The sequence below is a fragment of the Podarcis pityusensis genome (assembly GCF_964106645.2).
Source record: "Podarcis pityusensis genome assembly, chromosome: 15".
In the NCBI taxonomy this organism is placed as follows: Eukaryota; Metazoa; Chordata; class Lepidosauria; order Squamata; family Lacertidae; genus Podarcis; species Podarcis pityusensis.
In genome coordinates, this window is record NC_138040.1 from 32210620 (window position 1) to 32320013 (window position 109394).

A 109394-nucleotide genomic window follows, 5' to 3' on the forward strand; every position below is an offset into this window, starting at 1 on the left:
TTCGAAGTGCAGTGAACTATTAACAGTGCAGTGATGTGGTGCTGCTCACCTGACTGGCCATACAGCTCGCTGCTGGATCAGGCCAAAGGTAGCCTAGGTAGTCCAGCATTCTCTTCTCACAGAGGCCAACCAGAAGCCCCAACATGGCAAGCCCATTGGTGGGAGGTCCATATTGGCTCTGGCAGTGGGCTTGAGGATGTTGATTGTCTGTTATGGGCCATTGGTAGAAAGCCAAACACAGAGGGGTTAAATCTTGACCAGCAGAATATTAAGGTAGATTCTATGGGTCATATTATTGTTGATGAGTTCCAAAATACCAGCAGAAAGAGGATCTACGCTGTTGGAGATGTATGTGGGAAAGCTTTTCTTACATCAGTTGCAATAGCTGCTAGAAGGAAACTGGCACACACGATTTTTGACAGGAAAGAAGATTCTCAACTTGACTACACCAACATTCATATTGTGGTCTTCAGTCACCCACCTACTGGAACGGTGGGACTAACAGAAGCGGAAGCTAGAACTACATATGGAAGCAAGAGTGTGAAAACCTATACAACTTCTTTTATCCCAATGTATCATGCTGTAACTAAAAGGAAGACGAAGTGTGTAATGAAACTGGTGTGTGCAACAAAACAGGAGAAGGTGGTAGGCCTTCATATGCAAGGGTTAGGATGTCATAAAATGCTTCAAGGCTTTGCTGTGGCTGTCAAAATGGGAGGAACAAAAGCAGATTTTGACCAGACAGTGGCCATCCACCCAACATCTTCTGAAGAACTCATTACACTTCGTTGGTTTTTTTTTAATAAGGTGCCTAGATGTAATCTTCACAGAATCATGGCAGATTCTGGTGAGATCTTATGAGATCTCCCTGAGCTCTTGCAAGATCTTACAGAGCTCATGAGATCTTGAGAGATTTCAGGAAGATCTCACAAGGTCTTGCTAGCCTAATACTGCTATTAAACCAAATAGATTTAGTAGGATTATGCACAGGGTTTCCATGTTGGGTTGCAGCTAGCACTGTCGGCAGGGTAAGGTCCTGGCACTTACATGACCTCCCATTACTGACATTGCTGGCGCTGGCAGGGTTGAGTAAGGTTGGCACAGTGCAAACACACCGGTGCAGCCAAACTGGTGCTCATGCCAGTGTGTTCACACAACTTCAACCTCACCTCCTTCCTCCTCTACCTTCTTGTAAGCCACAGTGATGTCAGCGTTGGGATATATGCTAAGTGCCTCTCCGTACCAAATGCTACTGGTTGTGGGTGGCCCATGATTTTAAAAGATTCCACCTTCTGCCCAAGTAGTGTTTTCAAGTCCCATTGCAGAAGTGGAAGTTGCTCTGCTCATGAACTTATTCCGCCAAATACTGCCTATAATCCTGATCTCAAAGGTTGTCTCCATGGATCCTATTGTCCACCTTCTCCACTGCATATTATTTCACAGTCCATATTTTATATATTTCCATATTATCCATAATATTCGCAACATTACAAGCGTTATTAAAATCCTGCTAAGGTTTTCATCTGCTTACAGTGGTCTCCTAGATAAATTAAATTTTTTCCCCATTCTTGGTTGAAGTTTTGGCCTTCTTGGTTCCTGAGCCTTCCAGTCAGTTTTGTCATTTCGGCGTAGTCTAACAGCTTGGTTTGCCATTCCGGTAGGGGCTTTGTCTTCTTTCCATCTCTGGGCTAGTAGCATCCGCACTGCTGTTGTCACATACATGAAAAGTCTTTTCTGTTCCTTTGGAATGTCGGTACCCACAATTCCTAATAAAAGACTTCTGGGTTTGTTTTTACAAAGTTATTTTAAACATTTTTTTCAATTCATTATACCGGTAGTTTATAAATTTTACCCAAAAGGTAGACCTTTGTTATTATGGACTCAAGTTCTGTCTTTTTTCTGATTTAACTGTTTGCCATACAGTCTTTGTTGAATCTGGATATCAGTTGACAGTATGTAAGCAGTTTCATATTTTTTCTCCTTTTAAATACTTCGGCATGTTTTTGATCTCTTCTTGAAGATGAACCATATCTTGGTAAAATATATAGTTGCACATTCTTCTTTTGGCTGTAATAGTAATGTTCCAGTGGTGACATTAACAGTGCTGGTGAGTGCCTTTTTGAGATTTTGGTGGTGAAACTCATGATTTTTGTGGTGCAGGCTGTGCCCCTGGCCATGACGTGTGATTTGACAGTGAGTTTGGGGTGACCAATGCAAAAACCCTGAGGATTCATGAGGATCCATGGCTTGGAATCACTTTTTTTGGCCCAAGGTGTCGTCATGAAGCTGTGGATCTGAGTTTTTTGTGGTGCAGGCTGTGCCCCTGGCTATGATGTGTGATTTGATGGTGAGTTAGGGGTGGCCCAATGCAAAAAGCATGAAGATCCATGAGGATCTATGCTTTGAAACCACTTTTTGGGCCATGGAATTGCCAGGAAGCCATGGATCCAAGGTTTTGGAGGTGCAGGCTGTGCCCCTGGACATGATATTTGATCTGATGGTGACATTGGGCTGATCTAGTGCAAAAATCATGAGGCTCCTTGAGGATCCGTGTTTTTTAACCATGTTTTTGCGCCATTGCGGCACCACGAAACAGTGGATGCGTGTGTGTTTTTTGTTCTGCCTACAGACTAAGATGTGGTCTAGAGTATCATGGTGGTTTTATTTTGTTTCAATATAAAAATCATATGAATTAATGAGGATCCATGCCTCGGATCCATGTTTTTGTGGCGCTGCAGTGCGGCAAAGTGTTGGATCCACCTTTTTATAGTCCAGTCTGTAGGTGTGCCTTCCAGATGTGATCTGACACTGGATTTGTTGGAGTTATTTTTTTTTTTAAAGTGGAGGATCCATGAGGATCCGTGTAACCCAGTCCCGTAAAAGTGCAAAGGATTTCTGAGCTTATTCCTTCTCCCTTCTTCCTTCCTATATTTAAGCACAGCGTTATGTCATCCGCACATGCGGAACCTGGGAATCACCTAGCCCTACTCAGAGGTAGGTTAAGAGCACAAGCTTGTGCATGCCTACTCGGAAGTAAGTCCCATTAACGGGGAACTACCTCCCCCATACCGGTGAGCGTAGGATTACAGCCTAAACGGAGGATTTCCCCCCACCCCAACCGGTCTTTTCAGGCATGCTAAAATGGAAGGTTTGGGCACTGATAGCAATTGTGGAAGCATCCGCGGTAGACGGTGCTCGCTCTAGATCTATGCAGAGAACCCGGCGCTGCGATGGGATCCCGGATGCGTGGGGGGACAACGCACGGAAGATTTCTCATTGGACGCCGAGAAAGCGGAGAAGGACCCATTAGATTGAACTACAGCTCCCAGATTGCTCTCCGCGGCCACTCAAGGCTGTGTAAAAGTGACACAACCCTCCTGTTATGCAAAGCAAGGGAAGGCTCAGAACTACGTTTCCCAGAGGGCACCGGCTGTGTACAAAGATGTCCCTGGCCTTGGACAGGGGAGCTGTTTGTACAGAACAGAACGGCAGAGACTGACAGGTGTGCGGACACCTGGATGAGGTCTGTTTGGAGAGCCTCCAGAGGTAAGTTTGGACCTGGAGAAAGAGGGGCTGTAAATAACGGGGGCTCGGTTTGCATAGTATCCGGTTCTAAGGGAGGAAAACTGACGGGTCTTTTCGTTTTCAGTTTTTGGTGAAAGCAAAAGCAGGTTGTAGCTCAGGCAGGGCGCGGGTTTTACGCATTACAGAGCTGTGCTAGAGAATCTTGTGCATATGCATGGTGGAATATAAACTCTGTTTGTTTTCGTACTGGTGATTACAGACCCTCTAAGTGTCCCTATTTTCCAGGGACATCGCTGATTTACAGAAGCTGTCCCAGTTTCTGGTTTGATCCCGGAATGCACCACTTTTCCTTAGGATGTCCCTATTTTCATTGGAGAAATGTTGGTGGGTTATCCAAAGTTATCCGACCCCCGAGCCATCTGAAGGCAATTCTGTATTTTTTTAAAATGTTTAATGTTTTATTATGTTTTTATATATGTTCAAAGCTGCCCAGAGTGTCTGGGGAAACCCAGTAAGATGTGTGGGGTATAAATAGTAAAATTATCATTTTGGAATGGTATGTCCCTATTTTCTTCGGAGAAATGTTAAAGGGTATGTGATTATATATAAACCAATTTACCTGGGGATAAGCACCCCGGAACACAGTGAGCTTTACTTCTCAGTAAACACAGAAGTACATTGTTAGTAGCTATAATTCAACTCAAGATTGATTGTGCCCCCCCTTTTTAAATAGTGGATGAAGTTAAAACAGTGCTGCAAAAAACTAATGGTATATCTTGTTGCACATGTGGACAATGAAAAATGTTATTCATTTAGTACTGCTAAGAAAATACAATATGCTGCTTTTGTGAAATGGATGTATCAGATAAAGAAACTTAATAAAGATTTAACAAGTAAAATGCAAATGGTTGCAGGTTCAGTTTCCAGAATCTCCCAGCTAGGGCTGGAAGAGACCCTTGCCTGAAAGAACTGAGAGCTGCTGCCAGTCGGTGTTGACAATATTGGGTTTCCATTATTCCTAAGTATCTTTGTTATACCTGAATACTATGCAAGAGAAGCTACTTAAACAAGTGATAAACATTGCAGATCTAGGCGCCACAACTTCTAAAATTTCCTTCTTCTCTGACACAGATTCACTGCTGGTTTTCAGACTGTGCTGTAGGAAACCATAGGATTTCTCAAAAACTTAAGGGTTTTTTTCAATAAGGAAGGTCAGTAATAAGAGACAAGCTTCCCTGAAAGGCTCCAACAACCTGCAGCCATAAGAAAATCTTAAGTGTTGGTGTGTGTGTGTGACTATTTTGCTCACACAAGTTTATGGTGAAACCCAACAGGCCCTGTAAATACCGTGAGCTCTAATTTGCATCCCAGAATGTATTTCAGTCTCCTCTACAATATTTTTGGGGACCTGGGGCTCCATAGCAGACAGGTTGATGCTGTAGAGATTTCCTAAATGTTAAGAAAGGCTGAAAACCACTGGTATATTCCAGGAGGGGTACAATTCAATAGGGTCTCACCAAAAGCTGAACTGTTGGAATGCTAAGAGTTGAATGCATATATGCTTGTGTGCAGAATTGGGATTTTAATCCACTTTTTGTGATGATGACTCTGAGATGACGGTTGGGTTGGTATTCCTGTTTAACATGGAACTAAATATTGGCCTGTGTATTTCCTCTGTCCATGGATTGAAATGTTTTCAGGAGAGCATTGGTGCAAGTACATATTTACTCAGAAGTCCAGCTGAGTTCAAATGGGTCTTATTCGCTGAGGCAGCAGCGCTATGCAGCCTTGACAGAAAGTGCTGTTGACGTCAACTGCTTAGTACTTGAGTTAATATTGCCTTTTATTTATTTTCTTCAAAGGGGATCCAACCGAATAATGCAGAGGCTATATATGTGTGTGTGTGTGTGTATTTTCTCTAGACTGGAAACATCGTAGGATTGCAAGCCACCTGATTATTAATTTCCCTGTCACCTTTTTACAAATATTTACCACAGCTTTCAAAATAAAAGGGCACTGTAGTTCTCAGGTTTGGCTTGTTGGCACGGGGTGGAGGAATAAATATTTCAACAGGGCGAACCATATGCATGTGTGTTTTAAGACAACCTGCAAAAAAGAGCACAGCAAAAAGCAAACGAGCCACACATTGCGATGCTCTTAATTTTTATTTTCATTTGTCAAAACAGGTCTGTGAGAGACTGAGCAGGGGCGTCTCCATAGCAACGCTGCACCCCCCCCCCCCGCTCTCTGAGGAGCTTCCCGCTTCCGTCTCCTCCTCCTTTACTGCGCTTGCTCTTTACCTCGGGGAAAGGAGTGGGGGTGAGAATCCGCGGAAGGGCGCATGCGCGTCTCCATCAAACCCAAGCCGGCCGTCTCGCTCCTTGTAATCCGGAGAGACAGGCGGGGGGCGGGAGGGGTACCCGGTGCGCCGCGCCTGCGCAGTGGCTTCCCGGTCGGCGCTGCCCAAGGAGCTTGTTATTCAGCTCAGTCAGCCTTTTCTGGCGGCCGGGGCAGCTGCTTGTCAATTGCCTGGCTCGGGTCAGCCGCCGCCGCCACGGACTCCGAGCGCCCTAGGCCGGCAAGTATCGAAGACCCCGTATGTGTGTGTGTGTGTGTGTGTGTGAGTGTGGCTTGCGACACACCTTTACCATCCTCCGCCTCCCCTTCTAATTCCCTCTTCTGGGGCTCCCCCCTCCCCTGTCACTCTTTTCCTAGTTGCAAGCCTAGATTGGGGACCCTCGATCCGGTTCTTCCATGCCTGTCTCCTACCCACCCACCTATCCAGCAATATCCTCCTGCCATTTCCCTTTTGGACAACCTCACACCTTTTTCCTATTCATAATTTTAATCATAATAATATTATTTATACCCTGCCCCTCTGGGGTATAATAAATTACCTCGTTTTAGAAACTCTCTAATAATTGCATGCAATTGTGACTCTTCTTTTCGTTTGCTTTAATAACATAATACCACCCTTTTTATTTGTGCTCGCCATCCCGTCTCTTCTCCCTGGTCTGCAATACATAACCTCAGATCTTTCCCCATATATAAACCTTACACTCCTCCTCCAGTTTGTTGCTCTGGCACCTTCTCTCTGTTTGCTCCGACAGGCATCCTTCTGTCTTTTTCTGTTTTGGAGGACCACAAAACACACACTCTTCAAACCTTTTGTTTCTATTCCCATGTACACCCAAACCCTTTAAATCTTGCATCTGTCCCTGCAATTCAGCACCGCTGCACCCAGTTTTCCTTGTCTGCTGTGCTTGAGCTGCCCCTTTTCTCTCTAACTAATTTAGCTTCGTCGCTGGACTCTTACCCTCTTTTTGCATCATCCCCACACTCCATTCCCATCTTTTTCTGGGTGTAACTGAGATCAATTCTCTGTTGAAGTGTGCAGCTTTATTTTCTCATGAAATGACCTAAATTGCCATTTTGAGGTGGAGCGGCTGTTCCTTGGCAGACAGGTGCTAAAGGTGGAAGATGGGGTGCATATCACTGCTGATTGTTTTACGATTTTATGAAACTAGCACTTGTGTATTTGTATATATTGTATAATTTATAAGCGCCACCCTCCACCACATGGTTCCAGAGTGGCCTATTTGCCCTGTGTGAAATCTGAGCGTCTGACAGCAGCAATGAGACTGAGTGCGATCCTAACCATATATACTTAGAAGTAAGTCCTGTTGAAATCAGTGGGACTTACTCCCAGGTAAGGGTGGCTAGGATTTTAGCCTGAACCAGGAAGTCCCTAGTTCAAGTATTGCCACAGACACAAATTTGCTACATGGGCTTGGTTCTCTCAGCCCATCATGGTTAATATGGGAAAAATAATACTAATCTACAAGACAGGGCTAATGTAAGGATTACTAAGAAACTTTCTTCAGGGTTTTTTTTGAAAGTGTGATAATAATGCTCACTATTATCATTAAATTGAAGTGTAGCTTTAATATTGTAGGTAGTGTTGTGTACATTATTTTAACTGGAGCACTCAGCAACTTGCTAGGAACAGCACAAATTCTTTTTTGGCAAGAGGATGAATGGATAGTGAGATCGGCACAGTAATTTTGTTCTCAAGTAGGATGATTCAGTGAGCTGTGCTTGCATACTGTAGTCCCTATGGTGGTGTTAGGCAGTATTTCATATACCAGAGATGGACAAACACTTGTTTCAGACCGAATAGCTTTTGTTAGGAAGAGTTAATGCCCATTAGTGAGGACCTGTGAGACCCTATAATACATAATTATGCTTTGCATCTAACTATCAAAGTTCCTTGCAGTGGTGAGAAAGTAGTGCCATCCTTGTTTAAAATATGAACAAGCTGGGGCTTAATTTGGAAGGGATTTTAGTTGCCATTCAATATGTGTGTGTTCAGAACTATGCTCACTAAACTTCATGGAACTGCTGTATATGTATGGGACGCTAAGGCCAAATTTATACTGCTCATTTTAAACCAGTTTGAAATGGGTGTAATGAACCCAGATTCTCCAGTGGGGTTGTGGGAACAGTAGTTTTATGAGAATGAAAAACTTATTTGCTAACAGATTCTTTGTACCTTCACAGAACTATGCTTCCCATGGGCTCTGGATGGGAGCCTTCAGCTAACTGTGTGTAAAACTGATTTCAGTCTTTAGTAGTGCAGACATACCCTAAAGAAAAACTTTCTAATGACATAGAGGTTCTATATCTAATTGTTCACTTTGGAGTGACTGCGCCATTAGTGTGGTCTAACTAGTCTAAACCTGTGCTGAGCAAATGAAACACAAAAGAAAGCGCACACACACATTCTGCTCTGAACATGAACGTGTGCTTTCTTGACACTCCTTCTAATTACCTTTTGCTGAACGCTGGAGGCAAAATGTGTATATGAAGGCATATATTAATACGGAACTTGAGAATCCAGTGCAAGACTAGGAACAATATGATTTTGTTCAAGATGAGTCACAAATAGTTTCTTTATAAATGCCAGTTTGCTTTTCTATTTTGTTTATCTACAAAAATTGCTAAGTAGAATGATTTCACTGATAGAGATCACGTTAGTTGTGATTTTAAAAATGGTATAACTTGCTAGAATGGTGGCTCTTATTTACTTGAACTACAGTGGAACTACAACATTTCACACAGAGCTGATCTGACTCTTTAGGTAATTCTTGAATTGACGGTATTTCCAGTGATTTCAGAAGCCTGGTAGTTTTTCATTATGCCAAACCACACAAACTATAGCTTGAAAACAATGTTTTCTGATGCTAGCTTTCCAGCCAACCCCAAAAGATGGTTTGTCAATTCAGACACCACACTAAAATACATTTGACAAAGCATTGTTAACTGTGTTTGGATGTCTGAATTCAGCCTTAGTCTAAATATTAAAAAATGCATTTACTCACAGTTAGCCTAGATTACATTTCCAGCGGTGCTCCTCTGTCCGCTCCCCCCCCCCCTTGATTCACTGTCTGCTGTCTAAATGTAGATTGTAGATTACTTGGGGCAGAGAGCTTTCTTTTTTTCTTTACACCATTTTGTCAAGTGAGATGCACAGTGAGCATACTGTGTGAAGAAGCAGCACAAGGAGCTTACAACACTGACAAATTTTATTCAAATTTCATGCGCACTAGAATAAATTGCTTAGCCATTTTGAATATGGAAGACTTTTATTTCCTTTTAAGTGTTCGCTAATTACAGACATCCGTTTATCATTTGTTGGCTTCAGGTTTATTTTCCTCGAAGAGCCTTCTCCGTTGTGTAATGGGATCGCTATACGCTTTGCCACCTTCTGCACTCACAATAAATATTCTTCGTGGTTAGGTTTGGTCACTATTTTAGTCTTAAAAGTGCAAGGACATCTATGAAGCATTGCTTTGTTTTATATTATGTGTGTAATTTCATAGCTGAGAAAGCGGAGATTCAGAATAAGTATGTGAAATACACGTTTTAGGGTGTGTCTGTTTTGTGACTCTTTACTTCCCTGCCTTCTCGGAACATATTTATTATTTTTTGGGTGACGGGAAAGAGTGATGTAGAGATAAAGGGAGATTTGGAGAGTTAGGTTAAAGGAGGCAAATGGTTTGGACTGGTTTAGCATGTGGAGGAGGGAACTGCATGTAGGCATTAGTTCCCCACCTATGATGGAAACCACCTCCTGAAATTCTGCCAACATGCTTCACATCACATCACCCCACACCCAAACCACAACAGCTGAATGCTTGGGCAGTGTGTGAATGCCCAATTATTTGTGGTTGTTGCGGCAGCTGGAATGTTTTGCAGAATCTTTGACATTATTACTTGAGTGTAGGTTGCAAGCAGCAAAGTTAGAAATTATCTCAGAACTTCATACAAACCAGAGATCTCATTATTACTGATATAGTCTTGGGAGTTGGAACACTTTTAAACATCCGTTATGCACTGCAGCTGAGAATGATTCAAATGAATGCAACTGTTTTATTTATAATCCATCACAAATGCGTTTTGTTTCTTCAGTAATGGCAATCTCTGCTTTTCTCTCTCCTATAAGGCTCGACCAGTTTCCCACCTCTTCACAATGAGACAGTTCTGGCTTCACTTCTTCCCTTCACCCTGTAGTTGATAGTTCTAGATGTGGAGGCAATGCTGGAGTAGAGATGGCAGACAGTGTCAAGATCTTCCTTAATGATCTCATCAGGGTAAGTGTTTCCTTTTCATTATGGCCATCTATTTTTAAAGTGTGTTTATAGGCTAAAATTGGGACGCGGGTGGCGCTGTGGGTTAAACCACAGAGCCTAGGACTTGTCAATCGGAAGGTCGGCGGTTCGAATCCCCGTGACGGGGTGAGCTCCCGTTGCTCAGTCGCTGCTCCTGCCAACCTAGCAATTCGAAAGCACATCAAGTGCAAGTAGATAAATAGGTACAGCTCCGGCGGGAAGGTAAACGGTGTTTCTGTGCGCTGCTCTGGCTCGCCAGAAGTGGCTTAGTCATGCTGGCCACATGACCCGGAAGCTGTACGCCGGCTCCCTCGGCCAATAAAGTGAGATGAGCGTCGCAACCCCAGAGTCGGCCACGACTGGACCTAACGGTCAGGGGTCCCTTTACCTTTACCTATAGGCTAAAATTAGATTCCAAGTATTTCCTGTTGGATGTTAAGATTCGTGGATTCTAGTTTTCTAAGGTGCCAAGCAAGCCTCTTTCTCTCAGGCAGCAAAAGCAAGGAGAGGGCTCAGACCCTCCGGGGCTATTTCCATCTGGAGTTGCATTTTCAGTGGGCAGTCAATGTGATGGTAGAGTAAAATCATTCTCAAAGCAAATTTCCTTGGGGTCTGATTATGAAGAGCTATGCGACCTGATAATAGGATCGTTCATACCGCCATGGTATGGTGCTATAAGATTAAGCTATCTGGTGTACCCTTCCCCCTCTTACATGCTCTACTTATTTAGTTCCTAGTTTGTGGCAAACCATACGTCTGAACTAGAAAACTGGTTTACACTTGCCCTCAGAATCTGATTGTGGAAACCTGGTTTGAAAATCAAGAGCAAACCACAGTGTAATACACAGTGTAATACACCCCTCCAGATATTGCTGGTCTCCAACTCCCATCTCTAACCTTTGGCTTGTGGAAGATGGGCGGGCATGAATTTGAAGCTTCATTTTGCTTTTTCCAATCTTGTCTCCAATTATGGTGATTCCATTTACCTTGTTGCTCAAGCATCTTTGGTTCCTTTCCACTTGATTCAATCAGCTTCCCCATCTTCCTCTATACCACTGCCATACTCCAACTGTTTTCTATTCTTTCTAGGTTTTCTTTTGTCTGTACTCTTATTTCACACTTTGCAACAACCAAATGTGCTTCACATTGACCTTCCTGAATTTCATCTTGATATAGTTATCTCTGTGCAGCATTGTGCTACCAGTATTAACCCCCTTGCCAGCTATTTTGATCTCATTTAACCACTTCTCCGTTGGTTTTTTGTTTCGATTTTTGCATCCAGTCTCTGTTTTCTGCTCTTATTTGGGAACTTCTAGAGGCAGCGTTTTGTATGCCATAAGAGTTCTGAACTGTAACACTTTACACAAGTTTGGGGGTGTTGATCCCAAAGCTAGCTGTTGATGGTTCAGGTATAGTGGTATCTCAGGTTAAGTACTTAATTCGTTCAGGAGGTCTGTTCTTTTTTTTTTTTTATATATAAGATATTTATTAAGATTTCAAAGTATTACAAAATAAAAATAAAAAAGTAAGAAAATACAAAATAAAAATGGTTAAAAACAACTCATTCTTTCCATTACTTATTTTTCATTAGCTTATTTCCCGGACCTCCTCACACCTCCCTTTTTTGTATTCCAGTTCAGTTTGTTGGTTCAGCAAATCCTTACCCTCTTTGTTTATCCTAGTCTTTAATCTTAAGCTATTGTAACATTGAATTTTTATCTATTAATAATAATCCATTTTTCATATTCCCTTATAATATTACAGCTGAAAACCACTTAATTTCTATCCAACATCATTCTAACATTCCTTAATTTTACAATATTTCTGTAGATAGTCTTTAAATTTCTTCCACAGGAGGTCTGTTCTTAACCTGAAACTGTTCTTAACCTGAACCAACACTTTAGCTAATGGGGCCTCCTGCTGCTGCTGCGCCACCGGAGCACGATTTCTGTTCTCATCCTTAAGCGAAGTTCTTAACCCGAAGTACTATTTCTGGGTTAGCGGAGTCTGTAACCTGAAGTGTATGTAACCTGAGGTACCACTGTATTGCCTAGGTTGATTCTGCTAAAACTAATACAACTACCTTTGCAGGAAAACAAGAACTAACTCTAAACCCCTTTGCATAGGATGTACCTCTTGAGCGGCTTCCTAGTTTGGCACTATCATTCCCACTGGCAGGGAGATTTAGAAATGCTCATAAATAGCTCTTCATGCTTCTGTCACAGCTTATCTTTCACCCCTCATTTTCCATCAAGCCCTTTCTTTCATCCTCTGCTCTTTATTCATTCTACATTCCCTTATTCTTAAAACCAGCTCTGCCTCTTACTCTTGGAACTCCTTCCCAGACAATGCCCACAATACTGTTTCAGTTTCTATCCACAGATCTGTTCTTAATAGCAGATTCTTCTCTCTCACAGTCCTAAGCATTCTAGATTTTTTACTCCCCCCCCTTTGTTGCTTTCCCTACCCTCCCACATCACAGTCTTGCAACCCAATCATGTGCATCTTTTCTCGAAAGGAAGGTCTACCTAATTTAATCAGACTAGGACTCGGCTACATTAGTAAAGAAAAAGCATTTTATATGTGTTATAACACTGTGCAGTTTGGCCCGCCACAAGGTCTGAAGGAAGGTGAACTGGCCCCCTCCTTAAAAAGTTTGCTGACCCCTGGACTACACAGATCTTTGAAGGAGTAGTAGTTTGCCAAAAGAGAAAACAAAGTACCCTCTGATGTCATTTTCTCTGAGTCCCTGGAACATTTAATCATTTTATTCTAGGTCACTGGGTAGTTAATACTAGGTGTTGCTCATGGATTGACCTTTGGCTAAAATTGAGAGTGCTGGAGCTCCTGCTTGGCTAGAAAGCCACTGGCAGACATCCAGGCTTGTCTTTTGAGAAAATGTTAGAAGGAAAAAGAAAATGTAATGCAAGTATCTGAGTTGTCCCAAACACTTGAGCTGTGATAATAAAAAAAATCCTTCCAGTAGCACCTTTAAGACCAACTAAGTTAGTTCTTGGTATGAGCTTTCGTGTGCAAGCACACTTCTTCAGATACACTGAAACAGAAGTTGCCAGATCCTTCTATATAGTGAGAAGGTGGGGAGGGGTATTACTCAGAAGGGTGGTGGGAATGGGAGATTGGCAGATAGCTGGGATGAGCCTGCTGACGACTCTTAACAACTGTAATGGGTCTTACAGGAAAAGGCAAGGGGTGAGAAGGTGAGAAATGGCTTAGTCATGTATAATGGGATAAGAATCCAATGTCTTTGTTCAAACCAGGTTTCTCCATGGTTTTAAGTTTGGTAATGAGTTGCAATTCAGCAGCTTCTCTTTCCAGTCTATTTCTGAAATTCCTTTGTAGTAAAACAGCTACTTTGAGATCTTGTATAGAATGTCCTGGGAGATTAAAGTGTTCTCCTACTGGTTTCTCTGTTTTGTGATTCTTGATGTCAGATTTATGTCCATTTATTCTTTGGCGTAAGGTTTGGCCTGTTTGTCCAATATAGAGAGCTGAAGGACACTGTTGGCATTTGATGCCATACACAATGTTAGATGATGAGCAATTGAATAGTCCCGAGATGGTATGTGTGATGTTGTTGGGGCCAGTAATGGTGTTGTCCGGGTGTATGTGGCAGCAAAGTTGGCATCTGGGTTTATTGCAGGCTCTGGTGCCAGTGTCCGTGTTAAGTCTGGTTGTAGTATTATTGTGGGTTAGGAGTTGTTTAAGATTGGGTGGCTGTCTGTAGGCAATGAGAGGTCTTCCTCCCAGAGCTTGAGAAAGAGAACTGTCATTGTCCAGGAGAGGTTGTAGATCTCTGATGATGCGTTGTACAGTTTTAACTTGGGAGCTGTATGTGATGACTAGAGGTGTTCTGTTATTTTCTTTTGGGGGTCTGTCTTGCAGCAAGTTCTCTCTGGGTATAAGTCTGGCTCTGTTGATCTGTTGTCTAACTTCATCTGCTGGGTATTTTAGTTCTGAAAAGGTTTGCTGTAGATCTCTTAGGTGAGAGTCTCTGTCTGTAGAATTGGAACAGATGCGGCTGTAACGTAGTGCCTGGCTATATACAATGGACCTTTTGGGATGTTTGGGATGGTAGCTAGAGGCATGTAGATATGTTTGTCGGTCAGTTGGTTTACGGTATAAGGTGGTGTCCATGTGCCCATCCTGTATTTTTATAGTAGTGTCCAAAAAATGTATTTCTTGCATAGCTTGATTCATTGTAAGGTTGATTGTGGGGTGAAAATCATTAAATTTCTGGTGAAAGGTGTCCAGGGTCTGTTGACCATGTGTCCAGATGATAAAAATATCGTCAATGTATCGCAGATACATTGTACAGATACAATCTCATTGCCTACAGACAGCCACCCAATCTTAAACAACTCCTAACCCACAATAATACTACAACCAGACTTAACACGGACACTGGCACCAGAGCCTGCAATAAACCCAGATGCCAACTTTGCTGCCACATACACCCGGACAACACCATTACTGGCCCCAACAACATCACACATACCATCTCGGGACTATTCAATTGCTCATCATCTAACATTGTGTATGGCATCAAATGCCAACAGTGTCCTTCAGCTCTCTATATTGGACAAACAGGCCAAACCTTACGCCAAAGAATAAATGGACATAAATCTGACATCAAGAATCACAAAACAGAGAAACCAGTAGGAGAACACTTTAATCTCCCAGGACATTCTATACAAGATCTCAAAGTAGCTGTTTTACTACAAAGGAATTTCAGAAATAGACTGGAAAGAGAAGCTGCTGAATTGCAACTCATTACCAAACTTAAAACCATGGAGAAACCTGGTTTGAACAAAGACATTGGATTCTTATCCCATTATACATGACTAAGCCATTTCTCACCTTCTCACCCCTTGCCTTTTCCTGTAAGACCCATTACAGTTGTTAAGAGTCGTCAGCAGGCTCATCCCAGCTATCTGCCAATCTCCCATTCCCACCACCCTTCTGAGTAATACCCCTCCCCACCTTCTCACTATATAGAAGGATCTGGCAACTTCTGTTTCAGTGTATCTGAAGAAGTGTGCTTGCACACGAAAGCTCATACCAAGAACTAACTTAGTTGGTCTTAAAGGTGCTACTGGAAGGATTTTTTTTTATTTTGACTATGGCAGACCAACACGGCTACCTATCTGTAACTTGAGCTGTGGTTTGCCATATAGTACAATGGACTATGTGTGTACATTGATTCCATTATTGCAGTATGCAGCTGTAAGATTTGGCATTAGGCTTGTCATACGGCATCCTGAGAACAAAATCTGTCTTACGTTGTCATGTTTCTAGACCTCTAGGCTTGGAAAATATGTTCGAAAATGTGTAGATAATGTTTGACTGAAGTTTCAGAAATCCAGCAGGCGTTGGAATAGGCTTTCCAGTAGCTGGAGTTGCTTATTTCTGTGTAAATTCTCATGGTTTAGTTGTCCCACTCCAAGTAGGTTTCCCTGAGTAAACCTTCATTTCAGACTCTTTCTTTCCTCTACTGGAATTTGGTTAATAAGATAGGAAGAGGGGATGGCTCATCTTTGAGCTGGCAGAACAAGTGAGTCTTTCTCTTTCTTCTTCCTAAATTCATCCCGTAGTTCATAAATCAGAGTTGTCACAAGGTTATTGATCTGTATTTAATCTGTAAAACTCACCTATTCATTTTTCCCTCCATAGTTTCCCCAAAACTTACTGAATTTGGACCTGATTACAGTTGTACCTTGGAAGTTAAATGGAATCCGTTCTGGAAGTCCGTTCGACTTCCAGAATGTTTGGAAACCAAGGTGCAGCTTCTGATTGGCTGCAGGAAGCTCCTACAGCCAATCAGAAGCCGTGTAACCCGCACCAGAAGTTCGGGTTCCAAAGAATGTTCACAAACCGGAACAATCACTTCCGAGTTTGCTGCATTCGGGAGCCAAAACGTTCGAGTCGCAAGCCATTTGACTTCCAAGATATGACTGCATTTTGTCTCTCCCTCCCTCTTTGTATAGGGAATTAAAGACTCCATATGGGGGATCTGGACAATCTCCAAGTTGGATGCTCGAATCCAGCAGAAAAGGGAAGAGCAGCGAAAAAGAAGAGCAAGCAGTGTGCTTGCCCAGCGAAGAGCACAGAGTGAAGAGAGGAAGCAGGAGAAGTGAGTTTGGGAGGGTTTGGAGTTTGATCACGCTCCAACTTTCAATATACAAAGATAAGAAATATTTAACAAACCAAAGTAGGAATGCCTGGAAATATATGATAACGGCACTGTGGGATATATAGAAGTTGGAACCGTGTATTTTATACACGCAGATCCCACTTACCAAACACAATGTTTTCCATGGAGATCGTTTGTTAGGCGAGTGTTTGCATAACGAGTCTGTGATTTCCATTATTTCCTATGGAAATATTTCTCAGCCCCCCTCGCCGCTTTTTCCGTGGTTTCTTCCTGAAGCGGTTGCAACCAAAGGAAAAAAACCAATTTGCCCTATCTCTCCTGCTCTCCGATTCACCCAATTCCTCTCCCCACCTCCATGGTTTCTGCCTGAACATTTCTACTGACAAGGGAAAAAAACACAGAAGAAAGAAAACTGGCTGTTCAGATAAGTGAATCTATGGAGTGTATAACGAGACTTGGACATAATGTATGGGTAAGTGAATTTTTGGATAGTGAGTGTGTGGATAGCAGGACCTGTGTGTATTTCTAAATATGGTGGGCTTTTGGAAAAAGAGAATTAAAAAGATTTATTATTCTACTCGGAAATGGGTGTCCTGGTGGTCTCCCATCCACGGAACTGATCTGGTCCACATCTGCTCAATTTCAGCATCTAAAGTTATCAAACCAACCACTAGGTTGTGGATAAGTGGGAATTTGACAATAGTAATTTAAGGTATTTATTCTGGTTTTTTCCCTGTTTGAGAGAGAATTGGGCAGAATGTACATTCACATCGTCACTTTTTGAAAGCTCTCACACATTCCCTTTGTTTCTCTCTAGTGAGCCCCGGATAGTAAGCCGAATAGTTCAGTGTTGTGCGTGGAATGGCGGTGTATTCTGGGTTAGTATATTTTTGTTGTTTTAAACATCTGAACATCATTGAAATGATTGTGTACATGTTTGCTGGCTTGCATGCAGGAATCTTGCAAATCCGGGAGCAAACCAATAAGTGACTTAAATCTTCCGTGTTAGCATTGGTTTGCCAATGTTTTACTATCTCCAATCAGATTTTATTTTTTCAGAGGGTTCCTGAAAAAGGGATTTGGATATGCGGCCTACTTAATTATTCTGCTGCTTTGTTGCCAGTAATCATTGCCAGCTGCCTTCTGGCCTGCCCACAAAATGTCTATGAGCCACCAGAATGTCTAGACTTACATTTTTGGGGAATCGTTGCCTTCATAAACCAGTCCTTTCATTTGTGAGCCTATTTCTCAAACCTCAAAAACTTCTGCACATTCAGATCTAGAAGTGGTCTTGGGAAGAACACCACTGAACTGAATTGTGTGTTAGAACCAGCTCAGCCTTCTGACCTTGTGGTTAGTATAATGGATGTTCACAGCCTCGATTACTGGTATTTATTGTGGGTTTCAAATTTCCATTTAGAGTGTGTCTTGGCTGGTGAAGTTTTTGTATGGAAGCACTAAAAAGGAACCCATCTAATATGGATTTTGGCTGTATTTAGAGGAAAAGTCAGAACGCTACCCCTGGTGCTCTTTGTTTTAATAGAGCTTCTAGCTCTTTGTCTGCTGTGTGCATGCAGACATATTAAAGTGCATAGGCAATGCAAGCTTAAGTGATCAGGGGGCAGAATTTGGGGACCATGGCAACAACTATTCCCCCCTCCCATGGCGGCCGTCTCTGTAACTGCCTCTCCTTAAACAGGGGTGGGGAACCTTTTGGCTCTTTCCAGAAGTTGCTGAATTACAACTCCCATCATCCCTGGCCATTGGCCACACTTGTTGGGGCAGATAGGAGTTGTAGTTCAGTAACTTCTGGAAAGCCAAAAGTTCCCTGCAACTTCCTTAACAACAACAAAAGAGTTGTTCAAGGTGCTTCAGATCCCAAAATTAGCCAATATGATTCCCTCCAGATGTTTAGCACTACAAGGTGCATCAGGCCCAGTCTGTATTGACCAGAGATGATAGGAGAGTTGTAGTCTAAATCTGGATTGCACCAGATGAAAGGTCTACTGTAGGTTCCATGTCTGGTTCTTCCTTGATAGTTAGGCTGCAGTGTTGATGGTCTAGCTTTATGCACCTCCATCTGCGTCGTTCATAATTCAGAGCGGATTAGCATATGCCTGTAGAATTCCCAACGTCTGTCGCTTTATCTTGTTTCCCACATACACAGAGATGCTAGTGCAAGGGATAACTTTCTGATAGTGTTTGCTAAGGTGCATGGGCAATACCTTTTGTGTGTCTTCTTGTACACCTGTCTGTATGTGGGGAAGAATAATACACACCTGGAGGAAACTGTAGACTTTGAAAGGGTAAACTAATTTGCAAATATACTGTATTTGCCTTAATATAAGCTTCACTTTTTTTCCAAATTCCGACCATGCAAAGTTAAAGCGTGGCTTAAATTCACGACCTTACAAAAACGATATTGCTTGAAACAGACATATGGTAAAATGGAACAAAAAAAAATGTTTTCTTGCTGATTTGCGAGCTTGAGACTGTTCATTTGCCATTTACAGGTGTGAGTGCCTGCGGAATTGTAGCAATTAAATAGCGATTTGTGATTTTAGCGACTGTACAATAACTATTGTAGGCTTTCAAGACTGAAGGCTTAAATTGACACCAAGTTACAATTCTACCAACTGCAGCGATTTTCAGCCTGTAACCCAATTTTAAGGGAGCGGCTTATATTCGGGCATTGTCTTTTTTTCTCTCCCGCCCTTGAATTTTAAAGGTGCGGCTTATTTGCGGGTGCGGCTTATATTCAGGCCAATATGGTACTGGAGATTTCAGAATTATGGCTAAATTGTAGAACGGAGCGTGTCTGTACAAACATGTTAAACTGTACTGATTTCCTTCTTTGCTTCTTCTTCTTAGCTTAGTCTCCTCTTGTTCTATCAGGTATTTATACCTGTACTTCAGTCAGCCACAGCACAAATAATCGGTAAGTATTAGAAGTGCCTTTTATTAGCTGCACCTGGTATGACAACTTTAACTGTTGACCATAGTAGTTCAGGCACTGGTGACTTCAATATTGAATTACTGCAATGCCCTCAGTGTGGGGCTTCCCTGGTGCTTGACCTAGAAACTTCAGTTGGTGCAGAAGGCTGCAGCATGCTTGCTGATGGGAGTGAGACCCTATCAGCATATATCCTCTGCTCAGAGATCTGCTGTGGTTGCCTATTGGTATCAGGCTTTCCTGTACAGTTCATTGGTGCCTGCTTAAAACATTCTTGTTTAGGCAAGCCTATCCTGGCAAGTAGGAGCACGGGTGGTGCTGTGGGTTAAACCACAGAGCGTATGACTTGCTGATCAGAAGGTCAGCGGTTCGAATCCCCGCGACGGGGTGAGCTCCCGTTGCTCGGTCCCTGCTCCTGCCAACCTAGCAGTTCGAAAGCATGTCAAAGTGCAAGCAGATAAATAGGTACCACTCTGGCGGGAAGGTAAACGGCGTTTCCGTGCGCTGCTCTGGTTCACCAGAAGCGGCTTAGTCATGCTGGCCACATGACCCGGAACCTGTACGCCGGCTCCCTCGGCCAATAAAGCAAGATGAGTGCCGCAACCCCAGAGTCAGTCACGACTGGACCCTATGGTCAGGGGTCCCCTTTACCTTTACCTATCCTGGCAAGTAAATGTTCATACGTTTTTGATCTGTTTTTTACTGTTAAATTTAGTTGCCTTTAAATGTTTTAAACTGTTTTATTGATAATTTTAACATTTCTTGTAAACCCGTTGGAGGTTTCGCTACAATCAAGTGGTGTTATATAAATAAATTTCCTTAAATAAATTAAAAACTGCCAGGAGACAATTGCTTGCATCTTGGTTAGCCAGTCATCAACTCATGGCAACAAGAACCGTGTGCCTGAGGGACCTTGAACTTGTTTCAGCTACTAGCCCTGCATGCCAAACCTCTTTGGAAACTGATGGGAATCTTCAAAAATAATTGGGAACCTGGTATACAGGGGTCTGCCATTCAAAAGCGGGCTGGGTGGGAACTGCTAGCTTTTGCCATCTCCTTCAGTGCACCTAAAGTAGCTTTTTGGCTCCTGTCACAAGCCTTGTAGAATTCACAGTACTTTGGTCCCAGACATTGGGTGGCTGATTTTTGTATCTTTGTCTCTGGAAGGTGACCCCTCCTTACACGGTGATGTCTGGTCCTGGCTGGAATTTATCCTCACCTCCATCTTCAGTGCCCTTTGGGTTCTTCCTCTCTTTGTGCTGAGCAAAGTTGTCAATGCCATCTGGTTTCAGGTAGGTGACCTTGCCAGGAAGATGTTACTCCCTTTTGTGCAATGCTTGTCAATTGATGATTTCAGTGCTTGTCTCACCAACACCAAAATCTTGTACTAATTTATTCAGAAATAAGAACACTGTATTCAGTGGTGCTTATTCTCTAGTAAGTGTGTTTAGGATTGTAGCTTAAGGGTGTATCTCATTTGGCTGGTCCATATCTCTTTATATCTGTGTATTCACACACACAAATTACACACACACACACACACACAATGCATGCAGTCAGACACACTTAGATATGCACACATACATCCAGTATTTTTAAGGCCGCTCCCCCTAAGTATGCTGTCCCAGCTTGGTCCCTTTTCGGGGTGCATATTGCAAATTCAGCAGTATGTAAAGGGAAAATGGATACCGCATTTTTCGCTCTATAGGACGCACTTTTTCCCCTCCAAAAATTAAGGGGAAATGTGTGTGCGTCCTATGGATTGAATGCAGGCTCCTTGGCTTCAGCGATAGCAACGCGAAGCCTCCGAAGCGCAGAGGGAGCGCTCCCTCCATGCTCCGGAGGCTTCGCGTTGCTTTCGCTGAAGCCTGGTGAGCGAGAGGGGTCGGTGCGCACCGACCCCTCTCGCTCACCAGGCTTCAGGGATAGCTGCCTGAAGCCTTTGGAGCGCAGCGGGAACTTGCGCTGCGCTCTGAAGGCTTTGGGTTCCTTTTGCTGAAGCCGGGAGAGCAAGACTCTCCTGGCTTCAGCAGAGAGGGAGAGCTGCGCAGCGCCCCTTCAGCGAAGCGGGAGGAGAAATGGAAGGGGTTCGCTGAAGGGGCGCTGAGCAGAGAGGGGGAGAATTTTTTTCTCTTGTTCTCCCCCTCAAAAATACGGTACATGTCTGATTATGTACAGATGATGTGCACCTCATGATTGGTTGTGAGCAGCCTGGAGGAGGGTGGGATCTCATCAGTTTCCAAAGCGGAACAAAGTAAAGTGATGGTATTAGGAGAAGTCTTTTACTGCCCTCACTGCCACCTGTTTTGAGTGGTGTATTGAAAGCTTTCATACTTCATTTCATTTCATTTTTTAAGGATGGGAACCAGCACCTTGGAAGTTAAAGCAGCTGTGTTAAAATGCAGGACAGTAACAAATGCTACTGACTCTGACCTTCGGAAGAACATGAATGAAATCCTTGGTTTTCTGATGAGATATTCTGTGTTTTCTTTTAAAAAACCCAACTACAGATATTTTACCCAAGATCTTTTACATTTACTATGCCTGTTTTTGTTCCTTGTACAATCTGTATTGTGATGACAGTGGTCCTAAGTAGTGAGAGGATTAAATCTTGTCTTAAGAAATCAGTTTTGCAAAAACATTTCCCTGTGTTTCAGGACATTGCTGATCTGGCTTTCGAGGTGTCGGGAAGAAAGCCCCAGCCTTTCCCCAGCGTCAGTAAAATCATTGCTGACATGCTGTTTAATCTCTTACTGCAAGCTCTTTTCCTCATCCAGGTAAGAGCAAGAAAGGCCTGGCATCTCTTAACAACAACCCAGTTACTTAGTACCATCAGTATATGCAAATGTCTCGCAAATTTAAGACTAAATAGAACTTTTATTCTCAGTAATAGTGGAACTCACAGGTGGAGAATACTTTTGTTTTTATGAATCTTTTATTTGTAATGGGAATATTTGTATGAGTTAATGCTTTATACTGTAGTCCCTTTAGAGCTGCACTGTATCTTTGTATTTTTGTCCTTCCAGGCTGTGAAGCTTTATGGTTTACATTTTTGATTCTTTGTTTCTTTTCTTTTTGTTAGATTTGTGTTGTTGTTGTTGTTAATAAAATAAAATAATAGCAAGGAAGGCCTGGACTCTGGCTGCACAGACACTTAACAGAATAGTAAAAAAATGGACCTGAATATTACCTAGGCCTTGTACATCCACACTGTACATGTAAAGTATATTTATACCACTTTTCACAGACCTGACTTCTCCCAAGCATCATGGGAACTGTAGTTTATCCCTCACAAAGCTGACAGTTCCCAGGATTTGAGGGGAGAGGGGGGAAGCCATATGCTTTAAATGAATAGTGTGGATGTGAGCTATGAGGCAAAACCTGGAATCAGTCAGGCTTTTAAGAGACCAGACTGTTCAATCATACCATGAGGTACCTAAAGTAGAAAGCTGCTCAGGAAGCTGCAGGCAGGTAAAATATTTCCAGATGACTCAAAGGTGTGAACTGAGTACCTCTCCTGCCACGCTGCTGTAACCTCTTAAGAATGATTACTTAAGCAGCTGTTGCCTCGCAGGAATGATGGTTAAACTTTAGTCGTGCCCAAATAATAAAGTGTGTATGGGTGGCAGTTAACGGATGAGAGAAGCAAAAGCTTCTAGTTCCTTCATTTTTTGCTTTTTTTGGGCTGAATGATGGTGCTTCTGTTGTGATTCGAAGGCACCTGCTTTGCAGATAAGATTCCCTCTTTTTAAGTTGATTCCTTCTTGCCTTCTGCAGGGGATGATTGTAAGCCTGTTTCCCATCGATATCATTGGCCAGTTAATTAGCCTGCTTCATATGTCGCTGCTCTACTCACTTTACTGCTTTGAGTATCGTTGGTTTAACAAAGGTAAGTGCTTCTTTTTGCTTCCTTGTTCAAATAGCTGAGTTTTCTTTAAAGCTTTGGGCCGGTCCATACATATTTACCTTTCTTTTGTGCCTGGGGTCTCCGTGGCAATTGAGGGTGACTTATATGGCAGAGTCTCAGCACCAGCCCTCGAGACTTATGACACTGCCATGGGAGCTTTTAGCGCAATCCATCCATCCCATGTGCTTAATGGATATAAACGTTACCGCCACAGATGAGATCTTGATCATCTATGAACTGTCCCTCTGGTGGTGTGTCTAGGATGTTGGGGTCAGGTCAAGGTCAGGTTCATTTCTCTGCTGCTCTGCAGAGCAGATTGGGAAAGACGTTGAGAATGTTGCTGTATTTCAGTCTAATCTGCTTCACTGGGTTATTGTGAGTTTCTAAAAATGTCACTCTGAACTTTATGGAGGAATGCAGTGTGTGTGTGTGTGTGTGTGTGTGTGTGTGAGAGAGAGAGAGAGAGAGAGAGAGAGAGAACTTATCCAGAAGTAATCCCCGCAAATTCAGTGATTCCTTAGTAAGCATGCCCCAGCTGTGTGCTGGCAAAAGACCATACCACAATGTATGACCCAAGTTTTTGGCATCTTTGTGAAACTCCCATTTGTTGCGAAACACTGTGAGTTTGACTGCTCAAGTTTGCAAATGGTGTTTGAGGGGCTCCCGCCCTTTTGATGTTGTTGCAGAGAGATCTTGGAATGTGAAATCCAGTATCTATGTGTCTTTGCCTTCTTTTAACACTTTGTGATTGGCTTTTGTCATGTCAGGAATTGAAATGCATCAACGATTATCCAACATTGAAAGAAACTGGCCTTATTACTTTGGATTTGGCTTACCACTGGCCTTCCTCACTGCAATGCAGTCTTCTTACATTATCAGGTGATTTGTTTGGATATATTTTCTTTGGATATTACAGCAGGCAAATGTAGAATCAAATGTACACAAGATAAAGCAGTGGAACAGGAAGGGAAGGTGTGGGGTTAAAGCAGCCACCCCTGACCTGGTGCCCTCAAGATACTTTTGAATCCAACTTGCATCATACATGACTATTGACTATGCCGGCAGGGTCTGATGGGAGTGGTAGTTCAATAACTATCTAGGGGGCACCAGTTTGGGGAAAACTGACTAGTGCAAGTAATATTGAGTGAATGATAAGAAAACAGGATAGATGGTACTGGCGTGGGGCAGGGAGATAAGGTGTAAAGACAATTTTTGAGTCTAGGGCAGGCATCCCCAAACTTGGCCCTCCAACTGTTTTGGGACTACAATTCCCATCATCCATGACCACTGGTCCTGTTAGCTAGGGATGATGGGAGTTGTAGTCCCAAAACAGCTGGAGGGCAGAGTTTGGGGATGCCTGGTCTAGGGGTACAGCCAAGATCTGTTCCCCCCCATGCAACATCTGGAAAATAGATACCCTCTTTCTAGAATGTTATTCCCCTTTACCACACAGCATGCTAATGAACAGGTAGAATCTAAGAATAAGATTTGTATTAAAGAGGACTTCAAAACTTTCACAGAAATTCTGATCCACCTGTGTCTTGGGCCAAGACCACACAGATGTAGTGCTGAGATCCATGGATTTGTGCAGAGGTTGGCATCCAGCTGTTGCACCTACCCTTTGTAGTGGTGCATTGAGTAGCATCAGCATAAATAGGGGGCCAGGCACTTGCCTGGGGAAGGAGTGTACTGAGCATGAAACTCTTTTAAGCGCTTTGCATTAGTGCAGTGGTCTGCAAGGTGTGAGTGAATGATTAATAGTGGTGGTTCGAGTAGGATTAGTGCCTCTTAATTGTTTTCTCAAATTGGTGTTGGTGAATACTGAGTGTGGGAAAAGATCTTGATGTCTGACCAATTTTATCATTGGATTTCTTAACATTAAAAAGGGCTGCAGCAAAACGTGGCAAGGAAAATGATTAGACTCGCTTGTGCGATATGAATTTGCCCTGAATCTGCGTTCGCATTTGTCTCGCCTCCGCTACCCAATTCTGCAATATACTTGTGTTCAACTTGCGCAATGTTATTTGTTCGTAGGTCGACTTCCACAGATCTATAGAGATACCCCTAGCAGTAGTTCTGTAAACATTGCTGCTGTATCTTGTGCCAATAGGCGCATATGTGTGAACAGAAACCATCTCATAATAAGAATGCTCTGATTAATTTATTATTTCTTTTCCAGTGGCTGTCTGTTCTCCATTCTTTTTCCTCTGTTTATCATCAGCGCCAATGAAGCAAAGACACCAGGGAAAGCATAGTATGTATTCTCTCTTCCTGTATGAAATGATGGAAAAGAAGTCTACCAGTTGGCTATGAAATCTGTTCAATTTTTCATGCTGCTAACTGCTTCTTGCCATCTTTGTGATTTAGTTTACCCCTCTGTTGGTGAACTAGATAACTTTGGGAGCCCTGACGGCAAGTTTAACATTCTTAGTATTCCTGATGGGTGGTGTGGGGTGTGCTTGCTATTTGACCAGCAGAAACTGGAGTGTTGAGTGGGGAGAGAGAGAGAGAGAGAGTCAAAAGAGGCATTTATCTTCTGTGTAGAGTAACTGGGACAGAGTTAAGATTCCCAGAATGACTATAGGTGCCACTTGCAGAGACGACTTTTGTGGAACGCTGAAACTTGAATCTCAATAAAGCAAATTACATGTTGCTGAAGACACTATCCTATCTAATGCATACTGTAGTGTATACAGTTGCTCCCAACTGTGCTTGGCTACGAAGATATTTAAACCCTGAATGTCCTACAGTCTGCTTATAAAATACTTATAAAATGCCCTTAGGCTGTGTTATGGCCCTTAGAGTGCACACACATAGGCATATTTTGTATGTTTTGTGTTGTGAACCGCCCTGTGATCTTCAGATGAAGGACAGTATGCAAATTAATTAAATAAATAGTTTTGAAAGTAGGGCTGCAGAAAGTTAAGTGCAAAAGGAGCACGTGCACTTGCATATAAGATTTCTGAGCCTAAACAACTGCACTCAAAAGACAGAATTTCAGTGCTAGGTCCCCTTAGAACAGGGCTGAGAAACCTTTTTTTTTTTCAGCTGAGGGCTGCATTCCCTTAGGGCCAGTTTTCCAGAGGCCACATACCAGAGACAAAAGTGGGTGGAACAAAGTATGTGATTCTTACTTCTGCTTAGTGGAGCTTCATTCCAGCTATGCAAAATACAGAGGATTCTGTGCATGTATATGTACACACACACATGCACTCTCACTCCAGGCAAGCAAGAGACATCATCACAGTCCAAGGACACATGCCAGGCATGCAAAAGCACTAGAGTGTTGGCCAGGGTGGGTGAGGGGTGTGGCTTGGGGAGGGAGTGTCTTGAAGAGAAGCACATGAATTGTGCTCTGTTTTTTCATTAACTGATGCAAGGCAGAACTCGGGCAGTGAAAGGTCAAAGTGCTCCGATCTTATTTTGGACCAGAAAGCCTTTGGCTGGGAGCTAATAGCCATTTCCCCCTCCTTGTGTTCCAGCCACTTCCAGCTGCGCCTCTTTTCCTTGGTGGTCTTCCTCAGCAACAGACTCTTTCACAAGACGGTTTACCTTCAGTCTAGCCTGAGCAACTCTGCTTCAGCCGATCGACTTCAGCCCTCTCCACACTCATCACCTGCCAGACAAAAGGCTGCTTTGGCGCACTGAACCATAACCAAAGCAGAGGGGGGCGGGAAGAGTACTGTTCCTGGCTGCTGTATACATGGCCCTTTGGTGCAGGGGAGGGCAGTCAGTGTTCTGCCAAGGGGCTTGTGCATCCTCCTCCCCCCTCCTATCACTGTTGTGAGCCCCAGTTGAACACCAGCTCTGTGTCACACTGAGCGTGTGGAGTAAAATATTGGGGTGGGGAGGGAAGAGAGCAGTAGAGCCTGGGTTTTTTAAACACTTTTGTGAGTTTTTCAAAAGCAAGGTTCTTTGCTTGTTTTCACGGCATGCAATGAACCTGTGTCTATACTGGTTGGTGTTTTTTTGTTCGTTTGTTTTGTTTTTGATACTTCTCCACCTGACCCTGTGCCATTTCCCCCTCCTGATGAATGATTTTTTTGTAATGCATATTTTGTCGTAGCTTTGTGATAACGCTGATGGGGTCTTTACGGTGAACCGCACCAGGAGTGTTTGGGTTTTCTCAATGATCGTAGTTCTTTGTAATAGCATATAACTCAGGTCAGGATTTTGTAATCCCTGTTGTGCTGAAATGAAAAGTGGATCATGTAGTTCTAGGTTCAAGATCAAGACACAGAGTAGGAGGATTCCGCCCTCTTTTTTTCTTTTTTGGTATTTGGTGACATCTGTACAGTTCTTTCTGCCAACTGACACACTTTGGTGGTGTCACTTTAAAGGACCTTGATGAGTGCCACTCAAACTGTTTTATGCTGGAAGGGATCTGCTTTGATGGATGAAACAAATTCCTAACCTTAGCAGTAGAATGTATGGATTTTTTTTTAAAAAAACCTACATCCTTGGAGCTCCCCCACCCCCAAAAAACTCCTTCTGAACTTTCAAAGGGAAAATATGAAAAGTGTACGGGTAAGTTCAGGCACTGAAATGGAAACATGTTAAATCTGTGGCTGGGGTTGTAAGAATTGCAGTGTAATATTTTGTTAATGGAAAGAGGTAGATGTGTGTAAAAATTAGTGTCTTTATAGATCCTGGTGGTGTTTGATGGCAAAAACCACAATGACAGTTCCAAAGGATATCCACGAAAAACAAGAGAACTCTTTTTCCTACAGCACTTCTGTACAGGGTTTCAAGAGGTGTCACTATCTTGTTGAATCTAGGTATGGTGGGTGTGCATTTGCAGCAAAAAGACTTCAAGTCACGGTTAAGAGGCCTCCAGCTCATATGCAACCTGCCTGATCTGCAATTGTTGTCCCAGCCAAGTCAGAATGATGTATGCCGAAGAGCTCCTGTGTGGTTGTAGTTGCAGCTGAAACTAATTGCTAGTCAGCTCAGGATATGTGATATTTGTATGTATCCGTCTGTCTGTGTGTACATATGTAACTGTGTATACACAAAGGAAGTGCAAATGATCCTGATTTTAGACAGTGTTTCTCATGCATGTCAAGACTTCTGTAGGGCTGAAAACTATGAAATTCAAAAAAGCCCTTTGGTTTTTGCAGAACTGAGGTCAGTCTACAGATAAACCTTTTCTCTAGTATTTTCACACTGAAATATTAAATTAAAATGCAAAAAACTCAACAACCTTACACGACCTTGAATTGATTTTGTGATTGAATTTTGAAGCTAATTTCATTGTGCTGATACAGGGGAGAACTTGGTGTTGCACTCACTGCCAATTTCTGTATATTTTGGAAAGTTGCATTTGGATACCTTTGAACATATTGGGTTGTATCCAGTTAAGTACTACTCATAGTAGACCCATTGAAATTAATGAATCTAAGTTTGGCATGCCCATTAACTTCAACTAGTCTACGCTGAGTAGGACTAGCACTGGAAACAACCCATTTTGAATTATAGTTCCCGAGATCAAGGAAGGAACAGGTTTTCATTTATTCTTGGATATACAATCGTACCTTGAAAGTATAATGGAATCCGTTCCGGAAGTCCGTTCGATTTCCAAAACATTCAAAAAGCAAAGCAGAAGCTCCTGCAGCCAACTGGAAGCCCCGTCAGATGTTCGGCTTCCAAAAGAACAATTGGAAGCTGGAAAAGTCACTTACGGGTTTCAACTGTTTGGGAGCCAAAACGTTTGAGAACTAGGCTGTTTGACTTCCAAGGTACGACTGTAATAGAATGCCATTTGAACTAAGATGGTGGACTGAACCTTTCAAAACTGCACTTATTTTTGGGTTTCTTAGAACTCCCAAGGCTGATAGTGAACTAACTTCTTTTAAAATAGGTTTTCTTAAATTGTTTCTGTACTTAAAGATCTAATGGCTCTGGTTGTCTGAGACTACACAGTCCTAAGTAAGGAGGTAGACTCCACCGTGGGAGCAGGGCCTGGGCAGGAGAGTGCTAGAGTTCTGTCTAGTCCTGTTACATGGAATCAATTCCAGTCTGTTACCTCCGAGGATGTGGACAGGCTGCTTGGACAAGTGAAACCGACCACCTGTCTCCTTGATCCTTGCCCATCCTGGCTGATAAAAGCGAGCCGGGAAGGGCTGGGCAATGGGCTCTGCGAGGTGGTGAATGCTTTCCTCTGTGAGGGAGCCTTCCCAGACCCGCTGAAAGAGGCGGTCATTAAACCGCTTCTTAAAAAAATATCTTTAGACCCGACCAATTTGGCCAACTATCGCCCACTCTCAAATCTACCATTCTTGGGCAAGGTGATTGAGCGGGTGGTTGCCGAACAACTCCAAGCATGCCTGGAGGATGCAGACCATTTGGAATCCCTTCCAATCGGGATTCAGGCCTCACCATGGGTCTGAAACTGCCTTGGTCGCGCTGGTTTATGATCTCTGGCGGGCTAGGGACAAAGGCGAGAGCTGTTTCCTAGTTCTGCTGGATCTCTCAGCGGCCTTTGACACCATCGACCATAATATCCTTCTGGACCATCTAGAGGGGCTGGGAGCTGGGGGCACTGTCATAAGTGGTTCCGCTCCTTTCTCCTGGGCCGTATCCAGAAAGTGGTGTTTGGAATACAGTAGTTGCTTTGGAAAACAATAATCGGTCATCCGAACAACATGACCAGTCCACCGAAGTTGGTGTTGAAGAATCATTGTTTTGACACTGGTAATCTTTGCTTCTTCCAGTACACTGGCATTAGTTTGCCTGTTTCCCAAGTGATGTGCAACATTTTTTGGAGACAACCTTGATGGAATCTTTCAAGGAGTTGGAGATGACATTTATCAGTGGTCATTGTGTCACAAGCATACAGTATAAAGGTAAAGGGACCCCTGACCATTAGGTCCAGTCGTGAACGACTCTGGGCTCATCTCGCTTTATTGGCCGAGGGAGCTGGCGAACAGCTTCCGGGTCATGTGGCCAGCATGACTAAGCCACTTCTGGCGAAACAGAGCAGCGCACAGAAACGCCGTTTACCTTCCTGCCGGAGCGGTACCTATTTATCTACTTGCACTTTGATGTGCTTCCGAACTGCTAGGTTGGCAGGAGCATGGACTGAGCAACGGGAGCTCATCCCGTCACGGGGATTCGAACCGCTGACCTTCTGATCAAGTCCTAGGCTCTGTGGTTTAACCCACAGCGCTACCCGCGTCCCTAGCATACAGTATGCATACACCTAAATATGGGTGTATAGTTCTGCAATTCCGAAGCTACTCATCTTCCAGCGTGCTCTTGAAAAATTATGCAACGCTACCCCCGTTGCACAGCCCTCCCAGCTCTACAATTCTATAAATCCCATTGCACTAAGTGGAGCTTCCCAGGTGCATCTGACTGCACCGGAATAGCATAGAGCCCTGATCTCCTTCCCCGGCCACGCCCCTCTGCATCCTGTCATGTGGAGAACTGTGGCCACACCCCTCCTGCCCGTCTCCGAATTCTACCAACCGGGAGCGACACGTCACTGCTCGCGCCCTCAACCAAACTTCCCTGGTCCCTCAAAAGACAGCCTTCCCCGCCGTCTCTCTCCCCTCCGCCAATCAGCGACGGAGGCGGCGGAGCGTGCCTCTGAAACCTCCCCTTTGGCGAAAGACGCTGCCCTCGTCCTAACGGCGCTCTTCGGAGAGGCCGCCCCCCCTTCGGCGTGATCGGCAGCCGTCTCCGCCAACCGCTGGCCGGCAGTTGGGCTGGCGGGAGGCGGGCCGTCTCTGCCGCAGGGAGTGGATGCGCGTGGAGCGGATGGCTGAGGGAGCGGGCTGAGGAGAGGCGCCCGAGTCACACAGGTGAGGGGAAGCGAGCGGGCGCCGCTGCTGGGCTGAGGCTTCCTGAGGGGGGCGGGAAGAGACTTGGCCGGGGCCTGAGGGAGAGCAGGGGAGGCTGAGGGCGGCCGTGGGCTTCCTTGCGAAGCTGGCCTGGTGGGAGGACCCGCGACCTCGGAGTGAGCTGGCGGTTCCGCTTTCTTCTGCCTGGCAGGAGCGGCGACGCCTTCTTTGAAAAGTGCCTCCCCTTCAGCCCTGAAATACGGTGCTTATTTCTCCCACGCCGGTCACAAAGGCCCATGTTGCCGCTCTTTAGCACCCCAGCCGTGCCCCGGCTATTACGCGGAGGGCAGGGCCACAGGCCCCTTCCCTCGAGGGGCTTGCGGTCTGCAGAAGATGAACTCCGAGGGAAGCGGTTTTCCTTTTTTAAAAGCAGCAGCAGCAATACAGCCGGACAGGGTCTGTGTTGTAAGAAGCAAAACTGCATACGGAGAGAACAGTGGCACGTCCCCTTTGTCATGCTGGTTTTCCCCCTCATAGAATCGTAGAGACTTCTTTGAAATGCCTGGGGAGCTTTGAAAGTGGTAAAACGGTTTTCCCGCTTCTCCAGCGGCCCATCTTGAAATCTAGAGTGGCACATGCCCGTCACCACCTTTAGCTTTGCCTAGATCTAGGCCCAAACTTGGGTCTCCATCTGTTTTTGGACTGCAGTTCCCATTATCCCTGACACGGGTCCTGCTTAGCTAGGGGTGATGGGAGTTGTAGTCTCCAAACAGATGGAGACCCAAGTTTGGGAAACCCTGATCTAGGCAATGCATGCTTAACTTTTTTAAGGGAGGGTGCTCCCTCCCGCAGATCTTAAAAGCCCTATCAAAGCTGTGAGGCAAGATATGCCTTCCCTGCTTAGTTGGCAGCCTCCTTCCCCACCAGGGGCTATAAAGGCAGGACACATGCTTTGTGTGCAGAAGAGCTCAGGGTGTCTCCCGTTAAAAGGCCTTGAAGAGCTAATGGTTCTTAATGCAGACAGCTGTGGACTAGATGGACTGATGGTGTTATTCATTGTAAATTAGCTTTATTTAAACAAGCAGACAAATGTTTGCAAAGCAGACCTCCCCTATTCTGTTTCTATAAAGATATGCTCCCCACCCCATTTCATAATATTGTGGCAAGTTTCTCATGAACTATACAATTCCTTCCTTGCATTAAGAAATGTACTGGTGGCACATGCGTATGTGTAGATCAGCAGTATGGCTAATCAAACTTTGGTTAATCCCTGCACATGCAAACACCCACAGAACATGCAAACAAGCCCTTGTACTCGCACAGCAACATAGGGTTCCCTGCACAAAGTCATCTAACAAAAAATAATAATAATTAGTTCTATAAAATTAAGTAGACCACCAGGGTATCAAAGAGATACTGAAAGCATTTATTCTTCCTATCTCTTTTTTAGTCTTATTTGGACCCTTGGCAGATATAAAATACTGTGTAATAATTACTCATTTTTGCACTCTTTGGGATAGGGCGTTAATTGAGGTCCACAGAGTCATAAGGCAGTAACTGTGCCTTGTGTTCCTAGAGGTTGGAACCTTTAGTCATGTAATAAATATCCCCAGAAATAGATAACATTTCATCTTCAGCTCTCTAGAATCTGCTGGGATGAATTCTCTCATCAGAGTATAAGGCATATTGCTTTTTTAAAAAATGTCCTCATGGTACAAAAGATTTGTTTCTTAAAGGTTCTGCTTGTGATGAGGATGGTCATACTGGTGAGTAAGCTGTAGTCTTGGAAGTTGAGAACATCCAGTGTAATGCAGCTAGCTATATTAGTTGTAGGTTTACAGTCAAACCTTGGTTCCCAAACACCTCCGTTTTAGAACGTTTCGGCTCTCAAATGCCGAAAGCCCGGAAGTAAGCGTTTCAAACGTTTTTCGGAAGCCAAATGTCCAACGCGGCTTCTGCTTGAGTGCAGGAAACTCCTGCAGCCAATCAGAAGCTGTGCCTTGGTTGTCGAATATTTCAGAAGCTGAATGGGCTTCTGGAACAGATTACGTTCAACAGCCAATGTTTGACTGTACTAATTTGTGTAACATGTCTCTCTGTGTGTTATGCCTGACATTGGTATTAAAATACCAGAGGAGTCTTGGCTTGATAGATGTCGGATTTCAGATGGCAAATACCGTACAGACACATCTTTTAGACTATCCCTGCACCCCACCCCTAGCACAGCCTTGGATCCCCAGTTCTTAAACTACAGCTCCCATCATCCTTAACCACTGGTCATGCTGGCAAGGAATGATAGGAGTTGTAGTCCAACAACATATACAGACTTAAGGGTGAGAGGCTGCCTTAGCATCAAGAGATGAACTATGCAAAATGAACTATGCTTTTTTGGGACAGTTAATTTCTCTCAATTTCATATTTCATATCCATATGTTTCTTGCTGGTAGATTTACACATTTGTCTACCGATCACTATTGCTCAATATTTACCTAGTGCTATCAGTGTTGTAGACAGTGACAAGCCAATCAGAGTCTGCTGCGCTTACACAGTTGCACCAAGTTACTTAAAATGGCTTCTATTTGTTTTGTCTTTATTACCCTTCCAAAATTTTGTACTACTGAATTTCTGATAGAAAATGCACACTCAATATTTGTGTGTGTTTTTTAATATGATGTTTGTGGTTTGTAAGATACTGGGTGGGAAAATAAAAGTAACGTTGAAATGTATAAGTGAATATATTTTGTATACTGTGCTTTATTTGCTTTTATAAATCATTGGCCTCACAAATGCATAGATAGGACCCAATTTTGGTACAATAATGAATGCATTTTCTTTTAATATATTTGAAAAGTTGTGGCTATATAAGAAAAAATTCCCATTCAGGCTGTCATTACACATTTTATTTATTTATTAAAATTTTATACCGCCCTGTACCCATAGGTCTCAGAGCTGTTCACGACATAAAGTTACAATATAAAAAGCACAAAATACATAATAAAAATGATTAAAACAGTTAACAATACTAATGTATACAAACTAATAAAAATACATTCCCCAACAAAAGCCTCTAAACAATATCCAGCCCACAAATATAAATACAAAATCCAAATTAACATATAACATTTAAAAACAAGTTATAAACAATTAGCTGGCATAGGCTTATAAAATAAGCCTGAAAATACCTGAAAGCTGCTATGTTAATGTGTCGGAACAATTGATGTTGGCTAACACAGCTCTATGAGTATGTACTCAGAAGCAAATCCTTTTGAGTCCAATGGAACTTACTCTCAGATAAGTGTGTATGGGATGCAGCCTTAGAGACTTTATATGGGCAGAAGATGGTATTGGATCAGTTCCTCTGAAAAAGGAATGCTTTTGTGTGGAATTGTGTCACTGAGATTTTAGATCGGTTCTCATAGGAGGGATACCTTGTAAATGACCCAGGAGATGACCTGTCCTAGGAAATATGTTTGCTTGTAATGTTATAATTTAGAGAGCCTGAAGACTTGGTTGCACTAGTTCAGTTTAAAAAAACCCCAACAACCTTGGTGATCTCTACTTTCTGTTTTCCTTCCAGGTATTTAAGGATTGCTTGCTGTTGCCTTTGCCAAAATGACCAAGTTAGGCTTCCTCCGCCTCTCTTATGAGAAACAGGACACTCTCCTCAAGCTCCTGATTCTGTCAATGGCAGCTGTGTTATGTAAGTTTGAGTTTTAAAAAATTAGTCAGGGATAACTATATGACTATAAGCATCATCTGCATCTGCTGGTTCATTTTGTATCTTATGCCTTGATGCTTATACCTAATACAATGCTAGATGCTTCTTTGATGGCTATAACAGTTTCAAACAATAACAAAGGACCAGCATTAAAACATTTTACCTGTACAACTGTATTAATATTCCTTCCTTTTGTGTTGCAGCTTTCTCTACTAGACTCTTCTCTGTATTAAGATTTGAGAGTGTCATTCATGAATTTGATCCGTAAGTATTCCTGTTGCCTCTTAGTAGTCTACTTTGCTCTGAGAGAGCAATTGTTCTGCTATGCACAGGTGTTGATTGTGGTGTTACCCAGAAGGATATTGATAGATTGTCCTTCTCTAATGACAGGGCTTCAAAAATATCTGAACGCTAAGAGTTTTTCTGCAGAAAATTTTAATAGGGTTAGCCTTGGTGAATTCAACAGTAGAAGTAGTATCAATTTTAGTTAGACCCATCTGGATTGAATAGGGAATTGATTTAAAAATGTAAAGATGAAAGTATAGTAGAATGAATGTTTTCTAAAGTAACTTCTGAAGCTGTGAGACCAATGACAATTCTGTTTTTCAGTGAAACACTTAAATCAGTGGTTGCACGAACATGTTTATGGGAGATGGAGCTTCTTTGCTTCAGATTTCCAGTATGATTTAGAGAAGGTTGTATAAAGCAATGCACTTTGTGTTGCAGTATGCCAAATGATATATAAAAGTAATTTGGATGCTTTCAGTTGCTTGTGGTGAAAACTGTTTGGAGTGTTTGTGTTTGGAAATCAGATCCCTACCCGACAGAAACTGGAAACATTTCTCATCAATCAGGCTGACACTGATTTATGTATTAGATGTGGTAGTGCTTTTCCATAAGAACCTTAGATGAAGGCTCAGACTGTAATATGAGGAGCAGCAAATAGTGTGTTGTATATGCAGCTGAAAAGGCACTCGGATTTCTGTTGTTATCACAGGTATTTTAACTACCGCACAACTCGCTTCCTGGCAGAAGAGGGTTTCTATAAATTCCACAACTGGTTTGACGATAGAGCATGGTATCCGCTGGGTCGAATCATTGGTGGGACTATCTATCCAGGTAAAATGATGTTCAGAACTTTGTCCTTTTTTTAAACTGGATGAAAAGTGCTAGAGAGAATGAGGAACACTTGCCATGCATCTTCCAGAACGGTTGTAGTGTTTTGTCAAACTTATTTAGAGCAAATAAATATCTTGCTAGTATTGAAGAGGCTTTACTTGGCCGTTTGGAGGTCAGGCATCACCCCTTGCTGGATGAGATTTGGCTCATATTTCCAAGTCCTGCACCTGCTCATTCTTTTCTTTTGCATTTGGAAAATCTGTGATTTCTTGCCAATAGAACATCTTTCCTTCCCTCTGTCTCAGGTTTAATGATCACATCAGCAGCGATTTACCATGTTCTGCACTTCTTCCACATTACAATTGACATACGAAATGTGTGTGTTTTCCTGGCCCCCCTTTTCTCCTCCTTCACCACCATAGTAACGTATCACCTCACCAAAGAACTCAAGGTAAAAACAAGGATGGATCATGATTGCAATGCTTCCTAGTGCTAATTTCATTCATCACTGTAAAAGATCTGAGGCTGGTATTATTAGTTTCTAATCGTTGCTTACGCACAATTTATGAGGCAGTTAACATTGTGCATGTTCCCTTTAATTCATATAGATTATGCAATTGTATGTTTGCATATGAAAATCTTCATTTTTTTAAACAAGAAAATCCACATTCTACAAGTAGACCTTATTTGCAAACCTGAATTGTAATGCATACTTGCTAACTTGAAGCCTGTACAGATCTTAAAGTCAATATTGGGATTGATGAGGAAGAAGGAACCGGGAAGTCTTTTGTTACATATCGTGAAAGACAGTCTGGGCAATCAAAGTTCAATTTTTTTTTATTCTGTCTAGGATGCAGGGGCAGGTCTCTTGGCTGCAGCAATGATAGCTGTGGTACCTGGTTACATATCTCGTTCTGTCGCTGGATCCTATGACAATGAAGGTAAGATCAGTGTTTAAAGCACACTGCTTACTGGCATGTGGAGATTGCATGATGGGGGTTTCTTCATGTGGTTGACTCCTATGTATTGTTTATTTCCAGGTATTGCTATATTCTGTATGCTTCTGACTTACTACATGTGGATCAAAGCAGTGAAAACAGGCTCCATTTATTGGGCAGCCATGTGTGCACTTGCCTATTTCTACATGGTAAGTGATTTTTCAATAATGCTTTGAATTTCTTGAACAGCAGTTGTTTCACCCATCAGATTAATCTTCCATTATGAGAGCTGGCTTGAGTGAATGGAATTCAGCCTACAAAGCTGAATATGTTTTGCAATCCTGGACCCGGCATCACTGCAAGTTTGTGAAGGGACTAGGTATTGGTAATAAGGAGTACTCAGCACCACTATAGAAATATTGTTGTTGCTGTATTTGTGGGAGGGGTGGTGGTGGTTGAATTGGTGGGTTAGTGCCATAACAGTCAAGTTGTTTGTGAGCCTTGAGATTCTCTTGTGTAAATTTCATTTCAGTCATGAATACACAAGAAAACCTTAAGCAATCATCTTCACCACATCCCTCCATCTGTGAGATCCGGCCCAGGCCCAGCTTTTTCTCCCACTAGCTCAACAGGGGTATTGAGTGGCCTTTTCATTTAGCAATTGAACAAGGCTCTTTTGTAAAAGTATGCCTCTGTAGTATTGACTTCTACTTAGAAGTTAAAAATATTTTGCTTTGTGGAGTAAACAAACAATAGTATTTATAGATGTAAAATGCTGTGCCCCCTTTAATCTTTTTTCAGGTTTCTTCATGGGGTGGTTACGTGTTTTTGATTAACCTCATTCCCCTTCATGTACTGGTGCTGATGCTAACTGGACGATTCTCCCATCGGATATATGTGGCTTACTGCACAGTATATTGCCTAGGAACCATCTTATCAATGCAGATATCTTTCGTTGGCTTCCAGGTGAGAAATCTGGGATACTGAAGAAAGTTGGTTGTGATTTTGTGCAAATCCATGGCTAGCAGAACCTTCCTTACTGTATGATAGGGAAAAGATAAGATCATCAGGATCAGTCCTCAAATAGCATTTCTCATTTAATAGAGGAGCATTATTGCATTGTTGCCTCTTGATAAAATGCCACTTTTGCTATAAAACAACCGTATTCTCTCTTTATTATACTCGCCACAGAAAAGCATGGTCTTTCTGGGCTTTACCCAGATCGTTTAGCTCTGCCTCAGCCCCATTAAGATAAATGTTATTGAACTGAAATAGAAAATTGGAGGGGGAGACACTCATCAGACCCATATAAAGTAACAATAATAGAAACGGGGCTAGTAGGTAAATGTATTCTATGTTGGACTAATTGTCCATGTGTACAGCGATAATTTTTTGTGGCAAAGGAGTGGCTTACGTATGTGAGACTGTTGGCCAGAGACAAATTATTTAGTTGTCACATAATGCAGCTTAACGGTGCATGTTTGTTCTTTCCTGCAGCCGGTCCTGTCTTCTGAACATATGGCTGCCTTGGGTGTATTTGGCCTGTGCCAGATTCATGCCTTTGTAGATTATTTGCGCAGCAAACTGAACCCTCAGCAGTTCGAGATTCTCTTCAGGAGTGTAATCTCCCTGGTTGGGTTTGTCCTTCTGTCAATAGGAGCCATTCTGATGCTTACAGGTGCAGTTGGTGCTACTAAAATGCATGCGATTCCTATACTCTTACAGTAGGAACAATGTTTTTCCTAATCAGTAGAGAATTTTCATGTTTTTGTCTGGAACCATTTTTTCCATTAAACATTTTAATACTTGTTTTTCTCAGCTGTGTGCATACACACAGTAGCTGAACTGTGTAAGCATTTGGTTTTGCCATGCTGGGAATAACAGTTTTTATTTAGATACATTCTCAGTAACAATAACTGAATTAATAATATCCTTATTTTATGTTGAATTTGCTTAAGGAAAGGGGAAGAAACCTGTTTTGATGTTTACCTGAAAACACTGAAAAACAAACATCACTAGGGGTCCATCAGGTTTTGTTTTACCTTTTAGGAAACTGAACTTTTAAATTTGAGCTTTGGGGAAATTTAGGTATAGAATATGCATATTGGAAATGAGATATTGTGTAAACTTGTTGAGAGATATTAATTACTCTGTAAACTTGAACATGTACATTTGGATCTCTTACTCTCATACAGGAAAGATCTCCCCATGGACTGGCCGCTTCTATTCACTGCTGGATCCTTCCTATGCGAAGAACAATATTCCCATCATTGCTTCAGTCTCAGAGCATCAGCCTACCACATGGTCATCCTACTATTTTGATCTGCAACTCCTTGTTTTCATGTTCCCAGGTGAGTTTAGCATAGCTTTTTTCTATGCTTTCATACCACCCACCTTCTGCGGAATATCTGACTCTTGAGTTGGTGACTGCTAGTCTCTAAAACACCCTTCCACCATCTGGTGCCCTCCAGATATTTTAGGCAACCTCCATTATTCTTCACCATTATCCACACTGGCTGGAACTGCAAGGAGTTTTAGCCCCAAACATTTTGAGGGCTCCAGGCTGGGAAAACCTGCCCTAATGCATAGATGTAACTCTTCTGGCAGCTGACTCATTTATTTTTCTGTTACAGTTGGACTGTATTATTGCTTCAGTAATCTGTCTGATGCCCGCATTTTTATCATCATGTATGGTGTGACCAGCATGTACTTCTCGGCTGTGATGGTGAGTACTGAGAGTTGACTTATGGGACTGGCAATTTTTTCATGGAATCTCTTTGTTTCTGCTGTCCCTATGCTTCCACAGTTTTTATTTCATTTGCATGGTAGCCAAGCACTCAGTATGCCTCTGTCTTAACAGGTTCGTCTCATGCTGGTATTGGCCCCAGTTATGTGCATTCTGTCTGGCATTGGAGTCTCCCAAGTGTTGTCAACTTACATGAAAAATTTAGATATCAGCCGACCTGACAAGAAGACAAAAAAGCAACAGGATGCTACTTACCCCATCAAAAACGAAGTAAGTTGCTATGTGAGGTTCCTTGCTTGTTAGATTTTTATCATACTTTTCTGGAAGATACTAAAAATATGAGTCAAAAGAAGAAGGCCGAGTACTCCACTAAGATGTGCATAGGAAAGAAATATTGTGGGAATTGCACTTGAATAGTCTACAGATCACCTGCTATATATGGGTAACAGTTTTTGTGTTGTAAGTAAGGTAGTTTCTGTATAACTACTAAGTGGCTGTTTTACATTTTGATGGCTACTCTTGCTTTCCTAGGTTGCCAGTGGCATGATCCTGGTCATGGCTTTCTTCTTGATCACCTACACTTTCCATTCAACTTGGGTAACCAGTGAAGCCTACTCTTCTCCCTCCATAGTGCTGTCGGCACGTGGTGGTGATGGCAGCAGAATAATCTTTGATGACTTCAGGGAAGCTTATTACTGGCTTCGTCACAATACACCAGAGGTATAAATCTCTACAGGGCTGGTCTCTGCACACACATTGAGTTTGTTTTAGGTGCCGTGGAGAGGTTGGAGGGCCTGCCCGAAAGGAGCAGGCATGCTTCCTAATCTTTATGTTGGCTGAAGTTTAGTCTAAAGCACATGTATCAGCTATTATACATACTTTAAATATTTCATTCACAAAGATTCCTGAGGCAGCTAACAATACACAAAAAGAAAATCATTAGACAGCAGTATTTGAACTGATAAAATAATCTACAGATTCAGTAGGAGCATCATGGATCAGGTCCTACTGGGGAATAAAGCATTGCTTCTCCTAAAAATCATCAAGGAGGTACCCTGGGAAGTGAATGGGAGTTGAGGACAAGGGTAGGGATTCTGAGTAGGGCCTCTGAAGATGATTTTGATGATCCATCAAGTTTATTTGGAAGCAGGTGGTTAGTTTACATTTTAGGGAATCTGCATATATTTTCTCTTTCAAACTGAAATATTTGTGGTGGCATGAATGTTCAATTACTGCCTGATTATGTATTTGTAATGTCATTATATGAAAGGACTGTTGCACAGTCTGTCTTGTTGGCTTACGTTCTTGGCACTGGTACCTGTCTGTGTGCTGTCTCTAATTGTCTTGAATGAGCTTCAAGGTGGGGAGGGAAAATGCTGTTGGCTACTGAATCTGTTGAATGTTGAACCTTCATAATCTGTTGAAACTCCATAATGTTTTATAACTAATTGGGGGGGACATTCAGATACTTAGTATTAAACTAAATTCTTCCTCATCTCCCAATAATTTAAAATACATATAATGAATTGGCACTGTACAATTCTTGTAAATACTTTTTAAAAGGCTTTTTTGAAAATTACTAATGTAAAATGGCATGTGAAGAGTCTCCAAGCCCAAGCAGAATGGTTTCTAATTAAAACACTTCTATTATTAAAAATACTTTGTCAGCATATGTATAAAATCTGTTCACAGTGGCAAATTCATCATTCTTCTTGTTTTGCAAAAACCTGCTTCATATGGTCACATAAGAATTCTTGAGAATACTGTCATTTCCATTCAACTGATAATCCTAGGATACTGACCCACAAAGAGAAATTTTTGTAGTCATTTTGTCCTTTCACTGCATCACAGATCAGCTCAAACTCATTTACTGCCTTTTAATTCACTACATTGATTGCTTTTTTCTGTTTCGAGCTCAGGATGCGAAAGTAATGTCCTGGTGGGATTATGGATATCAGATAACAGCCATGGCAAACCGAACAATTCTTGTGGATAACAACACTTGGAATAACACCCACATTTCTCGAGTTGGTCAGGTAGGTGCAGTAGCTTTGTGAATTCCAGGGTCCCCCCCCCCATCGCATTCCAGAGAAACTATGAAGGCATTTTGCAGTTTTCTTGTCCCGGCTATTTATTATTAACTACAAAATTGATTGAAGGAGTTAAGACTCTTTATTTATACGTAGATAAAAAAGGCATGGTAACAGATACGTGAATTTATAAGCTGCTGTTTGTTTAATTTTCAGGCCATGGCATCCACGGAAGAGCGAGCTTATGAGATTATGAGGGAGCTGGATGTCAGTTATGTGCTGGTAATATTTGGAGGCCTCACTGGATATTCCTCGGATGGTAATCTCATACCTGTATTGTGCAAATTTCCCATGAATGGACCTTTAATTGTTCTTTATTAATGGGTTTTCTGCTCTGTTACATTGACAAAGTTGCTGCTTCTTCCTTAGATATCAATAAATTTCTGTGGATGGTGCGAATAGGAGGCAGCACAGACACTGGAAAGCACATAAAAGAGCATGATTACTACACACCAACAGGAGAGTTCCGTGTGGACAGGGAGGGCTCTCCTGTGCTGCTTAACTGCCTCATGTACAAGATGTGTTACTATCGCTTTGGCCAAGTCTATACAGAAGCCAGTAAGTCACTTTTATCTGAGCACTGCAAATGAGAACCAGAAATTTTGCCTAGGAGCTGTGTTTTTGGATGATCCCTGGTCTTCTCTCTGACACGCAATTAGTGTTTATAGCATAATAGATTGTGGCAGGGGAGGTTTTTTCTTTCAGTCACACATTACATCCTGTTTAATTGGCTTCCTCTCACTCCCCTTTTATTTAACAAGTCATTGGCTGTGAATTGATGGAAAGCTGGGGGAGGGGGGGAGTTGACGTTGAGGCATCTACATTTTTGCTAACATGAACAGATTTTTTTCTTACAATGGTAAAACTAGACTTAATAGGGAGAAGGGCACCAGGGAACTGACTGAAGCTACTTTTGTTAATTCTCTCTCCCACCTCTTTTCCAGAGCGTCCTCCAGGTTATGACAGAGTGAGAAATGCTGAGATTGGCAACAAGGACTTTGAGCTTGATGTATTGGAAGAGGCATATACCACAGAACACTGGCTAGTCCGAATATACAAAGTAAGTAGTTGTACTGTGTGTGGTGTCTGTCTGCTTCCAGACACTGAGTTTTCTTTCCTGTATTTGAAAGTCATGGGAGAAATGTCGCATGGCCCCAGTTGCTTCTGGAATGGTATGTGTCTTGGCTGTTCAAGATCCAAAACCCTATAAAGTAATTAACACTGTCTTGCTACAACATTTAGATCTATCATGAGCCACTACATCACAATACAGGTGAAGTGGAATGGTTGCTCTGCTTTTTACCCAGACAGGATGGTGTTGGGGAACGATTGGAGCACATTAAATTACTAGATTTCTCAGCAGCACTGAATAGCAAAAGCATAAAGAGCCATTTCTTTCTCTATTGAAGATATAAAATCCTTTGTTAATTGCTAGGTTAATTATCAGAGATTTCATTGAAGAGTTCTCTGTTTTTACTGGTTAGAGACCTTTTCCCTAATAAAGCTAAATGCAAAAAACTTTTTTTAATATTATTTTTGCCTTAACAGGTAAAGGACTTGGATAATCGTGGATTGTCGAGAACGTAATTTGCCTTCAGATACACTATAATGAGCACTGACCGAGCCATTGCCTGTGAAGCAGTTGGATTTTTTTTATACTGTTTGTCAGTAAGGAATTGGGATTTAATTGCCCAAGAAATCCCGTCCTCATGTAATGAGTCTGTATTAGATGGAATGATTTTTATAAATATGAACTGGCTACCAAATCAGAAACAGTAGCTTTATGATGGGATCATTAAAAGGGGTATGGAAAAAGTGTATTTGTATTCATTTATCTCTGTCCCTTCACGTGATGGTTTTCAACTGTATTCTACATGATCAGACATAAGTAACTCAGAGAAAGAGGATCTGTCAGCACTTGAATTACTTTTCCTCGTTCCCTCTCGTAAGAGAATGAAGCAGCTGAAATAGGTCTTCCACCTATGCAAATAAGGCTAGCTTGTTAATTTACACACACACTTGCCATACAAAAAGCAAGCCTCCCTCCAGCTGTTGCCATTGAAGGAATCCAAGTACTTTGTGTATAAATGAAGTATATGTTCATATGCAGTAGGCATCTTAAAAACTAGGCTCTTAAAATTTAAAGTGAGTCTCCAGACATAACACGTGTATCCTAAAGGTCAGGGGCGGGGCGAGCAAAACCAAAACCAAAAAGTGGCAACCATATTGGGTAAATGAACAAGCCTGATTGGGAATTGTCCCCTTGTTCTCATGGCCTTTACTTTAAACTCCTGAATTTTGAGCCAGATTCCTAGTGTTGTAAAGCTGCTCAAGTAAAAGTTATGCTTAAGTAACTAGCACTTTGGCAGTCATTATTTACCATTATTTACTGAGCTCACTGTTCAGCCAGGCTTGCTTTCAAATAAGTATGTATAATAGGACCCTAAATTTGCAATGCAATCTTACGCATGTTTACTTAGGGAAGACCCATTCTGTTCAGTGAAACTTGGCCCTAGGATTTCTGCTAGAGTGGTCTGTCCTATTTTGCAGGGGACAATCCTCTGTTCGAAGTTTTGTTTGGTCTGTGTCCAGTTTAAAGAGAACCTTAAGAGAAACCAGGGCTCTCAAAGTTGCCTATTAACTGCTACATCTGGACAGTAGTACACTGGGGACATAGATGACCTAGACAGTCTTCCCCATACACTAGAGTGGGAACCTGAGTCCTAGGAGTCCTGGGGAAGGGCAGTAGGTCTGTGGTAGAGAATTTGCTTTGCATGCAGAAGGACCCAGGTTCAAATCCCACCATCTCCAAAAGTGGTTGGGAAAGACCTCTGCCTAAAACCTGGGGGGACGGGGACGGACTTGCAGACAGTACTGAGCTAGATGGGCCAATTGTCTGGTATAAGAGAGCTTCCTTCATTACTGGATTCAGCTGAGGCTGAACTTTGAAAAATGACAGTGCTACTAATTTACCCAAAGTTTAGCCAGGCATCTCCCAGAAGATATAAAGAGGGGCAGCACTGTTCACAGAAACCCAAAGAAACAAGCCTTGCAGCACTTCAAAGCAGGCATTGGAAACGTGGCTGTGCAGATGTTGGATCCGCCTCCCATCAGCCCCAGTCAGCCCAGCCAATGCCACGGTCAAGGTGCAGGGAGCTGGAGTTCAAGAACACCTAAGTGCAAAACGTTAGCACCTCCTAAAGGACGTTCACACTCTTGCATTCAACAACTGGACCATTTGCACGCATAGTTGGGCTGCACATCTTCAGTCAGCACACAATAGCTGAGCGGTGTAAATTGGCAAGTGTGCACTCATACAAACACTTGTACACGACAGGAGTACAAGCCAACGTGTGAATGCATCTCTAGAATGAACATGAGCATGGGGAAGGGCAGGATCCTCTTCCGAGATGCGTGCACTTGTTACAACACAGGGACCAACTGGAATGACGTGGTCCAGCAACCTGTGGGGAAGGGAGGGCTACATAATAGAAATGTTAGTCTGTTTGCCCAGAGCTGGAAAGATGATAAAATACCTGCGAGGGCAGACTGGCAGATGAAATTATTGGACTATGCGGAGATGGCAAGATTAACTGGGAAAATCAGAAACCGGGAGGATCAAAACTGCAACAGAGAAGGGGGCAAATGTAGATAGTATTTAAAATACCACTGCAAACACATGAACTCTTGGGCAGGCTTTAAATAAATCCTGCAATGATACACAGACTTTGGGTATACGTAATGGAGGACTGTAAACTGGACTAATATGCAGTTGAAAAAGTTGCCTAAAGAACTCACGGAGGGGAGGAGGGAAGTCCTAGGATTTGAAAGCATCTAGTGTAAAATGTTAACATTTGCAAGAATATCATTTCTGTGAATGAACATGTAAAATCAAATTATAAAAATTATGTTAGTGGAGGCAGGAAGCCCGAGTGTCATCACCCTCTGCCTGACTCTTGTCTAGCAGATTCGGAGTGGAAAGGGTCTCAGCAACAGTTATTTGAAATCACTTTCTTCTGACCCCGGGGGGGGGGGGGGAAACAAGTCTCAAAAAATCTCCTTACAAGCGTGCAGGAGCAGTTTCTCGCCAAATACCGCACCGCGTCTACTCGGAAGCAAGAAGTCCCGCGGCGGGATGCAGAGAGGCGCTGCCTACTCCAGCGCCAGCCGGGCCGGGACCGACGGCTTAAAGATGCCGCGAGTTCGCATTAGTTAGCAAAGCGGTGGCTCCTCTGGCCTCGGGACGCCATTATGCTGCCTCACCCGGGCGGCCGGGGCAGGAGGCGGAGCCGGCGCCGGATTCCTCCCCTCGGCCCCTCGCCGCCGCCTCTTCCTCCCGGCTCTCTCCCAGTATCTGCCCGGCTCTTGCTCTCGACGCTCTTCGGCGGGAAACGCCGCTTGCTGATCAGCCGGGGAAGCGGCCCTCGCCGCTGGGCGGGTGAGGAAAAAAAAATGGCCAAAATTTGGAGAGGGAGGTTGGGCTGCTCTTCTTTCCTCTCGCTCTTCTTTCCTCCCCACGTGGGGCGGAGGAGGGTCTCTATTCTTAGGGAGCGGGGCGTGGGAGAGATGCTTTGGCTTGCCAGCCCCCCCCCCCCCGCACCCACCCACCGCAGGAGACTTTTCTTCCTGGTTTCCTTCGCGCATCCCGCTTTCCACTCCAAGGAACAGAATGCGTATGTTTTCCCCAATTTGCCCTCCCAAACAACCCTGTGAGGTAGGCTGGCAGGGCCAAAGGAGCGTCGCCATGGCTGAGTATTTGTGCCTTTCGCTGCTGTTTTAATTCGGGTGTCCATATTGCGAAACAAGGAGACTTAAAACTTCATTTAAAAAAACCAGCCCATTTCATGGGCTGTGCATGCACGTGCCCTTCTGTGTCCTAATGCACGGGTGTTTTCAAAAGGGTGGGCTGCAATTCATACATGTTGTGTCTTTGCGGGTTTTGGTACCTTTCCGAAAAGTGAGCATGGGGGATATTTGAGGGAGACACGTGTTTGTTTGTTTGTTTGTTTGTGTGTGTGTAAGAGTTCTGGGTTGGGATAAAATTTCGATTGAGAGCAGGAATTGGGGCAGATAAGGGATTTTTAGTTTTATACTTTGATTTATAATCACGATCTGTTTTATGAATGCTGTTAAAATGCTATAATGGTTGAAAGTTGGTTTATTCAATAAATGGCCTGGCAAGTTTGCAGAAGCCCATGGCTGTAGGCAGTAAAGTTATGTTCTGTGTTGGGATTTGCATGCAATAAAAACAGTGCAGTGTGCTCCTGTTCAAGGTGCCATCCAGCTATGTCCTCTAGGAAGCTCCATTTAATTCACATTCTGTGGTCAATCCGCACTCCTCATTTTGCTGTTTTTGTGACTTTTTTGGTCTCTTATGGTCCTCATTTTTTATTTATTTATTTCTGCAAACTTTTCTTTTGGATAAAGATAATCTCTAGGAGAATTGAGTTTGCTAATAGTATAGCAAACAATGCATGGGCATTGTTATTGTTTTTTTTGAATCCCCCCCCAAAAAAAAACTTCCTGGCACAGCTCCTGTACCTCTAAGAGTGACTTTGCCGCAATCAGTAGGTGTAGCACTTCATCACTGTGTCTGCAGAACTGGAGAAAGCCTCACCTGTTGAATTACTTCCTGTCTAGCAGTTATTTAAAGTGTGTGACTGAGGGATGCAACAATGTGTATTGCAGAGAAGGCAACAAATGTTGAGTCATTCATGGAGTCCCTTTCATTTCTCATTAAAAAAACAAAACTTGAAAAACAAGCTGTGTTGCACAAAATTCTGTGTAATTGAAAGCTTGTCCGAATTAAAGAAATTAGTGGTTGTAAAAGATTTGAATTTGTTTCGTCCTACTTGCCTTGTTTTGTGGAACCAGGCATTCTCTACAGTGGGTATTTCATTCCACAACACTTTTTAACAACTTGTTGACAGGAGCAATTCAACAAGTGAGGTTCTACAGGCCTGCATAAAAAGGTATAGGAGATTAGAAGCCTTATTTGTACAGTACAGTGGTACCTCGGGTTACAAACGCTTCAGGTTACAGACTCCACTAACCCAGAAATAGTACCTCGGGTTAATAACTTTCCTTCAGGATGAAAACAGAAATCGTGCTCCAGTGGCGCAGCGGCAGCAGGAGGCCCCATTAGCTAAAGTGGTGCTTCAGGTTAAGAACGGACCTCCGGAACGAATTAAGTACTTAACCCGAGGTACCACTGTACAGTATTTAAAAAACCAAAATAATCCACATCCATCCCATAGTCTCTCTACTTCCGCCAGCCATGGAATATGTGCAGCTTGCAGATTTAACATATAGACTAAGAGAACAAGAAGAACAAACGTTTTGAGAAAACTGGATAATGTTTATTGAATATATGGGGGGAATTGTGTACACTTGAAAACGTTGGCAGCATTAAGATTAATTCAACAGTGTAAAAAAGTTTTGATGGATGTAATATAGTCGTACCTTGGAAGGCAAACAGAATCTGTTCTGGAAGTCCGTTCGACTTCCAAAACATTCGGAAACCAAAGCACGGCTTCCGATTGGGTGGAGGAAACTCCTGCAGCCAATCGGAAGCCGCAGAAGCCCCGTCAGATGTTTGGGTTCCAAAGAACGTTCGCAAACTGGAACAGACACTTCCGGGTTTGTGGCATTCAGGAGCCAAAACATTCGAGAACTAAGGTGTTTGAAAACCACTGTGTACCTGTAATGGAATACTGAATGGTTTCGTTTATGTAAAATATTCAGGGATATAAGATATGCAAAGAGAAGAAGGGAAAGAGAAGAAGGGAAGTCATGGATATTTTAAGGATGTTTAAATGAGTATTCTAAATTGTAAAACAAAATTTAATAAAAATTATATATATAGACATAAACTTCAGTGTGTCTACTCTTCCCCTCCCCCCAAATTTTTTTATTGGTTTTCACAATATTATAAACAAACAAACACATAAGACAAACAAACATAAATCATAGCCTTATTGAAAATTACACTTATTAACTTTGTTAAGTGGCTTCCCCTTGGTTGAATTTCATTGCATTTCCTTTTAACGGTTTCCCAAGTCACAATTCTTATAAAATTTAACTTAAACATTAACATCCTTAAAGCTTCACTTTATGAAATTAAACATATTAATTCATCACTTAACATAAATAAAATCCTCAGCCAATTAAGTATCTGCAAGCTGTTTTCATTTAGTTTAACTTAACATAGTTAACTAAATAATCATTAAATTTAATCCATTCTTCCTGATACTCCTCCTCCTGGTCACGGACTCTCCCGGTTAGGTCGGCTAGCTCCGAAAAATCCATCATCTCAGTGCGCCTACTCTTGAGTAGGACTAGCACTGCGCACAACCCCTAGCATTCTGAGGTAAGACTCCTATATTATCCCATTTAGTGTTTTTTTCAGAAATAAGCTGCCTTATACTGATCAGTCCATCTAGCTCAATGTTATCTACAATGACTGACTGCAGCTCTCCCAAGATTTCAAATAGGGTTCTCTCTTAGCCTTACCTGGAGATGCTGGGGATTGAATGTGGGATCTACTTCATGCAAAGCAAATTATCTGCCACTCCCCCCCCCTCTGCCTTGGCAGCCAAATACTTATGACCCTTGACTTCCGATTCCTTATTTCTTTTGATCTGCAGAGTGTGTCCTGTTTGTCAAGATGGCCGTGCCTTTCGTGGAAGACTGGGACTTAGTGCAGACCCTCGGGGAAGGCGCTTATGGAGAGTGAGTATAGCTTAGGCAATACCATGCAACATATTATAATAAAGGTAAAGGGACCCCTGACCATTAGGTCTGGTCATGGCCGACTCTGGGGTTGCGGCGCTCATCTCGCTTTATTGGCCGAGGGAGCTGGCATACAGCTTCTGGGTCATGTGGCCAGCATGACTAAGCCGCTTCTGGCAAACCAGAGCAGCGCACGGAAACGCCGTTTGCCTTCCCACTGGAGCGGTACCTATTTATCTACTTGCACTGGTGTGCTTTCAAACTGCTAGGTTGGCAGGAGCAGGAACCGAGCAACGGGAGCTCACCCCATTGCGAGGATTCAAACTGCCGACCCTCTGATCGGCAAGTCCTAGGCTCTGGTTTAACCCAAAGTGCCACCCACGTCCCTTAACATATTATAATACATGGAGGCAAGTGAATGGTTCCAGAACAAGAGTAAACTGTAAATTGAAATTGCTGCTGTATTCTTGTGTCGAGGGTTGTCAAAAATCACAAGAGCTTTAATTTGGGTTGTTGAATTTGCTCATTTTTTTTCCAGGAGGAGGAAATGTGTGCTGTGGCTGGCAAGCAAAGCTGAGACTTAACGCACAATTTTTAGTAATAATGTTCGGCGAAGAAAGCCTATCTATAAAAACCTTGCTTTCCACTTTCTCTTTATAGAGTTCAGTTGGCTGTGAACAGACGCACGGAAGAAGCAGTGGCGGTGAAGATTGTTGACATGAAATGCGCTATAGAGTGCCCAGATCAGATTAAGAAGGAGATCTGCATTAACAAAATGTTAAATCACGAGAACATTGTCAAGTTTTACGGACATCGGCGAGAAGGCACTATTCAGTATCTGTTCCTAGAGTACTGCAGCGGGGGAGAACTCTTTGACCGAATAGGTACAGGGGGTTTTATGGGATAGGAAGGCAGGCCACAGAATGGTCCTTGGATGAGGATGCTCTCCAAGGGTCAAATGGTTTGTTTATTTAAGTCATCTATATACAGTCGTTCCTTGGATCCTGAACACCTTGCGACGTGAATGTTTTGAAGTGACTTCCAGTTTGTGCACGTTCTTCAAAACCCGAACGTCCGACAGGGCTTCTGTGGCTTCCGATTGGCTGCAGGAGCTTCCTGCGGCCAATTGGAAGCCGCGCCTTGGGTTTCCAAATGTTTTGGAAGTCGAACAGACTTCTGGAACAGATTCCCTTCGGCTTCCGAGGTCCCACTGCAACTTGCATCTCAGGGATATTTAAACACATTCAAAGCAAGCCTCCTCTATGGTAGCCTGCAATCATTTTATGAACTTAAATCCAAACAAAAATGGTGTTTGCTGCTATCAATGCTACTGTGAAACATGGTGTTCAGTTTGTTACCAATAATGCCTTCGGCCATAACTATTTCAGAGCAAACAACCCGAAAGGTTATATTCATTAGAAACACTGCTATCACTGTGTAAATTTCATTAGTATGTTTCTTCATGAAGCTATGGTGCCTTCCTTGCAGAGCCAGATGTAGGAATGCCAGAAGCAGAAGCACAGAAGTTTTTCCACCAGCTTATAGCTGGAGTCGTAAGTTTATTTATGTTGCTTTTTCAAGCTCTTTTTTTGTGTGTGAAAGCAGGTTGAATGAATGCTTTCTATTAATGCCTTGTATCATTTTGACAGGTCTACCTTCACAGTATAGGAGTAACACATCGGGATATTAAGCCTGAGAATCTGCTGCTAAATGGAATGGGTAAGAGAGAGAGACCGCTTTGTTCTTGTTGTTGTTGTTTAGTCGTGTCCGACTCTTCGTGACCCCACGGACCAGAGCATGCCAGGCACTCCTGTCTTCCACTCCCTCCCGCAGTTTGGTCAAACTCATGCTGGTAGCTTCGAGAACACTGTCCAACCATCTCGCCCTCTGTCACCCCCTTCTCCTTGTGCCCTCCATCTTTCCCAACATCAGGGTCTTTTCCAGGGAGTCTTCTCTTCTCATGAGGTGGCCAAAGTATTGGAGCCTCAGCTTCAGGATCTGTCCTTCCAGTGAGCACTCAGGGTTGATTTCCTTAAGAATGGATAAGTTTGTTCTTCTTGCTGTCCATGGGACTCTCAAGAGTCTCCTCCAACACCATAATTCAAAAGCATCAATTCTTCGGCGATCAGCCTTCTTTATGGTCCAGCTCTCACTTCCATACATAACTAATTTCTTTAGTTCAGTATCAATTTTCCACAAGTTAAAAAGCAGCCCACACTTTGGATGTGAAAGCAACAAGTCCTCTCTGTTGCTAACACCAAACATCAAGCAGTCAGAGGACTTGGGTTTGGTTTTTTTTAGGATTTCACTCGGCTATCCTTGATTTGGAGCAGCAATAGAACACTTAATGCCTGCTTATGTAGACGTGGCCCACTAGTATCAATGGGATATTTTGGAACTGGCATACTAAGGAGTAGGGTAGATTAGTATCAGTGACAAATTTCTGAGCTGGCATACTTAAAAGGACCATTTTTTAAAAAGTTAAATGTTTGTGTCTTAGATCAATGTTACTTTAGTGCAGGGGTCAGCAAACTTTTTCAGCAGGGGGCCGGTCCACTGTCCCTCAGACCTTGTTGGGGGGCCGGACTATATTTTGAAAAAAAATATGAATGAATTCCTATGCCCCACAAATAACCCAGAGATGCATTTTAAATAAAAGCACACATTCTACTCATGTAAAAACACAAGGCAGGCCCCACAAATAACCCAGAGATGCATTTTAAATAAAAGGACACATTCTACTCATGTAAAAACACGCTGATTCCCAGACTGTCCGCAGGCCGGATTTAGAAGGTGATTGGGCCGGATCCAGCCCCCAGGCCTTAGTTTGCCTACCCATGCTTTAGTGTGCCTCAAACAAAGATGATGAATTAGAATGATGCGCAAGATACCTTCTTTATTCTTGTATTTGTTTAGATAATCTCAAAATCTCTGACTTTGGACTAGCAACTGTGTTTAAGTACAATGGTCGTGAGCGATTGTTGAACAAGATGTGTGGCACGCTCCCGTACATTGCGCCAGAAGTCCTTAAAAGAAAAGAATTCCATGCTGAGCCAGTTGATGTTTGGTCATGTGGAATCGTACTCACTGCCATGTTGGCAGGAGGTAAGAGCTACCCAAGTTTTAATTTGTTTTATTAACATTAGTTTGTTGATAAGGATTTGCCTCTTAAAACTAATGCTCTACATTTACACAACAGGGATGCAGATCAGCAGTGCGCCTTGGTGTATTATCTCTTGGGAATTCGGGATATTTATTAAAGTGTGGTTCTTGATCTAGTTCATTACAGTGGTACCTTGGTTCTCAAACTTAATCCGTTCCAAAAGTCCGTTCCAAAACCAAGGCACGCTTTCCCATAGAAAGTAATGCAAAATGGATTAATCCATTCCAGACTTTTAAAAACAATGCCTAAAACACCAATTTAACATTAATTTTACTCTATAATAAGACCATTGATTCATAAAATGAAAGCATTAAACAATGTACAGTGGTACCTCGGGTTAAGTACTTAATTTGTTCCGGAGGTCTGTTCTTAACCTGAAACTGTTCTTAACCTGAAGCACCACTTTAGCTAATGGGGCCTTCTGCTGCTGCCGCACCACCAGAGCACGATTTCTGTTCTCATCCTGAAGCAAAGTTCTTAACCTGAAGCACTATTTATGGGTTAGCAGAGTCTGTAACCTGAAGCATATGTAACCTGAAGCGTATGTAACCCGAGGTACCACTGTACTGCAGTCACAAAATCAATCAATCAGTAGCTGAACTGGGTTCCACACAGTCACAGAAACGAAACGAAAAGAGCCGCAAAAACAAAAATGTAAAATGAATAGCAAAAACAGACAGACCTCAGCGTAACACTCAAAACGGCAGTGTGGCACTCAAATCAGAAGCGTAACACTCAAATTGGAGTGCGTTCAGCTTCCAAAAAAAGTTCGCAAACCGGAACACTTCTGTGTTTGCAGTGTTTGGGTTCCAAGTTGTTTGAGTACCAAGGCATTTGAGAACCAAGGTACCACTGTAATCATCTACAGGCCTTCACAAATATACTGGTGGAGTGGGGACATTAAAAAAACAGAGAAAGGCCCGTGTACATTTTTCATTCTTGAAAAATTTAAGCAAGAGTAGAACAACCAATACCCATAGCAGTTTTGCAAAAGTTGCTGGCTGATCTTATTAACTTGAAGTACAAACTTAGTAACTGATTCATTCACATGAGATGAGGCGCCCATGGCTTGGAAGGTCGTACGCCACTCTACAGCTTGAGTTGCAAAGGGAGCCATCAGAGGCCAAATACATGTGGCTTTTGTCTCTTTAAAAATGATACCATAGTAGTGCATTTATTAGCACACAGTTACACAATTCATATATGGAGTGCCACTAAATCTTTCTTCCAGTGTAGCTAAGGGGAGATTGTTGAAGCTAATTAATTACCCTCTAACCATCGCTGTCTGTATGGTTACTCCCAAGAATAGCTGAGAACATCTCTCCAACTGTCTACCACAAGAAAGCTCTCCTCTTAAAAGCAGCTATGTGAACTTTTCCCTCTCCTTCAATACATCCTTTTAAAAATAATAATATATTTTTAGATCAAATTTAAGCAGATAGAATAAAAGCACAAGCATTTCGACCGATTCAACACCAAAAGTAGCAATAATATGCCACAACAAATTTCCAGTGTTTGATAAACCTGCAAGATACTGCATTTTTTTAAAAAAACAGGCTTTGGAAGGAAGAGTCATTTAAGTTAAAGCATTCTATACATTCAGCATAGAATGTTCATTTATAAATGTGTTGCCGAAACCAGCGTTTTAAAAAATAATAGTAATGAATTCTTCACAGTTTTAACAGCATACAACTACTGACTCTCTCAGGGGTTGATAGTTTCATATAGTTTTAAATATTGCAAGCAGCCCTGAGCAGTGCTTTTGCACCAGAACGGTAGGATATAAATGTTTTAATACATATAATAAAATTAATATTTAAACAAGTGTATCTGCAATAATTTTTTGAGGGATTTAGCTTACTGCATAAATCTGGAGCAAATTGCATAGTAACCATATTTTCTGATAGTGTGACATTTATAGCCAAGCTGGAACAGAAAAAAAGAAATTGCCGCAGATTTTCATTGCTCACAGTTTTACTGGAGACTGTTTTTCTAGTCTAAGTAGTTATTAATTCCTCGTTTTGAATGTGCTGTGTAACTAATGTGGTTATTAGTGACCTTCTTATAACCCTTGGGTGTGTCTCTTCCTCTTAAAATGCTAACATCCATTTGCTTGAAACCCAAATACCTTCTTAGTTTGTCTCCAGATCACTGACAAGTTTTGTCAAGAAATGTGGCTTTCTTTCTTGCAGAATTGCCATGGGACCAGCCTGTTGACACATGTCAGGAATACTGTGATTGGAAAGAAAAGAAAACATATTTGTCACCATGGAAGAAGATAGACTCGTTGCCACTAGGTACAGACGCGGGTCTAGGTACAGTGGTCTAGGTACAGATCACTAGGTAGGGACGCGGGTGGTGCTGTGGGTAAAACCTCAGTGCCTAGGACTTGCCGATCGTATGGTCGGCGGTTCGAATCCCCGCGGCTGGGTGAGCTCCCGTAGTTCGGTCCCAGCTCCTGCCCACCTAGCAGTTCAAAAGCACCCCTAAGTGCAAGTAGATAAATAGGTACCGCTCCGGCGGGAAGGTGAACGGTGTTTCCGTGTGCGGCACTGGTGCTGGCTCGCCAGCTGCAGCTTCGTAATGCTGGCCACGTGACCCGGAAGTGTCTTTGGACGGCGCCGGCTCCCGGCCTCTTGAGCGAGATGAGCGCGCAACCCCAGAGTCGGACACGACTGGCCCGTACGGGCAGGGGTACCTTTACCTTTACAGACCTTTACTGACTGTTTTTATATTTACTTGGCGGGCAGTCTTGATAGCTTTGCTATATAATGAGTGTGTTATTTTTCTGAGTACAGATCATATCCTCCAAAGAACATCTTTAAAAGTTGGGTGACTCTGGTTCATGTAAAAATTGTAACGATTTATTTGAAAACTGGTGGAACAATGTTTGAGGGCATCTCAATTGAATTGCAAGCCATTGCCACAGAAGGTGGACAATTTCAGAACTTGTAGGCCATGCATATAACCAAATTCTTTATTTCTTTTCAGCTTTACTCCTCAAACTATTAACTGAGGACCCCGCATCAAGGCTTACTATTGAAGACCTTAAAAAGGACAGGTGGTACACAAAAGCTTTAAAGAAAGGTAATTAAAAAAAAAAAATGCATGTGAATTTTGTATGTAGCTGCATATTTGAAATCTTTTGACACCTGAAAACGGTACAGTTGACATCTCTCATATATGCCACTGAAAGGAGCGAGTTATATATTTAAAGATATTGATATTTACAATTTAGGTGGCTCACCCTGTTTTAATCTTACTTGAGGATAGATTTTGCTTGCTTTTTCATCCCCTTTGCTGATCAGTCCCATTTATCAAGGTCTGCTACTAATAAGGGCTCATCTTGGGTTAATCCAGGCATAGGCAAACTCGGCCCTCCAGATGTTTTGGGACTACAATTCCCATCATCCCTGACCACTGGTCCTGTTAGCTAGGGATCATGGGAGCTGTAGTCCCAAAACATCTGGAGGGCCGAGTTTGCCTATGCCTGGAATCGGTACATTCACGTTTGACTCTAGGATGAAAACCAGTGTAAATCATTCCAATATTATGATTGTGCACTCACACCCCTCCTGAGTGACCTGTGGGAGCGCCCATCTAAATGAAAAGTGGTGCGGAAGGCCTCCTTAGACACTTTGAATCACATTTTAACTAGCTCTAACAATGGGAAGAGGTTGTTGGTCTGAGAATTCTGCAAATCATTTGGCAGTTCTATTGCAATTATTTTATCCCACCATTCATGAAGTTTGAATACAGTGGTACCTTGGTTCTCAAATTTAATCCGTTCTGGGAGTCCGTTCGGCTCCCAGAATGGTTCAGAAAGCAAGGTGTGGCTTCCAATTGGCTGCAGGAGCATCGAATGTTCGGCTTCCAAAGAACATTCAGAAACTGGAACAATCACTTCTGGGTTTGCAACGTTCGGGAGCCGATTTGTTCGACAACTAAGCCGTTCGACTACCAAGGTACCACTGTCGGTGGTTTTGAGTTTACATTAGTGTTCACAAATGCAAGTGATGTGTGTTTAGCTTCTTTTGGTCTTAGGAAGAATGACAAGCTGACACACAGCACCTTTGGAAAGGTTGGAGCCATTAAAGAACAACAGCAACAATCCAATCATTTTACTTGGGATTTACAATGTACTTAACAGTGAATGACAAAAATAATTCCCCCCCCCTCCCCTTTGAAAACTGAGTACTAGTTTTTCTTTCTAGGCATCAAGCGGCCTCGAGTCTCATCGGGGGGACTATCCGATTCCCCAGGATGTTTTTCTAAGCACATCCGATCGGATACGGACTTCTCTCCAGTGAAAAGTGCACGCAGGTGAAAAATATATTCGTTCATTGTGTCCAACACACAGGCAAAAGCGTGTGTGTATGTGGTGTCTGGCTAATATTTTTAACTTGATGGGGAACTTTTTATTTTTTACTCTGAAGCTCTGCAATGACTTATTCTGTGCTGCCATATCTTAAGACGTGTTCCACAAGTAACAAAACCAGAGGTGATCTATGGCATGTCTGCACTGTGCCACTAGGCTGCAGTAGCCAGTTTAACAGAGCCAGATCTTCTCTTCCTTCTTGCCCCTCCTTCGCTGCATTGTTGCCTGCCCCCTTGATTTGACAGAATAGTAGCAAAACAACTCGTACACAGAGAGCGAGGGCAGCAGCGGAGATGGTTTTGTATCTGAAAGCACTCATTCTATCCTGTTTAAATACCAAAATTGGGGAACTTTGGGGACTTTAATATGAGGATTAATCTGATGGTTCTAGCGTCTGGGTTTTATTTAAGTGCAGGAGAAAATGGGCGAAGGTGGGGGTATGTTTTAAGTCTTGCAGAGCATAACAAAGTAATATGTTCAAGTTGTGTGGTAAATGCTACTGTCGAGGCTATGTGTGTTTTATGATTCTGCAAACATGCAATGCAGAAAACAAGTGACTTTTTACATTGAGCAGGGGTGGCCAACTCCCAAGAGACTGTGAACTACTCACAGAGTTAAAAACTGGCAGTGATCTAGCCCCTTTTAGGGGTTCAGATCAAAGTTGTTGAGCTTTCTTTAGGGAGGAGGAAAGCTCTGTTTTTGGGGGGTGCTTATAAGTATAAAACCAAATTTACTAGAATAATAGCTAGAATAGAGATAGACTTGTAACCATTCAAGCATACCAAAGAGCTCCAGTGATCTACCAGTGATCTACCACAGACATCCAGTGATCTACCGGTAGATCACGATCTACCTGTTGGACGTGCCTGCATTAAGGCAATTCAATCATGATAGAATGATTTAAATAATGACGAAAATTGCCAAGAAAAAGGCCGACTTAATGCCCAGTTCTGAGGGCCAACGCATGTAGCGGTTAACTCCCGGAAATAAAAAAAGTTCTAGACAATGTGTTGTCGCGCCATTTAGGAACGTGACACTGCTTTGTTTTCCTTGCTGCAGTGAGGAGAAAAAGACCTGCTCCAATTCTCAGCCGGAACCTGGCACTGGACTTTCTTTGTGGGATAGCGGTCCAGCTGGCATCGATAAGCTAGTGCAAGGCATCAGTTTCTCCCAGCCAGCTTGCCCTGAACACATGCTGCTCAACAGCCAACTGCTTGGCACTCCCAGTTCTTCCCAGGTAACTTGGTCTGGTGGCTTGGCTATCGACTTTCGTTGTTTTTGGAACTTGTAGAGGCCCTTGTGCTTTTGTTTTGCACCGTAACAGCAACCCCCCTCCCCAATTTAATGCTTCAGCCCTCGAAAAAAATATACACACCCTTGTGCAAATTAATTGAAACAAACAATGTAGTTTATTGTACAAAACTCACATATACATGTACAAAACTCACAGATACCTACATTAGTAACGGATATGACCTCCACTATTTTTAAGCAGCATTTGAACACAGTTTGGCATGGAGTCTACTAGTTTCGAACAGTCACTGTTGATTTTCGGATCCACACTTGAATCAGCGCCTGAATGAGCTTCTCCATATTCCTCCAGTCTACAGCACGGAGATTTTGCATATAGCCCACAAATTCTCAATGGGATTTACGTCTGGGGAATTCCCTGGCCAGTCAAGTACCTGTAGTTGCTGCTCTGTCATGAATTTCTTCACCGCTTTCGATGTGTGACAGGGGGATAGATCCTGCTGCAGTATCCCAGTACCGTCAAGATACCTCTTTTCCAGCTCTGGAATAACTCTTTCGTAGAACCTCAATATATTGTGGCGAGCGCATCATTCCTTCTGTTGGCTGCAGGCTTCCGACACCATAATGAACAACTGACTTTTCATGTTTGTTTTGAGTACAGGATTACGAGTAAGATAGAAAACATGCTTTGTTTCAGTTAATTTGCACAAGGGTGTATATATTTGGTTCATGCACAGGACACATATATTTTTAAACGATTGCTATGCAATTCTTTAGCACCATAAAACAATGCAGAGCCTTGATGAAAACTTGACATTCATTTTAGCCTTCAGCTGACTTCTGGTGTCTTCCGTTCCTTTCTCTCTTAGAATTCATGGCAGCGCTTAGTGAAGAGAATGACCCGTTTCTTTTTGAAGCTGGACGCTGACCAGTCTTACCACGTATTGAAGGAGGTTTGCGAAAAAATGGGCTACGTCTGGAAGAAGGGCTGCACAAACCAGGTGTGAATTAATTGTGTGTGTCCATCACACACAATATGGACAGACAGGCATTGTGGTGTAGGCACGATAGATGGCAACAAGAGAGAGGGTCTTCTCAGTGGGTGCATCAATATTATGGAACACCTGGCCCTGTGAGACATGGGCCATTCCTTCTCTGGTAGTTGTTGTTGTTGCGCGGTACATACATTTTTATTCTGTCAGTTGGCAGGAAAAACCTGCTCTAAAAGTCGTGATTTGTCTGTGATGCTTGCTTTTGTTGTATTTTTAATTCTTCTCTTTTGCATTTTTGTTTGTTGCTTTATTTTATTCAGCGTGATTTTCTTATATTTTCACGCTGTGATTTTAAGTTGTAAGCAGCACCGAGTAGGGCAGGTAATTTTAAAAAATAAAATTAATTCGCATTTACATACTTTTATGCAGTGCTTTTTTCCATGGGGGGACGCAGGGGTATGCGTACCCCTAAATATATTTTTAGAAAAAAAGCACTGCTTGTATGCATTTGCATACAAAATAAGTATATATGATTTGTTGTAACTAGGAGATACACAGTGTCCTGGAAGAAATTGTTATTTTTTAATTCAAGGCCTGTTGGGGAGCTCTTTAGACAGATCCTCATTTGGTTGCTAGTGAGAAAAATAGTGTGAAGGCTGCCGTAAACTTAGAGAGCCTAACTTTGCAACTTCAGAGATTTATTTTTTGATTTGATTTGAATTGAATTGTATACCACCTTATATCGGCAGACCTCAGGACGGTTCACAGCATAAAAAGAGTGAGCATTATTGATTGTAAATATCCTTTGTAAACCTCTTTCCCCTGATAAAATACTTGTTTTCCTTCTAAGGTTACCATATCAACCACAGATAGAAGAAACAACAAACTGATTTTCAAGGCAAACCTCTTGGAAATGGATGACAAAATACTTGTTGACTTCCGCCTGTCTAAGGTATATACAAAGTTAACCAACGCATTTCATTCTAAGGATAAGAAGGATGCCTTGGCACTTGTAGTAGATATTACCTAACCAGTCAAACTTACTTAAATAGAAATAAAGCTACATTTTTACCTAGCGCAATAGAAAGCAAAGATTTGATTTGACCTGGGTTTTTAATCTCTTGAGATAATTGCAAATTGTGGGGAGAATGTTTTATGTGCTTGGGCTCCCTCCAGTGGTAGCTCCTCAGTACTGCAGAATGCTTTCACACTGCCAGCTGTCAACATGTTCTGATTCAGAATATTATATTTACCATTGTAGTCACTTTATTTTCTAATCTGTTCTAGCATACTGTATGGGCTGGGGCTGGCGGTTAGCCTTCTGCTTGGTTCAAGAGCTGCAGGGTGCTTAGTGGAAAGCTCAGCTATGGGGATGCTATGCGCTCTATGTGGGGCTACCTTTGAAGGTGACCCGGAAACTACAACTAATCCAGAATGCGGCAGCTAGACAGGCGAACGTTCCTTGGAACCCTAATATCCAACGGGGCTTCTGATTGGCTGCGGGAGCTTCCTGCGGCCAATCGGAAGCCGTGCTTTGGTTTCTGAATGTTTTGGAAGTCGAACGGACTTCCGGAACGGATTCCGTTCGACTTCCGAGGTACGGCTGTACTCATAATGTGGTTTATACTTCCCTCTTGTATCGTTTCTCTAGCTAATACGTGCCCTTCCAATGACATATACTCACTTGGATTCTTCCCCACCTCCCTTCCCTTTGCAGGGTGACGGCTTGGAGTTCAAGAGGCATTTCCTGAAGATCAAAGGGAAGCTGAGTGATGTCGTCAGCACACAGAAGCTGTGGCTTCCTGTCACATGATGACGTTGTGGTTGAGAGTGGCTCTGTTTTGATTCAGCGGCTTCTGCTAAGGGACAGTCATGCCTGCCGCATCCCAAACTCCAGTCATTCAATGGAAATCTTTTGTTTTGTTTAGGTTTTATGGGGATAGGCGTTCAAGCTATCCACATATGGTAACGGGCGATAACTGTTGTGAAGGTGCACATTTGCAATGGTTGGCTGGGGTATCCCACCCTTGATTATGATCATGAAAGTCACGAGTGGCTTAGCTTAGTTCACATTCTTGACTTAGAAGTGGTTTTTTTTTTTGTAGGTTGCTCAAGCTCCTCTTCCATATACATGTGTTTCCCTTCTTTTTTCCAAAGTAAAAAAAAATTCAGACTGAGCTTGAAAGCTGCTCCTTTGTAAAACATAACATGAGCGTTATCATGCTCCTTTGATGACTTTGGTTTTAAAAAACAACAAAAAAAATAAGTTTATTTTATATAAACATGATAAGAGTTGTAGGAATGTTAGGTCCAGAATAAGGTCCTTCTCAAATCACTTGACTCAGTTTATGATTATTTGCTCCTAAAGTCAGGGCTTCTGAATGGAGCTATACAGTTGCAGTTCATTGCTTTTGGTTTCTACTGTCACCCTTAAGAAAATATAAAGCCCATTGGTTGTTTTTAGCGTCAGTTCCAATTTTAAAATATATTTTCTATTTTTAGGGTATAATTCTCTCCCCTCCAATCCTTGTATAGGTCTGATCAGACTGGCTGAGCCTCTAAAGTAGAAGTGGGCAAAAATATTGGGTTTTGTAGTCGTAAGAACATCTTGTGGGGCCATAGGTTCCCCACCTTAGTCTAAATCAGGGTTTCCCAAACTTGGGTCTCCAGCTGTTTTTGGACTACAACTCCCATCATCTCTAGCTAGCAAGACCAGTGGTCAGGGATGATGGGAACCGTAGTCCAAAACAGCTGGAGGCCCAAGTTTGGGAAACACCGGTCTAAATGGAAGGAGATGTAATGGATTAACAGACCCCTCACTCTTTTTATTTCCTTTGTACTGTTTTGTCTTTTGGGAAGCAAACTTCTTTCAAACTGGTTAAACTTGAATGTACCATGCAAATACACTAGAGTGGAGGTGGCCGGATGCTAAACTGCAGCTGTCATCATTCCTGACCATTGACCATGCTGGATGGGGCTGATGGGAGCTGTAGTCCAGCAAAATCCGGAGGGCACCAGGTTGGCTACCCCTGCACTAAGAGAGTAAGGGGATGACACACAAACCTTGTTTCTGACCATACTTCCTGACCCATATTTAAATCTACAAAACTGTGAATTTTTAAATGTGTCTGTAAAGAAAATAAAACAATTTGCAAAATAAAGAATGATCTCGGATTAAAAGAACGCTGTCAGTGTATAGCATGCAAGTTTTCTTCTTTATTCACCCGAAATAGAAGATCCTGATAATTCCCTCTTGTAGCAAGGTGGTTTGGAATAAACTATATCACAAAGGGATATATGTTTGGGCGACCAAAATGGAGGGAAGTGTCTCTGGGGAACTTGACTTATGCGTTAAATTGAGAGAATTCTAGTGGTTTCAGTAGCTGAAGATCTTGTCGGAAGATGTGGTGTGGCATACAGTGTGTTTCCATTGATACTTGTACAGTAGAACCTCAGTTTCCGAACAAAATCCGTTCCAGAAAACCGTCCGAAACGTTTGAAAACCGAAAACTCAATACGGAAGCCTCAGTACAATGTTGTTGTTGTTTAGTCATTTAGTCGTGTCTGACTCTTTGTGACCCCATGGACCAGAGCATGCCAGGCACTCCTGTCTTCCACTGCCTCCCACAGCTTGGTCAAACTCATGTTAGTAGCTTCGAGAACACTGTCCAACCATCTGGTCCTCTGTTGTCCCCTTCTCCTTGTGCCCTCAATCTTTCCCAACATCAGGGTCTTTTCCAGGGAGTCTTCTCTTCTCATGAGGTGGCCAAAGTATTGGAGCCTCAGCTTCATGATCTGTCCTTCCAGTGAGCACTCAGGGCTGATTTCCTTCAGAATGGATAGGTTTGATCTTCTTGCAGTCCATGGGACTCTCAAGAGTCTCCTCCAGCACCATAACTCAAAAGCATCAATTCTTCGGCGATCAGCCTTCTTTATGGCTCAATACAATAGGGAAACTCAAAATGGAAGCCGCCTTGGAAGTTCGATTTCCGAGCTGCATTTGAAAACGAAAGCATTTACTGCGGGTTTTGGGCATTTGGGTTCTGAAATGTTTGTCAATGGAGATGTTCAAAACCTGAGGTTCCATTCTATGTATTTATGTAGCTTCTATATAGCACAGTGAAGTTTTGTGGGTGTTTTGCTGTGACAAGCACATGTTTTCAGTCCATATTAGCAGCAACCCCACACATGTATACTTGTACTGCACTCAGTTGATACGTTTTACTGGGATATTTATTATCTGTGGCCTATATTCAGTGGCTCCCAACATGTTTCTTCATGAGTTGCCCAACAAGGGATTTTTTAAAATTTCCCTGGGAAAAGAAAGGCCAAAACTGGGTCATTTCTTCGCTCTTTACTCTGGAAAGGAGGGGGTGGTGTTCTTGCCTGTGTTTCTGACATGTGACAGGGAGGCTGCTCTGAATTGGGGAAGCTACGTCATTTTAGCACGTACAATTCTGGATTTTTAGAAAATTGCTAGTTTGTGCCATCCCATATGACAGATAAGGAAGTGTAGGAGACTGTAAAGGGAAAGAGCACCTGTCCCTGGAACATTTTGTGGGCTGTTTGTTGCCCGAAGCACCAAACCAACGAATTAATGTTTGCAGGTGTGCATGTCTGCATCATAATAATTACTGGCTGTTCTGTCTCCTGTTGACTGATAACCTGGCCAAGACTGAGAATATAAATAGGTAAGCAGGACTGTTTCAACACCACCACGTAATATGGCGGAGGAGACTTGGGAAACCTCACATGCTGTTTAGACCAGACTTGAGCGGGTTCTTTTTGTCTCTCTGCCCTTTATAGAATGAAAACTAAAGCGAATAAGGTTCTGGTGTTTGGCTTTTCAATGATGCTCACTTTAGCAACAGGTAAGTCCATAAGCTGGGGTAAAGCGTCGCATATTGGGGCACAGCCAGTTCAGAGGATTTAAATTCAAGGAATCTTCAAGAATTATTTGGGACAATGCTAGCATCATCTTGGGGCCAGGAATGCTCTGTAAATAGAGCTGGAATTAGGAATTGGTGGGATTAAGAGGTTAGTATTGTCGGTGGGAATGAATGAATGGTTTTATAAGCCAATCAAGTACCAATGTATTACATTTTCTGTAGGCTCCCAAGCAAAACTGGGTTAACCAATCAAAAAGTGACAAATGCTAAAACTGAGTGCTTGCAGCACTTAATGCAATTTGTATGAATTAATAGTATTTCTAGAGCCAGTGTGGTGTAGTGGTTAAGAGCGGTAGTCTCGTAATCTGGGGAACCGGGTTCGCGTCTCCGATCCTCCACATGCAGCTGCTGGGTGACCTTGGGCCAGTCACACTTCTCTGAAGTCTCTCAGCCTCACTCACCTCACAGAGTGTTTGTTGTGGGGGAGGAAGGGAAAGGAGAATGTTAGCCGCTTTGAGACTCCTTCGGGTAGTGATAAAGTGGGATATCAAATCCAAACTCCTCCTCCTCCTCCTCCTCCTCCTCCTCCTCCTCCTCCTCCTCCTCCTCTTCTTCTTCTTCTTCTTCTTCTTCTTCTTCTTCTTCTTCTTCTTCTTCTTCTTCTTCTTCCTATTCCTGGTTTGGGATCCCAACATTAGATAGAAGAGCATTGCTCAATCAGACCAAAGGACCCAATAATCGGTTGCCAACGAAATCACTTATGGGGGACATTTGGCCTTCTGGATGTTGCCAAAGTACAACTATCAGCTCCATCAAGCATGGCCAGTGGACAGGAGTTGTACTGCAACATTTTGGGGGCCAAAGGTTCACCACACCTGAGCTGGGGGCTTCCAGGTTGCACAGAAACAAAAACAGCACACGTATTGTTACACTTCTCCTGCTTACCCAAACAGGATGTGCAGGGGTGCAACTCTTTTTTTTTTTTTTTTTTTTTAGCGCTTAGGTTTAAACTTTATTCTCATTGTGATCCAAATCATAATTCAAACTTTTCAATAAAACAGTCGTTAAAAGCCAAGAACTCTTAACACATGAATACGCTTACCCAGATTTAATTAGGAAGCGCATCCTTGCAGACTTATGAGTGTCTCGTAATATCTTGAGTTTAATTACATATATTCAGGTTCACCCTAATTGGTGGCACAGCTTAAACGTTCCTGCCAAACCACCCCACTAAAACTCAGGAAATCTCTTCTGCCCCAAATGTTCTCCCAGGGTTACCCAACCTAAAGCACTCTCTTTTTTCAGGATCACACACACACAAAATCTCACACAGAAGCACCAAAAACTATCCGTTTACATACTTGCTTGCACCAAAGTCATGTACCATGTGCATAGATACATCCCTCCGTTTTCTCCAAGCCTCTCCATGTACAAATGCTCTCCCAGGATTACCCAAACAGAAATGCACTCCCAGGATCCCCGCACCCCAAATCTCAATTTTGCAACCTGAATACATGCTCTGAGAATTCTGTGGAAATGAAAATGGCAGCTGCCAGCCTTTTGCTTCACAGCATTCACAGCCACCCTTGTGAAAATGCGGAGACCAATATACACAAACATACACACAGTGCTTTTTCTCTTAAAATAATGTTTAGGGGTACAGTACTCTCATGGGATGTGGGTGGCGCTGTGGGTTAAACCACAGAGCCTAGGGCTTGCCGATCAGAAGGTCGGCGGTTCGAATTCCTGCAACGGGGTGAGCTCCCAATGTTCGGTCCCTGCTCCTGCCAACCTAGCAGTTCGAAAGCATGTCAAAGTGCAAGTAGATAAATAGGTACTGCTCTGGTGGGCAGGTAAATGGTGTTTCCTTGAGCTGCTCTGGATCGCCAGAAACGGCTTAGTCATGCTGGCCACATGACCCGGAAGCTGTATGCTGGCTCCCTCGGCCAATAAAGCGAGATGAGCTCCTGCAACCCTAGAGTCATCTGCGACTGGACCTAATGGTCAGGGGTCCCTTTAACTTTACTCTCATTTTGACTCAGGAAAACCACCATTTTATAGTTCAAATTGTGGAAAATAAATACAGTAAATGGACAAAAGTACAAAGACTTACAAAATATTTAGGGGTATGCATACCTCTGCGTATCCCCCAGAAAAAAGCACTGTGTGTGTGTGTGTGATCTCAAAAGGGGCAGGGGAACATTGGTCTCAGAGCCAAGATGGAGTACAGTTTAGAGCAGGGGTAGGCAACCTAAGGCTCAGGGGCCGGATACGGCCCAATTGCCTTCTCAATCCGGCCTGCGGGCGGTCTGGGAATCAGCGTGTTTTTACATGAGTAGAATGTGTCCTTTTATTTAAAATTCACCTCTGGGTTATTTGTGGGGCACAGGAATTCATTCATATTTTCCTCCCAAAATATAGTTTAGCCCACCACATGGTCTGAGGGACGGTGGACCGGCCCATGGCTGAAAAAGGTTGCTGACCTCTGGTTTTGAGTGTCAGAAAAGTACCTAATCCCCACTCACCAATGGAACTTCATGGGTAACCTTGGGCCAGTCACTGTCTCTTAGCCCAAACAACCTCACAGTGTGGTGGTGAGGATAAAATGGGGAGGGGGGAAAGCCATAAATACCACCTTGAGCTCCTTGGATGAAAGGTGGGGCGGGGAAACCAAAAGTTGTGTACTGTGGCTAGAATTCCATGAGATTCTTCCAAATCAGCTGCTGGCCCCTCAGACCCCTTGATCTACTTCTCAAGCTAGGCTGGCATTTTGTTTTGTTTAGCCCCATGTCCTTGCTGGTGTCGCTCAGTTGCAGGACTCAGATGCCATTCCTGTCGAAGGGTTAATGGAGATAACGTTTGTGCCGTTCCGCAGAGACAATGCCGAACAGACGGATTCTGTTACACTCGAAGATTGTTCAGAGGTAATGCCTCTAATCTTACAGAATCATAAAGCTGGAAGGGACCCAAAGGTCATTTAGTCCAACTCTCTGCAATGCAGGAATACATAGCTGCCTCATACGGGGATCAAACTCGCAACCTTGGCATTATCAGCACCACGATCTAACCAACTGAGCTACTGTCTCTTGTTGGGTCTTCCGTAGATGTAACAGGAGGAGAGAGATCTAAAAATTGCATACTTACGTGGCGTTGGTAAGGGGACGGTAGCTATAGCTATATTGGCGGAGATCATGGTCATTTCACAATATAGTACAGTGATACCTTGGGTTAAGTACTTAAATCGTTCCGGAGGTCTTTTCTTAACCTGAAACTGTTCTTAACCTGAAGCACCACTTTAGCTAATGGGGCCTCCTGCTGCTGCCGCGCCGCTGGAGCACAATTTCTGTTCTCATCCTGAAGCAAAGTTCTTAACCTGAAGCACTATTTCTGGGTTAGCAGAGTCTGTAACCAGAAGCGTATGTAACCTGAAGCGTATGTAACCCGAGGTACCACTGTACTTTATATGCCAGGTAAACTGATAAAACTGCCCTTAATGACAACAGTGGCAGTACAGTGCACTGGCAACAGGCTTCATCCTTACCTGGTGGTATTGCGATCCAATTTTAAAATGTTGGAGTAAAGTGTCGAACAATGTGAGGTGGATAACCCATGCACAATTTCCCAGTGAAACCTCAGCTCCATCTGTTATCTACCCTAGATAAATCCACAAGCAATCTAAATATACTTGGAGTCGAGTGTGAATTTCATGCTCTATATTCAGCTTTTAGTAGCAAAGAATGAAACTTTCCCCAAAACGTCTGCTATATATACATTATTTACACAATGAGCCCCACGTGATTGGCTAATTCTGGGTTGCTCCTGTAGGCCAATCAGGTTGCGGATTCACTTCCTCCAGAAGTCTGATTAGCTGCTCCTGCAGACCAATCAGGTCACTGATTCACTTCCACCTGGAGCTGGATTGGGTGGCTCCTGCGGACCAATCAGACTGCTGCATTCTGGATCCTATTGTTCTAGGATTCAGCTCAGTACATAACAAATCTTTTGCTGGATCCTCAATGCTGCTAACAAAATTCTGGAAAATGATACATTAACTTGAGGTGAATTAAGGTTGCCTGATACCCACAAAGTTGTTGAGGCCTCTACTGCTTTTTCCATTGCATTGCCATATACCTGGATTTTCCCAGACGTTTTGCAGATTCTGCAAAATTCACCCCAAAGCCATTTTTACACCTGAAAACCAGGACATGTCAGGCATTTTCCTGACGTATGGCAGGTCTAGGTGAATAGTGCCAGAAATCTTGATATGTGATGTTAGTATCCAGCTATTTAGCTTAGTTAAATGCTTGCAAGCAGACAGGACGCTTTGATCATTCACTAAAAAAATTGGGGGAGGAAATGGTGGTTTTGTTGTTGGAACACTAAACATTCTCTGGAAGGTTCACACAGTGAACTGTTATTGGTGGTTGTTCTTTTTGCTTAGATTGTTATTTTGTATTTATGGCATTTATGTGCTGTTGATCATTCACATTTCTGAACAGTGTATATAAAGACAATCCACAGAAAACGGGGGCAACAAAATAATTTATCACAGTTTATCATTTATCCTGCCCTTCTTCACAAAGCACCCACAGGTGGCGAGCAATAAAACAATACAAACAAAACAAATAAAAACAAAAACAAATTGACAACAACCAAATGTTTTCACAACTAATAGTTTCAAGGTTGCCAGAAATAAGTACCTAATTCTTGGCAACAGGAACAGCAATGTTTTAAAATTCCCCCTAAACATTTGCAATAAGTTGGGCAGATATACATCAACATGAATATAAGCTTCTTCTTTTTTTGACATGATGGTTTACCAGAACATTTTTGGTGGGGGGAGGGTATGGCATCCTGTTAATGTGTGTATTTTCCCACAGTATTTTCCCACAATATTTTCTAATATGTTTTTGGGAAGTTTGGCATTTGTATTATCTCATTTTTTTAAAGTTGAAAGAGCAGGAGGGAATGTTAGTAGCTGGATTTTACACATGTGTAGATTAGACAGTGTTTGAGAACAGAGTAGTTTAGCAATCAATCCCTCTTCCCAGGGAACTCTGGGAATTGTAGTTCTATGTGGGGAATAAAGTCTAGTTGCACCCTTAACAAACAACCATTCCCAGAATTCTTTGGGGTGAGCCCTGATTATGTAAATGGCATCATAGTGCTTTAAGTGTACCACGGGAACATAGCAAACACTGAGCTTAATGCCTGACTCCATACAAGGCAGCTTTTAATAATAATAATAATAATAATAATAATAATAATAATAATAATAATAATTTATTATTTATACCCTGCCCATCTGGCTGGGTTTCCCCAGCCACTCTGGGCAGCTTCCAACAAAACACTAAAATACAATAACCTATTAAACATTAAAAGCTTCCCTAAACAGGGCTCCCTTCAGATGTCTTCTGAAAGTTTGGCAGTTATTTTTCTCTTTGACATCTGGTGGGAGGGCGTTCCACAGGGCGGGTGCCACTACTGAGAAGGCCCTCTGCCTGGTTCCCGGTAACTTGGCTTCTCGCAGCGAGGGAACTGCCAGAAGGCCCTCGGCGCTGGACCTCTGTGTTGGACTTCAGTTCTGGAGAGACACAGCTCCTTCCACCCCATCCCAGTCAGTGCGAAATCATTTAAAATATCAACTTGCCCTTAGCTTCCTTTTCCCAACCCTGTCTTTGGATGTGAAGGCCAGACAAATTGGTTTGTTGGGACACATCAGTTTTGCCTTCAGGTGCTGCAGTACAGAAATAAACATAGATGGGTGAACTCCACCTGTCAGCATTTGTTATGGGCAGAGGTCTGGGAAATGGAATAACCCAGAACAGAAGGAACTTCCTTCACACCAGTCCTCTATAATGAATAATCTCTCTTATTTTATTTGCAGGAGGAGCCATTAAGAGAGTTTACCGAGGTTGCAGCAAAATCTGCAGACAGCTCGTAAATATCGAAAAGAGCACAAGAGTCAGTAACTTTTGCTGTGAAGAGGATTTCTGTAATATTCATAATGTTTGGGTTTAAAAATGGCTAAGCACATCCTGAGTTGGGGTGGAGCTGCTCCACTCCGACCAGCTTTCCACAGCAAAAGACCCATCCATATACTGGAGCACATTTCCAAGGCATTGCTGTGCTGATTTTTCGTTTTAAGAAATGGGAATATTGCCTGCTCTGTGTCCACACAACAATGAATATTGTGCAACATCCCCTGTATTGGTTGCATTCTTCCTTGCAATGTATCCCCAAGGATGTGTAGAGTGGGAGGTGCATGAAAAGTGGGGTGGGGTTTTCTCTTTAACTCACCTGTGCTGTTCCGGGGGACAGCTTTTTCTTGGGTACATGCAGGCACACCTATGCATGATGCTTACCCAAGAAAGAATGTAACTATCTGTAATGATCTCAGACAGGCAAGCAAGCCTTGATAAGAATTAACAACTCTCCTGCAATTTTATGGTACGTTTATTTTTAAATTACATCCAGAGCTCGGCTCCCAGACTGCTGCTCTTTGAAACGAGTTGGTCACTCTGAGTCTCCGCCCCATCACAGCAAGAAGGACTCCAAAGTCCAGCCCTTCCTCCTTTGCGCTTCTGTTGCACTTTAACCCTTTCAGCTCTCTGGGTTCGGGGAGAAGGAGGGTATAATTCCCAATTCTCGAAAGAAAAACTCTCAGCATGCTGTTTCTCTGCTGGTTGCATAGCAACCCTCTCACTGCCACCTATCTCTCCCCTCCCCCCTCTTGTGAGCTGTCTGTGTCTGCTGCTCTAGCTGATTCAGGGAACTCTTGGTGAAGGGGGGCTGAGCCCACCCCATCCTGCTCTGTCTGCAATCTTTCGTCTCCAGAGTCGGACTCTGTCTCTCTTAGTACTGGCAATCCTTCACCTCCTGTGTCTGACTCTTCCCAGGTGTTCAATACAGCCTTGTCCCTGACACTGTCTCACTATCTAATTGTCAGATTGAGACTTTGCATTCATATATGTAAATTTGACTAAAAATCATCTGCGTTTACATGCATGCACAGACACATACATATAATAAAAGTTGTGTCATAGCGGAAAATACTGAAATATAGAGGGTCTAAGGTCTTCCCTTTCAACTGATTCATAATATTGAATAATACAATGCATAATCTCACCGGCATTTGTGCGTGTGACAATTACTTATTTTTTTATTATTAAGTCACTTTTAAAATATAAGAGGCAACAAGTGTGTATCTTGTTACTAAATGATATGAACTGTTCATACAAGATAAAGAATGGTGTCGCATGGCTTGCATCACTGAAATAGGGAAAAAAGGCAATATCTTCACCTGTAGCCCCTATCACTCCCCCCCCCCCAAATCTGCTCCGGATTGGGGAGTGCCAGATCTACAAGTTTTTCCATAGAAGGTAAAAACCTGCATTGCAGTGCTCCTCTCCTGCGCTGTGAACACCAAGCGGCTAGATTCTATTATTGATTGATTTGAATATTTATAACTCCTACTTTCATAAAACACATCAAGGCAGCTTGCAAAATAGCAGGCTCTTTGTCCTCCTCCCCACCCCAACCCCCCTCCCACATCCAAGCCATAGCTGTCAACTTTCAGATTTGAAAATAAGGGATCAGCAGCCTCGAAAATAAGGGATCAGCAGCCTCACCTGTCCTGGGGACAGTCTACGGGATATCTAACAATCCAGGATAGCAGCAGGAAGCAGCGAGAAACGGCACTGGAATAAGGGAATTTCCCGCAAAAAATGGGAAGGTTGACAGCTATGATCCAAGCAGCAGCAACAAACTGGGCCATCACCATCTTGCTGCCATGCCCCCAACTCCGTGGTGTGGGCTCACCGGGGGTGGGGGCGTGCTGGGGGTGGGGCATGCTACCAGGAGGCACACTCACCTACTGTAGCCCGCCGCTCCCACCCCTTGGTCAGGCATGACCAGGAGGGGGCATGGAGCTGCAAGACCTAGAATCAGAGATGGACAACACCACCTTTCTGACACTTGCGTCTCTGGGTCAGGCTTGACCCGGAAGTGGAACTAATGTGGCAGGGCATGAGGAAGCTGCCTCGGAGAGCCAGTGTGGTGTAGTGGTTAAGAGCAGTGGACTTGTAATCTGGGGAACCAGGTTCGCATCTCCGCTCCTCCACATGCAGCTGCTGGGTGACCTTGGGCTAGTCACACTTCTCTGAAGTCTCTCAGCCCCACTCACCTCACAGAGTGTTTGTTGTGGGGGAGGAAGGGAACAGAGAATGTTAGCCACTTTGAGGCTCCTTCAGGTAGTGATAAAGCGGGATATCAAATCCATACTCTTCTCATGTGCCAGAGCCTGGCTCCAGTGAGGGGGCCTGTCATGTAGGCGGCGCCTGGTCGTGCTGCCTCCCAAAAATGCACCAAAATAGAGGATGACTGGGTTCTGAATCCTCTATTTGGAACAGTGGGAGAGGTGATGAGGGAGGATGTTGGAGGGAGGGCAAATTGGAAGAAATTAGTCTCCCTTGAGTTAGCAGAGGGGCTAACCCAGGATACAGCATAGGAAGCTGCCTCTTAGCAATTCAGCTCATTGGTCCATCTAGCACTTTACTGCACACACTGACTGGCAGCAGCATGCCAAGGTTTCGGGGGGGGGAATTCCCAGATCAACCTGGAGATGCTGGTTTTGAACCTGGGACCATCTGCATGCAAAGTGAATGCTCTGTCATCAAGGCTAATTTCCCCGGTTTGGGAGGAGGGCCAGGCAACTGGTTGGAGAAGGCTATAACGCAGGTGTGGGGAACGTTTTCCAGCCTGAGGGCTACATCCCTTCTGGGCAATCTTTCAAGGGCTGGGTGGGTGGGTGGGCCAGAGTCAAACGGGAAGAGAGCAATGCTTTTGAGCAGTAGACTAGCAGCCCCCCCCCGCCAGTTCTCCATTCAGACAAGAAAGAGGCAATGCACTGCACAATTCTCCCCCTCAAAAGTCATGTCTCTGAGATAAAAGTAGCAATTTTTATTTGATTGGTGGCTGTTTCTTAAAGATCCACAATAGTTTATTAATCGAGGAAGATGTACCTGCAACATGTGCTGGTCAAATCCAGCTTCTATGTCCAATGCTGCATTGCTTGTATAGCTGCTCAGGATCTTGACCACTTTGCCACTGGGTGCACCTCTTCAGGGATCATAGAATCTTAAGAGTTGGAAGGGACCCAAGGATCATCTAGTCCACCCCCGTGCAATGCAGGAATATGCAGCTGTCCCATATGGGATTTGAACCTGTAGCCTTGGCATCATCCTCACCATGCTCTTAACCAAACAAGCTACCCAGGCTTCCCTGGCGAGTGTCCAACAGTAGTCGGCCAACATGAAACTGGGCCACTTTCAGGAACAACTGCCGCCGTTAGAAGAATGGAGAATGAAATTGATGGAGTATGCAGAACTGGATAAACTAACAGGGAAGATCAGATATCTACGAGACCAAAAGTTCATCGAAGACTGGGGAAAATTTTCTGATTATTTGAAATGTATATGTGATGAGCAAATAACGCTAGTGGGATTTCAAGAAGTTCTGTGAATGTTTGAGGAATATTGTTACGGAAAAATTAAAAGGATGAAGGTATATAAAATGCAATATAAAAATTAGGAAATGCTTAGTTAAAAAAATTGAAATATGGATGATTGTTAGAGAGGCTGAAGGAAGTCTAAAAGAGATAAGATGTGAAAATTTTGATTGGATATTTTAAATGTATGTTGGAAAAATTAATAAAAATTATTTCAGTTGAAACTGGGCCACTTTCCCTGGCATGGTTTCTCTGTTGCTGAAATTTCCTGACCTGATGAAAAGTTTCAATGGGCTCATGACTAACCATACCTCAGTTGTCAGAGAAAGAGCTATAACAGACCAAGTCCTTCCTGAATCCTCTTGACATACGCATAGTCTAGGGCTGCGTACCTTTAAAGCGCCCCCTCCAAGAAGCCTGGGAACTGTAGTTTACCCCTCTCAGAGTCACAGTTTTCAGCACCATTAACAAACAACAGTTCCCAGGATTCTTTGGGAGGGGGAGATTGTGCCTTTGTTCTGCTTTAAATGGATCGTGCATGGGTAGGCAAACTAAGGCCCGGGGGCCAGATCCGGCCCAATCGCCTTCTCATCCGGCCCGTGGATGGTCTGGGAATCGGTGTGTTTTTAAATGAGTAGAATGTGTCCTTGTATTTAAAATGCACCTCTCGGTTATTTGTGGGGCCTGCCTCGTGTTTTTTCATGAGTAGAATGTGTGCTTTTATTTAAATGCTTCTCTGGGTTATTTGTGGGGCACAGGAATTCATTCATATTCCCCCCCCCCAAAAAAAATAGTCCGGCCCCCCACAAGGTCTGAGGGACAGTGGACCGGCCCCCTGCTGAAAAAGTTTGCTGACCCCTGGATAGTGCCTACACAGCCTGGAATGCTGGGCTTTTAAAATAGCCTTTTGTTGTAAATATTAGCCAATGTACCAATGGCCCAACCAGCCCACGGCATCATTATTTGATCTTTACTAGAGGTCCTCCAACCAACAGGGTCATGGTGCACTTTGTGGCCTCATGAAAATGCCACCAGCTTGGGCTGCCCATGCACTGACCTTTTCCCAGTGAGAAACTCAATTTCATCAAAGACCAAATGCCCGTCGTCTGTGGAACGTTTCAATGCACTTCCTTCCCAGCAGAAGCATCTAAGACCCCTGTCTGGATTTTGGTGAAACTTCAAGGAGAACATTGCCTGCTATTTTCCAGCAAGGACTGGGAGGTGCTTAGCAAGTGGCTTTTACTGCCACCAGGTGAGATATGGTTGCATCTTTACCCATTCTGCTCTTTGATTTCTGGCTCCAAGTTTTAACAGAAGTGATGTTGCCTGATGTCTGATTACTTTGGATATAAAGGTAAAGGGACCCCTGACCATTAGGTCCAGTCGTGACCAACTCTGGGGTTGCGGCGCTCATCTCACTTTATTGGCCGAGGGAGCCGGTATACAGGTTCCAGGTCATGTGGCCAGCATGACTAAGCCGCTTCTGGTGAACCAGAGCAGCACACGGAAACGCCGTTTACCTTCCCGCCGGAGCGGTACCTATTTATCTACTTGCACTTTGTCGTGCTTTTGAACTGCTAGGTTGGCAGGAGCAGGGACCGAGCAACGGGAGCTCAACCCGTCACGGGGATTCGAACCGCTGACCTTCTGATCAGCAAGTCTTAGGCTCTGTGGTTTAACCCACAGCGCTACCCGCGCCCCACTACTTTGGATATAAGCAGGGGTTAATGAGGAAGCAGGGTATGCAAGAGATCCTCTGCGATAGGATGAGTCCCGCTCCTGTGGAGATGGATCTCACAACCTGCCATGGAGTTCTGCTTTCAGAATTGACTAGAATTCCATGGAATTCCAAAGGAGTAGATGATATCTCTGCAGTCACTTTGGGGCCCGAGCATTAGCCACATATGCATATGGAAGATCCAGAGCTGTTGTTTACTAGAGATGGGGGAGAAATTTCATTAAAAGGCAAGCTCACCAAATTTGCCCCTTCTAAAGCTATGTGCAAACCAAAGAAAGCAATCATTCAAAATTTGCATAAGTTTCTGAATTTTGCAATGCAAGTAATGTGTACAAAAATCATAAACTGGGGTCAGGTGTGCTTATAAATGCATATATTAGTGAAAATAACATGCAAGATGTATTTGTAAGGGGAAATCACTTTGCCAAAAAATGGGGGAAATTGCATTACATGTGTGTAATAGGAGAAATTTGCACTAAAATGTTGGTTCTTTTTCATGACTCTCCCCCCCCCCCCCCGAAAAAATCCACAGACTGAAGTGGAAATGTGTTATTAAAGTGTATGTTCTCATTTTTTTAATATTTAAGATTTCTAAACAATTGAAAGGGTAAAAAATAACTTTTCTGTTAGCCTGTACAAGTCATATCTAAGGTACTAAATACCTTGCATGCTTTCTAGATCGGATTCATGGGTTTATTTTCCTATCTGATCCTTTTAGAATGAAGGCTCCGATGAATAAGATTGTAGCTCTTGGCTTCTTGATAATACTCTCTTTAGCAGCAGGTAAGTCCTAAAGGCAGGGATATCTCCTGTGATGGTTCTAGGGGTTGCTCGTGCGTAAGCCGGTGCTTATCTCCGCGGCTGGGTGCAAACACCTGGCTGGGTTGCCAAAGTGAACCTTTTCTGTCCGGACAGCCACTCACCCGTGGCTGTCTCAATCGCTGGCAGAATCCGTCAGTGGGCGTTTCTTAAACTTCTTCCAGCAAAGAAGCTCTTTGACGCCTAGTCTCCTCCTACTCTCTCTGCGCGAAAGCCTTCTGCGCAAGGAGGGCGTGGGCAACGGAGGACCCCTACTCTCCCCGCTGGTCCCAGGCAAGGAGTCATGGGACCGCCTCGCCGCTTCCCCCATCTGCCCCCCTTCTCCACTGGTGCTACGCTGATTCTCTTCCCCAGAAGATGGGCTGCTTCTCCCGATCCCTGGACGCTCTCTGGAATCCCTCTGGCTTTTGCTCTCTCCCTCCGGCACTGATGGCAGTTCCCTGACATCCCCTCTCCCCCAGTACAGCCCATTGAGAGGATTTCAATGTCTCTTTCTATAAGCTGATACATGGTACCCAACTAGGTCATAGGGTGGACACATTGAAACCAACAGAGAAGTTAGTCATGATGCCTAACTTCAGTGTATTGTTTCCCCTGGGCCTGCTCCAGAGGCAATTTGGTTGGACACTACCCACTATGTCTTCCAGGTCCCTTTCCAACTTTTGGTGCTATATGGCCTCTCTTTAAAGCACCCTCCTCGAATGTTTCATATAGTTTCATATGACTTATGCTGGCTTTTCATACTGGTTTAAGGAATAGAAATTTAAAATGTTCAAAAGAGTTTTAATGTTGTTGTTTTTTAGTATTATATATGTGCAGGGACGTAGCAAGAGGGGTGCGGTGGGTGTGGTCCACCCTGGGTATCCCCACTAAGAGCGGTGACAAAATGGTGGGCGGCACTCACCACAGGGCCTGCAGTGCACCCGAATCGCGCGTTTCTCCTGGGAGTGATGTGGTGGCTTGAGCACCCGCAGGCTCCGTGCTGCCCCAAACAGTCCGCCTGTTGCCTCTCCCTCAGCTGTAGGGTGGCTGAGTGGGAGGAGGCAGGCAGACTCCTCAGAGGTGAATGGTCCTGAATGTGTGATGCCCCAGGCGCCCAATCAGCTTGCTCCGCCACTGTATATGTGTTGACATAGTTTGTAAGCTGCTCTGGGAAACATTTTTGGAGGGATCTATACCTGTGTGTGTGAAAGAGAATGTATTTGTCTATCTGCACATAAACCCACATGTGCAAACATACATATACAACCCCTTAAATCAGCCTTTCTCAACCTGTGGGTCCCCAGATGTTGTTGGACTACAACTCCCATCACCCCTAGCTAGCAAGGCCAGAGCTCAGGGATGATGGGAGTTGTAGTCCAACAACATCTGGGGACCCACAGGTTGAGAACCGCTGCCTTAAATCATTGCTGCCTACTGTGATTAAGAATTCCTTGAGATACTTCCGAGCTAAACTTTAGCCTCTGTAACTTCCTGTGACCTTTACTTCAGCTAGGATCTGTTGTGGTAATATTATTCTCTTTTATTTGGCTTGAGCTCAAAAACACCGCCACTGATCTGACTCTGTAACTACTACACCACACTGCCTCTCTGCAAAACAAGGAGTTTTTGACAAGTGTCCCAACATTTTTCTATAGGGCAGAACCATTCCCTTAACTCACAGGTGTGCAATCCATGCCTTTCAGGTCACATGAGGCGCTCAGCCTTTCTCAGTATCAGTATCAAACTTTTTTTCGGTCACAGACCAGCATAAGATAAAACATACAGATAAACTGAACACATAAGACTTAAAACACATAAGGGATAAGAAACAAACAAACCCAAGTAATTAAAAGATGATTATATCATACATACTTAAAAAGATAGAAAGGACAAACTGTTAAAAGCGATTACAGTGGTACCTCGGGTTACATACGCTTCAGGTTACAGACTCCGCTAACCCAGAAATAGTACCTTGGGTTAAGAACTTTGCTTCAGGATGAGAACAGAAATCTTGCTCCGGCGGCGCGGCAGCAGCAGGAGGCCCCATTAGCTAAAGTGGTGCTTCAGGTTAAGAACAGTTTCAGGTTAAGAATGGACCTCTGGAATGAATTAAGTACTTAACCCGAGGTACCACTGTATTAGGGAGGGAGCGTGAAGGAGCAAAGGTCTTGCATTTTGAGCCTAGTTTGTGGCACAAACCATCCTTCAACGCATATGCATTATGGCAGTGCAGAATCTAGCAACTAAGTATGTAACATCTGGGTTTTCATCTTCAAGCAGCAGGGAGGTATAAAGTTGTTCTGTGAAACCTGGGAATTTATGTAGTGTAGACAAGATGAACCTAGCTCGTATATCTGTATAGTATTGTCAGTGAAAAAAGGCATGCTCCGTTGTTTCCAGTTGCCCAGAGTCACATGTGAGCCAGTGTGGTGCAGTGGTTAAGAGCGGTGGAATCGTAATCTGGTGAACTGGGTTCGCGTCTCCGCTCCTCCACATGCAGCTGCTGGGTGACCTTGGGCCAGTCACACTTCTTTGAAGTCTCTCAGCCCCACTCACCTCACAGAGTGTTTGTTGTGGGGGAGGAAGGGAAAGGAGAATGTTAGCTGCTTTGAGACTCCTTCGGGTAGTGATAAAGCGGGATATCAAATCCAAACTCTTCTTCTTCTTCTACTCTTCTACATGGGCATTTCCTCTCGTCATATGGTGTCTTCTGAAAGTGCCAACCTTTCTCTATGTGGCCCTCTAGTACATCTGGACAGACCTGCTGGATGCAAGCTAGTAAGGGGGGGGGGGTGTCCCAGGAGGTGGGAGGGAGGCAGGGTGCAAGTGGAAGCTGATACCCACACAGGGGTGCAGACATTTTGGGGAGTGTGTGTGTGTGTGTGAGAGAGAGAGAGGGTGTCACATACCCTCCAACATTTCTCTGCTGAAAATAGGGACGTGCTATTCCATAATAATATTTTTCCAATTTATACCCCGCTCATCTGACTGACTTCCAACATATGTAAGGGCATAATAAAACATTAACCATTAAAAAACTATACAGGGCTGTCTTCAGATGGCTCGGGGGTTTGGATAAATCCATACCCTCCAACATTTCACTGATGAAAATAGGGAGGTCGTAAGGAAAAGCAGGACATTCCGGGATCAAATCAGAAACCAGGATGGCTTCTGTAAATCTGTGTCTGTCCCTGGAAAATAGGGACACTTGGGGGGTCTGGTGTCATCACCTCCATTGGGCTTTTGACCCATCTGCTGCCAGCATATTCCCCTGACCATATTCCCCTGAGGAAAAAGTTGCCTGCCGCCAGCCTTAACTCACCACTGCTTGCTGTGGCAAGAATTCTATGAGATCCTTCTGGCCATTGGCCTGTCTGACCATTTTCTCAAGATGGATTGTATTTGGTATGTTTATATCTATATTTTTGACCTCACATTCTTCCCCTTTCTGTTTGCTCATTCAGTTGGAGGACTTAAATGCCACAAATGTACCAGAGTTAGAAAAGATAACACATGTTCAAAACAGAAAATCTGTGATGTCTCTCCCAGCAGATTCTGCTTCATTCAAAGAATTTCCAAAGGTGATTCTGTGGGAAATAATTGTATGGGCAATTTACTCTTAGAGTTGTGTGAAGTATTAAAAGAAGCAGGCTTGCGAGAACTAGTAGTTTGAAATGCATTCATTCCAAAATTCAATTTAATGTGAATTAATTTACTGCAAGCACACTATACTAAGCACATTTCCCCCGTCAGATAATTCTGGGCACTGTAGTCACCCTGAGAGAGTTACAACTCCTGGAAACCCTTAACAAACTACATTGTCCAGCATAGGAGCCTACTCCTACGAGCCAAGGTCCCCTTAGTCCCCCCCAATAAAATATTTGAGGGAGCTGCCCCCCCCCAAGTTGATGGTGTGAGTGTGCCACATCTTGTGATCGATTATGTGGGACGGAGCTTACTTGCCCCTCATATGTTATTCAAGTTGGCACCCCTGTTGCCCAGAATTCATATATATATATATATATATATAGCATAAATCCCTGTCCTAGCATTGGAAGACAGGACTAATAGAATTTTTAAATTATTTTTAATATTCCCCATCTGCTTCATGAACATGCATGCACAAGCAAAATCAAGCACAGACAAACCCCACCTATCCTCATATTTCAACACAGTATGGAGGAAGCTTATAAAACACGAGTCATGCGTAGAAATGATGAGCATGTACCAACACTCAGGGATTCTCTGTGCAGATCCTCTGTAATCTCCTCTTTCCTACTTTTCATTTGCAGGGGGAAATATCAGGCGAGTGCACCGCGGTTGCACTTCAGTTTGTGTAACAGTCACCAACTTGAGCACCGACTACATAAAGTATACTTATTGTTGCCAAACAGATTACTGTAATAAAAATAATATCTGGCAGCTTTACTAAGCTTAGCTTCTCTGTTCCTCCGTTTTCTGGCAACTTAATGTCTGCATCCTTCAGTCCTTTGGGGGGTTTTTTGTTTTGTTTTAATATTCAAACGGTAAAAAAAGGTAAAGGTACCCCTGCCCGTATGGGCCAGTCGTGACCGACTCTAGGGTTGCGCGCTCATCTCGCTCAAGAGGCCGGGAGCCGGCGCCATCCAAAGACACTTCCGGGTCACGTGGCCAGGGTGACGAAGCTGCAACTGGCGAGCCAGCACCAGTGCCGCACACGGAAACGCCGTTTACCTTCCCGCCGGAGCGGTACCTATTTATCTACTTGCACTTTGTCGTGCTTTCGAACTGCTAGGTGGGCAGGAGCTGGGACCGAACGACGGGAGCTCATCCAGCCGCGGGGATTTGAACCACCGACCTTACGATCAGCAAGTCCTAGGCACTGAGGTTTTACCCACAGCACCACCCGCGTCCCTAACTAAACAGTAACTTTTATTAAAAACAATGTGGAAACAATTTTATGGGATTTGGATAAAAAGGTTATTCCTGCTGCTTCGTTCCCTGATCAAACCTTTTAATAATGATTTTACAAGAGCTTTTTTGCAATTATTATTTGCAGGTTTCGGTGTTAACTCCATAGTGCTCCCCTCCCCTCCAGTTCTCTTAGATTGTGTCAAAACCCTACCTTTCGGTTCACTTTGATTGACAGTGGATGGCATGGCATGACTAGGAGCTGAAGTCCTTTGTTGAACAGACAGCAATAATATCTCTGAGTGTGCTTTCGTCTGACCATACTTAAATGTACAACACTGTGAACTTTTTTGTCTGTATAAAGAGAGAACACTTGCAAAATAAAGTATATGTTGTCCAAGAGGGGAAGAAAGCAAATGAGTGTGTTGAGTGGATTCTCATTTATTTCATAGAATCATAGAATTGTAGATTTGGAAGGGACCCTGAGGATCATCTAGTAGTTCAGCCCCTTGCTATGCAGGAATATGCAGCCATCCCAAACAGGCATTGAACCTGCAACCTTGGTGTTATCAGCACCACACTCTAACCAGCTGAGCTATCCATTTTATTTTATGTGCTTACTTACAGTATTTTTACCCTGTCGTTCAGGCAAAAAGGCTCTCAGAAGGGATTACAAAAATAAGCTCTAAAATAGTCTATGTTACAGGCCCCTTGGCCCCTTTCCCATCAAATCATACCCAAAGTGGATTATAGTGTTTTTAAAGTATATACAGGGTTGAGTGTAAAGGCAAAATTGTGCTAAGTCAGAACAACCCCTGGATCCTCTCCTGCTGTCCAAGATCTCATGAGAGCCTCCAGAGATCTTGTGGTAGCCTCCAGAGCCCAGGAGGAGAACAGGCCTTCTCTGCAGTGGCTCCCCATCTGTGGAATGCTCTCCCCAGGGAAGTTCGCTTGGCGCCTTCATTATACGCCTTTAGGCACCAGGCAAAAACGTTCCTTTTTAACCAGGCCTTTTGTTGATTTGATTGACATCCAACACCCTTTTAGAATGAGGTTCTTTTTTTGGGGGGGGGGAGTGTTATTCGGTTGTTGTTTTTATTTTGATTATGTATATTGTGGTTTTATAATTTGATTTTGTTCTGTGAACCGCCCTGAGATCTCTGGGTATGGGATATTGCTGGGGAGACGGGGGCATCAGGAAGGCCCCCAGCTGGCTCCAGCCACCGGCCGGCAGCCGGGCGATCACCTTGGAACAGTATCCTTTGGAACAGCGATCCCTTGGAACAGCATCAATCAGCGACACGAGCCTCAGATACGTTTAGAAGCAGTGCCTGCTCTATCAGCAGAGTGAATAAATCTTATCACAACAGAAGTGGCGGACAGAATCGTGTGTAAGCATATTTACAGCATTTATTCAGCATAGTTCAGGAGCAAAGGAAAAAACATGTCTGCTTCCCTTTGTGTCCAGCTAAACAGCAAAGCAAAAGCAATATACAAAACGGAAGTTCCCAGCAGACTGTGCTGGAAATGTAAACAGGCATGTAACACACAATAGTCATGCCTGTACCCTTTTAAGGTGGAACGGAACTATATCCTAACATATAAATCCAATAAAAATAAATAAATAAGCAAGCGTCTCCCGCCTCTTTTCTATTTATTTATTTATTTATTTATTTATTGGCAATCCATGTAAAGCTGCGATTGCATGAGTCAAACCAGTGTAAGTTGCGATCCCACTGCAGTAATGCAATTCAATTAAACATATCAGAAAAGAAAAAACCAAATGATATAGTGGGGCCTTCAAAAGAGACAACAACAAGAAGTAGCCCATCAGCTGCAACAATGGCAAAACCCCTTTCCCTTGAAACAATTCGGGAGAGGGTTGCATCATTGCCCTTAAAAAAGGCACTGACATGACCATACCTCATTCTCCACCCAGCGTGGGGATTTGGCGTTGCTCTTTCAGTCTGCACCTAGAAGAAGAAGAAGAGTTTGGATTTGATATCCTGCTTTATCACTAACCTAGGGAGTCTCAAAGCAGCTAACAATCTCCTTTCCCTTCCTCCCCCACAACAAACACTCTGTGAGGTGAGTGAGGTTGAGAGACTTCAGAGAAGTGTGACTAGCCCAAGGTCACCCAGCAGCTGCATGTGGAGGAGCGGGGAAGTGAACCCGGTTCACCAGATTACGAGTCCACCGCTCTTAACCACTACACCACACCTATGCCCTGCAGTGTGACACAACACTACAGCTGTATGTGGGATTGTTGACCTAGCAAAGGGCTACCTTTGTACTAATTGCCCCACCAATACTGCAACCCAGCAGAGAAGATGCCATTATTTAGTCAGCATTTCCAGATGTGTATTAATTAATTAATTAAATTTCTATGCTGCTAGGGCAGGATCCCAGGGCACTTTACAATATAAAAACATAGATTTTTATGGCTTCGGTGGGCGAACCGAACCTGCAACCCATGGTGTTCAGCTGCCTACGAGCATTGATATTATCAGTGCCTATCTGCCTATGTAGGCTCAGCATCATCTAAGAGGAACATCAACTACTGTGCTCCCATCGCTGTGTGCTGGGAGTGGGAGAAGAAGCTAGAGAACCTCTAGCTTGTTGGCACAGCTGATTCCAATCCTATTTTAAATCAGTTTGTGATGGGACATTCCTGTGCTCTTTCTTGGTTTACTGCTTCAGAGCTCTCCTGGAAATCCCATTAAGAGAGCTGCTGAAAGGAAGGTAGGGAGGCAGGCAGGCAGGCAAAATCCTGAGTGCATCAAGCACACACTTTGAACAGCACTGTGCTATCCCTTGCATGTTCCAGCTCCGAGATCATCCCCAGGCTAGTTAAGGATTGACTGTCCCAGGAGGTAATTAGTCAGCTGGATTTGCTAAACGTGACCCACAATCCCCTGTTTATTTTGTTTTACTCTCTGTCTTATTTTTCAATTGACGGAGATCATCATCTTGAAGGGAGGGAGTTTCAGGGCAGCCAGGTGGAAGCACTTATTCACAGGGTGTGTTTTTGCTTCCACGTGAAGTAGTGATAACCTCCATCTAAGCTGGTGGCCAAGGCTTTAAATGGATGCTAGTTGTGATGGCTATAAGCAGCCTCTAAGATGCAGGCAGCATGTCCTTGAGGGCAACCACCTCTCTTGCTTGTGGGCTTCCTGGAAGCATCATTCTGGCCACTGTGCGAAGCAGGAGCTTGGACTAGACAGACCTTCAATATGATCCAACAAAGGCTTTCCTTCTGTTCTCATAATCCAACTAGGAAGACCTTACTCATCATTTAAAACAACGGCAAGCGATGTCAGCAACCCAACAGGTGAAGATGAACAAGTTTCTGGTTAGGGGGCTATGGATGTTTCTCAGCTTTTCCACTGGTAAGTTGAAAACTGGAAAGAGTTTCCAGTCTTGGAGCAAGATCATAACAACTTGTAAATCCTGTGTTAGGCTTAACTAAAATTTTGTGTTTCCTGCTTCTGCTATACAGTCATACCTCAGGTTACAGCTGCTTCAGGTTGCGTTTTTTTGGGTTGTGGACCGCTGAAACCCAGAAGTACTGGAAAGGGGTCAGTTCCGGGTTTTGGCGGTTGCGCATGCACAGAAGTGCTAAATTGTGCTTTGCTCATTGGGTTGCGAATGCTGCGGGTTGCGAACGTGCATCCTGCACGGATCACGTTCGCAACCCAAGTGTCCACTGTATAAGCATAAGGTTGACTTTTCTTTTTTTACTAGGGTTTCTTTGGTCCCTGCCCGCCACTGACAACATCCACATGCATTCCACCAATGACATGGATATGTAATGGGATGGAAGAATCTGTCAGTTACAGGAACCATCCACACTCAAGCAGTATCATCCCACTTTAAATAGCCATGGCTTCCCCCCAAAGAATCTTGGGAACTGTAGTGTCTGAGAGTTGTTAGGAGGCTTGAATTCTTCTCAGAGCTACACTTCCCAGGCAATCCCAATTGGAGTCTGTTGGGTTGGGAAGCACTGTACATTTTTTTGAAGGGCCTTGGCATTCTTCCCCATCACCTATCTCTGTTACAAACAGATTTCAACAAAAAAACCTGTACGATAAGTCCTCTGCGTTGATTTCTTGTCTCTCCATTTTTCTCTTCTCTCTCCTATTTCTGTTCCTCTAACTCTTTTGCCTGAAGGAGCATCTCCACCCCCATCGTTCTGCCTGGACACTGAGGTCCAGCGCCAAGGGCCTTCTGGCGGTTCCCTCACTGCGAGAATCGAAGTTACAGGGAACCAGGCAGAGGGCCTTCTCTGTAGTGCCGCCCACCCTGTGGAATGTCAAAGAAATAAACAACTATCTGACTTTTAGAAGACATCTGAAGGCAATCCAGTTTAGGGAAGCTTTTAATATTCATGGATTATTGTATTTTAATATTTAGCTGGAAGCCACCCAGAGTGGCTGGGGAAACCCAGCCAGATGGGCGGGGTATAAATAATAATAAACAACAACAACAATAATAATAATTACTATTTGCAGCAAATGCCATGTGGTGCTACTCTTGTGACAAGCCGATCCCAATGTTGCCTTGTCCCGAGGGAGAAGAAATGTGCTGGGCTGGGCAGGGAGCGGCATGCTTCACAAGCAACGTTTACATTGGTAAGACTGCAAGGAAAAGCACGGCTGGGTTGACTTAGCAGGGAAAGGGCACAATGTTCAGCCTGAGGGATCCAGCCGCTAGTAGGGCCAGTGGCAAAAGTGGGCAGAACAACAAATGTGATTCATACATTTTGTGCCACACAAAAGCTGAAGGCATCTACACACATCTCTATCAGGGCAAAGAAGCAGCACTGTGACAGTCCAAGGACGTACAGTATTCTGGCCAGCCAAAAGTACTTATGGGGTGGTGGTCGAGCAGGACTAGCAAGGGGCGTGGCCTGGGGAGAGGGGGTGTGGCTTAGGGGAGCCCCTAGCTCTGAGGTTCCCCACCCCTGCCTTCCCATGAGGGTGCTTCCAAATGGGTCTCAGTGAAAATACCTTTGCTCTCAGCAAGCCTCCCTTGTGGTTCTGAAGGATTCACAAAAGCTGGTTATGTCCCAGAAGTTCTCTCCACCTCTAGAGAAGTTGGAGTGAAACCAACATTTGACTGATTTGAATACCAAGGAGGGGGATTCCAGTTTGTAGCGCCTTTCCGTGCAATCCTATACATGCATGAACAGAAGTAATTCTCGCTGAGGTTAATAGGACTTACTCCTATGTGAGTGGGTGTAGGATTACAGCTTTTGCCTCCTCTTTTGGCTGTATTGACATTATGAAACCTAAGTGGTTTAACAATCATTCCCTCCCTCAAGAGTAGAGATACATTTTCTCCCCAGCATCAAAGCTCAAGTACACCCTATATCCACATTAGTTTACTGGGTTGTTGTTTTTTAAAAGACCTCGCAAAAGTGTGTTGCATTTCAATATGCCAGCAATTACTCCTAAAACAATGCATTTTTTGCACATTGCTGTCAACAATATATGCCTGTTTCAGGCATGCTTCTCTGCTAGATATACCTTTTTGTACACGTTCCCCACCCCACCCCTGAGAATGGCAACACAACATTCAGAAAAGTGCAAATTTTGAAGGATAGGTAGGTTTCAGGTCACATATTGTTTCAGGAAGTGGAAACTGATATGATTTTCTCACCATCCCTACCCAAGGTACACTGAAAACTGGAGCTAGCAGATTTCTCTTTTCCTCAGGATTCTTCTTGGATAATGATCAGGGCCAACCCTACCATTAGGCAGTGAAGTGCTCACCTCAGGCCATAGATGCTAGAAGGCAAAGCAATAACCTTACACTCCTGCCCCGTATCACTTAAGCAAACATAAGTCAGCTGGAACATAGGAAGCTTCCTCATGCTGAAGTCAGACCATTGGCTCAGTATTGTCTACACCAGCCTTTCTCAACCTTGGGTTCCCAGATGTTGTTGGACTACAATGCCCATCATCCCTGACCATTGGTCTTGCTAGCTAGGAATGATGGGAGTTGTAGTCCATCAACATCTGGGGTCCCACAGTTGGGAAAGGCTCCGCTTCACAGATTGTCAGTGGCCACACAGTAGGTCTAATGGGAGCCTCAAATGTTTATGCACTGAGCTCTTCTATTCAAGAGGGAACCTCTTCAGAGTAGACCCCCTTTCAGATCCATGCTGAACTGTGGCCACCAGAGAGACCTGATGGGCAGTCAGGTCGGAACAGAGAAGGCATGCTTAGAAAGTATCTTATTGCTCTCCCCCCTCATGCACGTTAATTGAACCTGTTTGTGTTGTGTGTGGACAAATTCTGAAAAGGGATTTGGTCACTCAAAAGTGTAACTGGATGCTCAGAGAGAAAGGATGGAAGTTTGGGAATCCTCTAAATTGAGAATCATTACATCTAAGTATGTTGTGTCCCTTCCCCTTCATTCTGTAAACTGATATAGACCACAAAGGCTCTTGGGATATATCCCAACTTTCTTGAAAACTTCTTCAGATATTTTTCCTCTTCCATTTTTGTTCAAATTCCTGCTCAATTTTAATCATCTGCGAGCTTGTGTCAATGAAAATTCCAGCACAGAACTAGAGCTCATTCTGTTGAGGTACCTGCTATGAGCATATGTGTAAAATACAAAGTTCTGCTAAATGAGATCTCAGGCTATAAAGAAAGATCAGCAGCTAATAAAGATTGCCCCTTATATCACACAAGGTCCCTTATGTTCTCTTTCTTTTGGTTTCCAGGAAACAGCATGGTCATTTCTGACGTTGGTTGCGTCCAGAATTGTCAAAATTCCAAATCAGAGGATCTTTTCATGTGGAATGAGTTCATTTGCTGTCACAGCGAATATTGCAATAAATAGGCTAGCGTAGCTTAGAGCAGCCACAACCTCAGTGTCAAGACATCAGAAGCAACGTGCTCTTGTCACTCAGGTTTTCCCCTTCTCCCACCTTGTTGCTCTTCTGAGAAATTGGAGGACAGATTTCAGCACGGCCCCCTTTCCCAATCTGTAGCTGCCACCATCAGCCATAATGCTAATTTCTTCCCTTCTTCCATGTGCTGTGCTAACAGAACCAGAGAGGTCTTTGGAGTCAGGTGAGAGTCTATGAAGGAAGCTTTCCAGTTTTCCTCCCACCGATACTCTATCTGGATAATCTCCCCATATGGTTCCTTCTGTGCGTGAGCAAGAGTAGCTGGCCTTTTTAGAAATCGATTTCTCTTCTTTTATTTTGGCTCCTTGCTCCCCACCCTATCCCAGGAAGGGTGCTTTCAAGGCAGATAACTAGCTGCTACTATAAAACTGCCCTGTCCTTCTGGCCCCATCAACTTTTCAACTTATTCTATGATGCTGAGATCAGACTTCAAGGTCCAGCTCTTGAGATGGTTCCAGTGGCTATACAGTACAGTCGTACCTCAGAAGAAGAAGAAGAAGAAGAAGAAGAAGAGAAGGAGTTTGGATTTGATATCCCGCTTTATCACTACCCGAAGGAGTCTCAAAGTGGCTAACATTCTCCTTTCCCTTCCTCCCCCACAACAAACACTCTGTGAGGTGAGTGGGGCTGAGAGACTTCAGAGAAGTGTGACTAGCCCAAGGTCACCCAGCAGCTGCATGTGGAGGAGCGGAGACGCGAACCCGGTTCACCAGATTACGAGTCTACCTCTCTTAACCACTAGACCACACTGGCTCTCAAGTCGAAGGGAATCCATTCTGGAAGTCCGTTCGACTTCCAAAATCTTCGGAAACCAAAGCGCGGCTTCCAATTGGCTGCAGGAAGCTCCTGCAGTCAATTGGAAGCCATGGAAGCCCTGTCGGACATTTGGGTTCCAAAGAACGTTTGCAAACCAGAACACTCACTTCTCAGTTTGCGGCATTCGGGAGCCAAAACGTTTGACTCACAAGGCATTCGACTCACAAGGTAGGAATTTATGTTGTCATCCATATGTAGAAAAGTACTTGGGGTGGGCAGGAGTTCAGCAGAAATGAAAACTTGGAGTGTTTTGCCCACCTGATCCTCTTTGAATTGCATTTATTTGACTGAATTAATAGCTCCAAAGGCTGTTCTGTATTAAAGCACAGGAAACACTAAGCAGAAAGATACAACTGGCAGCGTGTCATTTGAAACTTCCATAACTTGCTTCTGTCTCTGGCAAGAAATGGCTTTGATTAAAACCAACCAAACTTCATCTGAACCACCAAAAGTGTGCTGTGTGTGTTCTTTCATTAACTAACGAATACAGGAAACTAATATAAGCAAACCTGAGCATACGATGTCATTTCATGCAATCCCATTGTCCGAGTGGCGAGAGACTCCAAGCATGCCAGCACTTACCCAGTGTTTGGTTTCTTTGGAATGAAGGTCAATGGAGTCTGTGGTATCTTTAGGATATATGATTTTATATACACATAGATACAACCTGAGCAGAGGATGAAGGGACTCCCAGCCTTAACATCACAACAGATCTGGCTTCCCCATTAGGTTTCCATGGAAGCCCCAGGTCCAGCCCAGAGCAAGATACATCCCTGTGCCCAGCTTCCAGCATCTCAACGCACAACTCTCACATAGCCCTTGTTGGCCTACTGTTCTCCATCCTAGGATGACATGGCATCCAGCTGGGTGTGGCAGGAAAGGCCAACCCATTTGTCTCTATGGCAACAGAGCTCACTATTTTAAGATGCAAATGGTGGGCATTTAACTCGCCCACATTTCTGCTTGTCCTGCTACTTTCCTCTGGGAAAGCCCACTGTTTGCTGCTGAATGTGAAAGGAATGTAAACCAGGGTGTGTGTTTTTCCCTGATTCTGTGATCAACAGTTGATTTTCTTACGGAAAGTGGTGGGACAAATGGAAAAGATGCTCAGTCCTGTGCCTAGAAAGTGTTGTAAACCCCTCGGACTAGTGCTTTCTAGGAATAGGACAAGCAGAAGTGTAGGTGTCTAAGGTAGAGGTTTTCAATCTTTTTGAGTCCAGGGCTCCCTTGACCAACTACATTCCTCCTGCAGCTCCCCTGGGGGGCTCAGGAGCCCAGTTATATCACCCCTTGTCTGCAGAGCTGGCAGCCCCTCACCCCTTTATGGACCTTGTGGAATGTTCCCTCAGGCTCCTCTCCTCTCCCCTCTCCTTGGGAGTCCTCTGGGCAGCTGCTGCCACCTCCCCTAGTTTCTGAGCTGCCACCCCCTGCCCCAAAGAGAGGTGCCTCCTTACACTGCCCAACAGGGGCCCGGGAAGAGGATGCCCCCAGCCTTAGTGGCCCAATGAAGACTGGGCCAAGGTGAATGTGAGGCCAGCACCTTACTCACCTTGGGAGGCAGCAGTGGGCACTGCTGTGCCTGCTTGATGGAAATGCTTCCCTTTGGTGCCAGGCACTCAGCTCCCAGGTAGGCACTGCACACAGCAAGCCCAAGAAAGGCCAACATGGTGCCTGCCTGCCTGGTCTCCCACTTGTCTGGACTTTCCCAACAGCAAGGGCTGGCGGACTGACTGGCTGGGCTCCCTCACCCACTTGCTTGCTTACCACGAGGGCACCTCAGGTCCTGGCAGCCAGTACCCCCTGGCTAGCCCCAGAAGAACCATTCGCCTGGGGAGCTTGTAGCTAGGGCTGCTGCAAGAAACAACCTCCTTTGTGAGGCAGAGACATGAGAGAGCATCAGAGGAGGAAGGGAAGAAATGAGGGACTGAGGCCAGTGTTGCCTGTGGCACCCCTGACCATCATTCAAGGCACCCCAGGGTGCCATGGCACACTGGTTCAAAACCACTGGTCTAAGGTCATTCTCTTGAGAAAGGAACTTGCCTGACTGGTTCAGCCATCTTCTTCCTATAGCTTTTAGCTTCCCACACACAGGCTCACAGGTTTTGAAGGGACCCAGGGCAACATCTGGATTGCTCCCCACAAACTCATAACAATATATGATTCCGCCCTCCCCGCCAAGGGCTTCAGGGCAGTTTTAATGGTCTCTCCTCTTGCTTCATCTTCACAACAACCCCAGCAAAACGGAATGCAAAGGTGAGGGAGGAACAGTGACTAATTCTAGAGTTTAGCTTCACTATGGAGGCTCACTCCAGATGTCACCTGGACCTGTGATAAGGAAAACAGGAAGATGCCTTATGCCAAGTCAGAACACTGGTCCATCTAACTCGGTTTGCACTGGATGTTGGTGGCTCTTCAAAGTGTCAGATGGGGAACATTCCCAGTTCTACATGGAGGTGATGGGAATTCTGCCTGGGATGTTCTACATGCAAAACAGATGCTCTATCATGGATATACAGTTCACTGAACTGCAAGAATTTTCACCCCTCTGCTCCTAAAACTATTTGGGGGGTTGGGAGTACCATTTTGGAAGTAATGGCGCACAAGTTGCCTCCCTCTTGCTGGAGTTGGGTTCTGGTGCTCACAAGAGACACCATTCTACCACCTGCATTTTCAGAAAAGTGGCCTTGGTGGGCGAACTCCAGACCACAATGTTCTTCTGCTCCTGGGCATTGATGTTACCTTTTTCTGCATTCTTATGCACTAGGCTCAGCATGATCTGTGGGGTGACATTATGCTAGGTGCCCATCACACTGTGCTTGGAGTGGGAGGAGGAAGTTGAGAACAGCTAATTCTTATTCTAGCATATTTCAAACCAGTGGTACATTTACACACTCTCGGTTTGCTGCTTTAGAGGTTTTCCAGAGATTCAGTAAGAGGGTGCTGAAAAAGAAGGCATAGTGGACACAGGAGAAATCTGCAGTTCATCAGCCTCACAGCTTGGAGGACGCACACTGCACTGCCAGCCTGAATATCATCCTCAGCCCTTGAGGATTGATTGTCCCACAGACTGTTTAAAGGAGGAGATATTTGCTAAGCTTCTTCCATTATCACATTTCTGTTTGTTCCCCAGTTCACAGAGGCCACTATCTGAACCAACTGGTAGGTTTTCCTCAACAACGAAGATGAAAAAGCTTCTGGCTTCTGGGATATGGATGCTTCTTTGCTTTTGTACTGGTAAGTCTCTAAAGGACAACCGGAAGAGCAAAAATATTTTCAAATCTCAAGCTACACTCGTGACATTTTGTAAACCAGCAATGACATTTTTCACATGCAAAAGCTGAGATGGATATTGCATACCCCAGATTGCTGATACAAATGGTAAGCAGAGATTTGTTTGTTTGTTTTTCAACATGATATTTGAGTTCTGGCCTCCATTAATGAGATACACAAAGATTCAAACGCACTTCTGGTTTATGTCTGTGGACCAGTTTGTATGATCAGCAGGATCGTGTGCTTCCCTATTCTCTGCTTAGTTGTTGAAATTGGGGCTGTAGGTATATGGTTGTGGTGGCGGGAGGGTTTACGGCTGGGGGCTCACCGAGATTGACTTTGTTCCTCTTGCTTCCTTCCCTCTTATTCTCACCTTCTGGGATAAATAACTCCTAGCTTTCATTCCCTCCCTGCATCTTATTCAGTTGCCAGCTACTTGTTCCTCCTATTTATTTTAAGGAAGTTGGGGGCAGTGCGAGGGGTACTGCACATGATGTTGGGGCCCTGGAATTTTTCATCTTCATCCATCACAGTTTTGAACCCAGCTCCCCTACTTCACTCTACCCAATAGCACTTGGTGGTATGTGTGTTTTGCTTTCCTGTTACAAACAGATTTGAACAAAACACCATGAAACCCTCCTGAATGATAAGCCCTCTGCATTGATTCTTGTCTCTCCCTCCTTCCATCCCTCTCCATTTCTGTTCCACTCACTCTTCTGCAGCAAATGCCTTTTGGTGTTACTATTGCGAAAAAAAGCTTCCAGCGACTGCTTGTCCTCCAGAAGCAGAATTTTGTTGGGCCGGGATGGGAGCATCATGTTCCACACTGAACACTTATGTCAGTAAGTATGCAAGTGAGTTGGACTAACCCAGCAGGTTGAGGGATCCATTCCCTCAGGAGTAATGCTTGGGAGTGGAGCTGTGTGCCAGCTGTAAGACCAGAGGCAAAAAGTAGGTAGGACATCAAATGAGAATCTTACCACTTAGCCACACAAAAGCCAAAGGTTTCTACACCTCCACAGCTCTCTCTGTCTGCACAAACAGGAAACATTCTCACATTCCAAGGACACATTCTGGCCATCCGGGAGAACTTGAGAAGGCTGTGGAGCAGTGGAGCGTGTGGTCTGAGGAGCAGGGATGCAGCCTGGGGCCAGAGAGAAGAAGAAGAAGAAGAGTTTGGATTTGATATCCCGCCTTTCACTCCCTTTAAGGAGTCTCAAAGCAGCTAACATTCTCTTTTCCCTTCCTCCCCCACAACAAACACTCTGTGAGGTGAGTGGGGCTGAGAGACTTCAGAGAAGTGTGACTGGCCCAAGGTCACCCAGCAGCTGCATGTGGAGGAGCAGAGACGCGAACCCGGTTCCCCGGATTACGAGACTACCGCTCTTAACCACTACACCACACTGGCTGAGAGGTCATTCCCCACCAATGCACTACAGCAGAGATGATTCCAGGTTGGCCTTGGTGAAAATGCCCTTACTCTGAGCAGCTCCACCGATTCTGAAGGATGTATAGCAGCAGGTCATGCCTCAGAAGTTATCTCCACCTTCAGAGGGTTTGTTTTCACTGGCTGTACAATGTTCTCCCTGATGAAATGCAAGGGCATCCACCTGTATTGGCATTCTGCTGGCTCTTGAAGATGCTGAGCTGTGTCTCTTCCCCAGGAGACTGTGCCAGTACTGATGGCCTTCAAGCAGCTTTCCCTTTCAATGTAACACTGCCCTAAAATGATTGTTTTTCACGTATGGATGAATGGTGCCTCTTCACTTATAGAGGAGGAAGGAAAGCCCATTTGAATTGGGCCCTACATCTGCTCCTTGCTCTTGGCGAAGCCACCCAACCTGTTTCTACTTGCTTGACCTCACCCTAGGTACTATACCTGCTCAGAAGATCCAACTCACATGGTCAATGAATGCATGTGGAGGCAATGGGAATGTACCCTTTAGCCATGGCGCATCAGTATCAGTGCACCCACAGGCCATGGCCCCCTAGTGGCCATGCAGTAGGTTCTTCTATGCAAGGGGGAACCCTTTCAGAGTAGGTCCTCCTTCAGATTAATGCTGGATTGTGGCCACCATGGAGTCAAAACAGAGAAGGCATGCTTAGCAAGTGTTACCTTTCTCCCCTATCTTCATGCACATTAATTGAACTTGTTTGTGTGTGCTGGCATCTACTGAATGGCGATTTGGTCACCCAAAAGTGTGACCTGATGCTCAGAGTGGATGGAATTTTGGGAACCCCCCAAATTGGGACTATATTCATCTATCTATTTTGTGTCCTTTCCCCATTCTTCATTCTGTAAGACTCATTGGGTGGGGACACATCTACTGTACTTCCTTGATAATGGGGACTTCTCAGAAATTTCCCCTTTCCCATTTTTGTAAAAAAAATATCATTATTTGTGAGCTTGTTTCATTGAGCAAAGAAACAGTATTCATTTTGTTGAGGAAGCCTATAAGGCCCCTGTGACTGAGCATAGATACAAAATATAGTTTGCTCATTGACATTTGAGGTCTCAGGGTAATAATAATAATAATAATAATAATAATAATAATTTATTATTTATACCCCGCCCATCTGGCTGGGTTTCCCCAGCCACTCTGGGCAGCTTCCAACTGAATATTAAAAACAATACAGCATTAGACATTAAAAACTTCCCTAAAGAGGGCTGCCTTCAGTTGTCTTTTAAAAGTAAAATAGTTATTTATTGCCTTGACATCTGCTGGGAGGGCATTCCACAGGGCAGGCGCCACTACCGAGAAGGCCCTCTGCCTGGTTCCCTGTAACCTTACTTCTCGCAATGAGGGAACCGCCAGAAGGCCCTCGGCGCTGGATCTCAGTGTCCGGGCTGAACGATGGGGGTGGAGACGCTCCTTCAGGTATACAGGACCGAGGCCGTTTAAGCTTCAAGAGAGATCAGTGATAACAGAGCAGAGGGTAACGAGTGTTTCATGCATTGTACAAGGTCTCTTACATTCTCTCTCTTTTGGCTTCTAGGGAATACAAAGATTGGTTCTGTGGTGGGTTGTACCCAGGACTGTAGGAATTCACATTCAGTGACACATGGTTTAATACTGGAGGAGGTCATATGCTGCCCCACTGAGTACTGCAATTCCTAAGCTTGCATAGGCAGTGGAGAGAAAAAGCCTAGGAGAGAAAAAGCCTCAACATCAAGATGCTTGTCACTCTTTTGATAAATTGGAGGACACATTTCAGCACAGCGATGTTCTTTCCTGTCCTCTCTTGTCTCTCTGCAAGCACAATCTGCAGCTGCCATCATCAGCCATCATACATGTCTCCTTCCACATGCTTTGCTGTCAAGAACCAAACAGATGTTGGGGGTCAAGTCACACACACACACACACACACACACACACACACACACCTTATTGGTCTTGGATCCTGTTCTAGGGACTAGTTTTTAAGGTCCAGTTCTTGAGATGCCTTCAGGGCCAACATCTTACCCTCCATTTGTGGCCAAGGCCTTGAGGACTGGAAGCTGAGAAGAAAGGACAGCTTTGTGTGGTGGGGAGGGATTGTGCTACCTCTCTACTGCCCCTCTTTGAAATTGAATTCATTTGACCGAATTAATTGCTTCAGAGGGGACTTTGTACATACTTTTAAAATAAATAAATACAGAAAACATTGTGGGGAAAGATACACCTGACTGCATGTCATGCGAAGTTTCCATTAACTTGCTTACTTCTCTGGAAATAAATTGCTTTGATTAAAACCAATCAAACTTTTCTGAAGCACCAAAACTTTGTACGGGTATCTTTCTGTGTGAATAATTTCATAAAGATCCTATCAGTTTATCCTCACAACAATCTCAAGGACTAGCTAGACAGCTTAAGCAGCGAGAAAAATCCAGGGTGGGGGAGACATGCAACTCAATTCTATTAGAAAATACAATAATGACAAAGCTCAGCTACAATATTATTCCCCCAATAAGGTTTAGACCACAAAAGGGGGTAACTTCCCAGTTCTCTGCAGCCTATATTATAGGGCTGGATCAACTATTTCAGCCTAGAGTTTGTTTTTTTGTCAACCGTGGATGGGTGCTGGTGCTCCATACAGTTAGTGGGGAGATGAAAGATCGAGCGGGGTGAACATCTCTGGAATTTTGGAATGTACTTACTTTATATCCCTGACCAATCACTGAGGTTTTTGTGAGAGGCTCTCCTAGTGGTTTCCCCATGACTTGGATGCACAGCTTGCATCCACCAGGAGTCTTCCTTCATTGGAAGTTTTTAAGCAGAGGCGAGTTGGCCATCTATCATGGATACTTTAGCTGAGATTCCTGCACTGCTGCAGGTTGGACTAGATGACCCTCGTGGTCCCTTCCAACTCTACAATTCTATGGTTCTATGTATACAGAACTGTGGAACTCCCTCCTGGCTGAGATCAAACAGGCTCTCTCCATGCTGAACTTCAGGCTCTTGATGAAGACCATTGTATTTTGGCGGTCATTTTAAGTCACTTGTACTATGCCTATTTATTGATTTTCTGTTTTTACCTGGGGTTTTGGTTTGCTTTAAACACCGTATTATCTTAACTGATGGATCATTGCATCAAATGTTGTGTAAACCTCTCTGCGACCACCTTTGATGAAAAGCCCCATTTGCTCAGCAGATACCTAGCTACCTCTTGGAGGGGCAGCTTAGCTTGTTTAAAAATTTAGAGAATAAAGGAAAGGGGAGAGAGCCACATTTGCCATCTCATAAAATTGAATGCACCCCCACCTGATATTCTCCTGCTTCATGGAAACCACCAGTCATGAAAGGAGAGGGAGGAACACTGACTGGCTCTCCATTTATCCTAATATGCAATTATGTATTGGTGTAAGTTTGGGGGAGTTTAGTCTAACTGTCCTTTCAAGGATCCCTCATTGGGAACACAGGAGGCAGCTTTCTGCTGGGTCAGAACATTGGTCCACCTAGCTCAGAACTGTCTGCCCTGATTGACAGTGGCTCTCCAGTGTGTCAGATGGGAGGCACTCCCAGTTCCACCTGGACATGTTAAAGACTGAAGGTAGGACTTTCTGAATGCAAAGCATGTGCTCTACTACTGACATACAGTTCACTGAACTACAGCAACATTAAGCATTTATTTCGCCTGCCCCAGAACCAGGGGCAACCCCCAAACCAGCTAGGGAGTCAGCTTGCCGCAATTTTTAGCATCTCTCTGGGAGGTGAACATGGCTGTTGTCAAACCGGCATCTGTTCAGGGCTGTGCCAAGTCGTCCGGCGACTTACTGTAACAACTTCACGGTGAATTGCTCTTGACAAAAAAAATGCCCCATTGAATGACAATACCTAGCTAATGGCAATAAATAAGTTGGCAGCAAGGGGCTTGACCTGTTCAAGGGCATTGCAGTCACATTGCAAATGCACATGAGCTTATGGTTCCAGCAAAGGGATCTATTTTGGGGGTTGAGTAAAGGTGCACAAGTTGCCTCTCTCCTGTTGAAGTTGGGTTCTTGTGCTCACAAGAGACACCATTTGACCACCTGTGCTTTCAGAAAAGTGGCCTTGGAGGGCAAACTCCGGTCCATGATGTTCTTCTACTCCTGTGCATTGATGTTATCGTTTTCTGCATTCTTGTGTACTAGGCTCAGTGTGATCTTTGAGGTGACATTATGCTGTGTGCCCATCACACTGTGCTTGGTGGGGGAGGAGGAGGTTGAGAACAGGGAGTCTGTTAGCACACCTAATTCTTATTCCAGCTTATTTCAAATCAGTGGTACATTTCCGCACTCTCGGTTTAGAGCTTTTCCAGAGATTCAGTAAGAGGGTGCTGAAAAAGAAGGCATAGTGGACAGAAGAGAACTCTGCAGTTCATCAGCCTCACAGCTTGGAGGATGCACACTGCACTGCCTGAATATCATCCTCAGCCCAGTTGAGGACTGATTGCCCCACAAACTGCTTAGTGGAGGGTTTTTTGTTTGTTTGTTTCGCTAAGCTTCCTCTGCTATCCTATTTGTGTGTGTCCCCTGTCCCACGTTTACAGGTGCCATTCACATGACCCAGCTAGTAGGACTTCCTCAACACTGAAAACAGCTGAAGATGAAATTGCTTCCATCTTCTGGGATATGGATTCTTCTCTGCTTTTGCACTGGTAAGTCCCTAAAGGAAAACTGAGCCAAAAGAGCTTCAAATCTCAAGTCAAGCTTTTCACATTTTGTAAATCAGTAATAGTTACTGCAAGAAGATCAAACCTATCCATTCTTAAGGAAATCAGCCCTGAGTGCTCACTGGAAGGACAGATTGTGAAGTTGAGGCTCCAATACTTTGGTCACCTCATGAGAAGAGAAGACTCCCTGGAAAAGACCCTGATGTTGGGAAAGATGGAGGGCACAAGGAGAAGGGGATGACAGAGGATGAGATGGTTGGATGGTATTCTCGAAGCTACCAGCATGAGTCTGTCCAAACTGCGGGAGGCAGTGGAGGACAGAAGTGCCTGGCGTGCTCCGGTCCATGGGGTCACGAAGAGTCGGACACGACTAAACGACTAAACAACAACAACAACAACTAGTTACTGCATTTTTCACACGCAAGAGTTTTTGCATATTGCTAATAAAACACTTTAAAATATTTTTTTAATTAAAGAAATATTTTTTAATTAAAAAATATTTCTTTAAATTAAAAAATGTCTTTGATTTCTGACTTCCATTAATGCACGTGCATGCACAAATAGCATGCAGCAATCCTAAAGCCTGTTTAGTGTCAAGTGTTAAGATAGACCAAAAAAACTACCCTTCTAAACTGGTACAGCTCTGTGGACTGATTGTTGTTGTTGTTGTTGTTGTTGTTTACAACCAGCCATCTTCAAATATCTTAGTCCAATGTCACATGGAAGAGGCAGCATGCTTGCTTTCTCTTGCTCTCGAGGGTAGCACTCGAAGCAATGGCTTCAAGTTACAAGAGATTCCAACTAAGCATTCGGAAAAAAACTTCCTGAAAAACTAAGCATTCTGAAAAACTTTTCCTAGTTTTGACTCTTGGTGAATTGTCAAAAATATACAATAATAGCACGATACACGCCTGGGTGGGGAGGTCATTTCACAATCTGGGAATTGTATTGTGGGGAGATTTTGGCCAACTAAACTTCCCCTCCTCATGGATAACAGACTTGATGAAACCCCCCCCCCCCACATACCTCACATATTGAATTAACATTCCTTGCTCCCCAAGAATATTTGCATTAAAAGTAAAATATAATTTGATCCTGAATGAGTCTGCCAGTTTAAAATATTCTCCTACATGAGACCTAAATTACTCCCATGTATCTAATTTTTAAAATTGATTAATATATATCAGAACTAGAAGCATTTGTAAAGCAAATTTGCATTTAGGCCAATGTAAGTTCCTATTACAAACTCTCCCCCCTTCTTTCTTCTCCTCTTCTACAGCAAATGCCACCTGGTGTTTCCAATGCATACAGCCACGAAAAACTGGGAATTGTCCAGCAAAAAAGGAATTGTGCTGGGCTGGTGGTGAAGCAGCCTGCTATACATTAAACCTATATATTTGTAAGTGGACGAAGAATCATGTATTTGGGTTCAATGCAGTGGAGGGTCTTCCAGATTGACCTCACAGTTCTAAAAACATTGTGGTTGCTTCCAGGCTGCAAATATTTTGCAGGTCGGATGCAATTGCCTACCAGTGAATTTAGGTAACACAGTTAAAGTGGATTTGATACTCTTGTATAGAAATGGGGAATGTTTTTCAACTGGAAGGCCACGGTCCCATCTGGGCCACACCCAGTGGCAAAAGTAGGCAGTGCAACAAATGCAAATTTGACCTTAGTCCAGTAGAATCCCTCTCTAGCCTCCATCTAGATAAGCAACAAGCATTCTCAGAGTTCAAGGATATATTCCAGCTAGAAAAAATCCCTCAAAGAAGGTTCAAAGCAGGGTTGATGAGGCAATGTGGCTCAGAAAGGTTTGTGCCCTGGGGAGAAGGCCAGAGATTCCCCGCTGCTGGTCTTGTGCAATAAACGTACTTCCAAAAAATAATAATAAAACAGATTTTCCTTTGCAGCAAGGAAAGTAGCAAGAAAATGCATTGGAAGGTGTGGGAGAACAACTGCTTGATGTCAAATAACCTCCCCACAAGCTAATCAGAATGACAACTACTGTTATCTATGCTCTGGTAACCTCAAGGTTAGATTACTGCAATGCATTATACGTAGGGCTGCCTCTGAAGATGGTTCGGAAACTTCGGCTAGTGCAGAATTCAGACGGTTTGTGCATATTACACTGATCTGGACCGACTGCACTAGCTACGGATTAAGTTTCCGGGCCCAATTCAAAGTGCTGGTTTTGACCTTTAAAGCCTTAAACAGCTCAGGACTGCAATAATTCAAGGACCGCCTCTTTCCACATGAACCAACCCGGACTCTGAGATCATCTTTTGAGGCCCTCCTTCGTATGCTGCCTCCTTGAGAGGTCCGGAGGGTGGCAACACGAGAACAGGCCTTTTCTGCAGTGGCTCCCCATCTGTGGAATGCTCTCCCCAGGGAAGTTCGCCTGGAGCCTTCATTATACACCTTTAGGCACCAGGCAAAAACCTTCCTTTTTAACCAGGCCTTTGGCTGACCTGATCAACATCCCATACCCTTTTAAAATGTGGCTCACTTTTTTGGGGGGGTATTATTGGGTTATTGCTTTTATTTTTAATTTATATACTGTGATCTTTTTATGTGAACCACCCTGAGACCTCCAGGTATAGGACAGTATAATAATAATAATAATAATAATAATACTCAATAAACAGCCCCACCCCCTGCAAACTTGGTGCAAATCAATAAGGATGAATTCTCATTAAGCAGGCTGTCTTACACTCATAAGCAGCCTCACTATTATGTCCTCTCCTGCATCAGTAAGGCCCCATAGCAGGTTTACTGGGTAGAGGCAGCAGCAACCCTATAAGTACTAAGCTCCTCAAAGGGAAAGTCTGGTGGCTGCCATTTCCATTTTCCATAAAACGCCTAGCATGGCTACATTGGGAGATTGTGGGAAGTTTCAGTAGCACCATGGCACTAGAAAAACAGTTCAAAAGGTAGAGTGTGCCCTTATTAATCACTGGTGGCTCTTGATATCAGCTGCTAAGGAGCATAGAGATGAGAGAGGCCAGCAAATATACTGTCACATCACTTCCTATCAGACCTACTGACCTTCAAGCTTGTGAGTCTTGGCAGAATGGGGAAGAGGAAGAGAGCCATTAGGGCTGAAGGGAACTATAGTTCAGCAATATCTGCTGAACTATAGTTCAGCAATATCCCCAGACCTGATTTAAATCATTGAAAGAGAGACAGGATTCTAGAGTGAAAGGCACATCCCTTTTCAGTGAGACCTCATATTATTCAGAAAGATCAGAGGAAACAGAGGGAAATGACTATTTTGCAACTCTCTTTCCAGCCAATGCAATGATCAGTTTCTTTTTCCCATTTCAGCAAAAACCTTGATCGCTACCGTGGTTGGTTGCCTCCAGCAATGTGAAGGTTACAGATTTTATGGTCCCTACACATGGCACGAAATCATTTGCTGTTCCACAGATTATTGCAACATGTAGTTTTGGATGGGGAGTGGAGGTGATCTTAGGAGAACAAAAACCTTCAGCACCAAGAGGTCAGGAGTAGCATGCTCTTGCTCATGATGTGCCAATAAATTTCTCCTGCATTCTCCACCACCACTTCATCGGTTAACAAGGAAAGAAAACGCCTTGAAAATGAGCAAGGAGAGAGAAAATATCCTGGTAATAGTCCCATGAGTGGGATGCAGGGTTTTTCTTAATCTAGGCATACTCATCAGTTACGGAACATTTACAGTAGTGCAGACAGCAGAGCAGCCACATATAAATGCTCAGTTTGAAGAGGTTCTTTTGGAGCTCTTTTTGTTTTTATGACCCCTGACAATTTAGTATCATCAGCAAACTTGGCCACATCACTGCTCGCTCCTAACTCTAGTTCATTTATGAGCAAGTTAAAGAGCACAGGACCCAATACTGATCCTTGTGGGGCTTCACTTTATACATGTCTTCATTCTGAGAACTGTCCATTTATTCCTACTCATTGCTTCCTACAACTTAATGAATTTGCGATCCCCAAAATGGAAGCCTTTATTGAGGGATCCACTGAGTATTAGGATTTTTGCATGGTGTCTACTGGTCTTGGCTGGATTGCCAAATTAACAGCACTTGCTTTAGATTTGAGGTGGCCAAGGGGTGTTTTGTGGGTGTCCTTTCCTTCATTGTGCAAATCATCTCACTTGTGGCTTGCACTCTGCAGCTTTCTTGGGTTGCCATGCTTTAGTCAAAGCCCTGGGGAAGACATCACAAGATTCCTCCTTCCAGGAATCACAGGCAGCCAGGGAGTATGCAGAGAGATGCATACTGTAAAGAAGAAATATAAGAAACATGAACCACACCTTTGGCTATCGCACAAGCCCTGCTTTCACCAAAATTTTAAAGAAATTCTGAAGTGCAGCAAAAATGAAGGCAAAAAAATGGAGCCTTCCCACCCCACTCCTTGGAGGTCAAGAGAACCTTTTTGAGAAATTGGAATAAAGATTCTGGCACAGCAACATTATTTTCCTGCTTATTTTGTCACCCTGCATGCCCAATCTGCAGCTGCCATCATCTATCACAATGCATACCTTTCGCCCTTCTCCCGCGTTCTTTGCTATCAGAAGCAGTAGGATATTGCAGGCCAGGTGTGTTTGTGAGAGATGATGGAGAAGATGTGTCATGATTTCTGCTCCTATTGATCCAGAGCAGACTCAGACGTATACTTAGCAGAGTAAAAATGTAAACACATTGCAGGATTTCCCCAAAATAGACCAGAGGACATTAGCTTCATCCAGCAGAGCTTTTCACTACTGAAGGCAAATATGCTTAATGGTCACAAATGCATACATCTTCAGGATTGGCACAGTCCATAAGAAATCCAGTTGCAGCAGACTTACCGTATTTTTCACTCTATAACACGCACCCGACCATAACACGCACGTAGTTTTTAGAGGAGGAAAACAAGAAAAAAAATATTCTAAACGAAATAGTGGATATATGATTTTTGTGGTTCATGCTGTGGCCACAGACATGTGATCTGACAGTGAGTTTGGAGTAGCCCAATGCAAAAATCCTGAGGATCCATGTGGATCCATGCTTTGTAACCACGGAGGAGGGAAGGAAGGGGAACCATGGATCCTCTGCTCACGACTGCAGCAGATCCCCCCCGCCACCCGCAGGCATTCGCTCCATAACACGCACAGACATTTCCCCTTACTTTCTAGGAGGAAAAAAGTGAGTGTTATGGTGCAAAAAATACGGTAACTTAAACATACTACAGTGGTACCTCGGGTTACAGACACTTCGGGTTACAGACGCTTCAGTTTACAGACTCTGCTAACCCAGAAATAGTACCTCAGGTTAAGAACTTTGCTTCAGGATGAGAACAGAAATCGCATGGTGGTGGTGCGGTGGCAGCGGGAGGCCCCATTAGCTAAAGTGGTACCTCAGGTTAAGAACAGTTTCAGGTTAAGAATGGATCTCCGGAACGAATTAAGTTCTTAACCCAAGCTAGCACTGTGTAAGACTGAAACCTTAATACTTAAACGTACTATGTACAGAACACCACACCAGAAAGAAAAGGAGACAGAAAGCAAAACCCAGGCTCCTTCTGGCCTATAATTATAGTTAGCATGACCTTGAGTGAAAGAGATAACAGAATCAGTTTTTAAACCAGCTGTACTCAGCTTCTCTGAAGGAATAGTCAAAACATCAGGAACCTTCTGCTTGTTTCCAAGCAGAATAGAAGCTTGCTCATTAGCTAGAAACTACCAGCTTATATCACACAGAGAAGCTTTCAGAACCCTCTTGAATCAATTAGAACAGAAAAGATATCTGCACAGCACCTTCTGCACCAAAAAATGCAAACTGACTAAGAGTCCAAACAGATACATTGGCACCCCATCGTGAATAATTTCCCAATGTAGTTCCTTTTATGAATAAACTTTCAGAAATCTGCCTGGAGTCCTTTCATAAGGTGGTAAACACACACACTTAACTGAGACTAAGACTGCAATCCTGAGCACATATATTTCCCCACCACGGAACCGAAGAGAGTTTACATGGTGCCTGCCCTGTTACTTTATCCTTACAACAAACCAGTGAATAAGACTAGGTGGAGAGATAGGCTTGTGTTGACTCCTTTCCCTTCAAACATAAGAAAAGTGCTGCTGGATAAGGCTACAAGGCTCACATAGTTCAGAGTTCTGCTCTTACAATGCTCAGCTAGATTCTTATGGGAAGCACACAAGCAAGGGTCAGCTGCAAAACCAAACACAGGAGAGGGTTCCTGCACCTTTAAGAGAAAATTTCAGCAGGTGTAGCTTGCATGACATGCTACACCTGCTGAAATCCCATTTTCTGCACTACAATTAAAGCTGCAGGAACCTGATCCCTTTCTTATACAGTATCTTGCTATCCTAGTTGTAGGGTGGCTGCCTTTTATTTTTTTCCCTTCTAGGGCTCTTTGCCGGATGAGCAGGCATTCAGTGGGAAAACCAAATAGAGGTGGAGATGGAGATGTGGAATGACAACAGTGATGAGAGATTTGAAGCTGGGGGAGAGGGATTGTACCACTTCATATGGGGAAATTACCCTCCCCATCCGAACATTTTACAGCTGTTTTGTAGAATCTAGCATCTGCAGACATGGCTGCATTATACCTCAGTCACTTGTAGGCTGATGATGATGATGATGATTTTATTTTTAAAAAGGGAAAGGACCCCTGACAGTTAAGTTCACTCACGAACGACTCTGGGGTTGTGGCATTCATCTTGCTTTATTGGCTGAGGGAGCTGACACTTGTCCACAGACAGTTTTTCCGGGTCATGTGGCCAGCACGACTAAGCTGCTTCTGGCAAAACCAGAGCAGTGCACAGAAATGCCATTTACCTTCCCACCAGAGTGGTACCTATGTATCTACTTGCACTTTGACGTGCTTTTGAACTACAGTGGTACCTCTGGATGCGAACGGGATACGTTCTGGAGCCCCGTTCGCATCCTGAAGAGAACGCAACCCGCGTCTGCGCATCTGCACGCGCGCGGGTCGTGATTTGCCGCTTCTGCACATGTGCATGAGGTCATTTTGAACGTTTTCTGTTACTTCTGGGTAGCTGCGGAGTGCGACCCGAAAATGCTCAACCTTAAGCAACTTTAACCCGAGGTATGACTGTACTAGATTGGCAGGAGCTGGGACCAAACAACGGGAGCTCACCCCGTCGCAGGGATTCGAACCGCTGACCTTCCGATCGGCAAGCCCAAGGCTCAGTGGTTTAGACCACAGCACCACCATACCAGCAAATTCAGATTACATAAGAGAAGTGAATTTGGTCCTGTTGTGTGACTACCCCCTTCCCCCTAAAAATGAAACCTTTGCAGTAAGGACAATGACAGGAATATGCAGTGGAAAGTGTGCAATAACAATTGCTTGATGCCGCATCCTATTTCATTTGTTCACAGAATGAATGCTTGATAAACAGTCCCATTGTATAACCTCTCTGCAAACTTTTGTGTGAACGAAGCAGGAGGAATGCGCACCAAACAGATCATCTGGAAGTGACCCTAGCTTCCCTTAAGTTCACCAAATTCACAACATGAGTTTGTGCCTCCAGTATTTTAAGAACTGCACAAAAGAAAGAATCCTGTCAGGTTTGGTTCCTCTCACCCTCAGAGCAGCGATGGCTTGGAAAAGGAAGGAAATGCTTGTACCCTCAAAAAGGATTGGATGAGGGAGAGCAAAGTTTCCTCCTCTTGGTAAGAATATTTGAAGCAATAAGGCCTTTACAAGGGATGTTTGTTTATTCCTTATCCAGTTCCTTGGAAAATCTGGACCTGCTCCAGGGATGGGGAATCTGTAGCCCTCCAGATGTTTCTGGACTCCAGCTCCCACCAGCCTCAGTCACATGACTAATGTCTAACAACATCTGGAGGGCTAGAGATTCCCAGTCCACATCATTAGGAAATGTAGTGATGGACACCAACTTGGATGGCTTTAAAAGAAGATGAGACAATTTCATGGAGAATAAGATTATCCATGGTTACAAGTCATGATGGCTATTTTCTCTCATATATGTGTGTGTGTGTGTGTGTGTATGAACCATGGAAAGAGAATATATATATATATTCATTGTGTTTTACAATTTAAAATACTCATTTTACACCCTTCAGATATCAATGACTTCCTTTCTTCTCTTTCCATGGTTCATTTTACATATCATAAATCCCTGCATATTTTACAAAAACTGTATCAATCAGTATTCCATTATTGCATCCATCAAAACTTGTTTACACTGTTGAATGTATCTTAATGCTGCCAGCGTTTTCAGCTGTACGCAATTATTTCCCATATATTCAATAAACGTATTCCAGTCTTCTTTAAACATTGTTTCTTCTTCTTCTCTTATTCTTATGTTAAGTCTGCAGGTTGTGCATATTCTGTCAACTTAAGTTGCCAATCTTCTTTGGTTGGGACCTCGCTCGCTTTCCATTTTTGGCTAACAAAACACGGGCGGCAGTAGTAGCATACATAAATAACCTTGGCTATTTTCCGTCTCTCTTTTTGGATCGAGTATGCCTCTGACTGTGAGTCGCTGAGAATCAGAGGTGGATAGAGTGCTGTTGTGCTTGGGTCCTTCTGTGAAAATAGGATATTGGACTAGATGGGCCTGATCCAGCAGGGCTCTCTTTAGGACTTCTCCTATATAATTATTTGAAAAATCAGAAGCCCTTTGCATCTCTTCCCCTACAGCCCTTGGATAGGACAAGCTATTCCTTGCTGAAATCCCTTCTTAAAGGTACATAAACTGTCACTATTTTGGGGTGGGATTCAATCACATACTGGTGAATTCACATTGCACAGCAAACCCATCACCCCTTCAAAAGAAGAAGGAGAGAGAAACCTGAACTTTTTACAATAAGAAAAGTTATTGGAAAATGCACTTGAAAGTGCAGGATAAAAAGTGCTTGCATAAAAACTCATGGCGAACAAATCAGAAACAGCTGACTTCAACAGGGTGATGCTCTCTAACCTCCCCAAGATCTTTATGCAAATGAATAAGGACGAGTGCTCAATAAACAGGCTACCTGGAACCAATGTTACATTTTAACGTACAGCCACAGGCTTAAATGATAGGGCAGTTATGGTGATCTAATGCAAGAGTGAATGTGAAAAAAGCAGTAGACTTCAATTGCATATAGGATAGTCGGATGCAAGTTACACCATCACAACTATTACAGGGGCAGAAACCCTGCCTTCGGTTTCACTAAGACCATGCTAGTAATGTACTTACTAACCAGATGGTTTTATTACATGGATTTTAAAGGCTTGTTCCTTAATTAAAGAACTGGAAGTGATCATGCCTGTTTCATCCTTTTGTGCACTGCTCAATTTTGGAGATAGATGCAGTCTCGCGCACTGGGGCACCCAAGGGTTGGGTCTCTTTAAGATAAAATGTTTGCATCTTGTTTCAGGGCTAAGTTCATTGGCCCAAGCTGAAGCTAAGCACCTTATCTCTCTATATAAACGGTCTCTAGTTTGTTTGGGAGGCTGCTGAGTTACAGTTTTTGTAAGTGGCACTGACTCCTTCAGGGACCTAAAAGTGGTAGGAAAAAGCTGTAACTTGAATGGTTTTTTTAATATGTTGGGCTAGTATGCTTATTCTCTGGTAATTTAGAGGGCATTTCAGCTATATTATTATTTGCTTTGGAAACTTCATTTTTGTAGTATTTCTTATTAAAGGCTTAGGGGTGTTGCCTGTGTCTTGGAAAGGGGCTCTTTAATCCTTATTTCACAGGGCTGTAAGAAGGATAAACCCCCCCCCCCTGTTGCTTCATCTGAATAGCAGTAGTGAAGATGAAAGAGGCTTCTTTCAAAGTCTTCTGATGCGCTTAATATTTTTTAAACAGGGCACTCTAGCAATTATGATGTTGTAGTAAGCAGGAGTGAGTTGCAGGATTGTACCCAACCACAGCTTGCCAAGAAAAAGTACAGTAAGTGAGGAGTTAGGCCTGTAATTAGGGAATGTGGAGAATTGGAGTTCTGTTTAACATTCCTCCAATTGACAAGCTTTGGCGATATCTAGAACTTAGTCACAGTTGGAAAGATTAGTAAAAGAAACAAGTCATAACCGAATGTGGAATCCATTGTCTATAAAACCTTGAATCTGTAAAGCTAGCCATAAATTTGAAGATTTGTTGAACTGTGTTCTGCTTGAGGAAACATTGTTGGGTGCCCATTCAGTGTAATTAAGATGTTCAAACTAAAGTGTGGCAAAGTGGTTTGAAAGCTATGACCTTTCTGAAACCTTTGGAATCTAACATTGAAACAGATAGGAAGAACGGCTTAGAATCAGTTTTTAAGAATTAACTTGGAAGGCTGGAGATAGCTAGAACTAGCTGACTTGGAGCAGAGGGTAATAGATTTGTTGTCTGTGCTCTGACATCAGCCATTTTGCTGTTACATAGGCTTGTTTCTGCTAGGTGACTTCTAAACCAACATTGGCACCACTAATCGCCGGTACATGTAGACACAAACAAAGCTAAACTCTTTAGCCTTCTCATTGTAATACAGCAGGTTGTATGTCCCAACTCCACCATGGAAGGGAAATAACAATTTGCAATTCTTTACGAATGCAAAACTTGATATTACTTGATTGCAATGAGTTCCTGTTCCCCCTATTTCCTCGCTATTGGCAAAATTTAAGAAATGCTGTTCTTACTGCTGCCAACAAAAGCTTAAAGCAAGGAAGACATTCCAGTAAAAATACTTCTGCCTGCTTAATCTCCTCCTCTTGTGTAAGATTCTCTAGCTAGTCTCCTTCTCAAAGAGTTGCTCCTTGTGTTTTACCTTGCCTTGACTTTATGTTTATTAGTTTTCTTACTTAACAAACACACACACAAAATTAACAAAAATGATAAAATAACAAAAATCCCCAAAAAACATCCATAAATCCATATGTTCTTACAAAAGAAGATTTTTGCCAGTTCGAGATATTCAAATAATTCCTCTTTTGTTGGTACTAATTCTCCTTTCTAATTTCTGGCAATTAATATTCTTGCTGCCGTTGTAGTATAGCATATAAAAATATTCTCTTTTTTCATTTGGAATATTTGAACCTAAAATGCCTTTATGAAAGTTTTCTTAAACATTTTTTTTTTCAATTCTTCAAATATAATATCCCAAAAATTCTTAATTTTTTTGCAACCCCACCACATATGAAACAGTGTCCCTTCAGCCTGTTTACACCTCCAGCACATATTAGATCTTGTTTTTATAAATTTTGGATATTTTGCTGAGAGTTATATACCACCTGTAAAACATCTTCAAAAGATTTTCCTTTAGTTTATAACAGGCCATA

The 109394-nt window shown here is 43.5% G+C and overlaps 5 protein-coding genes and 1 long non-coding RNA gene across 8 annotated transcripts; all 6 read left to right on the forward strand.

Moving 5' to 3' along the window:
- Nucleotides 1-3388: 3388 nt before the first annotated feature.
- On the forward strand, nucleotides 3389-28435 carry EI24 (EI24 autophagy associated transmembrane protein). Of its 2 annotated transcripts, none has more exons than XM_080982590.1 (11): nucleotides 3389-3546; nucleotides 10031-10178; nucleotides 16202-16347; nucleotides 17186-17246; nucleotides 19240-19306; nucleotides 20489-20613; nucleotides 21979-22098; nucleotides 23099-23210; nucleotides 23996-24107; nucleotides 25408-25482; nucleotides 26711-28435. In XM_080982590.1, exons 2-11 carry the CDS (start codon nucleotides 10137-10139, stop codon nucleotides 26874-26876), a joined length of 1026 nt encoding a protein of 341 aa, XP_080838716.1. In that variant the 5' UTR covers nucleotides 3389-3546; nucleotides 10031-10136; the 3' UTR covers nucleotides 26877-28435. The 2 variants fall into 2 exon arrangements, with proteins under 2 accessions (XP_080838716.1, XP_080838717.1); XM_080982591.1 differs by lacking the exon at nucleotides 3389-3546 and adding an exon at nucleotides 5947-6103.
- Nucleotides 28436-30879: 2444 nt separating this feature from the next.
- On the forward strand, nucleotides 30880-43438 carry STT3A (STT3 oligosaccharyltransferase complex catalytic subunit A). The gene is made up of 18 exons (XM_080984172.1): nucleotides 30880-31033; nucleotides 34590-34712; nucleotides 34934-34994; nucleotides 35728-35849; nucleotides 36155-36300; nucleotides 36700-36790; nucleotides 36890-36996; nucleotides 37589-37753; nucleotides 38285-38465; nucleotides 38983-39138; nucleotides 39421-39512; nucleotides 39648-39803; nucleotides 40065-40253; nucleotides 41453-41569; nucleotides 41780-41882; nucleotides 41993-42181; nucleotides 42568-42683; nucleotides 43172-43438. Exons 2-18 carry the CDS (start codon nucleotides 34625-34627, stop codon nucleotides 43208-43210), a joined length of 2118 nt encoding a protein of 705 aa, XP_080840298.1. The 5' UTR covers nucleotides 30880-31033; nucleotides 34590-34624; the 3' UTR covers nucleotides 43211-43438.
- Nucleotides 43439-45661: 2223 nt separating this feature from the next.
- CHEK1 (checkpoint kinase 1) lies at nucleotides 45662-62321 on the forward strand. The gene is made up of 13 exons (XM_080984104.1): nucleotides 45662-46061; nucleotides 49270-49354; nucleotides 50015-50238; nucleotides 50843-50907; nucleotides 51004-51073; nucleotides 52271-52459; nucleotides 54710-54814; nucleotides 55509-55604; nucleotides 56732-56840; nucleotides 57955-58132; nucleotides 59016-59147; nucleotides 59989-60090; nucleotides 60856-62321. Exons 1-13 carry the CDS (start codon nucleotides 45875-45877, stop codon nucleotides 60949-60951), a joined length of 1638 nt encoding a protein of 545 aa, XP_080840230.1. The 5' UTR covers nucleotides 45662-45874; the 3' UTR covers nucleotides 60952-62321.
- A 1554-nt stretch (nucleotides 62322-63875) lies between these two features.
- LOC308463863 (prostate and testis expressed protein 3-like) lies at nucleotides 63876-71094 on the forward strand. The gene is made up of 3 exons (XM_080982679.1): nucleotides 63876-64009; nucleotides 66838-66951; nucleotides 69915-71094. Exons 1-3 carry the CDS (start codon nucleotides 63946-63948, stop codon nucleotides 70046-70048), a joined length of 312 nt encoding a protein of 103 aa, XP_080838805.1. The 5' UTR covers nucleotides 63876-63945; the 3' UTR covers nucleotides 70049-71094.
- Nucleotides 71095-74646: 3552 nt separating this feature from the next.
- Nucleotides 74647-81381, forward strand: PATE3 (prostate and testis expressed 3). Of its 2 annotated transcripts, none has more exons than XM_080982677.1 (4): nucleotides 74647-74787; nucleotides 75992-76056; nucleotides 79539-79655; nucleotides 80367-81381. In XM_080982677.1, the coding sequence occupies exons 2-4, from the start codon at nucleotides 75993-75995 to the stop codon at nucleotides 80504-80506; spliced, it is 321 nt and encodes a 106-aa protein (XP_080838803.1). In that variant the 5' UTR covers nucleotides 74647-74787; nucleotide 75992; the 3' UTR covers nucleotides 80507-81381. The 2 variants fall into 2 exon arrangements, with proteins under 2 accessions (XP_080838803.1, XP_080838804.1); XM_080982678.1 differs by lacking the exon at nucleotides 74647-74787 and adding an exon at nucleotides 74841-74889.
- A 10336-nt stretch (nucleotides 81382-91717) lies between these two features.
- Nucleotides 91718-95733, forward strand: LOC308464475. The gene is made up of 3 exons (XR_013980068.1): nucleotides 91718-91936; nucleotides 92695-92814; nucleotides 94970-95733. It is a non-coding gene; the product is annotated as an uncharacterized lncRNA (long non-coding RNA).
- Nucleotides 95734-109394: the final 13661 nt, after the last annotated feature.

Coding starts and splice junctions, on each gene's coding strand:
- EI24 (XM_080982590.1), top strand. CDS start 10,137: ATGGCAGACAGTGTCAAGATCTTCCTTAATGATCTCATCAGG. Junction 17,247..19,239: donor GGAATGGCGGTGTATTCTGG/GTTAGTATATTT, acceptor TCTTCTTCTTAG/CTTAGTCTCCTCTTGTTCTA. Junction 22,099..23,098: donor AAGCTCTTTTCCTCATCCAG/GTAAGAGCAAGA, acceptor TGCCTTCTGCAG/GGGATGATTGTAAGCCTGTT.
- STT3A (XM_080984172.1), top strand. CDS start 34,625: ATGACCAAGTTAGGCTTCCTCCGCCTCTCTTATGAGAAACAGGACACT. Junction 36,301..36,699: donor ACCTCACCAAAGAACTCAAG/GTAAAAACAAGG, acceptor TATTCTGTCTAG/GATGCAGGGGCAGGTCTCTT. Junction 40,254..41,452: donor TTCGTCACAATACACCAGAG/GTATAAATCTCT, acceptor TTTCGAGCTCAG/GATGCGAAAGTAATGTCCTG.
- PATE3 (XM_080982677.1), top strand. CDS start 75,993: ATGAAGGCTCCGATGAATAAGATTGTAGCTCTTGGCTTCTTGATAATA. Junction 76,057..79,538: donor AATACTCTCTTTAGCAGCAG/GTAAGTCCTAAA, acceptor TTGCTCATTCAG/TTGGAGGACTTAAATGCCAC. Junction 79,656..80,366: donor CATTCAAAGAATTTCCAAAG/GTGATTCTGTGG, acceptor TTTCATTTGCAG/GGGGAAATATCAGGCGAGTG.
- CHEK1 (XM_080984104.1), top strand. CDS start 45,875: ATGCTGCCTCACCCGGGCGGCCGGGGCAGGAGGCGGAGCCGGCGCCGG. Junction 46,062..49,269: donor CGGCCCTCGCCGCTGGGCGG/GTGAGGAAAAAA, acceptor TTTGATCTGCAG/AGTGTGTCCTGTTTGTCAAG. Junction 56,841..57,954: donor CCAGTGAAAAGTGCACGCAG/GTGAAAAATATA, acceptor TCCTTGCTGCAG/TGAGGAGAAAAAGACCTGCT.
- LOC308463863 (XM_080982679.1), top strand. CDS start 63,946: ATGAAAACTAAAGCGAATAAGGTTCTGGTGTTTGGCTTTTCAATGATG. Junction 64,010..66,837: donor GATGCTCACTTTAGCAACAG/GTAAGTCCATAA, acceptor GGTGTCGCTCAG/TTGCAGGACTCAGATGCCAT. Junction 66,952..69,914: donor CACTCGAAGATTGTTCAGAG/GTAATGCCTCTA, acceptor TTTTATTTGCAG/GAGGAGCCATTAAGAGAGTT.